Below are 144,179 nucleotides of genomic sequence, written 5' to 3' on the forward strand. Positions count from 1 at the left end.
CTTACTTGCGAGCAAGAAGTTGGCTTTCGTGAGCCATTTGAAGATAGATCGTTATGGCAAGAAGGAAAACATGAGTATTTTGAATAACTTTTAAGCAAATAAAAGCATATTTGGATTTACTTCTTTTTAGCACAAAAATCAAACGCAAAATGAAGTGATGTAATTCGGATTGCCTCGGTTTAATAAAAATAATCCTTGAATACTTGGTGTTATATTAAGACTTGCATCATTTATTATTTTTATTATTTCGCTACATTTTGCTACATTTTGTAATAAAGTGATATATGAATGCAATGTTTTTTTTAAACCTTAGCAATATTATTAAATATATAAAAACAAATTGGTTTATAAGAAAAAAGTGCAAGTAGACATTATATACAACGTTAGGAATTATAAAAAACATAGTAAACAAAATTAAATCCTACCAAATAATTCAACGGAAACGAGAAGTGCTAATTACTTACAGCCTTATTCATAAAAAGTTAGAGCCTCCTTGAAGGCTCCTTGAAGGCCCGATGCTAAAAAACATGATTCATAAACGTCTGTTAGCGCTAATCAGTCGATCAAGGCTCTGCTAAAGTTAGCGGACCGTAGACCCTCCTTTATCTCCCTGCTAAGTCACAAAATGGCCGCCACAAGTTTGAACAGCTGACTTTGACAAGAGCAAAAAACCATACCGAAGATATTTTAGTGAAGGGTGAAGTTACGCAAAGATTAAAAAAAAAACCAGGAAAAAATATTTTCAGGAATTTGTATTTAAAAATCCTCTAAATTAGCAGCAATAAATTAACAATAAGTATGAAAAAAAAATAGGATGATTAACACAATTATGGCTTTTTGCACAACATAAACATGCGGATCGGAAATGGCGGGAAAACAAACTTCTCGCTTTTTATTTTTTTTCCTGCTAATTTGCTGTCACTGCTGTCAACTTTTTTTTTTTTAATTATTGATTAGGCCATTTTTTGTCTTTGATTTGTCAAGGTGGCCAACATAACGAGTCTAATCAGTCTATCAGCGGCTCAACAACTAGCAGACTGCTAGCAAGCGTTTATGAATCATACTTCTTGACAACCGTCTAACAAGCTTAATCAGTCTGCTAAGTAACAGACCGATCAAACCTCAATTAAGGATTTTTTATGAATAAGGCTGTTAAACTTTAAACTCGATTTGCCAAAATTCACGATTTTTGAGTTAAGACCGTTTATTACTAAGCATGCGATATGAAAACAACGTAACATTGCCAAGTTGTATTATCTGCCAACAAACCTACGTACAAATACAATGAGACTCTTTTTTCTTATACATGTTATTATAATCAAATCAATTAAACATAATAATGCTTCGTACAATAATTATATTTGATGTTGTATTTCTATCTTAAGTAAGTATATTTTATTTATTCAGTGTTGTTTAGTTTCGTGTTAAATGTTTTCATGAAAATAAATATATTTTTTCAATTACTCCCATGTTTTTTTTACGTTTCTTAGAATAGGTATGTACCTTATGTACTGTAGTTGCCAAAAATCTGACAATCGCAAACCTTATCTCGTTGAGAAAAAGTTAACGAATAGACTAGAAACAAAAGCGACATTGCAAGTTGCTGGAAATTTTACTTTAACGCCATCTAATGATTATGAATGGAAACTGGTGGCTTGAGAAGTGAGCCTGAGAGGAAATTGTTGCAGTAGCTGCTTCGCTAGATGTCGCTCAAGTTATAACCAGTGACCAAACGTGAGACAACAAAACATGAGAAAAAGATAAGTAAAGTAGGTATAGGTAGATACATACTAGGAATTACGAACTTAGGGCACAATACAAGTATTACCTGCGTCTACGTCTTCTGGTCCTCTTGATTCGCACATTTTCATTATGCACACACTTGCATTTCATTATGTAGGTACATCTGTAGTTTCCATTCCATACATACATATGTATGTTTACATATGTAGAGTTAGACAACCACGGAAGAATAAGGACAAAACACACGAATATTTTTGAAATAATGAAGTTATCCGAAAATAAATGTAATCAACTGACATAAAATGAAAATTATTTTTGGGGTATCTGAGGTTCTCAGTTATTTAATTAACACCTTGTATAGGTAGGTATTCTCCCTAAGAAGATTACACCTCTACCCTCTACACAAGCAAGGCAAACAAAGCCGCGGGCTAAAAATCACTGGAAAAATATTACGTACATCCACAGAATCCCTACTTCCCTACTTATATTCCCTACTTATATTATAAATGCGAAAGTAACTCTGTCTGTCTGTCTGTCTGTCTGTTACCCTTTCAGGTCGAAACACTGAACCGATTTTGATGAAATTTGGTATATAGGTAGTTTGAACCCCAAGGACCAACATAGGATACCTTTTATTCTGGTAGAGGGCGCCACCGCGCGATAACCTAGATCCGCGCAGACGTAGTCGCGGGCATAAGCTAGTATACAATAAAACGCTATAATATAAAGCGGAATGATTGAAACCTCTCTAGAGAAACGTGCATGTTGCATACTAAATACTTGCCACTTACATTTTATTAGGTTAAAAATAAAAAAAAACTAACAAAAAATGGAACCGACTATAAAACCCTTGAAAATATTTTTTCACACCTCTTCAGAAAAGTAACTTTTCCTCCCTGTCGAGAAGCAAAGTGAAACTTTTCTGTTCAAGGCTTTTCTAAGTGTTTTATTGCAAATGCCATTTTTTGAAGTTGATAATTGTAAAGCCACGCCATTTTCTATGCTGGTTGTTTTTTAATTATATTTGGATTTTTTTTTCAAGTTTCTTAATGCTCGGTGTGAAAAGTTGTATGAGCCACTCGGGAGCAAAATTATTTTCATCTTGGGTGTTAACATTTGAATCTACTTTAGAATCCTTCGCTACATTCTGGATTCAATGTACGCCCTCGCCGTAAATACACCATTTTGCTCCCTTGTGACACAAATAACTATTCTAGCACTAGGTATCTACTAGCACGACCCAGCAGGATGGATTGAAACCCATAGTATGAAGGTGAGGTACACGACTATTGTTCCATTCCTGCTGGGTCGTGCTGAGGCACCGACTTCGAGATAGTAGGTACCTAGTGGTAGAAAAATATTTTCAAGGGTTTATAGTCGGTTCCTTTTTTTGTTATTTTTTTTATTTTTTTGGAGTCGGTTTTACTTTTTTGTTAAAAAATTTCTTTATTTTTTACTTTTTAGTGAATCGTAGCCAAAGTAAATCTCACAACGATCCCATGAAGCCCAAACACGGCTTAGTTACGTTGTTTTATAATAGAGTTCCGTTGCCTACCTTCCGGCCTCAGCATCAGATCAGTTCGAAAGAATCATTAACTTAAAGCTCCTTCTTAGTCGCTTATCTAGGTATATTAATAATAATCGTTTATAGACGAGCGAGTATACTTAGCTTTGACGAGTTCCATTGGTCATCTACGGTCTTCATCAGCTCCAGTTTATCAAATGATACTTTCTGAATGTAGGTAAATGCTTATATTAATGCTAAAAATCCCAAAATCGCCATAGGTGTGCCTATAAAATTTAAGGTTTGCCCTCGATTTCCCTAGGATCCCATCATCAGATCTTGACTTGATGACAATGGGTCCACCTCAGAAGAGTACCCTTTCGAATAAAAAAAGAATTTTGAAAATCGGTCCACAATTGACTGAGTAATCGGCGAACATACATAAAAAAGAAATACAAACATTAGAACATAGAACCTCCTCCTTTTTGAAGTCGGTTAAAAAAGAAAAATCCTGTCGATTGTCGTACATTACGGAAATATTTAGCAACTAAAGTAATACTGGAGGAATAGGAATACGAGTTAATTAAATATTCTGCTCAAAAACGTCTTTACTTAGGGTTCCGTACCCAAAGGGTGCCAACGGGACCCTATTATTGAGACCCCGCTGTCTGTTTGTCTGTCCGTCCGTCTATCACAGGGCTCTATCTCTTAAGCCGTAAAAGTTAGACACACATTGAAATTTTCACAGATTATGTATTAGCTACTGTGGCCGCTATAACAACAAATACTAAAAATAAAATAAACATCGTCATACAAGAAACGTGTTTTTTTTCAGTTTTTTGGTTGCTAGGTGCTATTAGCCGTTGCTAAGGCGACCGAGTCTAAAATAGTACGTCCATGTTTGGTCCATTATTCCCCTTAATGGCGGCCTTAAGGCCATGTATTGTTCAAAGAAACCGCCACAGTGACACTGACAATCATTAAAATTGTTGCCAGTGTAAGAAATTAGTTCCAATGAAATTCCGCAACATGGTGAATAGTCATATATTTCTGGTCAGGCTTTAAAGTATTTTATGTAAATATTTTTCCATGTTCTCGCTCAGCAATAATTTTGAAAAGATATATATTTTATCTTGTTAGTGGGTGTATCACTGGAGAAAAAATTAAAACGGTCGCTAACGTGGAAGCAAGGAAAAAAAACTGAAAAATTTAGTCAGCAGTTTTTTTACTTTTTTCTATGGCTTGATGAAAATGTAATTTATGTCATTATAATCATCCTTAGTAAATGTACACAGACAGGTCGGCTACCTCCTGCCCAAAAAGCTATACTACACCACTGTGTAGCTCGCTATCTCTGAAACCGTTACTGTTGTCCTGTGAATGATATTGCAATTGAATTGTCTGTTGTCTACATTTCAATTGCCTCAAATTCCTAGTAATTTAGACCGGACTACAACATATTTGACGCACACTAAAATCGGTAGGCTAGAAAAAAAATAAGGAAAAATCATTTTCCGTTTTTCTTTTTCTTTTTTTTATGTATAGAGTTTAGGGGGCTGAAAATTTACAGATTAATAACTAATGTGGTGCCACATCATCCATAAAAATTATAAGGCGAAACTCGGTGGGAGCAGAATCATTAGCTTATCCTGGCACGACCTTTGATTTTGTGTAACCACGGGGTAAGAGAGTTTTCAGATTATCCGATCCGCATCAGTATCGGACGCTAATACGATATCGGGGCATCGGGGCAAGTAAAATGTATGAAATATACATATTTCATACATTTCACTTGTATCGGCGTCCGATACCGATATCGGATCGGATAATCTGAAGCACAGGACTATTTTTCTCATTTTTCTAAAGTACTGGCACCTAATAATTTAAAACTCTTGTCATTATCTATTCTGTATTCTGTGCCTCGGCGATATTAGCCATTTTTTTAGTCATAGGTACCTTACGAAGTGTAAAATTTAAATGGCAGGTAGGTATGCTAATAGCATAAGTTTGGAACCATAATAAATATAATAATCCATAACAATTTTCAATCAAAAACCTGTCCGATTAAGTATAAAATTATTCTTATTGCGTGACTAATAGGAATTCTGGTGACCGTCGCTTGTTAAAAAAGGACGGAGGGGTGGAACGTGTCATTAATTTAAATATTACGATGCACTTGTTACTCGGCTCGGCTGCAGTTGCAAGCTTGCAGCTCGCAGCCGAGGCGTGCGTGTGAAGTGATCGGACGCATGTGTAAGCAGGCAGCCAGCGCAGCAAACGCTCAATTGTAATTATGTTGCATTATTTGTACGCGTTTTAGGGCTGGGACCGACCTCCCTATCGCGTCGAGTCCTACGCTCCCTTCTCGCGCCTTATTGAATAAGCCCGCGCGTTGCGTAACGCGCGGCCAATGACAGCGGCTGTGCACATGCAAGGGGCGGAGTCCTTACGTCACCGTACTCTTCTCTCGCGCGCAGTCGCTGTGACGTCATACCCGCCGAGCCCCGCTCGCTTTTCCCCTCGCTTGCACCGCGCCACTAGCGCCAATGCTGCGTGCGGCTTGCAAAGGAAACTCATGACAAAACACTCGCGCGGTCAAAGATGGCGGATGGGTCGCGCGAGGACGGCGCTGATCCGCTAATGAGCGATTTAACTTTTTCCGCACCTGACACAGGACATGGTGACTCAAAAAAGTGTAGTGAGCAAACATTTGACGGTGATAGGATAAAGTTGTCGTTCTACACGGAACTTAAATCAAGTGAATCGTGTGAGAAAAGTGGTTCGAGCGGCGTGGCCGCGAATGATTCTGCGGCGGGCCCTGCGAACGCTGAAATATCGTCGAAAGTGCTCGAGAAAGACGGGGAGGACAGGAAGAAGAGATGCTTCGACAGATACGACAGCTCCGAGTCCTCTGACAGGTGAGTTTGTTTCATTTTCAGTTAGCAAAAGTGATAAAGTTTCGAAGTCGTGAGTGAACTTTATTTTAGTCAGAGGCGTCGAAGCCTTTCGCGAGTCAATGCTCCAGTGACCGGAGGCTATTGTGCTGGTTTCGATGTCATGGTCATTGTAGACGAGACGATGGTGTTGGTTGGTCATAGTAACGTGCGGTTGAATGGCCTGACGCGGCGCCGAGGGACGCGGTGGAGATAACAGAACTAATCGCCGTGATCGCACTCATAATGATTACATAGACAGGTTTGTTACTATGTATACACGTATTATACCTATTACGCAAGTGCCTAGCGTAGTTCAAAGACTATTAAAGTATATATAGGGATGCTGTTGTATCACGTTGATTCACTAGCTATTTTCATGTGTGCTGTAGAATTGTATTCAAATGTAGCGTTTTAAGTTTACTACTTCTCTCATATATTACTAGCAGTTTTGCAGACCCGGCAAAATATATCTTGTTTTGCCTACATGTTGCATTCTGAAGTTTCTAATGGTTCTCTGAAAGAGTGGTAGGAACTTACAACAAAGATACCTATCAAATAATATATGGTTGAATTATTTGGTAACACATAGCATAGACATATTACATCTTAATGGCTTACTTTCACTAAGGGTGCACTGTGCAACCAATCAATCAACACCAACGAAAATAACAATTCTACAGAGAGTATTTCACCTGACTGACCATTCGTAGTGCAACCTACCGGTCCATTTTTATCTTACTTTGAACCAATTCAGATTGTTTTTATTTGAGAAGTTTTATAAATTTGAAGAGAAGTGACCACTCCTTATTATTTGTTGTCTGTTTTTTTTGTAACAATTACCTGTTGATGTTGCCAATTGGTTGTACTGCCTGTCCTGGTGCAATCTGAACCTTGGGATCCATTGCTCTACTTTTATTCACATAATGTACATCAAATGTTTTAGAGATATTTTAATTTTCAAACAATGATGAGAGTTGCTTTTCAATAATGATTTATTCTTACCTTCCAATGTAGCTGTCAATCAGCCCACAATACCACAAAAGTTACAAGCACTATGGTTCTACATAATCTAAACTTTTTTGTATGTAAAAGATGCCAATTATGTAAAATTGTAGCACTTGTAACTTTTATAGTATAGGGCCCGTATAATATTAATGATTTGATTTACGGTAACTTTGTCTGACCAACCTATTTCAGAAGTTAGCCCAATTAATACCTGGAGTGAATCACTATAATTACACTGGAAATAAGCAAAATTTATTGGTTACATTTGAAATCATCAATTTAATGGTTCTTTGTTTTTATGAATCAGTCTAAGGTTTCTTTATCATCATGCAGCATTGCATAAATCAGCAAATCATATCATTCCATATATAATGTTTGTCAAATCAGCAAATTGTTTAGTTTTGGTTTTATGGAAACAATCAATTTCATATAAATTATGTTAATCTCTGATAAGATATTATGGAAACTTACTTTATTTTTCCTACAAGTAAAGGATCACATTTTAAGAGAATAAAAATAAAACTATAGTTATGACATAACTATAACTTAACAACTATAATCCTTCAGCCTTGCCTTTGATTTAAATAAAAAATTGATCAAAATAATAAAGCTAAGCATCCCAAAATGTGGTGTACTATGAAATGATCTAGCCCCACTTACCTCCATGCTTCCTTTATTAAATTGATGTTGTCTTTAATGAATAAAGAAAATCTTTGTTATGTATCTGACTCTGGTAGCAACACCAATCTAATTTAGGACAACTTAATTATGTCTGTCCGTTATCACTTTATCACATAATAATAAATAATAAGTACAGTAAATTATTAATTATTATTATACCTATTATGATTAATTTAGTGAGTAAAGCTCTCACCAGGGTATGATGTTATAGGTACCTATTATTTTTTAACATATTGATAGTTGTTATTTTTAATTTTTTTATATTAACCCCAAGTGACTTCGGCACAAGTGTTTTTAGCCCTTTTGAACCTAGCCGAGTATGAAAAGAGTTACAACAATGGACTTTATGTGCAATCCATCCATGTCAAGTTCAAATTCTAATGTAAGAGAAAGTGGACCTTATGTACAATCCATGTCAAATTCAAATCTAACCCACACAATCATATTGACTGGGTTCGAAAGGGTTGTGACATTTTTGATCCACAAAAAACATGTTACAGACAAAAATACATCTAATAGATATTTAAATCTATGAATTACACTACAAACTTTTACCTTGCTTCTCCATAGCCACGGATGTGGTCTAGATTGATGTATTTATTTTTGCTTCAATTGCTTTAGTCTCATTTTCCTAACCGACTAACTGACTATTTAATTTAGGGTATATTTGATGATAAAATCATCTATCTTACTAAGTGGTTAGTTTATTTTTTTATTTTATTCATTATTTTCAGTATGTTACTATCTTTAACCGGATTATGTTATGATGCCATTTGGTTATCATAAAATGTAGGTATACCTACTAAAAGTTATCATATTATTTTATCATATCATATACCTAATGAATGGTTATCAAGTAATTGAACTTGACTCTGAAAAATGCCAAGTCTAGGTCATTATAAAAAAAAATACATATTGATATTTTGAATTGATAAAAAAATTATATCCCATCTTGATGAATAGACGATTAATTACAACAACGTGTTACATATCTGATAATTTGACTCATGTGATTGTTATATATAGGTACCTAGTTTTTAGCTAAATGTAATCTAAAAGAGTCAATTTTATTTAACTGTTGTGCAATAGGAATGTTGACTCCACCAATCCTCTGACGTAATTTTTATGAACTGTCAAAACACAATTCTCCCATAGAGTTTGAATGGAAATAGCAACTTATGTCGTCACTTGTTCGCCAACTCAATCAACTATTTATTTGTTTTAAAGCAACAAAAAATCTAATTTTGCAGTTAATCGAAAATTAATCTGGTTTTCAGGGCTAAAATAAAGCGTTTTTTTACTGGAGTCGTGTCTTCGAATTATTTTTTAATGGTGTCAACATCCCTATTTGTTAATTTTATTTTTAATAATTATACTTTTACGTCATCCATGACAATAAAAATCGTAATATCATGGGTTTACGTTACATTTAAGGTGGTTTTAGTTTAGTGCCACATGTAATCTCGTTTTAATGAAGAAGTCCTATCACACTGCTAACCATTTTTACTTAGGTACATAATATTCATATGTTATGACATCATTACGTTACTATCGCGCATCTAAAATCACAAAATCATTATCATTTTCTTTATCTAATATGTTTTCACAACGGTTACCCCACTATTTTTTTAGTTCTTATTACCTATTAGATTTAGTTTTAGTTGAGTGATTTGACACTTCATAATTAGTACTCACACTTCTAGTGTGATCTAGAGTTTATAACTTCATATTTCTTTCTGTACCTCCCATGTTTTATATTAGTGCGTACCTACTTAAGCGGCAATTACACTGCGTCGTTCACCTAATGCGGTCGCCGAATTTGTTTCAAACTACTTCGGCGAACGACTGTCGCCTATTATACATTAGCCTGTCCGTCTACTGCGGCAGCCATATTAAGGCGGTGGCAGCTGTCGCTCGCCGAATGCGGCCGACTACCGTGTTCTTTACACTTTTGCGGTCGCCGCATGCATCATGCGGCGAACGACTCAGTGTAATTGCCGCTTTAGTTTTACTTTTGTATCCAGAAAATACCAAGAATGCGTCTATGCTTGTGATTTATGGCCCTATTCTCCTCCAAACACATATGCCCACATTACGTAGGTACTTTACTGGACACGGGATTAAATTTCATATTTCAAGTATGTAACTTGATGCAGTTATCGCAGTTTAGTTTTTCATAGATAGGTATAAATAAGAGCGAGAGTTGAAATGAATAATTACACATACAGCTACATGAACTGATTGCACATGAATGAGTAAATGTCAAAATCCCGCTGTCATTACATACACGTTGTTGTGTGCGTGACCTCAACTCTGGTGGCACTACCTAAACGTCACTACGTCAATAGCTTCTAGCGTGTGGACCACTTAAATAAGATGCACTGCCACTGCACTGCACACGGTATACCTTTACTTGCCCGAATTCCATTTGCCCGAATTTCATGTGCTATAATATTCAACCGCCATACTATTGTTTCTTATTTAGACGACCAGATGGCCTAGTGGTTAGAGAACCTGACTACGAAGCTTGAGGTCCCGGGTTCGATTCCCGTGTCGGGGCAGATATTTGTATGAAAAATACGAATGTTTGTTCTCGGGTCTTGGGTGTTTAATATGTATTTAAGTATGTATCTATCTATATAATTATATTTATCCGTTGCTTAGTACCATAACACAAGCTTTGCTAAGCTTACTTTGGGACTAGGTCAATTGGTGTGGATTGTCCCGTGATATTTATATTTATTTATATTAATTTCAATAATTTAATTTTTCATAATCATTGTAAGCCATAAGTATCACATGCCATAATATCACTTGCCATCCATGTAAATGGTGAGTATCGACAGCCTTTGAATTAGGTAAATTCACATAGATTACGTTAGGTTAGAATTGCGACATTTGATTTGTGCGAGCGAGCAAGATGGTTCGGAGTTAGAAGCGGCTCGGATAGGTTAGGTTCCGTAGGCTAAGGCGGGAGCGAAGCTTAGCGTAGCTCCCGCCTTAGCTTCGATGTTAGGTTTTTTTTATAGCAACCCGAATAATAAGATAAATTAGTTATAGAAAAAAGCAATTTTAATCAATATTTACTATGGCGTTTGAATATATTATAACACTTAATAATATGGACAACAATACGTGTTACGGTCTGGTGCCTTAAGGGCTAAAACTGGGCCTTAAGGGTCTGCGAGCCTACTAAATACAAAACACGTGTTAACTCGTACGTATCTTTAATCAGACTGCCAAATAGAACATACAAAATTATTCAAAATTGGTAAAAAAGTATAAAAACATAAATTCACTTAAAAAGGTTGTGCCTTCGGCACAATACGTATTGCATTCGTATCATTATGGCATCTAATTTTCGGGAAATAAGAATATAAGGTTGACTGGTAGATATCCCTTAAAGGGATAAGTCCGCCTTTGTACAAGTATCTTTAAAGTTTGTCAGTTGTATTTTGTTAATTTTCTTTTGTACAATAAAAAGTTTACATACATACATAATATATCAAATAAATTTTCTAGTAGGTAAACGAAACATTCGGGCAAATGAAATTATGGCATATAACTTTCGGGCAAACAATAGGTAACCACTGCACACAACTTGTCACTCGGTCTGGCGCATACATGTTACAGGTCGAACACTATTAAAAAAAAAGATTATCAAAAGGCTTTGACTATGCCCTGTGCATTTACGAGGTGCACTAATAGCTCCGGAACAAAAACAGTTTATTCTACTTTTGCAATTTGACGTGCCTTTGACCTCAACTGTACAAAAGTGTTTACGTACATACATACATATATTTCTACTTTACTGACCAATTGTCTAATCTTGATAACAACGGAATTATTCTGTAGTGCAACTGTCTGTTTACTATGCAGACACACGATATTAAAAACTTTAAAATTGACTGGATATTGACTTACTAGGGACACAACTTTATATAAACACCAGGGCCACTTACATACGGTTTTAATTGTACATATAGCATATAAATTGGAACACGGACTTCATGGCAAGTTGACATCATGCCCAGATAATGTCCGTTAAGTGGCCGTATGTGGGTCACCCATTATTGCTTGATAACATTGCTATCTATGTTGACTTTGCTATGCTAGGTGTGGCAGGGTACGCCTGTACTACTTACTCTTACTTGCACCGTGGCTATTTCGTGTTAGAAACAAGTTTTATCGAAGCATTTGTTAATTTAATTAAATACAACGGACATTATAACAGCTGCGTAACTTATAATTTGGGTTTTGGTAATATATTTATATTGACAAGTGCATCATGTACAACAGTGTTTAATGCTTATTAATTACTTACATACCAATTTATTTGCAATCAATTCACTGACATACTTATCAGGGGTCAAGGAACTCTACGCATGTAATTTATTCGGTGCATTATAATACATAATTATGCTTACAACAATACAAGCAACCAAGTTATATTGGCCAGATTATTACACATTTTTAATGGGCACAGTATTAATTTAATCCATAAAACGAAAAATATCATTAATTTTTATCAACGGTTAAATTTCAATTGATAAGGAGGCACTTGAACTTTGTTGGCATTTCTTATCTTTGCGTAGGTGACGCACGGGTGTATTAATGCTTTAAAATATACACCGAAGATTAATTTTATAAATTTCTGCAACTGCCACCTTATTGAATGTTACAGTTGTTTACGTTTTAATCGCTACTTGTATGTACGAAACATATAATACCTACCTACCTGCCTGCCTAACGTTAGCCTATTACTAGATAACGCCGCCGGAACTGGTACTTACCACCTTATCATTTTATATAACAAAGCTAATAGAAAATCAATTAATTTATGACTGTGAGATGGACTGTCGATAAATAAAACTTAGCTAAAGATGTATGTTTTATGTTCATATTCGACGTGCCATCGTAGAGGTAGAGCCTTACAGGTGGTAGGACCTTGTGCAAGGTCCGCCCAGATTGCTACCACCAAATTGCTCGCTAATCTTGCCGTGAAGCAGCAGGACTACTTAAGTATCAGCTTAACATAGTACTGTTCAGAAAATCAGAACTTTTGAACTTCGCGCCGTTTGATCAGTTAAGTGAGGAAAAAAAAATGTGATGTACTTAAAAGACATAGTCATAAAACCATTCAGCTACTAAAACAAATTCAGGCGTTAAGTTTAGGTTTCAGATCCGAAGCTACGATATACCGCAGACAAGACTGAGAAGTCAGTACGAACTCTTATAGCTTTGCTTTGGGGTTAAAACATAGCTCATTCTTTCTAACAAGCACGAAATGTCGTGGTGAAAACACTAAATTTCCACTAGTTTGTAAATACTAAATTCTATAAACTGCAATTTGAAAGTAGCGCGAAACTTTTAACAGCCGAGTAGCACGTTACGAGCCGGCCCCGACGCTGGCAGGCCGTTCACGCGAGCCTAAGCCACAAAGGGTGAGCAGTAAAATAAAAAGTTAGGAAGTTCTAACCGGGCGCGCCGAGGGACAACGAACGGGTTCCCGGGCGCGGCGAGGTGTGTAGCCGTCTGAGAACGTGTGTGGTGCTGTTGCGAGTGGATCACGCAGCTGTGAAATTTTCTTATTGTGATACTGGTTCTTTTGGAAAACATGGAAGTGAACATCATGGTTCAAACTGAATTAAGACGGAATCAAGTAATTTACATTTGAAGTCGGTAAATAGTATTAGTGATTGCAGAAAATCCATGATTTTACAGTAATCCATTTAATGTTCTAAAATTTACAGCGTTGCTAGAACGCTACTGGCAGCAGACTACACATGATAGAGATTATGTAACTAAAAAGTTTGCAACCTCTAGCAAATAGGACTGTTTAGATCACAGCAGTGATATACAGATAAATGTGATGCCGTCTCTGTTTATTCGGACAAAACAAACGGAGATGGCACCACAGATATCTGTCACATAAATTTATAAATAAGTGGTGAAATAGCCTCTTAATCTTGTAAATCTTAAGAATAAGTCTCTGCAAGCCAGTGGTTTCATCTACTTCAGCGGGGCTACTACGAAATTCAAAAATCGAACTTCGCGTATCTTGCCGTCCCGCTGACGCTTATGTTATTTAATACGAGAGTGAGAGGGACGGTAAGATACGAACTTCGATTTTCAAATTTCGTAGTAGCGCCTCAGGATCCATCCGACACTTTTAATATTAGTAAGACGTCGATGCACATTGCGTTGCGTCGCACAGACTACGTCGCTGGCTTTAGTCAGTATTTTTGTAAAAATTTCCTTGCAAGCAATATTTGTATTTGCTAAAAATTACACTAAGTATATGTCTTTTTTTAAGTTTTGGTGTCGGTGGTAAATAGGTATGAATAACAATTTAAATCAGCTGTCATACATAAGTTACGCATTGTATTGTAATGAGCGTTGAATGATAAAAATAACTTGAATAAGTTTAAATAAAATGTTACTTTTTTTTTAATGTTCATATTTTCACAAATTGCAAACAAAACCTCGTTAACACAAGATGAAATTTTACTGAGGGCTTTAATGAGTCGATGTTCGCAATTCTAGTACCTTCCGTGCGACATACAATGTTTTTCATCACATTTGGGGGTAAAATTGTGAGTACCTATATTTGTAAAATTGCTCATCCCGCTGGCTGTGCTCTTGGCAGCGCCTGCACCCCGCCGCCCTCCCCCTCCCGCAGCTGCCTGACTTGCGTGCGCGAGATCCTCCTGCAGGTCATGGGTCATGCAGCAGCAGCGCGCGCAGCAGTGTCAGTACGGGAAATTACTCATTTACCGACCTTGGGTTACATGACAAGAATCAAAGGTGTGTAGGGTCTTATATGGGGCATTACGGCCAAGTTAACCTGTATGTTTTGATACTGTTTACGTACAAGTGCGATGAAAATATTAAGATTCATTTCTAATTTTAGTAAAAACGATTGAGACATGCCACAATCAGTTATAGTTTAAAAAATTAATCATTGTGAAAGCTAAAACGATTTACCTAGTACAAGAAAATTAATAAAAAAAAATACATTTTCAGTAGATATTCATCTACAGTTGCAAACTTCGGACGGGCATGAAACCTGACTTAATGACGTCACAGACCATACTGACGAGTTAATGAAATTATCATCGTGGTGTTATCATTTGTTTGGTTTTGTCCCTGAACTTACGTGACTGAGTTTACTCTGTTATATTTTCTGGAGATAAGGCTTTTTCTATTTGTTTAATTTTTTCAACATTGTTCAACTGAGACTCATACTATTCGTGTATTTGATCTTCTTACACTTTGCTTCTTCAAATACTGTCGTCATGTTTTTCATACAAGACGTAAGATGAAAAATTACGCGTTTTGTCCTTTCATGCTTCTTAATTTTGTTTTTGAAGTTTCTTAAAATTATTAATGCTAGGCATGGCATGTGGATGTTAAGCGTAAACAACACATAGGACAGAGCGGGTCAGGAGCTCCCGACCCGCAGCCGTCCTATTATGAGTGGTTTGCGCTTAAATATCTTTTTTGAAACAAGCGAATCGTCTCTCCTTTGCTCTTCATTCCCCGATATATTTAAGTTGTATTTTTATCATCTGCTTTAATCACTATCTGTTAAGTTCGGTTTATCTTGTGCGGTTAGTTAGATTTAGATTCCACTGGGATGGCATCACAGATATCCGTCGCATAAAATGACAAGAATGAACTTAATAGAGAAGCAGGTTCAAGTTTTTGAACCATAACCTACAAAGAGCCGAGCTCTTACCACACGGCGTCCCGCGACCGGTCGCCCCTCCCCCGCGCCCCCAGCCCCCTGTCATTAGAAGCGTGCGCGGGCGCATTGGCCCTCGCTCGCTGCGCATGCCTCAACTGAGAATATACTGACGATCCGATTCTGCGTTTAGGTTACAGAAATGTTGATAAATCTGTCAATAGGTTAGGAGGCTCATTATCGTAGTTAGATTTACTTAACGCTTGCGATGATATAAGAGTTGTTTCGTTCTCGAATTTACTAAGTTTTTTTTCTTAGATGGGTAAAAGCAAGTTACTTACTTACTTCATCTTTTGACGACTTTTTGCAACAAAAAAAGTAAAAAATTCTGCATAGAAAAAAAAACACTGTATAGTTTTGGCTAATTGTTGACGATAGTGAATATTGGAACCAGAAGACTAATTGTTAATCGGACCTACATAAAATACAGCTCACGCTACTAAGTTGATAAATAATTAATAATGTATAGAGTAGAGGAGTTTTTTTATGAGTAAAAGTTTGTGGTAACGAAAATGAGAATATATTAATATTATAATTAATTATACTTATTATACTTATTCGCAAGACCAGCAGAATGCTGATTCGGGACCATTTCGTGACATGCATACGTAACAATTTTTTATTTTATTTTTATTATTGTTGCTGTCTTTTTTAATGTCACGAATAAATGTTTTCTTTCTTTCTTTCTTTCTTTCTATTAAAAGTAATAGCTAACTTTTATTATATCGCTGTAACTAACTGTGATTACTCATACAATTATTATTTTAATCAATCTATCATTCTTATCAGAATTTTGCAATCTGCATTGTATATGAATAAGTCCGATTTGGAATGTAAAATCATTACCGTCGAAGTCGATACGAAATACCTGTCTTTGTGAAGATCATCGACAAGCAATAAAACTACAAGTCCAGTCAGGTAGAATCTGAGTCATCAGCGCCCAGCTTGGTCGTTCAACTTTCATTATTGTTTATATTTTTACTGTCCGGACCTTGACGCGTGCGTTGATATTGCGACCCTCATAAACCACTCCGCGCCAATAAGTAGTCCTTAGTGCCTTGACTTCACAAAGACCTGTAAAACTTAGGATTTACCACCACTCACATTATGACTCGTTTCATTTGAAATCCACATTCTTTATAACAAAGTTGGCGACGAGAAAACCCAAACATCGGCTCTGTTAAAATCTGAGCTTATCTCAAAAGCTTTTACTGTAATGCCTCATTATTATTTACTAGCGGGACCTAGCTGGCTGTATTTCTTAGAGATCGTGTATCGTGCCTGTCCCAAGTGAGGCGGGTCACGCAAGTCTAGGCCCAGGCGAACGTGGAATGTGAACAACCTTGGATGACTCTAGTACCTATAGGTACTAATGTAAATACTTATCTCTACATCTACGATTTGCTTTGTCATTAGTCGCTCCTGCTGGACTTAAATGGACGAGGCAGCATGAGAAGTGTTTCTGTTATAAATTATGCAAATCTCCTATGAAACAGCATGTAAACGACTCGATAAACGTTTATTATCTGGTATAAGGCCCAATAAATCTGATTGTGCAATCGTTTGCTCGCTAGAAACGATCATTGACGATACATAGCGTCTTCTTGATGGCTTCGTAGCGTGTTTAACATCAGTTCTCCCATTTCAAAACGCAACTTATCTATTTCACACCCACGCCGTACTTCTCGGGAGCGTCAGTGAGAATCAGTGCAGTCAAAGGGCACACGGAGAACAAACTGGTTCCCCGCTAATGCAATTATCGGCTGCCTCGTCAGGGCTCTAAGTGACGGCGGAAAACATAGGTGAAACAGCTCAGACGTTATTCTTTGAACTGCTCGAGCTGCTTTTAAACTTTGATTTGATTCTGCGATTCCGTTAGAATTTTGCCGATCTTGTTTGGTTCTTTCTTCTGGCTGGAGATGTGATTTGTTCAATGCAGTTCGTTACCAGATCTCAAAATTTTTGCTGATTTGTAAGTTACTAATGCTATCTAATTTTAATTAATGTAACAGTTGGTAGATATGTATTTCTACGAGTGCAAATGCTAGTAACAATTTGTCACTCAGGGTCACACGGCGTATTTTTTGCTGCAGACGTCGCGCGTTTACGGCGCCGAATATTTTCAAAAGGCTAGTACAAAAGTTACTGAATCTCGTTTGTTGAAGCGCATTGACTGAGCGTCATCTGTGCTTAAAAAATACACTGTGGGCATAGGCCCTTAGAGATGAAATAAAAAACGTAAATACCTCACTAAATTTATTACGTGTCAATTTTTAGATTACCTCTTCGATGTCGTTTCACGTTATATAAAGCGATCGAAGTAAAACAAAACTTCAATATTATTCGCAGCTGCTGCAGTGCGGGCACCTGCTGATTTTTCCGTTTCTTTCACCTCTGACATTTCTTCAGTATACCTTGCGATGCACACTATTAACTATTAATTAGCGATCGTAAATTACCTTTGCACCAGCAGCCTATACTTTAACTATCATTTGTGCCTGGCTGCTACACTGAGCTGACAACTTCACAAGTTAAGAACGTCGTTTGTTTTTATTTCGTTTTGTTACATGATATTATCTTACCCACGGTATCTGTAATTGAGATATCTGTGTGTCACGACGTCATTCCTTGAAACTTTCTTTCTACGAATGGTGGTGGTCATTAACCAGTTGGTCGATAGCTTATCTCTATATATTCTCTTGTGCCTCGCCATGCTTTGTTGACACCATATAAGGCCACGTAACTAATACTCTCTAGACCAGCTAGAATACTAATCATCCGAAACAAATGCATCACGTATAGATGAATAGTTATTGTTAGGTAGGGTTCGATTGTAATTAGGACCACGTCCGGTCCGGCGAGGGTACGTAAATCTGTAATTAGTGACCGACTGGGCGATTCCGCGTGGACGATCCACCGGTACCCTGAACTATTATCTAAATTGCATACCGATTAACCTGGCGAACAAAGTGCCCCCGGCAGCACGGGCGGTGACGTCACCAGACGTCTAGGTGCATTGTAAATCTCGTTTTCTGGTTCTTTTTTTATTGAAGGACGTGGAAGGACGATTAATAGAACCCCGCCACGAGAACAACAACACAGTTCACTAAACACGAGCAGTATTTATACAGCTGCTTATGGCCATGTATAGGTAAATTGAACGCGAGATTATGGTTTCTTTTAATCAGAGTTAGTGGCTCAAAATCGTATAACCGCTGCAAATATCACGGATGGATGACCTATATGAAGGAACGTCTTCTAAATTCCTTGGAGTTGCTCGGGATGATGACATTTAATTGGACGATTTAGAGTCACCAACTTTGACGGAGTGCCTTGGGGAATTTGTTCATTACCTTATTTCCTACTCGAGCATCTAGCTTCGACTAGAAATCAAGTTTCGTAAGACTAGAAAAATCTAGTTTTTAGTTAAAAATTTATATTCTATGTGCCAATTGGGCCAGCTCGGAGTTTATTTGTTAAATCGTGTTTTTGGAGTAGATACGTATTTAAATGAGCTTTAAAAAAAACAAAGTCCCGTCGTACCTTATCTAGATTTGCACTGTAGACCTCCAGTTTACAAGCTTAACGCTGTACCGCTGAATCACCACACAGATGACAAACCTATCGAAATTACCGATCTTCTTGTGCGTGAAATTTTCATTAAAAATACATTATAATTCGAAAACACGCATTATCCCTGAGATACGACCAAGCTAGATCGATTTTTATGCCCCGGACGCCCGCATAGCAAATTACGTTGAAATCGCTAGAGCCGTTTCCTAGATCCCCGATGTAAATATACAAGAATTGCTCATTTCAAGATGTAAGATTAGAAAAAAAATCGTGCCCAGGAATCCGAGTATGTGTTTATACGGGTACACATAGGAAGCTGAGTCAACAATTTATTGGATCCCATCGATCAAGGCGGACGTCGTTGCATTGTCCAATTGCATTCCTGGTGTTCGGACCCGGGGCAAGAATTCAGTAGACGATTCAACTGTCTGTCTCGTTAATTTGTCTTGAATGCAGTCAGTTTCAAACACAGATGAGCGGGAAGGTTGTACCTTGTTTTGCCTAACAACTTTTGCCTATTTTCGGTTTGCCTAATTTTTAGATAAACTAATATTACTTAATAATTAAGTCTTAATCTTAATTTTACCTAATTTTCATTTCAGTAAACGTCTTGTGGTCGCAGTTCTAATCTTAGTAAAAACGTTATTCGGCTAAGTAATGATTAGTTAAAATAAGAATCGACAAAGTGAGTGAAAGAGAGATGAAAATGATCATTAAGGAAAAATGAAAATTCGACAAGATGATAATTATGAATAATGAAATTATACAAATTGACTTCAGACATACAAATCATTATAGTAAAAGTTATTAGACAAACTGAAATTAGGCAAACCATTAGAGATTGCTCAGATAACTTAATAAAGTTGTCCCTGAGCAGAATATAGTTAATTGCTTGCTACGTAGGCCTTTCATACTCTGTTGATGCGTTACTTTCATCATGGTAGATATTCTGTTTTTAAATGTAATCGATAAGTTACGCTCCAGAGATTTTAAAATTATTATAACATAACACTCTATAAATCAAGTCTTTATGATGCCAACATCAAATCTACCGGAACAGTAACTAAGCAAGTAATATTTAGCAGCAATCTATGGTCAACGACCTCTTCATTTTCAGATTGTTATAGACGATCGAAACGAATTGCCTAAGTACTCTAGAGAATAAAATCGATCTGAAGTTAAAATTTTAATTGGAACCATAATGCTGCTATTTGTAATATAATACCTGCTGATATTAATAATCAGACGACGTTTGAGAAGTTATGCTAAATTTTACAATTTAAATTTTAATTGACGGAAATTCTTGCAAGATTTAGACTAAGTATACTTTGCCGCCCTCTAGGCCTCTCTTTAACCGCAAAATTTCACCTTTCGCTGATTTTGTGGGGCATTATTAATTTGGCATTACAACAGTCCTCAATTTCGCGTGATATAATTCGGTATATTTGCCCTCGGGCCTGGGGTAAACAGCAATTAATCCTAGCAACCCGATACGTTTGCAAGGGCTGGGAGGGCGCCCCCTTGGATGGCAGATTGCTGCATGATCCCACTGCATTTCTACTGCTTCCGATGCAATCGTCTATAGAAGGCGTATAAGAGGGTCCGTTCAATGGACATCAGACATCACAGTAAGTACTAAAGTATCTTACCATTGACCACTCTGTCGATCATCGATGCATTAAACTCAATGAATTCGTACCTACGGCATTTAGTTTCAAAACAATGTCGATGACGAAACAATGATGTTAAAATGAATACGAACATGATATGTTATTTAAACATTATTCAAGCCATCAGACGCAGGCTAAAGGCGAGGTCCCCTAATGTGCATCGTGAGGGGTATATTTTTTGCTACAAAACAAATTATTCCCTTTTTTTTCTAAAACGTCACCGGTATTATTGTTTAATTCTGCTTCTTCACGTTCATTGCCATTTGTAGAGCTGACTCGACAGTTTGTTACATAAACTTTTAAACTCATTACTTGCCGCATCGAAACTCAATCGCTTAACGTTAACTATTAGTCAGTCACGGACCGCGAAGGTTCGGTGTTTGGGTGTTTCTAAACTTGTGATTGCTATCAGAGTTTACTTCTTCCTTTAATGATATAATATGTATTTCGATATGTACTTATGTACCATCAGCCAAATAAGTGGTCTTTCAATTCCAACAACAACAAGTTCCCATCAAATGAATATGTCGCTAAAGTTGTTCTTTCAAGTTGACAGACACGTCTATTGGCATTATTGTTTTATGACATGCAAACGATTATCAACCTTATATAGGGTGGTAGACCACATATTTGGCTGATGGTACATATTTATTAAAGCTAAGTTTCACGTCTTGTTGAGAGATTAAACATTTAACACTGTTCGAGTTTACATAGGATATGAAATAAATACGTCAAAAGTACATTACGATATTAACAGACTAATGTGATATCGTGTTTGTTGACGACATATTATGAAGCCTTGTGAGTATGCAGGTGTTAATACGGCTGCGAATCCTGGCTCTTACCAAAACTCGGATAAGAAAACTTGAGACATGCCAAAATGCGATAGAGAGAAGTATGATAGGGAAGAAAAAATTAGATAGGATAAGAACAATTATTGTAAGAAATAAAACACGGGTTGCGCCATAATGCATTTATTAGCAATATCATCCGTCCCTTTCCTACACACTACGTTACTCCTATATATTCATTTTCCCCGTCATTCATCGCTCAAGCTCAATGTTTATACGTCTCTGTCTTACATCAATTAAACTCACGCATTCTGTTTCTTTCGCACCCATACGTTCTTTTTTTTAGGGTCCCGGAGCCAAAATGGCAAAAACGGAACTCTTATAGTTTCGCCATGTCTGTCTGTCTGTCTGTCTGTCCGTCCGGGGCTTTTCTCAGGGACTATCAATGCTAGAAACCTGTAATTTTGCACGAATATGTATGTTAACTATGCCGACAAAATAGTAAAATGTACCTACCTCCCATTGACGTAAGACGTAAAGTGGGGGTGTCTTTGTTTTTCTCATCTAACCTTATAGTGTGGGGTATCGTTGGATAGGTCTTTTAAAATCATTAGGGGGTTGCTAAAACGATTTTTCGATTCAGTGATGCGTTTGCAAAATATTCAACTATAAAGTGCAAATTTTCATTAAAATCGAGCCCAACCCCCCCCCCCCCCTCTAAAATCTAAAGCGGTCGGTATAAAATTTGAAAAAATTCAGAATGGTAGTAAGTATGTCAAACTTTCAAGGAAAAGGTTTTTTTCGAGTAGACGGGGACGGCATCACATTTAACCGTAAGTTAACACTAAGCAATGGATGGTGAAACAGCCCCTAAAAGATGTCACTGTGACAGTTAAAAAGCTAAAGTGGAAATTTACAGGTCACTTTAAAACGAGGAATAAATAAATGGAGTAAAACAATTTATTAATTGGTACCCCAACTATAAAATAAGGAAACGAGGCAGATCATTCAAAGGCTGGACCGATGAGATCAAGGCAATGGCAGACAGTTTATGGACTAGGTCAGCTGTTGACAGAAAATTATGGAGACAGTTAGGAGAGGCCCTTTGCCAATGGGCAAACAGATTCTGGTGTTAGAGATTAATTATTTTTAAGTGAAGTAATTTAAAAAAAAAACTGAATAAAGGCTATTATTATTATTATGAAGCCTTTAGGTGTTCCATTATCAGCGTTTGCTGCGCATCAACTAGATCTATGCAATTTGGGCGAGAAAAACTCCACCAATAGGATTACTTTATTTTCCTTGACTAAGTTCTCTACATTATTGATGGACACTTCGAGTCAATTCAGTAATTTCAGAGTTTTCCGGATAGCAAAAAAATTTATACTGTACATTAAAAAAGAAAGGAAGGAGTTCACCCGTTTGTGTTGAAATTGCAGACACACATTTTATGTATGCTGATACGTTGCGTCTGAAACTCGAATGCCTATACAGCCCATCAATATTTCATAGGCCCCTGAAACACAATTCGAGAGGCGCTGACTACCTAAGTGGGATGCTAATCGCAGCACCTACCTGTGTGACGCCGGCTTCCTCGTATAGTCTTGATTTCTCTTTTGTTTACTTCGAAAACGTATAAATTTGAAAAATTATTGATATATGCGTCCGTTTATAGCAAAACATACGAATATTGCATGACTACCTATATGTTGCTATAAATAGCAGTTAAAACAAAACACACAAAATGTATTCAAAAGTTTTTTAAAATATTAGTCCACTCGTTTTTAGCTTGTAGCTTTACTTACCTTAATATTTAATACCTAAGTACATCAATCCACGACAAAATGTAGGTACTTGCATTTATTTTGTCCCGTAACCGTCGCTAAAACTTCGATAAATCACTCGAACGCAGACTCGATCATTTTATTAAATTCCACGATTAAATACCCATCGGGAACGTTAAACGAAAACGTTTCGATAATATCGCGATATCTCGACACCTCGGCTCACCTCGCCCGGTTATAATTACGAACGTCCCCTCCGACCATCTGACTCTGATATATTGTGGGACTCGCCTCGCGACCGGGGTTTGCGGGTAGATTGGAATAGCAATTAGCGGATAAGTTTTCGGTTAGCGATCGGGTGAACTAAATTGGCATGTTATGTCAATTTGCATTATACTATTACTTACCAGATTTTATCAGAAACTAGTTATTTTTTACCTGCAAAGACAATACATGCTTCTCTTTATAATTGGCCCAAATTCCACCGAACAGCGTTCGCTATGGAATCCATAAATTTATTGTAAACCAGTAGCACCCTTGCGTTGGAATTTCGATCCCCTCGGTTTTCTCCAGGCAGGTGTAGCAGCCGGTTTAGGAAGCAGCATTGTCCCCAATAAACGAGGAAAGTTACGCGACCTGTTCCGATAATGCGCCACTCTGTACCTACTGTCCAAGGAACTCCAAAGAATATGCATCGCCTAGCTAGCCTCCAACTACTGAGATTTTGCGGCTCAGATCATTAACTTTGAGAAGGACACATGATTCTACAGCGAATTAAGTTTCTTAAATTGCAGCCGACCCTTTTTTGTAAGTAATCATAAACGTCTTTTTTCCAATCGCAATTTAAATGCATAGGACGACGTAGTAAATAACCATGTCTCAAGGCTATCATAAAACTCCGATAAAAATGAAGTTCAAGCTAACATCGTTTTAAATACCTAATGCGCTTGAGGAATTTGTCATAAAAGCGTCAAAAGTTGTTGGACATTTAAATCTTAGATATATGGAAACAAATTTAAACATTCCTTAAACATTGCTTATTTCCGTGTAATACAGCTATAAATTTGAAGATGGTCGGTGAACATGTTAAACCGGCATGTGAAAAGTTGGAAAGAATTTTTTAGTTCAGAATTTATTCGTAGAAGCTAGTTTTAGTTTTATCGTAAATAACCAAGTGCTGACAGATAATGTCGATGCGCGCTACTAACTAATAAAATACAAATAACACATCGACCTGGCTGCATCTGTCCAGCACGCGACAGGAACATAGGTCTAAAGTCGTCGACCTGGGACATCTGCTAGTTTACAAGACGGTTAACAAGTCCATTATGCTAAAGCTAATAATCAATAGTTTCTCTTGGCAAGTTTAGTGCCGTCAACAAACTTTATTCTTGATAAAAATAAAAATGTGATGTTATTTATGATTTTACGAGTTATTCGGGTTTTATTGTGCGTACCTTGATTTTAGAGAAGCTCGATATTCTGGCACAGTTGCATGCGCCGCGCATTTAAATCATAAAATTAGTAATGACCGCGATAGTCTAACACATTGAGTTAGAAATGTGATGCATTGAAAAGTACACTATAATGTAATATTTTCCTAAATACACTTTCATTTTACACTCGCAACATTATTTATTACTTGTAATTCTCATAATAACCCACCATCAACAACGAAATGAAATGTTCTTTTGTTGGCCGCTACGTTTCGCCCCCGCGGAGCCCGGGTTATCGAGTTAATGTCCATTAGCGATCTCGTACGTGCGACGAACAGCTGTTCTAAATATCGTTCTTTATAAATATATGTAGTCGCATATTCTACAAGTGTGTCTACCAGATGCAAATAAGTATTGTCATATCAATAACGACAAAGATAAAGATTTCTATACAGTAGAAAAATAACCTAACAATTTTCAAGTGCAAGATCCATTGGCATTGCCGATCAAATATAGTATGAAAAAGGTGATCGCAAAGTAATTAGTAGAAGCTGTAGTTAATTGTATTTAATTACTGGCAGTTTTATTGGATGTTTCCAACAATAATGAGTGGGGCAGCTGCATCGCTGCGGGGGAGAAATGTCACGGCTCCACTTACTACGTGAACAGGACAATGAGATCCCTCTGATCAACTCATTGTGTTATTTGCCCGCTCTGCTCGAACAACAAGGGCGCTCTGTTGTGAAAATATACCCAAAGGAAGTAATGACTATCTGTGATATAGTCGACACTGAATTAAATATCCAAATCGCCCTTGGTGATCTTTAACCATAACGGAACAGAATTCAAATGGGTCAACAGTTCTTTTGAAAGAAACAAATATTTGGACCACCAAGGCATGACGATGATAAATCGTCGACATAACTTGCTACATTGAAACAAGGAGGCGTCTTGCTTGTCGGCGCATCTTTTTCTGAACTGCTTATGTATGATTCAAATGGAAGGAAAAAGAGACTTAGGGGCTGTTTCACCATCCATTGATTAGCGTTAACCGCCGGTTAAATGTGATGCCGTCTCCGTCTATTCGAACAAAATAAATAGAGACGGCATCACACCTAACTGCCAGTTAACACTAATCAATGGATGGTGAAACAGCCCCTTAGTAACAAAAAGAGAGCGATAGCTATCTATCAATTACCGTTGAAGTCACCACGAAATGCAGCTTGCCGTGAAAAAGAGGTGGTGCTATTGATAAACTGAAATCCATTATCCCTTTACGGTCAGCGCTGCTAGAGTCGATGCTTGATTTATACGTTCGCACACGTCGATTGCATAATTAAGGCATCTGCACTTCAAACTGGTTCGATATTTCATAGAAGTATTTCGATTTTATACATGTTTTTGCCGAAGCTGCTGGTGAGACATTAATATGCAACGAGGCGCGTGCCGGCGGTCAGCTGTTTCTTCTATGTGGCTGCAAGCTGCGTTCCGTATATGGAAACCAGTAACCAGACTCGCTGCTGGATGGATTACGCCGATTACATCGCAATTATCCGTGCGAGCCGAGAGCTGCCTACGTAACGTTGGACCACTTTCGCGATCTTTGTTCCGCACGACATTGACCTTGCCAATCGTAAGTGAATTATGTAAGTAATGTTTTTCGGTGCTCCACTGTCATTGCCATTGGGATTTTTCTTGTTCTCTCTATGTAACCTGTTCGTAGGTTAAATGCGTCAGCGGTTCGGTTTATTTGCATGTCTGTCACATTTCATACATGTCTATCTATGAGCCTTTGTTACGGGCGTGACAGCTGAAGCATCGTTGTTTTTACGTTAAGTCGACGTCCATCGTCATTGGTATTGGTCGGCGCAATGCAACCGTTTTTATCGCTCGCTCTCGACGACGTTGGACTCTGCAGATGGCATACACGATGCAGGCTTGAAGTTTTTGCCGATGCTGCTTCCAGCTACACACGTTCTTGGACAGCAGTTATTTTGACGACTCTCAGTTTTGAGAACGGATTCTTTTTCTTGCGCATTGCAGTTGTACGTTTCAAAATCTTGAAAGGTTTTCTTGAAAATGAGCTGCGCTAAATTACGCCAACACCCACGCATGGTTCGCTATGGTCGACAAAATTGATTTCACGGACGAAACAGCTGTTGAACCATTATTAAAATTGGTTTTTGAAAAGAACGGTGGCTGAAATTGACTCCGCAGAAAATTTACTAGTAGTAAGCTTTGGGCAAGAATTCAATGCATTGAGTTCAGGTAATAATAACAATCGTGATTGGAATATGTTTTGTCTGTAACTTTTTTATATTTCAAAGCTCCCTATAGAATAAAATATTTGTAATTTTAGCATGCTACTCAACCGATTGTACTCCAAGTTAGCAACACGTGACACCATAGTTTGCATATCGACGGTTGAAAGGAGAAATTGACTAAGCGACATTTTGTGAAAATTTTGAGACATAGCACAAACAAAAAAAATGTCGCTTAGTCAATTTCTCCTTTCAACCGTCGATATGACCCATTGCAAATAGCAGCTGTGACTGTGGCACACCCTTATGCCTGCATCAGTAATTGACTAATGCCTTTAGGTATAACTGAAGTGGAGTTTAGGAAACACAGGTAGCGAGAACCGACACTCGAGACGTCTCGCCGCATCACAAGATTTGCCCGAGGCCACACGGCCCGCGCTCCCTCTTTGGGTGGCGGTCGACTCAGGCTCACGCTCTACTGGCTTCAGTCTTAACTAAGATACGGGATATTGTTAATATCGCGATTCGCGAGACTGGCAAAAGAAAATCAAAGAGAATAAACAAGATTTATTAAAAACGACAGCAAAATAAAACATGGCCCAAATAAGTCCTTGTTTACATAACTTCTTACTCGTTGTCACTACTTTTTAATTTTACAAATATAGCCAATAGAAGGGCTAACATTTTGTTTTTAAGTCAATTTGATAGTTTTTGTGCTAGCAATTGGATCATGACGTCGTAAAACTATAAAGTTATAAACATCAAGATTAACTCGTAAAGAGCGAACTGATGACTTCCAGTTGTTTTCAACTTTTCATTTAAATTAAGCTCAGAGCTATCGAAATAAGTAAGAAAATTATAATTCTTTGCCATTGTTGATTTGAATCGGAAACACGCCAATTACAAGCATATTAAAGTAAGTAAAGCACCGAATTTCTATTATCTATATGGTCTCCGAAGGCGTGCTGGAGTTTGCCTTGACTTGACTATTTATTTAGGTTATGTTAAACGTAATTAAAGTTCAGTTGGAAAAACATTAACACTGTGGAATTGGACGATTGGAGTGCATTAGTAACTGGTTTTATACTATACCTTCAACAACAGATTACAGATACTCAACTCAAGCTTCAGAAGCCACCGAAGCTCTTAATTCAACTGTGATATTTTAATTAAGTCATAAGATTGTCTTATGGTATCAGCTTCATTAAAACTTGATTGTCTTGGCTTCGATATTGATAACATACTTGTGGACCTCGTATAATGTCGTTTATTTACTTGAAAGGATACACTAAACCGCCTGTGGTGACTTAAAGCGAGGTTGAGTTGAAAACATTATATTCATATTTTGAGAACGTTAGCTCTATACAATATATACTTCGACATGAAGGGAGTAACGCTGTTAAGGTGCTACTTACTTAGTAGTTACTAAATAGGCGACGCAAAGGGCATTTATCTCAACATGATTTCTTTTTTAGGGTTCCGTAGTCAACTAGGAACCCTTATAGTTTCTCCATGTCTGTCCGTCTGTCTGTCTGTCCGCGGCTAAGCTCAGAAACCGTTAGTACTAGAAAGTTGATTTTAGGCATGAATATACATATCAGCCACGCCTCCCATAGACGTAAAGGATGGGTTAATTTTTTTTTCTCGAATAACCCTACTGTGTGGTGTGGGGTATCGTTGGATAGGTATTTTAAAACCATTGCGTTGCGGGGTTGCTCAGTCAATTTTTCGATTTAGTGATCTTTTTGCGAAATATTCAATTTTAAAGTGCAAATTTTTATTAAAATGTAATGGCTACGGAACCCTATCCTGGGCGTGTCCGACGATTTTCACTTAGAACGTCTTAATAAACATTCTGTTCTGATACGTCTAATTTAAATTATTTTGTGATTGTTGATTTTTATTATATTATTTATTATCTGTATTAATAATTATCCCCGAGATAAACTATGTTTTATTCAGAATACTTTCTTCCGTTGACATTGTAACTGTGGCTTTGGGTAATGCTTCTCATGAATTATCAATGTTTTCATTACTTTGTTGTCGTCATAATTAACCCACCAACAGGTTGATACGACTACGATTTCCAACAACATACCATATCTCTCACCTGCTCCAAACGTGCCTTGCCTTCAAAACCTATATCATCAGGCCCTACCATACGAAGAGAATAAGACACGCAAGCTGAACTCCACTTTAAAAAGTAATACGATGCGTCTGATAAAATGTTGCACATTATTAATGATCATCTGTTGGAGAACTGATCTTAATGTTTTGTCGTGAAGTGTTTAACCAAAGATGACGTTTATTTGTAGAAGGCCTGCGTCCTGATAATCTCAATGAAATCCTCTCGTTGGACACGAAAATGTTTTATATTTATAGTATAAAATTTATACCCGTGTGGTGTCGGGTTAGGATTGTACCTCTCCATTTCTTCCGTGGATGTCGTAAGAGGCGACTGAGGATATAGGTTAAGGTATATCGTAGGCGACAGGCTAGCAACCTTTTTGTCAAACCTTAAACCTAAAATTGGTAAAAGTGGCTCTGAAGCGGTAACGTTTCCTGTGCTCTGCCTACCCCCTTTGGGAATACAGGCGTGATGTTTGTGTGGTTTGTGTGTGTGTGTGTGTGTGTATATAAAATTTATACAGTAGGTAGGTACCACAGTACAAACGAATACCGTGGCGTAAAATTGAAACCAAAGAGCGTCAAAACGCAAATAATGTCCAATTAGTTTCACTGAAGTAGTGACTTATGAAACTTCAATAGAAATGAAAATTAAGTCAAAAATAATTACCGTAGCTAAACTTAGTAAGCAAAGCACCTAAATTTGTTGTACAGATATATACATCAGTACCGCAAGTTTGTGGGAGCGATTGGGACTGGCATGGAAGAAATTTTGATCCGCGGCTCACGCGAGGGAGCCACGCTGAATTGGCGAGCCCCAGGGCTGTCTCCTCGCTCCCTCCCGTTGCTTTATGCATAGTTCATTTGAATAAAGTACAGAAGATTAGATTTTGTCCACATGTGTGCGTAGGCTTGATGAATTGCTTTGATAAGTAATTGAAATTGCATTACGCATTGTTTAATAGTGTTAGTTAAACAACGCTGACGCTAGCTTCTTCTTATCAAATGATTTGCTTTGCTTCTCTCGTACCTACTGAATTTCCTTCCGAATTCACCACGAGTTGTAACAGTTATCAATGTCGTTATGTTGGGTAATGTTTGGTAAGGGAATTGCGTAATGACCCAAGAAATGGATCGCCAAGGCCGTGCGAAATCCAGCCGCCTTCTCTTCGTGCGCGCCCTAGCATGTATCGCGGAGAGCGAGACCCAGGAGCAACTTCGTAACTCCCCGACGGGCAACATTTAGACGGAATTAAGTGCACTTAATCGTCGGCGCAGGCGCTCAGCCTGGGGGAAGCACAATTTGAGTCCACCGAGCCCGCATTTATAATATACACTTTTTATGATGCCTGTTTCGTGCTAAATTTTGGTTAGTAACTCCACCGTATTTGCCACCGCACAGTCTGGTGGGCTTATTGTAGTTTTTAAACCGACGTGTTTTAATTTTAATGTCCGGGGTAATTGAACGTTTCCTGAATAACATTTTGCTCCCTCGACTTGTTTTTTTTATGGCAACGGTCTAACGGGTAGCAAGTTATTGATGAAAATGCATTTGCGAATTATGAAGATAGCGTACATGCACATGTTGATAAGTAAAACCTAGTAATTTGTTACAGCCTCGGATACAATTTTGCGGTTTATTTATATAAATAGCAGTTGGTGGTTCAATGATTGAGCCGAACATCTGCCAACTGTTACCTTGCGCTTGTAATTACGTAGATTACTACAATTTATTGTTATACGTGTAAACTTCTAAAATATCATCCGGAGCGCTGTGGTCAATGAACGTCTGTAATTGAATCATTAACATTACCGACTTTATTACTGTGTGAATGTGTTGATTGCCTGATTAATTCACTGGCGTCGATGTTAAATAACGTATAAGCATTTTCACGATCGTGCGAACAGTGGTACATATAATTTAACCTTTTTCTTTATTCTTTTTCAACAGGAATCTAATTTACGGAAATGTCCATGAGTGATATGCGAAATTTGAATGGGTTTCATGAAAGCATGGACCGTTGTTTATTTTCAATAACACTTAACGAACCGCGTATGTCATAACAGTTGCATCGACTTTCTCGTTTCCGACGTGGCTGACGCCCACCATTTAGCCTCGAGAGGTCTGTTATTTTTTCTTATAAAATACGGGGCCAAAGCCAAAGTGCGTGTTCTTTTGTGGATGTTTTCATCACAATGCGCCGGTTTCATTATGCAAGGCGAGGCAAAAAGGAACGAAACAGATGTACGGTAGTGGTGCATTCGCGGCTCGAACAATAGTCACGAACGACGGCCGCGATCGATAGCTGTCCTCCTTTGTGTGAATCCTGAATACCTACTCCACGGATAGGCTGCGGGCCTTAAGAAGCTAGTCATTGGTACCTTGCTTTACTTGCCCTAATTTACTGTTCCTATATCGCAGCTCGTATCCATGCAGAACAAAGCACGTCTAGCAGCCACCTACAACCTCCAACCTTTAGTACCTACAATGCTCTTATAACGACATGCTTAACTCTGAAGCAGTTTCCATATCATAACGGTACCAAAATTAGTGTCGTGGGCACAAAGAAGTCCACAGTCCGTTTTCTTTCGCCAATAATATTTTGCGTTTCCGACATTCCTATTGCTTTAATGACAATGGTTATTTTCGGTTGTTAAAGTTAGATCAGGGCTTGCTCGAACAGACAGACGCGAGCTCGCGTGTGCGCCCCGAGCGCAGCGGACGCGGTGAAATTACGCGCACTTATCTACCAACCAGTTATTAGACTCTGTTTCGCTTACTTTGTTATGTACCTAATATACTTTTTATATGTTCTTCAGTATTCATTAAAAACTTAGTAATAATTCATCACTTTCACTAATTTCATCAAGTTCGGCTCAAGCTTGAGGCTTACGGTTAATGTTAAGTCGCACTCCGTCTGAACTTGGTTTTACTTGCAAAAATACATATATACCTACAGCCACAGACGTCAGAGGGAGGCTCGCTCTCAGGCATTCGCCGACTTTCTGTGGATTTTTAATTAAAACATTCTCCGCCGAGAAAACTTCGGCTGAGCTTTCGAAAAAAGGGCATCGACTAAACATATTGAAAGGAAAAAATCACCGCCCTTCCTTTTCACCCCTAATCTGGTAATTGTCGGTGATTTTTTCTGCTATGAACGAAAAAATGTAACCCTTTGTGGATTCATACCCTTACCACGTGTACCGGTCGATGTTAACGAATCTTTTTAAACCTATCATAAACATACTAAGAAAGGGTTGTGAATTGCTTTCGACCAGAACTCGAATCGAAAACAACTTATACCGAAATTCGCTACCACGTATTCGTATGATCGGATCTAGCAAAACATTTAGATAAAAATCAAAGTTTTGTTTCTAGGACAATGCAATAAGTCAATACAAATAATAGGCATTAAAGTTATATTAGCTACCTCTTCCTAGCGCCTCTAGGCTCCAAATTCATAAGTAATTAAAATATCCTGAATAACGGTGGTCTTTGAGAGGCGATGAAATGATTTCGTTAATAGGATTATAATTGAGGCTAAAGGGGGGTGAAGTGACATCAGTGGGGAACAGGAGAGCAGGCAGGTGCAAGGATAAGGGCGTAACCTTTACAACAGCTGTTCGATACTATGACGGAAATGGCTACACGCTTGAACAACTCTACGAGAAAACTTTAACAGCATTAATCTACTTCTAAGCTGTAATTGGCTCGCGATACAACGCTCGTCTGCGGCATATAACAATTTAAAACCATCATTATGTAGTAACTAACTACACTATAATAAAACTAGTGCTAAAGGGCGCATCTGTATTGATAACCCTAAGCTAGTGAATTTATTATTATCTTGTCAAGGGAGCGACCTGCAACGCATTCGGCGGTGTGTTTATGCTAAACCGCTGCGCTCACTGTCCACTGCACCGTAATGTTAATGGCACTAATACCACGGGGATCATGCACCGCTCGCCTAAAGGCCATTTGAATATTAATATCGGCGTGTTTTTAGTTACTACCTACCTACATATCACGTCGCACGTAGGTACCTTATCTGTTACAAGGTAATAAATAAATATACCCACCGGCACCGGCAGTATCACCCGCCATTCTCAATATAATGAAGTGTAAAACCTACGAAATGATCACGGGACGGGATCCGTACTCTAACTTGTTTCAAAGTATGGAAATCCTTTAACGTTTTGGGTGTCGTAGATTTTCTTTTTACTGTCCCAAGAATTTTCGATAAGCATACGACTGCAATTCACGATAAAGGGAATCCATCCTTCACTTCCGCTCCTGGGGACTCTCAAAATCCTTTGATAAATTACTATTTCATCTTTGGATTTGGAAGTTCTCGCGAAGTTTTACAATTTCACCCCACGTTTCTCGGTAGATACAAAATACGGACCGCCGTGGGAGCGATAATCCGGGGCTCGGGCCGGGGCCGGACAGTTGTCCGGGGGTTTTTAATTTGGAGGTCGCCCGCTGTGAACGGATTACCGGCCGGTAGAGTCGCAATTAGTCCTCGCGCTAGGTCGCTTGCCGTCACTTGCCTTACACAGCGCGCCGACTGCTGTGGGATTATCAGCTCCCTCCTAACGAAGTTTAGATTTATTTATGTGGCGTCGTTGTGCGCTAAAGGCCGTGGAATTACTTAGCCTTCGACACGGTCTCGCATCGACAAAGATCCGACGAAGCTTTTCTAAGTTATGGTAAGCCGATTCCGAATTCAAGATAACCGTTTTAAAATTCCGTACAAACACCGAAGAGTGATCCCTTAATACGACAGAGGTGGATGCGGATGCCTACGTACGTACCCTCCTCGCATAGGGTGCGGCTTTTCATTTCGCTGCTTTCCTCGACGCCCGCCATGAATTTGGTGAAACATCAAAAGCTAATTGTTGCCCCGTGGGAATGTCGCGGCGGCTTTAATTCGGTTATTTTTTGCTATTACTGTGCATTATTTGAACACACCCCGCTGTATGAAAGTTATTGTTGCATTTGGCTTTAACATTTTGTGGCACTGCTTCGTTATTAAAGACTTCAGTTTTAGTGTAAGTCTTTACACCGCTTAATCACTTACTTCCTTAGCTCTGTGAGAGATCTCAATTAGTCGCTCGGCCGCTAAAGCCGTCTTCCCAGTTCTAAGCTCTTAATCTCCGTCTCGATACTACAACCACCAATTAAACTAAACTGCGCCATGTTGCAACCACTTGTAATAACAGCAATAGTAGCAGTACGTATTTTTTTGCAACTTGGAAACGTCACCGGCCATTCATTAGGCTATAACATGTGTAGTAATAGTACGGAACATAACAATGGGTTATGCTAATCGCTAGTCGAGATTGCGATTAACAATAAACGGGGCTGTTCGTTCGTGAAGATCGATACGCGGCCATCTGCCTTGTTCTCGCGATCGCTCGTTAATAGCTCGCGCTAGTTCAGTGGGCATGTTTCCGATTAAATATCCAGCAGTTCATGTATCTTCTGTCAACGTGGTACCTAGCACTTGTGAAATGCAATTTATAGTTGCACGCAATGTTTTAAACGGCTTAAGTTCAATAGGATTTCCTATGCGAAAAACTTTGTGTCTGTCACTCTTTGTGTCTATTATCTCTTCACGCTTAAGCTGCTGAACTGAGATAGTTTGAGAACCAGAGTAGGACATAGGATAGTTCCTTGATTGTTGTTATCCCGGAATATTTTTTTTGCAGATGAAGTGGCGGACAAAAGCTAGTACTTAAAATAAATGAAACAGGTGTCACATTCCCATTGCGTAGCCATTTGTTGCGCGTTTGTTCCAATTCCTATATTATTGATAATTAATTTCCAACGACGAAAGACATACTTAACAAAAGCCAACTCTTTGTTACGATAAAGTACTTCCATGTCGTAAAAAATATTGGTGGTGCATTAGATTGTAAAGTATATGTGACAACACAAATCTCGCTAACAATAAATCCATCATCCACCCTGCATTATGATGCCGCTTGCAGAAGCTCGCCATTGCATTAATAAGGGCTGCGAACAATGATATTTAATTTTGATCTAAAAGAGTCGACTTAAACTTTTGCCAACATAATGATAAAACTCTCACAACCCTATTTATCGAATCATAAGGTTTACTTTAGTTAATTCGGGCGGCAAGTCAAAGATAGTACTGTTTTACATGAGAAGGGTTGACTCAAGTCGAGGGTGGCACGTGCGTTCGCATTTTGCGTATTACCTAAATAAACAGCAATAAGTTTGCCTATGATATTGTTTTGTTTTTCCACCGTTCACACGATTTTATGTTTTCTTTATTGTTTATGTATGCAGGTCATTGCAGGTAGGTACAAAATTTATTATTAGTTTTAAAATTACTGTGTCAAGTTAAATAGTATTTTATGCAACTGTATCGTAATAGGGGTCCTTAAAACACGAGTGTGGGTTTATGAAACAAGACGTAGCGGATGCCTAATTACGTATAGTTGCATACAATATTTTATCTATATCCATATATTAAATCCTCTATCATGTGTTCCGCGAACCATTGAGAATTACCTGCATTAACTCTAACTACGTAGGTATGTCTGCCCCACGAGCTGCGCCCGCGACGACCTGCTGCTGCAGGTACAGCCGTGTTCATAATAGAATCCAATGTCGTAATGCTGGTCATTACCTATGGTTTTTGAACGAATAATTTGAGGATTTACCTACTATATGGGTGAGATCAAGAATTAGAAAAAAAAAAGAAATTACAATGCTCATTGACCCATATGCTGTTGATTCTACGAACGATCCTATTGACATAGAAATGTTATTTTTACTCAAATTCAAAACACAAGTTGTCTAAACTATTATTTAATCCACTAACGGGTAATGCATGTTTTTAGGATATTGCATAAATTAGCATAATCTGTGAGACGCGCACACGTGTCCGGCGTGGCACGCGTCCCGTTCAAAAGGACCCTAAACGGCCATTGTTGAGATACCAATTTGATGGCGATCCATTCAACACAGCCTCACTTAGATGTGGATAAATATTGGTTGGTCCACTGTAGGTACTGCCGACTGGGCAAATCGATAGTCATCACTCGTCACAATTTTGTGATTTATAATAACAGTAAAGTAAGAATACTACACATATATACATTTCATAGCAGCACAAGATTACAGAATTGATCATTTTAAAGAAATTGACGTTTAAGGGTTGGCCATTTCGAAAAAGTGTATTGTATAAACTCTTTATTGTAGGTACATAAAATACAAGAAAACAGTTAAGAAGAGAAGTAGATTTACAAAGGCGAATTATTCCTTAAAAGGATCTTTTCCAGTTAACCTTTAAAAGATTGATATGACATCAGAAACAAGAGTAGGTACTATAGTGAAAATATAAAAAGATCTAAAACTAAGCAATCAATAAGATCATCACTAAGCGGAAGATTAATTTAAAGTTTTCAACTTTTGAGGAAAACTGGAGAAGAGAAGCATAGAAGAGTGCAACTTGTATAAGAGATGCCATTTTTTAATTTCAAACAATATTGACAATAGAAAATTAATTAATTAATTTCAGGAAAATGAGAAAGAAAAATATTTTAAAAAATCTTCTAATCTTACAGCTTTTACTCCTTTCACTCTGTGGCTTTTAGTTAGAATGTTAGGTTCCATACAAGTTGTTTGGTTTGACTGTGTTATTTAATTTTTCTTGAAAATGAGCGACCGCATTAATAATTGATCTTTTCAAAATTATTGCCATACCTTATTAATCAGACAAAGTTAATTCGAGTTTACAATAAAAAAAATAAGAAAACAAATATCAAGATGTCCGATTGAAATATTTCGTAAAGCTTGTAAGCAATAGCCCGTAGCTGTTTTGATGTGACGTGGGGTAGCTCGGACCCCACCCGGTTTGTTCACACACCGCCCCTTCTTTCCCGTTTTTAAAACTGATGTAGAGATAAACTGGAAGCGAAAAAAATTATAAACTAGTTTTAGAAAGTAACCACAATAGGTATTTTGGGTAGGTAGGTTTAATTTTATTGCGGTAGTGTTTGGTTTCTGCTTAATTGTAGTCTGTGACAATGTGTGTGTGTTTTTATCGGGTCGATGATTGATTATTGTTGTTTTATGCTGAGTATAAAGATGGTAGCGACACAAGTTGTCGGTTAAAATACAAATTCAACCAACCAACTCTATTGTGTAACCTGCTACACGTTCTTATAGGTTATTGTTATTGGTCTTCCTTGAAATTGCTCTGTTGAAGAAAGCTCTTTTGATTATGTATTTGTAAACCACCACCACAGGGGTAGTAGTGGCTTACAAAACAATCTCTAAAAGAGAGAAGGAATCCCCGTAAAAAATTGGGAAGAAAACAAGAACACTAAATAACAACACGTTCACCTCAATCGTATACCTACTCGTAAGTAAAGTTTGTTCCATCTAGTCTTTCTACAACCGCGTTCTGCCCTCCCGTAGTCGCATATTGGGTTACCAGGGCCGAGTGTCGCGGGGATAGCTGGGCGGGGCGTATCGACTTTACTACAATTATTGATCTTCCCCTACTTGATTGATAGTTTCATTACATTTTTTTTTCATGATTTCCAACCTTCGTATCTTTAGCTAACAGCTGCACAATTTGTAGGTAGTTGTAGCTTTTGCTTCAGTTTTTTTAGTTTGAGAACCTTTCTTGCTTGCCGAGTATACTGCTGTCAGCTTTATTATAAAATATTATCAAAACTATATTATTGTTCATAAGTGGACGGGCAGATACCGCAGATATATTTCCCCACTTGTTTCAAGTTAACATTTTGACTTCTGAATCGCCGTAAAAAATCTTAGTTTTTATTATCAATTTCATAATGATTATCATTGTCAATCAATATCACATTTTCTGTGCAAAAGTTCCACAGTAGATCAGGATTCATTGGGTTCAATGATACCTACTTTTTTTTTCAGTATTCAGTATTTATTTATTGCAACACCTTTTACAAAAAATTATAAAAAATGATGCCATGTTGGGGCGTGGCAATTTTAAAATTAATTACATTAATTTACTTATACATAACATATTATGCTATTGTAACCTCATGTAATTTTTAGGAAGAGGTTTAAGGAACACTTATAAATTAACTTTATGTAAGGTATCTAAATAAACTACTTATACATTTATCTACTTTACTTACTATTACTTACCATTAAGGATATTGTTATTCTTATTACCCGTGACCGTACATGGCTAATGCATTGATTACTCAAAATAAACCAGTTTTTATGAAGTAAATTATACCGTCACAACCGTTAACTTCATTACATATATGCAGATTCCACAGAGGAGTCTCGAAGCATCACTGGCCGGCACCCCTGTAATAACACGTTAGGTTTCCTACTTCAATTACTGTAATAAGTAGCCATTGTGTGCCACGCTGTTCACGCCCGAATTCATCTACCCTCACTTGACTCGCAGTTTTAATTAGCTGCATTTTATAACGAGCCCGAGGCGGCACCGAACTTGCTGTTGCAGTTTCTCGCAACTGAATTTCGAATTATTAAGTTGATAGTTTTACTATTTAATTTAAATGGTCTGATTTTAGGAAACTGTTTTATTGAAAGTGCTTTGCTTTTAAGAATTTCTGTTATTCTGACAAAAGAATCGTCGACTTGACTGTTAAAATTTTCATGTTAACTATTTGATGTCACAGAAAATGAATGACACTATTTCATTGCTTGGATGAAATGGTACCTATTCGATTTGTAGCATTCGAACATGGCGCATGTAGACAATATCTAATTTTGCTATTTCTGTTTCTTTGGCTAGTTGAAATATAATTATGATAGTGTTTTAAGTTAAGAGTGATCACAAAATTCTATATTGCTCTCGTGTCTGGCATTTTTTAATGCGCAAGTTGTCTCCACGTGGTTTCTGGAATTTTACTATCAAGTTGCAAAAACTACAATCGCCGTACAACGTCCCTCTCAAAATTGTCCTATTAATTAGGACAGAAAAGCCATATATTAAAAGAGAAGAAGATGAAGAAATGGTACCTACTGTGAGAACGTTCTAAGGCGAGTCAGACAACAAGTTATTGGATTGTATCTATTGTACCTACCTACTTGTTTAAATGCTGATACTCGCTGTGAACAAACAAAGCTTCACACTTATTATCCTACTCAGTATTCCAAAATTAATTGCTTGCTCGCATCTCCAAGTACAATTTAACCGCATTGTCTTCCTATGACTTTGGAAGTAGCTAAATTTCTCATTATTACCACAACACCCGTGTTTGCGACCAGACTGCACCTATTGTCGGTGCTCACAACAGTTTCTGCTGTCTGCATTCACGTAAGCATGCCTAAACCCCAGACATTACAGACAACCCGGACAATACCGTAGTGCTATTCCGAAGAACAAATTCCACACTGCTGATAAGTGTTTGATTTATGAAATGATACAATTAAGGTGTGATTGATTACTTACTTAAGGAATCTTATTTGATTATTTGAAATGTTTGCCACTATTTGCAAACTAACTCCGATATTTTCTACACAGGTTGACTTAATGCAGGAAAACCAGTAATGTACATTTGTCAGAAAGGCAGTTTAAAAACTTTCCGCGGCACAACATTAATCAGTTAAGACACAGCTGTTGAGGGAATTCCTTAGAGACAACGCAAACGCATTAAAGTTAAAGAACGATGACACAGCAAAGTTACTGTATCCTCAGTCCTTACCATATTACATTGCATTAGCGCACTTATTACTATTCAGCATAAACCATTATCGAAGAATGCAATAGCTCCTTTAGAATTTCAACGTATAAGCTAAAAGCTAACCCGCAGGGTTGTCGTTGTCATTATAAAAATACAATTGATTTTGTAATAAAACCTCAATATGCATTTCATAAAAAAAGTACTCAATTTGTATTTTTGTATTCTTGAATTTGCATCGTGATTAAACTAAATAAATATTTTAACTTTAACATTTGCATTTTTTTCAACCAAAATGTTAAACTTATTTAATCCGCCGTTTTTAAACTCACGCTCGTTCCAAACAATAAAGATAATCACAGAGATCTTTCAAAATGTACACAAAACGAGAAGCACATCCCTAATGCCCTGAGCAAGGGTCTGATTGCTCATTAATCACGAGCGCCTGTAATTACCGCGCCGGCGCACTGCCGACCAGACGTAATTTGATTTTTAGAACTTAGGAATAATGCACCGCTTACAATATACCGCCTTAATGCGTCCTGATACAAGAAACAAGAAAAACAAACTGCTATAAACGCTATACTCACATTAATACAGCAAGCCGGCGCTGAATTATTTAAGACTTCTCATCTTAACGTTAATAAACATGTATTCCCCCACGTTACGTACGAAGCCAATAAAATCACTAATGGTGAACAGCTATAATTTATACTGTAAATAACACTTACGGCACCGTTGGCAATAAGTGACATTTTATTGCCACTATTTCACATGTAATTACCGCACTCGTGGGCAGATCTTGTTACACGGCTCCGAGGCCCTGCGAATTGCACGTAGGTCAATAACAAATCGATGAACAACAGTATGCAGTTGACTTTACACGTCTAATAGAAGATAACACTTCAAAACTAGGACCCTCCCCCAGTTGTACCACTTGAGAGATTCAGACTTGGCCAATCCATGCATAATCATTGAAGTGGAAGTCACGCTTAACACGCTGCAGGGATGTTATTTGCTTCATCCACTACTAAGTTTAGATTCGGACTGTCTACACAGAGTAGTCGAAGTGATTTATCGCCACACCTTTGTACTTCACTTACATTGTTCGTCCACACCTGCCTCGGCACACGTAATAAATTATGAGAAAACAAAAGTTGTCTCACCCTTTTAGATTTGGGGGAAAGTTGTCTCGTGCCACTGGACGAGTTAGTTTTTTTACCAATATTAGATACAATCTTCCTCGGGACATCAATAATATATTCAAATGAGTTACGACCAGCGTTTTTATGTATAAAAAAACCGGCCAAGAGCGTGTTGGACACGCCCAAAATAGGGTTCCGTAGCCATTACGAAAAAATAAAGTAATATTTTTCTAAGGATTTCGTATTTTATACGGAATCTTCCAAGTTTAGGTTTATTTTATACCTTAGGCTGCTATTTACTCATAAACTACTAATAATTCTCAAGCAAACTTAGCCGTTATAGTTTTCCTTGAAAGTTTGATATACTTACCCCACACTATAGGGTTGGATGAGAAAAAAAAACACCCCACTTTACGTCTATGGGAGGTACCCTAAAAAAAAATATTTTTGAATTTTTAATTGTACCATTTTGTCAGCATAGTTTACTTATATATCCGTGCAAAATTACAGCTTTCTAGCATTGATAGTCCCTGAGCAAAGCCGCGGAGACAGACAGACAGACATGGCGAAACTATAAGGGTTCCGTTTTTGCCATTTTGGCTCCGGAACCCTAAAAACGGCAACCAAAAATATACTGCTGAACGAATGTCTTCCTGCGCTTTTGATGGTACTTAAAATGGACACTAAAATTAGACCAGGAGCTAATGAACTTCTTACGGGCATAGATCAAGCTGCGGACCCGGCATTTGATCACCAAGAACACAAATAGGGAGGCAATAAATAGCTGCCTACAAAGACACTTCGACAAGACAAATGCGATGTGTTAGTCGCCCGCTTGGCCTGTGACGACAGAACGACGGAAACAATCTTAACACTATCTCGTACCTACTACACAAACCGACAAGACTGTAAATCAACTTCTATGAAGTTTACATTCGGCCGTGTACGAAACTAGGTTTATGTTAATTTCATATCTCATTTCTTAACTAGCATTATAATAAATCTAGTATACGCTTGTGACATATATTAGTTAATTACGATCGGATTAATATCAGAAAATTTTAAAGCTGTAACCTCATGTTCCGGTGTAATGTTTCCCTTCATATTGATTGCCCCCAGTCCAATCAGGGCGCACGCGACAACCATATCGACTTCAGCCAACAATGTTTAACCAAAATCAGCCAGTCAATGATTTTATGCGCTTTACATCTGAAGCATTTACAACTCCCGATATCAAAGTTAATTCTTCTGGTAAGCGAATGAGAATTTCTGTATAAATTGGTCATAACGCTGGGCTAGTGCGATTAGAAACTTCTTGCTAAGGTAAGCCTCGGAGGAGTGACAAGCTCTACACGCGGATTGAATATTAAACAGTATAACGAACCCCCTCCCAAGTTTTAACACAAATTAGACTTTAATGAAGTATATTTCGTATATCTCGTTTTACTTTCTTGGAATAACTAATGAAATATGTATGTTCTTTGTTCCTTTCAGGTAATAATTGAAATTCAATATGCTGCACGAGTAATGAACAGTGAGTAATATAATGCTACTCCAACACCGAGAACTTTTTATTTTAATATCGTTAGAAGAAGACATCCAGGAAGCCCTAACCAGGATTTTCAACTCACTTAATTATTTTCAGTATATTTTTAGGGTTCCGGAGCCAAAATGGCAAAAACGGAACCCCCTTATAGTTTCGTCAAGTCCGTCTGTCTGTCTGTCCGTCCGTAATTTTTGAGTTCAGGTGTCTTAATTTGGAGTTCAGGTGTCTTGTAAATGCCGCTATTTAGTTTTGTATTTAAATAACACGTAACAGATTTTTTTTAACTCGCATCAACGTGTGGCACATAGTTCGACAGCTCTTTTGAAAAGATAGTAAGGTTTCTCAAAAACTTTTTTGGTTAAGTGAAGATTTCCGGAAATAATCGCTCCCAAAGTAGCAAAAATTGTGTCCCCCCCCCCTCTATCTTGTAAACCGTTTGTCCAAAAAATATGGAAAGGTAACGCTTAATAAATACTTTCAACGAAAATTGGTTTCAACATGATCGGAATTGATCGGATATACCGTTTTTGAGTTATTGCCGAAAAACTGCGCTTCTCAACAAAAGGACGTAAGTGCCGTGAAGATACGCTCTTTTTCTGGTAATAGATTTTAAGACTAGTAAGTGTTTTAATTGTGTTATAACGCACATAATATTACTTGATTTTTTTTCGTAATGGCTACGGAACCCTATCTTGAGCATGTCCGACACGCTCTTGGCCGGTTTATTTTAGGGAGCTTTGGATCATTGCTAAGTGCTTTTTTTGTGTTTTACTCTGTTATTACAAATAATAATAAGGAATATGGTGTTATAATTATTTATACCTTTTTCGTTTCGATTATCATTCATTATACTTGCATATTTTGTGCCTTCCCTTGTAAGAGTCCATGGGTAGAGACCTCCGAAAACAACAATGTCTCATCATTCTGATCTAAAAAAGTCACAAAAAACATTACGAATTCAAAAATAATTTACGGTCTGTTCAAGATTTAGGTACTAAATAAAGCACAGTCAAGAAAAAATCGGATTAGGCGTGCTGCACCGATGCATTATGCCGTGGCAGGCCTAATCGAAGCGAGGTCAATGGCAGCTCAGGTACCGTCCCAGAGTTTTTTGTGGACCATTCCGGCCCGGTCCCCCCTCCCGTCGCATTCCGCCCGCTGTGCTCCCTCCACAGGCTACCGAATCACACTTCGACTTTAAAATGTACACTTTGGTGACAGCACGGGCGTATTGGATTGGAAAGTAATTAAAAGTAATTTACAATTCAGGGCGTGAAGAGGACGGACGTTGCATTTATAACCAGTTAGTTTACCTGCTAATACGCTAACGAATTCTTTTGAACGTGCAATTTTGTAATTTCAAACGATATCTGTCTAGCTTCTTGAATTACCAACATTACCGGCACCCTTCAAATAAAATCCATCTAGCCTTGTAACTCGGCCATCTCGCCCATCACGCTCGGGATTATTGCAGAAATCATTCGATTCGATACATCCGTTGCTAAATCAATAGCTCCAAAATATTCTCAGTTTGTATTTACATTTTTATTAAATCTTTTTTTGTTCGTGCCGTGACCCCTCCCCGGCTATTAAAAATATTCATAATCAAACGTTGGCGAAAGATGGGCGAGGTTGATACCACAATATAATGTGAATATGCATACAGAATTATATTACGAGTCGGGTTAACGTTGCAAAGAAACATTATTAAGGGAACAATGGTTTTTACTTCGCAATTACGCTTTTTTGTTTCAATTAATTAACCTTTGCCGTTAAAAAGCTGTTCTTGTTTCACTAAAAGGATTTGACTTGTTTGCAAGTGGTGTAATTTGCTGAATTTACTGGTGCGTTTCTGTTTTCTTCTCAACTCGTTTGTAAATGCCGCGTCGAGTATAATAAAATTATTCGATAGACAATCTAGTAACCAATTAATGTCCGATGGCCGTAGATTAATGGGTAGGTAGTTATGTTATCGGGTTGGCATCTATGTTCATTTGACAACATGGACGTGACCTATTCAGGTGCAGGTACATAATTGCAAGCGTCAATCGGCAGTTTCTGAATGGAGTACAGACGTTCTCGATTCACACGGGGCTCGGCGTGAGTAATCGCCGTAGTGAATCGACTACGAACACTATTTCCGTCCGCCTCTGTGGGAACCCTCGGTTATCGGTCGAACTCAACTAGTTCTCTGACCTCTTTTAGCAGCTATTGCGAATAGGACGATAAAGCCACAGTGACGCAACCTCAGCCCCAACTCGATGTTAAAAATATTCACTCTTACATAATAATTTGCCTGGGCGACCTTTTAGTTTTAAACATTATGTGACACTGATAGCGATCAAGGCCAAAGTTTTTTTTTATTTACATAACCGCGCCACGATAGAACGAAATGCGAGAATTTACGCTGAACGGCACCAAATCAATTCCATATAGGTAACGCCGTACTCGAAGCGGTGTTGTCCAAATATTTTAGCATCGTTAATTTAAAATAACAATCTCGAATAAACAATTATACGTAGTAGTACTATCCGTTTTTAATTTTATTAGTAAATAGAATAGGTTCACGCTACCTAGATTTATGAGAATAATGCTGATGTGCCGTATTTAAGTATACCTACGTTATTAGAAGATAAATGTCCATACTTGGCAGATACACGTGTAAATTACGCCTGGTTACCAATATAGTAATAATTAACACTTAAATAAATCACTGACGTTTAACATCGCGCAGCCGGTAGGTACGTATTGGTCTGTCAGTAGTTTGATAAAATAAAACCGGCCAAGAGCGTGTCGGACACGCCCAAAATAGGGTTCCGTAGCCATTACGAAAATAGTTAAGTAATATTTTTGTAAGGATTTCGCATTTGTTGATATTTAGGTTGAAATATATTGTAAATAAAAGTATCTAAACTTAGAAAGAAAAATCGTGTATTGTTTCGAACAGAACAACAGAAAAGCAAGACATGACCTAAGGAAAACAGAGTAGCCAACGTAAAAATCTAATAAGGTTGCGTTCAAAACTCAACACTCCCTATAGAACGCAAAACCATTTTACTAATACAGTACAAATGCTTCACAAGTGTAGTACCTTACGTCAGCTTGCTCACTGCAAAGGCAATATCAGGTCGTGTAACATGTGCCAGATAAATAAGACAACCCACTGCTTCTCTATACGGGATTTTACTGCTCCTTCAGTACTTTTATCAAATTTTGCATTAACTTCTATGGGAGCGCGTACAGGTTTGCATTCAGTCATTCCAAAACGCTCCAGAACTGAGTTAATATATTTCTCTTGGTCCATCAGTATTTTATACGGAATCTTCCAAGTTTAGGTATATTTTATACCTTAGGCTTGCTATTTACTCTTAAACCACTAATAATACTCAAGCAAACTTATCCGTTATAGTTTTCCTTGAAAGTTTGATATACTTACTACCATCCTGATTTTTTTCAAATTTTTCCACACACCGGTTTAGATTTTAGAGGAGGGGCACGCTCGATTTTAATGAAAATTTGCACTTTAAAGTTGAATCTTTCGCAAACATATCAATGCATCGAAAAATCGTCTTAGCAAACCCCTAATGGTTTTAAAAGACCTATCCAACGATACCCCACACTATAGGGTTGGATGAAAAAAAGATCACTACCACTTTACGTCTATCCTAAAAAAATATTTTTTTGAATTTTTTAATGTACCATTTTGTCGGCATAGCATACATATATATCCTTGCAAAATTACAGCTTTCTAGCATTGATAGTCCCAGACACGGACAGACAGACAGACAAACATGGCGGAACTATAAGGGTTCAGTTTTTGCCATTTTGGCTCCGGAACCCTAAAAAACCGGTTAAGTGCGAATCTCCTTCGCACCGAGTGTTCAGTACAAATTTGTAGGTATTATGAATTTTGTAGAGCCCCTCTCCTAAGCAAAATATACGCAGTATAGGGCCATTTTAGTAATTTTATATGATTATACTGACGTAGACCAAACCAAAAGTTATCATTTCTGAATTTTCTTGGTGATTGTACTTTATTGGACAAGCGGAAGTACCCTCCTATAGGTTTTTAGGTTACGGAAATGTGTATGTTTTCACTACTTCATGGAGTAGCATTTGAGCCTGAGTATTTGATATAAATTTCGGAGATACCTAATCGAGGTCCTGAGAAATAGGGTCTCGGCGGACGGCCTACAAAGTGATCCTATAAGAGTTCGGTTTTTCTTTTCAGGTACGGAACCCTAAAAAATGTAAGAGGCTATCACTATACACCAAGGATGTAATAAAGTCCACTATAATAAAGCCATTCGTGAACACAAAACCGTCTTGCCATTATATTCCGGAATTTATTATTATAGATTGCCATCCTCAAGCGGAGGCAAGTAAATTGAGTTCGCCTACTTGCAGACTGCATGTATTGGTTGCACTGTCCGCGCACCGCCTCGGTGGCGATGACCGCTGCTTTGTTTGCCGTCCAGGCCGGTTTGACTCGCTGTTGCATTACTACTTGATACTATCACGTCTGCATTAGTGAACTAGATGACTCCAATTGGTCGGTTCAATTTACAACCTCAGTTTACTTCTACGTGATGTTAATACCAAGGTTGCTATTTGATTGCAAAGACGCTTACAGCATGCAGCGAGGCTTTTATCGCAACTGCAGATTAAAATCTGCCGCGGCGGTAACCGAATATGCAAATTCTGTATCACAAATTTGCGGCAATGGCGCTCTCGCGTTTCTGTTATTTGCGGCTCTTCGTGAATGCAAGTTGATATGAGATATGTTATACAAACACTATAACATTTAACAGCGAACTCCGAATTATGCAAATTATGATATGAAATTAAAATAACAGCGCCGTCAACGCAAGTCCCAGCCCGGGTGGAAGTAATGGCTTCGCTAATTTGGTCGTTATTCTCTTCCTTATTGTTCTGTTTGCCTTATACAGTGAAGGGAATGCAACGTCTGTCTATTGCAGACAAGTTGTTCTTGCAACCATTATAATAGCGTCCGAAGCGACCTACACAAACAGTACACAGCCCACGGCAAAGGCAGTGCAGTAGCGTGCGGCCGTGCGGTGCGGCGCGGCGATCGCGCAGTGACGCGCCGCGCCACTTCCCGAGTCACGCACTTCAGAGTAATTGTGAGAGAATAAACAACTGCGCCCGCCCAGCCGACTAGTGTAGGCTCTACTTATAAATAATAACAAGTGTGGAATGTAGGTGGGTTTGCCGAGTGGACCCTCCATTATAATCATTTTGGAAGGTCTATTCGAAACTCTTGTCTTTCTTATCGTCGCGGTAAAATTCCAAGATTCGTAAAAAAACATTTCCACTTCAATTATGTTACAATAATAGCGACTAACAGCGGTCAAATATTACGTTGCTTTAAGATGTAACCCCTGCTTCTGGCATTGTAGGTTTGTTTTCAGTGTATAAATAAGCAGGGCATTGTTTGTAAAAGAGAAGTATTAAAATCAAGTCGGTTACTGTTATTACTATGTAGGTTACATGGCCCGAGTAGGTAGGTAAAACAGCAAGTCGTGCTACTAAAAAGCGTATTTTATTATGCACCAGTCAAGGTTTCATTGCACAATGCACTTACGGATATAAGTTCCTAAATGGTCGCTGGAGCGGGCAATGCTAAATTTGTATTGAAAACTGGAAAATAAATATCTATCTAGATGGGTAGGTAATTTTCCAAATAATAATCATAATTATTATATAGTCTCGCTCAAGTCCTTTAATTTAAACACATACACTTTAGTTAAGTGCAGTTATAATCGGTAAAGATGTAGTGTATATTAAATAGTTGATTTCGCGATTGCCTAGCCCGTGTGCGAGAACTGCACCTATCATTAAGCGTGAAATATGTTAAGTTGCTGCACCGTCTCATATTCATAGTAACGGACTTGCACCAATAAAATCTGGCCGTCCTAAGCAAATGGCTCTTCCATTTTATTACTAGCCCGGCTTGAACCTCGAACGCTGCATTTTATTATTCGCCTACGTTGATTTACAGCGGCCCCTTTACGCCAAGACCCCGCTTTCGAGGAAACGTCCTTTTGTTCCGAACGACTAACTTTTTCTAAATAGCTTTGTCTTAACATTTCTATTGTCAACGTCTGTTGGGTTGTTAAATAAATATTTTGGCTGTACTGTACCCTTAGGACTATTGTCTCCGATTTTTATTAGGCGGCTGTTTTGTTACTTTGTAAGTTTGTTGTCGAGGTTGAAATGAGCTGTAATCGGTTTCACATATTTTTCTTCTCTTCTTTTTGTTTCCACAACTTTGTCGGCAAAGAAACTTACTACCTACTTAAACTTACTTGTATGACTGTTGAACTAAACTTGTGTACAACTTGACAGCAGCTTTTTTAGAAACTCATTGAAATCTTTCTTGACAATAGGACTATCTACCTCTTGCGTTTATTACTTAATTTATCAGATAGTGCTTTCGATATGCGACGCTACATTAATGGTACGTCATAAGTTATCACTCACATTCTAAATTTCTTTACCAGCACGTTTTCACCTATCTTATCGGTCAATTCAGATCGCGTGATTAATTTCTTCGTCGCTCACTTGACACAATATAAACAGAAGCATAAACTTATGATTATGCCCGATGTTGTCATTCTGAATTACGTATTCAGTAACAGCTGACGGTGACGCAAGCGTGTCGTGGTCGTGTGAACGCCGGGATTGTAGTCTAGCCGACGACGAGGTGCGTGGGCGGTCGCTTGGATTCCCACGTGCTCTGTATTACAGCTCTGGAGCGCCGACCATTTACCTACAATTGGAACATTTGTGAATTTAGAACAATACCCACTTTGTAATTGACAGCAACCCCCGCTCATATTTTGGTTTTTACCCATTTGATGCACCTTCTACTAAACTGCTATACAAGGTGGGTCTTGTAACAGGAGCAAAAAATTAAACCACAGCTTCCACTCTTCATCTTGGGCTAATTTAATTCTACAACTTTTGAAAATAACTTGTATGATGTTTTTTTTTATTACAGTTTGAAGTTTAATTGGACAAGCAATGTATTGCGAAAACCGTCATTTTGTTACGTGACAGGCGATGCCATTTAGGCTATTGGATGCCGTACAGTGAAAATACCATTTAATTTGTTTGGAATAAGCAATGATAAAATTACTTAATTTTTGAAAGTTGCAAAACTAAAGTAGTTCCATTTGAGTAGCAGGATCTGTGTTTTAATTTTTTGCTCCTGTTACAGGGCCCACCCGGTATGTAAATATCAATTGAATTATATTCACGCAAAGAGTTCGAAAAGTGCTCAGAGGCTGCCTTCCTAAATGTGCCTTGTTTTCTGGCATTGAGCCAAAGTAGCTGGGAAAGTCTGATTGTTTAAGCCAGGGATGTCCACACGATCTCTAGCCAATAAATTGCTAAATAGATGCGAAGCCGGCAGACATACTAATTTACGACAAGTTTACAAATTTTATTCTATAAGGAATATTTTCTTATTTGCTGTAGACATCAGTATAAGTCGTGGGCCTTGCTTTGTTCAGCCCTGCTTTAAGTAGTATCGTATTGCAAAGGGCCCCAGCCACACAGAATAAATTTGTTGCTGGTCAAGCACATATGGTCTTCTGCATGCAGCGTCGGATATAACGGATACACTTTAATGAGTAGAGTGCTTAACACCTACTAACTTGGCACACCAATCAGTGCCACTTTATTTATACTGCTAGCCTTCAGTTCTCCTTATTGGGACTACCAGCGCCATAGCCAATTAATTGAATCGTTAGTATTAATTACAACTACATTCGAATAAACGTTTCTCATGGGGCCATATGACTTGATCGATGCTGATTAAGGTGGCACGTCTTAGTTTATTATCAAGTTTGAATGATAACATACCTGGGTGTCGTAGTTTTTTATTGTTGACTTATTCGTGAGATCCATTGACAAATGGTTTGATGAGTATTAAAATTTATTTTTTGTTTATACACGATGCTAGTTATCCATTTTGTTTATGAACGAATTCACTATTTTACGCTACTTCTCCTTTACAAGCTTTATACTTTGTGGTTTGTATTGGACTTTGTAGCGGAGAAGCAATGTTAAGTACCAATTCAGTTATGTCCAGTCCAGTTATGGACCTCCAAAAATAAGCCAAGATGATCTTGAAGTAATTTGAAACAGAGAAAATTATCCCACCCCAAAAGTCATGTGTCGTGCCTATGTTTCTCCACTAACAATCTTTCTTATAAACGTAACTTACCTATTTGTATTGAAACATCCAAGAACAATCTCAACTATTACTCATACAGTCGAGTTCATAAACTATGTGAGCAAAAATTTGATCAAAAATATCTGAACACGCTTCTACGACGTTAACAATAAAGTCGTACTCAGATATTTTTGATCAAAATTTTGCTCAGAAGTTTATGAACTCGAATGTGCCTGCCTGTAAGCACGTGGCGTATCAGCAGCAAATACAATTTGCTGTTACAATAGCGTTCGAGTGGCCCGCTCCTAATTGACCGCTATTCTAGATAACCCACCTGTAGCTCCGCGTTTAATTAACACGTATTTACACATAAGTGATCGGACTGCCCGAGAATATCAATTGCATAGAAGCCATAGAATCAAGTTTCTAATTGCCTGAAGTGTAGAAGTTTCGCCTGACATTTTTTTTACCTTGTCTTATTACAAGCTAAGCTAATTTTTACCAATATGTATGTGTGATTCGATTTAGTCGAAAATCCCACTTTGTAAATAAAAATATTGGTTGTGGCTGAACGTTCACTTCGAACTATTCAGAATATCTTCCTATATATGGGAATACAATGTGTGTCGTCTTTTTCTCCAAAATAGGTAATATCCTTGTTTTGGTAAATATTGTAATGACACGGGATACCGCTTTGCCAGCGATGTATTTGCGTAAATATTTATTTTACGTTGAGTAACCTGACTTACCGGGTTCATTTTGGTGCTACTGTGTGTTTTGTTGACTCATGTATACGTGTTTTGGCGAAGTTTATTTTTCATGCTTGCCATGTGAAATTTATTATTCTATTTGTTTAATTCAGAGGTAGGGTCTAAAGTTGGTGTTTTCTTATTTATATTTCTTGTGACTGGTCCTATATTGATATAATGTATTGTAAACTCTTTATTGTACATAAACACACGTGAATTAACAAATAACAAAATAATAAAATGTACAAAGGTGAACGTATCCCTTAAAGGGACCTCTTCCAGTTAGCCTTTGAACGATTGACTGAATATCAGAAATAAAAAGAGTAGACACTTCGAGTACAATGAAAAGATAAAAGAACCGAAATTTTTAATTAATCCAAATAGTGCAATAGACATAAATACGCATACATTATAGGTACGAACTAATATGTAATAATAAAACAACAAAGTAATAGGTACATAACAGTTATAATAGTTATATTGTTGTCCTTTTGACTTGTTATGAGTACTCTTGCATGAACTTATGTTTCATATCGTACATTTTAGGATATGTCAATGGACATGACAATTTAAATATTTGCAAATAAGAACACATTTAGACAATTTGTGATTTTAATGAGCAGTGATGGATGCGTGTGGTACGTAATAAAACATAGTTGAATCATTCTCAGCGGGTCCTGGTTGCGCCATCTTCTTCGCCATAAACAAGTCGACCAATTCCCGTTCTAACCGAGAAACCACAATCACTAGATCTTGTATTGTAAGTCACAAAGCTAACGATGCAATCTGTGAACACTAAAATACAAGTACAGACCTTATCGCCCTACCCATATAACCCATAGTACCACGTTCGTGGAAATCCTTAGTGCACTAAAGCGCGTATTTTTGGTCCATGGCCAGCTCCGTGGGTCGGCGAATGCAAGGCCTTCGCTGTTGCAATAACTGCAGTTGCACTCTAATGCAACTCGTAGTTACGACGTACCTACCTATACACGCGAACGAAGGTTTGAGAATATAGGCTATATAAGTTAAAACTGACATCGGATGATCGATTATCTTAGAAAATAATTCTTAAGTGAACTGGTTAAATTGTGCATGAAAATAATTATCACTAAAACGACTTTTCGCAAAAAATGTCATTGGCACATACATACAATTCATACGTTATCTATCACGTTAGACTATGTACTTGGAAAAGTAAAAAGCTCTTGCTTTCCGACAAAATGCTTCACGGCACGTTGAGCTACCTATAGACGAACCTCGAGCTCGAGACGATCATTAACTGTGTAATGAGTTTTAATATGCAATATTTCATACTTTATCGTCTGGTCTCTAACAGCGGGCGGCACACTTACTTCGCAAGCTTAATTGACATCGTTGCTTAATAAACATGTAACAATATTGCTTATACATACTTACTGTATATTGTATATTGAACAATACCACAATGCTTCAAAAATTCAAATCGATAACCGTGGCTGTCAACTTGAGAGCTCCGTTACTGTTGCTTATATTTACGAGCCACTAATGCCCGTTACTGGAATGCTCATGTTGCTCATGAGAACGGGCGAAAAGTAATAACATCACATACCAAACTTTGTATGTACATTATTCAGGGCGCTGACAAACTCGATCGTAAATTTGGAAAAGTATGGGCTTCTTATGTTGTGAGCCCGTCCAAGTGATTTCCACTTATTTCGTTTATTGTCTATTGAGTGTTGCTTGTGAGTTTATTTAGATAATGAAATGATGCATGCCGAGAGTTTTTTGTGAGTAATACATTTTCAAAAAAATACCTAGTAATTGAAAATTAGTACAGAACCACCGCAGCAGTTAGATTTTAAAACGTTGCACTGACTCTCTAAAACCCATCGTGGAGCTAAGTGATATAATTTTCCAATAGAAAGAGGCTTAAGCTTAGGCTGCCGAATGTGGGCGTCAATTATGAATTTATTAAATTGCTCAATCGTGGTGCTCGATGAAGGTTTGATCTCCGGCAAAGTTAATAAAGTTACGTATATTCATTTAAGTACTTGATTTTTTTTGTGTCAAATAGCTAACAAACGAGCATGGGCATGGGGGTGAGGGGGGGTGCAAGTGGGTGTTGATAAAATAAAAAAATAGCATGCGATAAAAAAATGACAACAAGGGACAAGATCAAATTTTCAATGCTTAAATAGTGGAGCAATGGAAACAGGGAAAGCTTTTGTTCGTACACTTCTAAAGTTGCCCCGTAAAGGCCTCGATACCGAATGTCATTCCAGACGTCAGTAAACTGCGCTCGAAACAAAGGATATTGAAACATTTACCAGACCACTGCGGTTTGCGAAACGACGCTTTATGCAACTATCGCTCCAGGCATACGTTTCCATACCGCAACCAGCTTGTGAGACCCCGAAGTCACGTTACAGAAGCAGGATTTCCATCGAGACCAAAAGCTCGCTTAAAACTGGTCTTAATCTCCCGATTGCTGGGGGAAACTGGTGTCTTGAGACCGACTCCTGAGGTGTTAAACTGATATTGAAATGTAATGTCTATTGACTTACTCGGACTTCAATGAAAGTTAGTCTAAAGTGAGCCGGAGCAGTCTCCCTTTGTTGTATTATATTAATTGTTCAATCTTGTCTTGAGTAAACTATGTTCTAATGATAGTGGGGTTCCCACAATCAATAGGTTTGTTTGCACTGAAGGGACAAGTTCCGTCCAGTTTATTATTTAATTTAAAAGTTTGTTTCTTATGTTGCGTTCAACCTTGAATTGCGTGACTGAAATCATATTTCTCACTAATGTGCAATTTTTCATTCCTCAAGTTAATTACGTAGCAAATTACATCTTGAAAAAGAAATCAGTTTAAACGAGCGGACTACATGCATTTAGGTTTAGGTCATCGTACTTCTGACTGGTCGTCGTGTATGTGTCGCGCTCCGGTGACGTCGATGCTTATCAGCGGACAATTAAAATGTTGTTTCGCGACCTGTTGCTTCCCGGCCCTCCCCGCGCCCTCGCCATACCGGACCGACCGCCCAGCCCTTTCAACTTAGAAAGGATTTATTGGCTAACAAACTTACAAGTCGAGCTCTCGAGGATTTCGTCTCACGATTAGTTGGTATTCGAGAAGTTTTCGGGACGACTTTCGTTTTGCGTCTAGATTTGTGGTTTTTTAATTGAAGATTGTGTTTCAAATTCAAAAAGGATTACACTTTAGAAAAAATTTAGCGTTTAGGTTGCTTATACCTTGTTTGTTTAAACATTTGAAATCGTGACCGAACTGTTTGAGCTTGGTACACGAAATAGACCAGACCATATTGTTTATATAACGCGTACGATCTCGATAACGGCACGTGCTTTCCAATAAAAACTTTTGGAGGTCAAGTGTAGTAGGCGTATTTATATCGAAACGAGGTTATGCGCCGCGTCTACGGGGGCGGTCATTAACTGGGTCGCACGGGGACAAAGACCCCAGCCCCCACCGAGGGGGAAACTGAGGGAGGTTTCGCTTTTCTCGCGCCTCGGGCTCGCTCGGCTTTTCTCGTCGCCGCTCGTATTCCGTCGGTTTCCGCGAAGCACCCCGATCATTTCGCGAACTACTATTGGGTAGGCTGAAGTCTGCGCGATAAATGTTTACTCTTCGCGCTCTCAATGCGGGTCCACCTCAAGGGGATTAATTTGGAAGTTCTCCGGCAAGCATTAATTCTGCTCCTGAGCAGTTTTCCCTCTTTGCGGCGGAATAAGGAAGTGCTTTGAGATTGAGCTGTCAGACCTATTTACTTTGTTTATTTCGCCCTCAAACGATTTTTTTTTAAATAATTAATGAAATTTCTTGCCCGGATGTAGTACTTTGTTTAAGCGGTTAATCGCAGGGGTGACCCAAATGAACGAGTGCATAATGTTGTTTAATTATGCAAATCAACGATACAATGACGCGTTCGCGACATCGACCTGCTCGCCCGGCGCTGGCAGGATATTGGTGTCGAGTTCCGAACATCATGGGGGCATTGACAACCTTCGGAGAAGTCCCAGGTTTAGCATAATGACAACGGTTTTTTGTATCTACCAAAATAACAAAGTATCGTTGATTTATTCATTACCTCCGTACATAATAAGTGGCATAATAGTACTTATAATAAGGTTTGTTTGATTGTCCTATGGTTACCTCGATAGAATGAACATGAGACGTTTTAAAAAACAATTACCACCGTTACCAAGAAAACATCGAACGACATGCAATGCAATGATTGCTTTGCATGAAATATGTAATTAATTTGCATTAGTGAGTACCTAGCAGCCTAGCACTGTAGTTAATGTTTGATATCCTGCCCTTTATCCAATATAAGTATCTTGTAAAGAAGTTCCATTCATTTTTTGCAATAGGTATTTCACCTATCGTAATAGTCAAGGTTATATTTATACATTCGTTTTTTAAGAAGCTTGCATGAGGCTCATCTAGTCGCGCCGCGTCTAGGCCATGTCACAAACACTACGAGTCCGATGACGCGTCGCCAATAGTGCCGTGTTGCGGTGGGTCAGTGGCTGTTCGCAAAACGACTGTCCGAATTGGACTGTCGCCTGTTTTGGAGACTATATCTATAGTGTGCCATTTGATTTATGCCGTCGTAAACGTAAACAGTTTAGTCATAGTCTCTGTGGACTTTATATTTGCCTACATGATACTTACTTAGTGTTCCTATGCCACAAAAAAATGCTTGAGCTGCTAGCTTTTTACAACAACAAAAATAAAAGCTATTGATATCTTTCAATCGTAAGATCAGATTTTTGCTTGGTTGATATTGTGTCTAATGTGATTTCTACATAATAATATTACCTAATAAACATTTATTTCGGAAAACTTGGTTCCATAAAAAAAAGAATATACAACGAAAATAAAACGATTACCTACTACAAAAATGTGTTAGTTTAGAACTTATACTACGATTAGTATTTAAATTCTAAACTACGTGCTAACATGCAAACTGTTCCAGTGCTTAGCAAAGGGATAAACCAACCTACTCGCTATCACACCCAGGATACCTACTGTTGGCACTGCCATGAGTACGCCTCGGCTCACTTGGGCATGATGGCATGAAAGCCACACACTTTCGTCTCAGCAAACATGCCGGAGGCGCTACAGTATTTTGGCAATCCCAACAGCGTCTTGAGTATGTTATTATACTGCACGCGTAGGGTGCTGATTGACTTTTGAGTATAGCTAATTCACAGCTTGCACGCATAAAAGGACTGGCAGTACACCTTAAACAAAGTTACCTTAACCTCTTTGGTGCAACGTGCGAACCTGCGAGCCAACATATTTCCCCTGACAGCCAACGACCTCCTACCTATTTTACTACCTATTTTAAGTTGCGTTTTAGGTAGCTTGGCTGTTGGTTGCTTATTAACCGACTTCAAAAAAGGAGGTTAACAATTCGGTTAGTTTTTTTTTATTATGTTTGTTAGGTACCTCAGAACTCCGTCATACAAAATTGACATTGAATATTTGCTGCATATAAGTAGGTACGGAACCCTACACCGCGTAGCCCGACAAGCACTTAGCTGGTTTTGTTAATGTCCGAAGAATGTAATTGTATTATTTTTCTGAGCTCAAGAAGGGGCCTACTATCTATTTTCCAGCACATTTAACATGCCGATATACATTTTTCCCGAGACCGGTGAATAAAATTAACCATGTCGTTATTTAGTCAAGAAGGCTAGTTATTAGCATACTAATCAAAGATTATACTTAAATGAGAAAAAACCTTTAATCTTAGTTAAAAGCACGAGCTTCGGTTAATTTAACATTCGCTTGGCTTTAGCTGTCGCTATGACATTTGCTTTTGGCAGACACAGACAAAATATTATCGTTTGCTGTGTCTCGGGACTACCAAACACCTAACACATAAACGAAGAACCAAAATGAAGTCAACGATATTCAGGACTCCTCATGGGAATTAAGTGAAATTCTGGAATTTCAATTCAATTACTTAAAGCGAGCACAGCCGCGGATAAGTGCTGGTAATAAATATGTACCTACCTGCAACTGCAATTAATCACCATCATATGAATTGTTTAATTCATTCACATTGTGGTACGCTTGAAAGCTTGCAACGTTCCTCGCTATTCACTTGCGCCGATGCTTATCTACGAATATGCGTTATCTCCTGCAGTCTGTGAATTATTTATGGTTCAGCTAACTGATAACGCACGAGAGCTAATATCGACTGGCGCTGGCGGTTCCATACATGCACGGTTAACTAACGCTTATCGCTGTGAAAAGTTCAACTTTTGGCCGCAACATGTATAGTAGTACACGTGAGCAATTTAATGTGCCTTGAATTTCTGAAGAATCTTTTTTAATGTTTATATGAAAGTATCATGTTATTTTTTACACATGTTCTGAAAAAAATCTTCTTCAAGTCTCGTTCAGAGGCCATATTGTCTAACACATTCGGCATCAAAATCGCTTTCATTACCTCTTTCTGTCAAACGGTGCATGGTGAGATGAGAAAGAGATGATTCAAATTCAAATTCAAATCATTTATTCAATAAATAGTAGGTACCAGCGCTTTCGGAAAGACCATCATTGCCAAGAAGAATGCGCCGCAAGAAACTTTGCAAAGTTTTTTTTTTTAAATAAAATAATAACAAATAAAATACTTAAAAACTACAGAATACAATTAAAGAAAAAAATACAAAAATGAACGCGAATGATGAATGAGATAAACGCTTATTTTCCAGATGTTTATTTAACATCATGCGGTTAATGGGAAGGTGGTTTGCCGTGTTATCGTTTTATCAATTGGTTTCAAAGTAAACCGTCGTAATGTATAATAATATTGTAAAGAGAAAACTTTGTGTGCTTGTTTGTATGTGGAAGTAATCACAGAATCGATTTAAACAATATGTCACTATCAGAAAGCTACAGTAACACTGATTGATTAGATTAATATTTTCATATTTTTGTCCCGGAAAATTACAAAGTTCCTCCGGCGACGAAGTATAGACAAAGAGAAAATATAGGTGTTTAAATAATAATAATAAATCCTATCCTATCATAAATAAGTAAAATAGGTAATTGTTTATGTAAACTATACGAGTGATTAATATTTTATTGCAGTACCGCTAAGTCTCCCATAAAACTGTAATTTATTGAATTACTTTCTGTATTTGCCTCCATGCTTTGTTATTTATTACAAGCTGCAATAAATGTTGGCGATAACGTTAGGTGAACTATAACTATGTTATAACTGGAGTCCAAAATACAGTATCCTCTATTAAATATGTTGCACTTTTTTGTTGCAAAGTATATTTATTTACGAGATCCTTATTTGTTGATCTAAATATAGCAGCTTGTGAAAATAAATAACATTTTTATGTATGGGATGGGAGGAGGGATGAGAAAAAAAATTGCATTAGGTACTACCTAATACTAGTTGCTATTATTGTTAGTTAAAGTATCTATCAGATTTGCTTAGTGATAGATTAGCAAACGAAACGTACGTAGTATTGATTATCACCAGTTTCGTGTTTGCGATAAATGTTTATTAACCCTAACGGAGATGGTTCAGACAGCGATAAATAATGATCAATGCGCTATTACAATCTATCATCGAATTGTACTAATGTTTGGACGCTCTTCAAACGTTTTTGCTGGATTACTGGGATGTTTTACGAAATTGGTCTCTTGCTTAGCAATTTGCTTAAACAACTCCTTTTTTACAAGCTTTACTTTTTTTGCTTTTTAGGTAAGTATTTAAGATTGATTTGCTAGTTAGATAAGGCTCAAGCTGACGAGTCAAATGTGAACTTCTACTTTTGGAGACCCGGGATCGATTGGTACGTATATACAACTTATGTACTCTGTAATTAAGTACATACGTACTTAGACTTTGTGCAGTTAGGGTGACAAAACAAAAACAAAAATTTGTACTTATTAAAAAGGAAATTTTTGACATAAACTTATTTGAGTTGTTACACCTTTACCTACCAGTTGTCATGACAAAAGTGATAGCAACATGATTTAACAATGGATAACCTCTTCGTGATTAACTAAATGCAGACTGTATTCTATAGGTTTAAGTTAATAAATTATTTAAACACAAGACGTCTACAGTAGTTGAGCCTTATAACTATTTTATAAACTTTTTTTACAACCCAATTAATTTTTATTTGAATATTGGTTTTGTGTTTCATGCGCTTGTAACGGAATAACCTTTAATTAAATTAAATAAGTGAAGCTAATATACAATTACATATGCTACATGGGTAATGTAATGATTTAACTATACCGCCTTTCACAGTAAAAAGGTACTTTTATGTTCAGTATGTTCAAAGGTAACAGAAAAAAAAGGACCTTCGTGAAAAGGTTTTGTTTGACGCTTTGAATACGTGCCTGCAATCTTACTGATCCTTCAAGAACAGCTGTTATTTGAAAAAATACTATTGAACATTTTTACCACGCAGCTGATGCAAAACCTTCTGTACTTACATGTATATTAAGGTAGCTACGTCTGCATTAATCCAATACAAACTCAAACTCGCAATGCCTATTTCACCTTTTTAACAGCCATCAGTGTTTAATAACACCCGACGACGTCCAAAACCTGCCCTGCGGCTGTTGTGCATCAAGTTACTGCAACAAAAGCGATTGATTCGCGCTCTCGGGATCAAATGGGGCGAATTTCGGGTGCAGGCTGGGCGGGGCGGGACGCGGTGCGCGGGGGCGGGGTAACAATGCGGCCGGGGTATCGATCGCCGGCGCCGTCTACCCAGCCGAGACACACCGAGCCTACAACCGGCAACCTCACACGGTCCCATGCAACCCTTACGACCTCGAACCAACCCGGACTGAAGCTTTCGTACTGATAGGTCTTATACTCACACCTTATCCTTTGGTCCACGGCTTGTTTAGCAACGTGAAAAACAGATAAAACACTGTTCAGTTCTTTGTAGGTACTGAAGAAGTTTAAAGGCTCTATGACTTCACAGCCACGTAAACGTAGAGACTACGTTATAGAGTTGAACTCTCCACACTCTTAGCTTTAATAGTATCCACCTACAAAACTAAAATCCTTCCTTACTAATATTATAAATGCGAAAATAACTCTGTCTGTCTGCTACCTCTTCGCGATTAAACCCCTGAACCGATTTATATGTAGATGAAATTAGGTATGTAGACATGAATGCCGGGGAACGATATAGAATAGTTTTTGAACCCCCGACGCAAAAAGAGGAGTGTTATAAGTTTGACAGCTGTGTGTGTCTCTGTGTCTGTCTGTGGCACCGTAGCTCTTAAACGGGTGAACCGATTTGAATGCGTTTTATTTATTTATTTGAAAGCGCATTTTCTAGCGATGGTTCTTAGACATGTTTTATCAAAATCAGTTCAGCTGTTTTTGAGATATTGAAGTGACAATGTCGGAGGTTTTCCAAATTTTTTTTGGTTAGGTTATTACCCTAATAAATCGCATAGTGCCCGCGGGATAGCGATAAACGAATTCTTGGCAGAAACATATCGCCATTTATCATACTGTAAAACTAACTAGATCTGTAGGTAAGTATGCTATTTGATTGAAAATAATACACTACTTTTATAGACTTTCTATGTACCTATTTTAAATTATCTGTATTTTGAAACACAAATAATATTGAAATAGTCTACTAATGATCCTAATTAATTTCGCACTGCTCTAGCCCAATCAGTTGAGGGCAAATATGTCTACACTTCAGTATCTTGTCTGTCACTGTATGCATTCTGCCAATTTTATACAAAAGTTCAAATACAAAGTCACAGCGACAAGGTAGTAAAGTGCAAAGATGAATGAAAATAATTTATTGCATAAAAAACTTATAAACAAGAGTCTACGGCTCTGGATCCTGAGCTAGGAGTAGGAGTAGGTAGGAGTGAGTAGGAGTAGGTAGGAGAAAGATCTTTTATCTTTTAATTTTTCAGTCCGCTGTTTGAATTGTACTTAGTCAATGGTTTTAAGATGTATCTAAAAAGCTTACTACTTAAAAAAAACATTATCTTTCGCAATCCAACATGGATAATGACAGAATAGATTAGTTTTATTTTGATTTAATTTAATAGATAAGTATGGTTATGTACTCGTAAGATAGTTAGCAAGTAAGTTTATTGTGGTTTAGTTAAATTACAGTTACTAAACTTTAAATCGTCTCAGTTCCCGGTTATGAATCCCAATAGAGTTACCGTCTTAACTAAATTTAGGGCGATTGTGGCACTTGGAGGTCAGACCCTCGTCGGGTTCAGTGATTGCATCTGGCCGATTATTGCTGAATGTTTAACATACCTTATTGATCTTGATTTGCATACTTTGATGGCGGCTGATTTATTATGTTTAACCTAAAGGTACAGATAAAGTCTCCCAGTTTTTGCTGAAGTTTCGCTTGCGGTGCGAAGTAAATTATTCATAGGGAAGTTGCATTATTTATTTAATTGTCAATTGTGCCCTCTAGTGTTGGTAATATTCTGCAATTTTAATAATGGCTAACAGTTAATTCTGTACAAGAGACAGTGATATTTATCAAATTAGATTATCATCATCATCATATCAGCGGCAGGGCCAGGGCCAGTGCTGAACACATTCCTCCCCCATAGACCTTCAGTTGCTTCGATTGGAAGCGGCCTGCATCCACCATGATTGAATTATGCTTGCTCCCTTTTTCAAAATTCTGAGTCAGGATACCAGGGATGACTACTAATACCTCCAATAAACATGATGTAATGCCTCGATAGAAGCTACGTGCGTCTTTTTCACACCAGTCGTGCCAGAAAGGGGACAATAAAACCAACTAGTCGTAGCCTCTTCTGCTACCCTCCAAAAAGGGACGAGCACAAACGATTGATAATAAGATCTGAATAGAAAAATCTAGCCGTTCCAAAGTAAAAACTAAGTGGGCGTAACAAAGGGGTGTTCAGACGCGTCGCACGGCGGCTGCGGACGCGGGGCGTTAGTGAAACCTAATAAAACCGGTTATGGGCCCTACGTGACGCGTGCCTGCTAGTAATGAGTTTTCGGAGAAAGGCTGGCGACTGCATACGGCGTTCTCGGTACTGGCATGAACTCACGCTGTACTCTGTCTCGTGTGGTAGCTGATTTACTTGTAATAGCTATGAATTCGCTTTGCTAAATGCTACTTCTTGTATAACACCAGACCGATTTTTAGAAATCAATTAATCAATTCTGCTAAGTATTAATCTAGGAAGCGGCTGTAACGATTTTGGTTAAATTAGCTATATGAGGACTTTCTAATCGATCTAGATTTGTCGACAAAGTACTTTACACGCAAAAAGTAAAAAAAAGAAAGCAAAATACAAAATTTCCATCGAATAATAATCGTAGGGTAGGGCTACGCTTCCATAATTGCTTGTATACAATTTGAACAAATTTTTAATTTAATGACTTAAAATAAACCATTAAATCGTTAGCCATAAATTACCAACAATATATTGTAAGCTATACTAATCTTTTAAATCGCATATTCCATATCATCGCATTTCCAATAGCTATAAAATAATCATAAAACTGCTATACCTACTTATTCCGTTAGGAACGTGTCGAACGCACTCTGCGCCCTAACGATGGATTGAAGATAAATTACTCCACCGCATACAAAAATATTGCTAACTCATCTACTTCACACACTCTGGAAGATTAACTGTTACCCGCTGAAAGCTCCTACATGTCTTGGATATATAATATGAAATAAATAGGTAATGTTACTCAATGATAGGTAACATAAGTCAGATAAGGGTATCAACAAAAAAAGTAACCAAAATTAAAAATTTAGATGGAAATCTAGAGCACGTTAGTGTTCGCTGAAGAAAACTACTTATTTTTTGTAGCCATCTATAAACTCGAAGCAAAATCACTTAAGGCCAAGTCCAGAGTTTGGGACCTAGTTAACTAGACGGCACCTAACTACTTAAGTGGCCATATGAGAGAGAGTACCTTATTTTATCTTATGTTATCGTGGCTTATACTGAGATTCTGAGGCCCACTCAAGGTCCGGTCGCGATCTATTGTTTGGCAAATGCTGACCTAAGCAATAATCACCGAACCTAATCAGTCCGGTTAATTCATTCAATTCGGTTAAATAAAACTAACGTTTCTACACTTGCTTATCTCTTCAGTCTTTCAATAGGTAGCAAAGGCCTCTTGAGCCTCAGAGTCATCCATACCACTGCTGTCACAATAAACCACAATTCCATCACGTCTACGACCGTCCATAAACGGCTCGGAAAGAACTAAAGCATCAATTACCAGCTCGCGAACAGCCTCAATGTTTGTCGTTTTAATTTTAAAGGCCACTCTGGTCCCTTTGACGGGGCCTGACTTAACATTCCCCGCATTCCCGGGACGCGTGAGCGCGGTCGGTATTGTCTTTCTCTGTCTACCCTAATGCGCCCCGTTACCCTTTACTTACGACATCATTGACATGACGATGATAAGCTTCTGGTGTAGTTGATAGATGATCGATTCGTGTTCTGCTGTGCTTGCCTTCCTATCTGAATAGTTATCAGATGGTTGGTTATGTTTCGATTTAGTGAGGAATTCGAAGAGTGCTTGTTGTCTTTGCTGACTAGTTTTTGTTTGTTTTTCATTTCAACACTTAATAATATGTCTTGATTGTCATGGCAAACATTAATATTTGCTCAATCTTGCTTCATCGCAAGGGCTATAATATTAATAAAATAAACAAAGGCATACATCTGTATATAAATATATATATTGATTGATATGTTCGACGTGTTTCCCATCCGCAAAGCGCGATGATAAAAGAAACCGAAGGGTGTTTTAATTACGATCTGTCCTCGCCCGCTGCAACTCTTAACTTAATCAAGCTTCGATTCCGCTCAATTAGCCGCGCCAGCCGGGTTTGTCTATTCGTGATCGGCGAGAACTTGTTGTCGGCCGCTTTGATTAAAGTTTGATTGCGAGCTGTCACTCTGTCGGTGCGGATTCGGAGCGCCGTCAAACGTATGGATGTCAACGGGTGGCGACTGGCTGAACGGTTGCCGAGTCTTGTGCTTGATTGATTGTTTTGTTTTCAATGCGCGTGTGTGTGAACCGTTTATTTGCTTCAAGTAAGTTTAAGCGACGTTCGACATTCGACATCACTTTCACTTGATTATTTACACGCGCACTGTTAAGCTTTATCATCGTAGAGCTTGAAGTAAATATTAAGTTTGTTAAAAATGTCATTTTTAATATAAGCTTTTTTGCTGACTGTACTTTTTGTTGACTGTACTCGCACTGCCATCTTAACTTACATTTCGTACCAAATTTAAATTATTAACCTTTGAGAAGTTCCGTCCTGCGGAGATGATCCTGACCGGACTACCTGAATGACACTGCCAGATTATTATATTGTCCCTAGATTTACATAAGTAAGTATGCCAAAATTCAAGTCAATCCGACCCCAGGAGTGGGCCAAATTTAGCTTCTAAGATTTGACTCAAATAAATAAACAGGGCAAGTTAAATAAAAGCTTGTAAAAACAAATTATGTTAATAATGAGTTACCAAATTGCTTTTGTGTTGAATGGATTAAGTTGTAATTTAAGTATCAAATGTAAACATTTTATTTTGGTCGATAAATCGATAATCATGTGGGCGGGATGTTTATTAACTGGCACGTGGTACGACAACAGTTTTTGTTGCACGTTTCTGGAACGCGACACGGTATTAACTATTCTTCCACCTACACCGACCGATAGGTACGCAACGTGCTGAAATGTGAGTGAAAAACGTGGTAAATAAATTATTACCTAATCCGTATTACGGTAACAACCTTTCGAAACTTCACCCCTAAACGGGGGAGCCGAGGCAACTTAGTCTTATGTCATAGCCTCCCAGGCCGCGGTAACTTTTTATAACTCCAGTAACACTTGGAGTGACGCGGCGCTGAGCAATTCCATCCCCCGACGGCCCGTAACCATTACGTAATTTGCGACCTCGCTCAATTCCTTACTCTGATTTAACTGGTAAATATTATTTTATACCAACCCGCCCTGATTCACTTGTAAGCCTTCTTTTTGCCAAATAAATATTTGCTTTTCGTAATGACACGGTGGAGCGCTCTAATAAAAATTAACGTCTCGGAAACGTAATAAAAGTTACGTATCGTTAAGTATCAGCTCCCTCTAACGGCTGCAATATTCATTATCACCGGGATGAGAGTACTGAGCAGGGCTTAATAAAAGATCTGCTTGATTATTCATACATTATCAGAAATCAGAATACACGCTGTATCTTATTGTTTCCGGCGCATATTGTTTTGACAGATGCCAACATAGGTATACGCCGCACGCATATAAAATACCAACTTACATTTTCGGTTGCTTCGCTGATTCCTGGCTCTGAATGGCAGGGGATTCTATATTCTACGGTATTGCCCCAGGGACCTTCTTTGAACGATTTTGGAATTTATCAGTAGTACGGCTTGGTTATTTTGTTACTTATGTATTGTAGAGGAGGCGTGGTGTCGTCGTATCTATTTTTAGTTTTATGAGTTCAGTCCCCTCCCCCTCCTGCCCCTGGACTGTCCTCTGGCTGCACTGATGTTATGACTTACACGTATTAGTGTTATTGTCCTGTTGCAATGTCTTGCTTATTTTCTTATTGTGCACTTTCCGTGTCTCCATTTGAATTTACTGTGCTTTGTTAGACCTAAGATTTATTCCTGGCAATAAACGGTCACTGGATATAAAATCAATTCTTAGTTAAATTACGTGTTATAAATAAAATATCTTGCCAGAATCCTCGTTTATTAATTAGATAGTCTAAACTTTGCAGATATTTCAACTTGAGACCTAAATAATAATAATAAGAATGAGAACTAAGAATGTAAATAAATAAAGGGAATAATCCATACTTACTTACTTACTAATATTAATTATATATATATATATATATATATATATATATAAACGGATCGACGTGATTTTTGGCGTAGAGATAGTTTATGGGCCAGAGAGTGACATAGGCTACTTTTTATCCCGGAAAAATGCACAGTTCCCGAGAGAACAGCGCGCTATAACCCGATTCCACGCGGGCGAAGCCGTGGGCAAAAGCTAGTAATAATAATAAAAATAATGATTTGATGATAATGATTCAGAAAAATTGCGGTACAATATTGAAAAAAAAAAACGGTATTTAGATAAAAACTACGTAACACGTGTGCCTGAACTAAGGTTACTAAGTGAACCCTGTATCTCAGGCTAACGAGCATATTTACGAACTAAAATAATCACATAGGGTAAATAAACAATGTACACGGTATATGGAAGTTGTTAGATTAACAAATTAAATGTAGAAGGTATCTTTGCTCATAGATATAAAAATATCGGAAAAAGGAATCGACGACCGGATGGTCAAGTGCATGGTTAGAGAACCTGACTACGAAGCTTGAGGTCCCGGGTTCGATTCCCGGCCCGGCCGGGGCAGATATTTGTGTGACTAATACGAATGTTTGTTCTCGAATCTTGGATGTTTAATATGTACCTATTTAGGTACCTATGTATTTATCTTATAAGTATGTTTATCCGTTGCCTAGTATCCATAAAACAAGATTTGCTTAGTTTGGGACTAGGTCAATTGGTGTCAAGTGTCCCATAATATTTTATTTTTTGTTTCTGAAAAAGCTACTGTTATATTTATTAGAATCATACTCTCCCACGAAAATGTAAAAATCGCTGTCGAACAACGACAAGACTATATATTTTACTAGCTGGAGTAAACTGTCAGATGTTTTCAAAGATAGCCCTACTTTGATCAAATCCATGGAAATTTGTACGCTTTTTATCGTACTCGTGGTTTTGAATTTTTATTACCTATATCGTTATGAATGAAATCCGATACTACATGTTTATTTATGTTTTCCATATAAATAGGTAACATTATCTCCACCATTGGACGCTGTATATCATAAGAGGTACATTTATTTCTACATATTTGTCAAGCAAATAAGTTATAATATTTGTAATAATGATACTTATTGAAGATTTAATGTAGAAATATTGTTGTTTACATAATATAGTTGTGCATTTATAAAGTTTTATTGCGTGTTCACTTCTTTTTAAGTTTTCCAGTTTCGATCTTTTAATTTAAGATAGAGAACGATCAAAAATATAAATATTTCGTTTTTAATACAAGCTTTTTTGCTGACTGTACTTTTGATGAATGTACTTGTATTGTCACGCAAACATTTGCATACCAAATTTCAAGATGCCATTAACCATTGAAGAGTTCCGTCCTGTGGAGACGATCCTGGCCGGACTACCAGGATGTCACAACCAGATTATTGTATTGTCACGCAAGTTACATAACTTTACCAAAATTCAATTTAATCCAACTAGTGGAAGTTGATCGAATTTACCTTGCAAGATTTGATTACAGTCAGACAGACAACGGGACAGGGAAACTAAATAAAAGCTTGTCTTCTCCCTACTTTTATTGTTCTTTTGTCTTACAGTTCTTTCATCATGAGCTAAAAATTTGATCACTCATAACATAAAGCAAGCAAAATCAAAACTCACGACCGCGCATCTAATTTCTTCTGCTCATCAACTTAACAACCACGTTCATGAAACACAATATCTAACGAAGCGAAATTTTTTGCCACTTAAATTCGTAACTTAAACTCCCGTCCCCTACATGCGGCACACAAACAATGTAATCGTAATGGACAATTATTTCGGCGGTCGGTCACACGCGTGGCTCGCGTGCGTTCGTATATTACGCGTACGTCTGCGAGCCGAAGACGCGACCCGATGTATGAGAGGCGAGCGAATAGAATAGTAAGTTCAAAGGCGAATGTTGTTTGCTTGAAGCTTTGAGTTCGGTGCGCTGTGTACCTACAGGCGAATTAACACCTTTAGGTGCGCAACGTTAAGAACTACCCATTGGAAACTTGTTGCGGCTTTGTAAATATCCAAAGCTAACTAGTGTCACCGTCCTCCTTGCAATGATAATTGTTGCTTGCAGTCACAACTTGATCTTAAAGTTTTTGATTTTCAGTTAATCTTCATTGGAGTACCTATACTTCCTGCCCACGTCGCTAATAATGCTTTTTCTAATTATTTACTCATTCGCTGCTCAAAGTCCAGGGAATAATGTCAAATGGCGTCAAACTTGTTTATGACATTTCTTTGTTTAGATGAACCACGACCTTTTTGCTTGCTCCTCCGCTACCACACATGTACACGTGTGAATGTGACATAGCGGAGGACCAAGATAAAGAGTAGAGAGTAGTTCATTGGTATGAAGCAATCTCTGAATCAATCAATTGTTTATTTGATCCAAATATTCGCTTAATTTTTTTTAACTTGTTATCGCTTCCTCCTTTATCGAGAGCCGCGTCACCAGGTCGATAGCGCCATGTGGCAGCCTCCGCGGGAGTCCGCCCCCTCGCTGGCTATTTTCATTTATCACCCGCTCCTCGCCGACTTAACCTCCATCTCCGGACCGCTGCCGCTGCCGCTGCCGATACGAGCAGTCGCGGTCGGCTTAATATTGTCATTGCCCTGTGGGAATTTACTTTTAATTAATAAATCCTTGGAAGATCGCGTTTAACCTGTTCCTGTTTTAGGGGTTCCAAACCTTTTTAACCCCCGACGCAAAAAGCTGTGTGTGTGTGTGTGTGTGTGTGTGTGTGTGTGTGTGTGTGTGTGTGTGCGTGCGTGCGTGCGTGCGTGCGTGCGTGCGTGCGTGCGTGCGTGCGTGCGAGCGTGCGTGCGTGTGTGTGTGTGTAGACCGATTTGAATGCGGTTTTTAAGTGAAAGCAGGTTTTCTAGCGATGGTTCTTAGACATGTTTAATCAAAATCGGTTCAGCCGTTTTTGAGATATTGAACTTTGAAGTGACAAAGTCGGGGTTTTTCCAACTTTTTGTTGGTTAGGTTATAAGGAAGATTACTTGGTTGTCTGTTACAATATTTTTCATGCTTTCAGGATGCGTATCAACAATCCGCACTGCGTTATTTTTTTGTATGATTCTAGCAAGTTGAATGCCGATGTACCTAAAATGACTTAACAATTACTTTAGTCTAGTCTAGTAGATACGACCGCAGAAATTCAACTGTTTGTTGTATTTGCATACCTACATCAAATATTAAAAATTCAAGAACGTGCATAAATTAAAGAACGAGTAAACTTAATGAGTAGATACCAAAATAATTTTAGAATTGGCATTGGCTTGTTGAACTCCAGTAACTACTTAATCTTGGTGTGCTACCAATCGGCTAGTACCTAAACTGCTTATTCGTAATTAACGAACGAGGCATTTTTGTTGTAGAGCCAGCTCTACATTGATAAAGCATAGAGCTCGCCTTGATTTACAAAAGCTTTCCCTTTGAACCAGTTAAAGTTTACTATTTTAATACTCATTTATACAAGTACAAAACCCCGAAACAATCCGTCAAATCACAACAGTCAGTTTATCGATCGAGCGGGGAGAAGTAAATCTAATAAGTTTTTTGTTGGACGCTGTACGAATGAGGTGAAACGTGTTTGAAATAGACAGGGGATTAACTATCCCCTCGCAGCTCGGGATATAGTTATAGACTGCAAGTAGTTGGAGAGTTCAGCGCAGTGCGTGCCTCGGCTCCGCTCGCTCGGATCTGCAGGATCAATTTCATGCGGATCGATTACTCTTCTAAAAAAAAAAGTTGCACGAGGGTGGTATGAACAATCTCGTTGTTTCTCATTCGCACTATTAAAAAAATTTTTTGGTCGATGATGAAGCAACTTACCTAGTCATGAGTTTTCACTTTGTAGAGTTTTTTTTTGGACGCACAAAGGCAGTTGAAGGAATACTTCTAATTTCAAGCATCTTCTTACAGTTTACCTAGGAATAATAAAATTGAAAAGTTGAACAAAATAGATTGCATAAAGTTTTAAACTAGCAACCTAGTCCGGATGATCTCAGCAATATCGGCAGACGCTCTAAAGTTACTCGAAGATATTTTCCTGAGTCCGCATATTGCTTCTCATGCTCTCGAGGAGATTCGATATTTCGAACGAGTAGAAAGTTGCCGACAAACCTAAACTAAGTGTAACAACCCGATATGGTTTCCAAACTCTTGTTTAAATATGACAATAGAACTGCCGGGTGTTGTAGAAACGGGCTCGGTAAACAAACGTCTTTCAGGTAGGAGCTAGTTGCGAGAGCATTGTATGCGCCCGCGACCGTACCCCGGCTGCGCGGAGCGGCAACGTCGCGTGACCATTAATGTTTATTTTATATCCCTTGCCTCGTACCGACACCCTGGCCCTTTACACGCTAATAATAGAGCACCGTTTCGATTGCTTTTAATTAAGGAGCAATTGCTCTTCAATATCCTGATCAGTTTTCAAACACGGATGGTATACGGCGGTGTTTACAGGAGCGAACAAAGGTACAATGAGGGCTTTCAACGAGATTCGCGGTATGCGCAACAATAACAGATGAGCTAGAACCGCTTGATACGATTGTGCTTTTATGCACGCGGAACATCAACATTAGTCATTAGTCATTCTCGTTAATCATTTGACACTAGTTGAGAAAAGTGACGGTTTTGCGAGGAAATGATAACGAGAAAAGCTTACCAAATACGCGAAAATCATAGCGTAACACTTTCAACTCTAACATCGAAGAAGTAAGAGTCAAAATATCTCATACGTATTTCGCCGCTCTGAAATATAACCAACCATATCATAAATGGCAGTCGTAAGCACGGCGCGAAATCTCACCCGCATCTCGGTTCAGCTCGCAAACCTTGATATTAGGCTACACTACATGCTTGTGCACCGGACGCGGCGCTTCCTCGCCCGTATTAAACGTCCGCCTACGCAACTCGCTTCCTGCGGCTCTGACACACGCCCGGGCCACGAAGCACGCGACAAAGCAACATGAGCATGAGTCAATGACATAATCCCGTACACTTCCAACCTTTCTTTATGTCTTTATCATCTCCACTTTTTTCCTCCGAGCGCCTGAGCGAAGGACATTAATCCTAAAATTTCTTCCGAGAAATATATTTTGTGTGTGTCCTAAAGACACATAGAGGATTATCCGCCAGAAATAACAATAGGCTAAAAAAGTTTTATTAGCAAACATTTGGCACGTAAAGGGGATAGAATTGAGTCCCCCATACGCCGAGCGTTGTCATCCCTTTGCTGAATTTTAATTGACTAATGTGTTATACACTGAATGGCATTAGGGCAATCGAGTGGAAGTGGAATACTCGGACCGAGCGCGGAATGGGGACAAGGGCGAAAGTAATAAATCGACTGGATCGTTCGACTTTCTTGTGACCCATTCCAAGTTGGAATTACCAACCGTACCTATAATTATAGTTGTAAATTCTTCGTGTATGATGCAAAAATTGTTTTAAATTTTGTCCCATCTAATGTCTTATTACACGCTTGACTCATGGCCCCGACATAACGGGGCCTTTGATGTGCGCCTAATGCTGTCAGAAATGTGGGGTAGGAAGTTGGTGGTGTGTATGTTATTATGGAGGAGAGTTACCTTGCTTACGATAATGCAGGTTTACATACTGTACGCCCTGTGGAATGGAAACAAACTCAAAGCTTTAAGTACTATCTACCTTCCTGACCCACTGTTAAACGTGTCACAGTAAATTCCATATTGAATTTCTTTGTCTAGCAATGCGATGTCACAATGACTTTTTGTGAATAGATTACAAAGTGGATCACGATTCAGTTTGTTCGGTAGTAGGTGCGTCGAGATGCTATATGCAGTATGCCCATTGAAATAACTTGTCAATTTAGCTTCAAACCAAGAAGAATCAGGCCGCATAGCTAGACCATATTAGAGTTACGCTGTTCGATTAAGTCATTAACTCAACTTAATCCTTGTACGTTGTCCACAGGTAAGCGCAAGCGCAGCTTCGTGGGAAAGCGTGCGCTTCCTCGATCGCGAACCCCGGCTCGGACCACTATGCGGTTTGCTATACCCAACCGGTCTTCGGGTAACAATGTATTCGTAGCAGCAAATAGAGCAGCAATGCGTGACGCGCTAGGAGCAGTGGGTGGGAGGTAGAGAAGTGTTTTTTTTTTGTTTACAGGTAGAGTCCTCAGCTTTTTTACGCATAGTTCGACAAACACTTTCTTGAACGAGTGATTTTCATTTGCTAAAGAGATATCCTGAAATGTACCGTCCCATAGTGTTTAGTTAGAAATTGTACACACGTAAGTAATTTTTATGATAGGCAGCAAGTAATCTGTAACCCTAAAGACAAAGCGGGGTAGAAGCAGACAAGACGTCGTTTACGTTGTCAATTCAAAGGCGATAGTGATAACGGTAGTGGCCACGAAATATCAGTCCAAATGCCAGAGTTATTCACACATACATAGGTTTTCGCAACGGAAACCTAATGCTCGGTGATTCCATACATTAACCCCCGATAGTTCTCCGAACTGTAAAATGGTAGCCGCGGCGTCGTCTCGTATGCACATGCGTTTACAGATCAAAGTGGCAACCGGCCTTCCATTAGGCTGCGTGCATAACAAACGAACTTTATATAAATAGTGAGCCGTGGACACACAATACGTAAGTTCATAAGCATAAAGTGGTACATAAAGAGAAAGTCTTCTTCTACGACGTCGTCCACATTACAGTCTTTAGTCTGTTTTAGAAACGAATAGATGTTATTCCTAATTAATAGGGTAGAATTGCGAAAGCGGCAATGTGTTTTGTAGCGTAGATGCTTTGTATACCTAACAGGAATTAAATAGGAAGTTTCTGACTTGCCCATTTATGGTGCTATGCTAGGCGTGCTTTGTCCACCGCGCGAAATCGAACGGAAACGGATATTCGAGCCGTGAATCACGAGTTCACCATTCGCATTGAGATAGTTTTTTTACCACATCCTCCGTGATTATCGTACAAAATTCTAGAATTTTTATTTCATTTGTTGCTTATATTTGATCAGGTTTTATTATTTGAATTAGTATAATTTGTAATTTTGTTATTTTAAGTAAGTACGTAATTACATCCGCAGACTTCTCTTGTCTGGCCTGTGGGCGAACATGTCGCTCTCGCATCGGTCTAGTCAGCCATCAAAGACGTTGTTCACAGGCAACAAGCCAAAATTCGCCTGGAACAGACGCGTAAGACTGATAATGAATTAATTATGTAGCCCGCGACTCCGTCTGCACAAAATTCATTTATCGCTATCCTGCGAGATCTATGTAATCATTCGAGATTAAAACTGTCTTTATGTGTGTTCTTCCCAGGGTAGCATACTATCTCGATAGCAAATCTCATCTAAATCGATTCAGAGGCTTTAGCGTGAAGTTATAAAAGACCCATATAGACAGATTGATTTTCTTTGGTATTAATAATATTAGCAAGGATAATATTGGTAAGGATTGTATTACATATATAGACTTGTTTCATTAATGTTGAACAAAATATGTTTTTTTTTTGCGTAAACGAAGTAAGTAAGTAATTCTTATCCTTATAAAAAGTTACCCCTGCAGATATAGGAAGTTAAATAGAGTAGTTAATGATAATGCTATCAAGTTATTTTCCGTTAGAACTTGTGAACGCAACACATGCTCATTCGAGACCACATACCTCGCCGTGCCCTCTACACACATCGCCCCAGCTAGAGCTTGAATAATACCTAATGGATATGTCAATAAGAAACGTTACACCGCCCGGCGAATTGAATTACACATGCCGACTGCGTTTACACACTTTAAATATTTATAATTGGATTCCAAAGGGTTCCTTTAACGAAAACCGAAAACCCCTATACTAGCACCTCGATTTGAATATCATAACGATATTTGACACCGCACAGTGTTTATCATATTTATTAACATTCACGTTTTAATTATTATGCATTAGGCAAGTATTTTTTTAATTCAATGGTTCTTTGGTATACCTACCTACCTTCCAGTCGAAACTGGTTTGAGACCTCTCAGTGCATCTTGCGAGTTATATGCAAAAAATATAAGAAGGTAAAATCCTAACCGCTCTTGTGAAATTTCAGTGCACGCGAGTCTCCAAGTCTTTTCTCGCTCTAAGGACAGGGGAATGACTAAAAGAAAGCACTTCCCTAAATTATTTTGCGAAGTACCCACTCCGGTGTTGGTTTGTCCGGGATTTACACAAGTTTTTATTTCACTACGCGAAGAAGCTAAAAGTGAGGCCAACGTTTTTCAAAGGGGTTTGTTGAAGACTTAGCCGCCGTTTTAAATATAGAGGGAAGTCCATCCTTCTGTTAACTGTTTAGTAGGAATTGTGGATTATTTGAAATAGTTGTGAGATATTCCAGTGAAAACAAACGGCGGATGTTTGGATACGGTGTCTCGGAACGTCGTGTATCTTGATTATACTGTTTCCGCTGATAAACATGAATTGTGGTCTTTTTATCCCGCGCATAGATTATAAAACACCACATTTAAATACACGATAACTGAATACAGATAACCTTTTGATCTCATTTGTTTAACTTAGATAAAATTAGAAAGCACATTACGACTTGTGACCTTTTAACACTTGTGTTTTAAACAAAAATGATCAGCAGTTTTAACGTAATTTTAGATTTGTTTCGCAATTTGTCGATAATTTTAGTCTTACGTCCTCCTGCTTTTCTAACAAAACCATAACTGTGTGAACTACCAACCTACCCGAGCACGATTACGAGTACATTTAGCTCATAAATAGGGCACTAGATGAGAGGACGCATCCTATCGTCTACCCGCAGCTTTGGCGCGCTCGTTTCCGTTATTTTGTCCTATCTGCCGTATACTTTCTGCCGCATCTACACGCTACTAGGTATACAAGCTTACTTCTTTAACAAGCCTCAAATAACTCTACCACAGCGAGTTAAAGTTGAAACTCATATGCCTTGTAACTAAATGTTCCTTATACACATTCATGAAAAATTTCTGCCTCAAGTCAAAATAAACTCATTCAATTATTCCGCCGTAAAGTTCTCCACACGGAATTAAATCTTCAATTCCACACGGCGTTAACGAGTAGGGATGAAAGTGACACGGACGTTTTTGTCGCTTTCTCGGATGCTTTTAGGAGCCCGGGAGATGTATTTAACGTGAAAAAAATGCAATCGCGTGTTGCAACGGCGGGGCGTCCGCCGGGATTCGCGGTCTAGCTCGTTAGTGCTAATTAAAACAAATGTTTGTGCATTACGACTAATGGAACTATTATTTACGGAACCACTCGATAATCTACCGTGACTCACGTCGCTGTGTCAAGATAGATAATGCGCCACCAATCATACTTAAACGTGTTAATATTTGGCCGCAGCCTAGGACCTTTTACATCGACACACCTGACACTAACTGCGCGTTGACGGGCACAATGTCGCATAAATATTAAACTTTAGTGCCTCTTAAAAACAATTTATGGTTCACGTCAGGGCAAATGTGCAGACGAACGCACGGCTATTAGCATTTTAAACTAATAGGCTTCATATTTTTTCAATTGCCTACTAACGTCAGTTGGGTGGCATGATAGGAAAGGTCTAATCTAAGGTTTAATCACTAAATTTACCACATAATTAATTTAAAGTGTCCAACGTTTATTCCATCTACGGATATTTACAAGCAAGTCGGACTGGCATCGTCGACCGGTCGATTGATTGAAAAATTGACACCGACGCCGAGCTGTATCGCGCTATCCGACGCGGTCTCTTCCTGCCCCGATGCTCTTTCAACGCCACGCCTGTACATAGGTACTTAACTGGTGAGTTCTCAACAGACAAATAATATGATTCACGGTACCCAATGCACTGAGCTGGCATGGCATTGGCAACGAACACTAGACGCGTAAAGTTACTGGAATCGTCGAGATTACCAGTTTCCCTTTTACAACCAACGGAGTGAAGCGTTTAGCGACGACGCGTTAATCTCCAGTGAAAATTGTGCTGTTTAGTTCAGCTAGACTCGACGCGGGCACTCCATGACGGTTTAATTAACAGCGCCGTGTGTGGTCGAACCGGTCCTTTGTCCATATCGCAACACATCGCATTAACCTCAAATAATCATTCGCAGTATGCCATTTCGCACTCGCTATATAAAAAACACATGCGCTTTACGGACATGATAATCTGACACGTAACATACCTATTCCTTCTGTTGCTGTTTATATTTTGTACCCTGTCAAATATGCAAAAGTATACACAAAACGGACGGAATAAGCTAGCGACGCCCTCAATATTGCAATAAAATGGCTTTCTAATCGCAACGGTACTCCATAGCCCATAAATATTAGATGGGAGGAACGCGCAACAAAATATTTACGGGACGCGAGCGTCGGCGAGAGGAGCGGTTGCGTTTATAGGTCAGACGCGAGGCGTCGCGCTCCAGTGTAGTGCCGCGCTCGTCGCGACGCACCCTCGCTAGCGTCGGCTTTCAGAGATCTGTCTCGTAAACACGACGCCGCGGGTGATTCTCCACCCTTCCAATGCTTAAACCCACCGACATCAAAGTACCACCACTATCATTATATCCAATCATTCATATAAGACTTACTTAAATTCAAACTAGAGATTAATTAACTTACTTCAGATAAAGTTCGATAGTGTATAATTTAAATTATACACTCAATTTGGTGCGAACGTCTTTTAAACCTTCCTTTAAACCTCAGCTCTTCCTGAAAAGTTGTTTATTAATTTAGTTACGAAGGTAAATGCAAAAAGCACTTCGCTTCGAGCGTAAGCGAGGTTGAGCGGAGATTTAATCCCCGTCTATTAGGAAGCACCTAGTTAGAGTGCTCGCTTTGATTAACAAATCTTAAATTACGTTTCCGACTGCACTGCTAACATCACCCTCTGGAGTGGAGTTACAGTACAGGTGCATTACGAAATTCGTGTCTATACATTGTAGAAACACGAATAATGTACACAAATTATTTTAAATCACCTTTGACGACCCTGAATAAGTTCTGTTTGTTCCCCGACCTTCCGAGCCCTATGCATCAAAGTGGAAAACATTGTAAACGTATAATTGGCGGGCTGAAACGTTATTATGTGTCATAAAGCATCGGTCGTTAGCAGCGGTGAATGCCGCACTTGCGAATCACTACACACGGGACCAATACAACCTGGAATTAGAGCTAACACGGCTCATTGGGTGAGTAGAGCCAATTAGATGTGCCTATACGTTATGTAAATCCAATTTATGGAAAGTGTAAACGAACCGATTTCATCAAAATTCTTGTATAAACACCCACTCGATCGAATCAATAACCCATTTATCTATAATTCGTGCCTTTTATATATTTTCTTTGTTATATTTTTTGTCACTTAAATTTAGATTTGACACTAAACTGCGATACCCTAATTATCATATCTATCCCTAAGAAATATATTAATCATCGTATTAATCAATACTGTCTCTAAGTATGAGTCATCAGATTAATGTAAAACTGTATCCTATATAGTTTGATCATCAAAATTCGATCACCAAAATAATAGATCTGTCACCTAATAAATAGATCAGTTCCTTAATTCGATGCTTCTACCTATTCTACTAAGGCAGGTCTGGTTAGGTACGACGACGAGCGAAGCAAAGAGTGTTAGGTAGAACTGCGACCCTCAGGGCGCGAGCGTACCGCGGTAGCGTCCGGCGAATTGCCAGAACCGAACTTTTTTTGCTAATACTTGTATGATGAGTACAAATTTTTGTAGGAGGTACTTAAGTCTTGGCTGTTTGTATGTATTTAAGAATATATGTATGTATGTCTACCCGTTGTTTAGCACCCATAGATTAAACTTTGCTTAGTTTGGGGCTAGGTCAATTGGTGTAATTTGTGAGAGGATATTATTATTATTATTTCATTCATTGTATATCGACTGTCAAATTTCAGTTTAATTATTTGATGATCAATATTATTTTCCAGTGATTATAATTAATTTTTAGGTAGCCATTTCTATATTGTTTGGTGATTCAGTTTTAGTGACACATCTATTATTTTGGAACCCAGTGTAATTATTTGATGATCAATATTATTTCCGAGTATTTTTTAAATAATATTTAGGTAACCGTTTTCATATTATTTGGTGATTGAATTTAGGTGACAGATCTACTATTTAAGGAACAAATATTATTTATTAGGTTGCCGAAAATGCATTTTTTAAATTATACTAATACTAATTTAATAAATATATGTACCTATATATTTTAATAAAACCACATTTGTTATTCATGTTAGAAAAAAAAACAGCGCTTTTTTACTCCGTAAATGCATTTTATTAAGAGCGTTTATACTAATAACGTTGCATTTTTTGTAGTTTTCTCGGTTATTCCATAAAAATTTAATGAAAATTAAAAATGTACTCTATATATTTTAATAAAACCACATTTGTTATTCATGTTAGAAAAAAAACAGCTCCGTGGGGGGGTTTAAAAAAAAATAAATATACATATTTTATTAAGAGCGTTTATACCTGTTTATAGCTGGCAACGTTGCATTTTTTGTAGTTTTCTCGGTTATTCCATAAAAATTTAATGAAAATTAAAAATGTGGTCTGATAGAACTCTTCTTAATATATAAGTTTATGTGTCTACTCCAATAATTATTCGCGATAGACTTTTTTTTAAACCGTTAATTAACATTTGTTCGTTTTTAAAGAGTATAAAAGTCTATCACGAACAATTATTCGATTAACTTATATAATAAGAATTCTATCAGGCCACATTTTTAATTTTCATTCTATTTTTATGGAATAATCGAGAAAAACTAACAAAAATGCAACGTTGCCAGCTCAGCAGGTAGGTATAAACGCTCTTAAATTATCATCTAGCAAAATGTTCGACGAAACCGCTGCCCGTACGTATGTTAGTAGGAGGCAATGTCCAAAAGGACGAGTAAGGACGGCGCGGGCGTCGCTCCCGCGGCTGATGGCTTCGTGACGCGATATGATATTCGCACGATAAGCCATTGATGGACAGCTAATTCAGGTGCCCCTGTCTGAACTGCTTCCAAACATGCCTTACCCTGTTTGATTGATTACTACACCATAATGTTCCTGTGAAATAAAACACGAAAGTTATTTTTTTAGAACAAAATACCTACCCAAAAAGAAAACAAAGGGAATCGAAAACAAACACAAATAAAAGCTAACTGAAAAAAATAATCGTAAACGACTAAAAATTTCCAACATGTAAACAAAATAAACGTGGCTGATATATCTGAAAGGACAGAACGTAGGTACATAGAAATGCACTCAGGATATCGCGCGACGTCAAGAGTATGATAAATGTACGGGCTGCCGGTGAACTCCGCTCTAATTCTTCTCTTTGTTGACCTTCGTGCCGGTCCTGCCGCGAAATATTACGATAATGCGAACTTGTGACAGCCACGGCCGTGATGGTAGTTATGATAAACGTATATTCATGTGGGGAATACGCTAATCATATCCATCCATAACAATGGAAAATGAATTGTGTAACAACTATAGCGTGCTCAAGGTGTTTAGGGGATAGATAAAATAAAAACAACTTACTGAAATAATTACGTCAATCACCTAATTACTGTTTGTTCAATATAGGAATGGACAGAAGGAAAATAAGCTCTTTATAGTGCACGCTTTAGGAAGTCATTTAATAAATTGCATTTTTTTAGCGAACGGTCCAAACCTATTCTAAATGAAAAATCAAAGATACCAATATTAGTTTGATTTATTCATTAACTAGCTGTTGCCCGCGACTCCATTCACGTGGAACTCGTTTATTGCTATCCCGCGGGAACTGTGCAATTTTCCGGGATGAAAACTATTTTATATCCTTCCCCGGGACTTGTACTATCTGTATACCGAATTTCATCTAAATCGGTTCGGTTCAGCGGTTAGGACATGAAGAGGTGGTAATAAATAAACAAACATACAGACTTACAAACTTTCGCATTTATAATAAATATTAGTACCTAAGATTAACTTTTCTATTTTATAATTCTAAAACATTTAAATAAAACTTATCCTATTTTTTAAAAACAGAAACGTCTTCCTATAAAATACCTAAAGAGGCAGAGGTAAACAACATTCTGCAAGAAACGAAACGTTTATAATGTTGTTAACTCAAGAAATATTTTATATAGGTAAGTACATTATTTATAGTTTTTAATCGTCAGTTTGGATCTAAAGGTGATGACCTTTAATTATATTGCACCAAATTTGATAAAATTTGAAATGAAATAAAGCTTGAACTTCATAGCAGGAAATAAGTAGAATATCTTTAAACAAGGAATGAGAGCGGATTAGTCCACGAAACACAGTTATTAAACGTATAAAATATAAATCGAATTATTATTATGTAGCAAATTACGTATTCATATTGTGTTATTTTGTAAGTACACGTATTAAAATTATGACTTCATCTTATTCATCATCATCATCGTCATCATTATAACGACTTCACAAAAAAAATATTAGAACCCCTTCTTCTGCGACCTTCTAGAGTCCAATGTTATCTTGAATGGACTTATATAGATTAGATTACAAATTTAATTGAGATTCCAAATCGAAACAATTCGATGCTAGTGACACGCTAGAGCCATAATTACTGTATGTAATTCATCGGTTAATACTCCTACGAGGGAATTCCGAGTCGACCAATTCGATAATCCCGGCGACAAATACGGTCCATTTATCGTTCCGCAGGACGTTCGGGGCAATCTCCAGTGATAAACGAGCGCGATGCCGCTGCGCCCCCAATACGAGTATACACCATATTTTACCCTAAAGCATGGCCCGTCGAACGCTGCTATTGACATCTCTGTACTCGTCAAAATTTTAAACCAAGCTCTCATAGGTGTCAACTGTCAAATTCTGATTTATGAGTCTTATCGAATTAGAACAATGCCAATATTTTCTGTGCAAAATTTCAAGACACATTTAAAATAAAACACTTCAATCTCAAGCAGTTCTTCGTTCTCGCTTAGGTACTGCGGCCTTGAAGACCCTATATATAATATTATTATAATCAATTAATCATATACATTGCATTGGTATCTCGATCCCCGGAGATTAAGCCGATGGCAAAGCTGGTCATTAAGTAATGCAACAAAAATAACACGTTCCTAAATTCTGAAAGATTATAATAAAATAGTATCGAAATAGTGAACAGTGTCAGCATGTTTCTCACAATACAAAGCATAACATTCATCCAGGGGGATGAGCTAACAAAGTGGCCAGAAGAAACATAAAGCCGTGAAAAAAAATTCGTCAGGCTAGAATACTGTACAATACAATACACTCTTTTTCTTTTCTTTATTCTACACCATAAATAGTAAGCGATACAGAAACATTACAGAGAGAGAAAAATTGTAACGATAACTCTATGAGAAAGATTAAGTTAAAAAAGTACCTCGTTTCTGGAAATTAAAGTTTAAATTTGATTATAATGTCGGTTATAACGTGTCCACAATGATCTTTCTTATGTACCCATATTATAAAATCATAATCAAAGGATACTTACAGCAACAGTGTAGCTACACAGCGACAAGGCGAGAATACGAAAACAGGTGTCGACTCCGAGGTTATATTTGCATATAAATAGAGTTCCTGCTTAACTGTAACACTGCCTCGTCCCTTTCCCTCCCGGCCGGTGGAGTTCACGCTAGAAGAGCACAGAATGTAACGCCTCCTTGCGTGCGATATACAAGTATGGGTGACTCCTGGAGATTCTATTTATGAAAGCTGATGTAACGTGGACAAAAGCCAGATAAAGTTGACACGACAGTTTTAATAAGTACGCGTACTTCACTCTGCTATGCTCGAGTCCACAGTCCATAAGTAACTTGGATTCTTCGGCATCCCATTATCCACTAAGCACCAAGTCTTGCTCAGTTCTTGTGTCAGCATTTTTTTGCTGTCAGGCATGCAAGGTCTGCTTTGATGAAATCCATTTAGTTTTTATACTAATATCATTTTCATCCAGTAAGATATGATAATGCAAGTCGTTCGTTAGAGAACGTGCTACGGGCCATGTTTCGCCGGCCGCGTTTTTTTGGGTTGGGGAAGTATTACGATGTGCGGGCTGCCGAACCGGTCCTGCCGGGACGCCTAGGAAGTGGTCTTGACATTTCATCGTTCGCTCCCTAGTCTTCCTCACTCCGTACAAAAAGTTCAAAGCTTACGCATTAAGCATATGAAAACAGGCATGAATAATTGAAATGGTCACGTCTAAAGAATACTAATTCCCTTATCTTGCGTCCACGTATGCTACAAACTTCTAACTATTATAGAAGTATTTTCTATTGCGTGAAGTAATTAGTGGTCCGTTCGGCCGGTTCCGCACCTCTTCCGTTAGTCGTTTTTTATCGTTCGTCTATTACATCATAGCAACACGCGCAGTCTCGGTGCGTGACCCGTCTGCGTAGGCGCAGGTGACATGCGCTACGAATATGTTAATACATCACTTCTAATTCTAACACAAAAATCTTGGTACGGTTCTGTTATACGAGACCTATTATTAGTTTTTTTCGGTCGTTTTCTATTTGCTCCGTCTCGGGCCCTTTTTTTTGCCGGGTTGCACCGCCCGTCTTGGAAGGTTCAGATCGTTTTTATTGGGTGGAGGGGGCGAGGGGCGCGAGCCGGCCCTCCCGCCGCCCGGGGCCGTCCTTGGCCCGAACGTTCACCTTGGCGGGCTGCGCTGCCGTCGCACCACAGACCACAGGTAACCAAGTTCCGCGAGCTACGTGATTTCTATGGCTGTCGGCCGAAAGTGGATCCCGGGACTCGAGGTATCTCGAGGTCCGGTCGCCCGACGCTAATCTTACCGGGAACGCTGTAATGAAACACTGCACTACCCTGCGGCTGCACCAGGCCCCGTCCAGGCTGTAATATCATCGGCGTGTACTTTTTACAGTATCTAATGATCTGTATTAGATTGCGACGACGCGGACATCGTAATCTCTGCGTCGATGGCGAATCTTCGTGGTGGTCCGTCTTGTTATTATATATTTTACTCGTATGGTTTCTATAAATAACGATTTTAAAGTAGGTTACCTCATTTAAACAAGTTAAATTATTCTCTTGTACTCCCCTACGTGGTTACCACTTCCTGTGCTCCTGAATAAGGCTTGCTAGTTCCATAGTTTAAGCACTGTTTCTAGGTAGCAATTTAAAGCAATTATTTAATAATAATAATAATAATTAATTGTATTACAACATTAAAATAATAATATACATAATTATCATTATCATTTGATAACGACGTTTTATTATCAGTACGGAACACGTTTGTACACATTAATTATTACAATTTCATAGCGTGTACAAGGTACCTTTACGCTTTCACACAATATTCGATCGTCGAAGAAATTCCTATAGCCAAGGTAAAGTTGATGGTAATAGCAAAGTTGTACGTTCCCGGAATGACGATAACGAATAACTTTTTTAAGTTGTTTCCACGGAAACGAGATAAATCCTGAGATAAACCCACCACAAGAGGGGTCAACCATGGAAGTTTTTATGTTGAGAACGACGACACTTGAACAAGAACTTTACATTTCGAGCATTGCTATGTAAGTACGAATACGATAGGAGAATATAGTCTAAATGTAGAGTCGTAACAAGTAGGTTACGGACATAACATTTCGTTTATGAGTATTTCTTTCAATGTGGTGTTTTTATATTCGAAACCGAAACGTAGATTTACTGCCTCAGAAGTGTATTTGCGGCTTACGATAGATTATGTTACTGCTTATGAGGATTTTACTACCCAGCATTGGCTTTGTGTAGGTTCGTTCACCACGCACTATATAGGTACTAGGTACCTATTTACAAGTAGGTACGTTGTTTCAAAGTCATTTGATATGTCAGGCTGAGGCTGTTGGTTGCTAGATCATTCCTTCGTTATTCTTTGTTGATCGAGGAAGATTTAACATTATATAGTCTGAATCCGAAGTGAGAAGCGGGCATGGCGCTGGTAATCTTATCGCATTAGAGGCCGGACATAGGAAGGGCATTAAATTTGAACGATCGTCGTGAAGCGGTAGGCAGAGCGAACGCCTGAAACCGGTCGACGGTCCGTAAATAATGGATTAGAGGTGAAGCGAGGGACGAGGGGTGTGGCGCACGCACCGGCTGCGCGCGCGGGAAGAGGGGTGGCGGGCGCGGGCGCGGGGGGACACTGCGCCTCCCGTCAGCTGTTGCGCGGCCAGGACCGCGCCAATGCATCGGCGTCGATAGCGCGCGCCGCCCGTCTCGCGACCCCTCGCCTCGTGACAGTGACATAGTGCTGTGCTGTGACGACTCGATCAGTGTCAACATTGTGCTGTGCCGTGCCCTATCCATGTGCTGTGTGTGAACCATGACCAGGATGTGCAGTGAGCGGATCCCGAGGAGCTGACCGCGCTGCCGCCGCTGGGCGATGAGAAGTTATGTTACGCCACCGACCGAGGTGATTATCCCGACCTCGGCCCAAAAAAACACCATGCATGTGGATTTATCGATAAAATGGATTGTCGAAACCAGGAATGTTTTTAAGTTTACTCCACCGGCTTGAGTCCTAGCTTGATGTTTGGTAAGCAGTGCCGAAAAAATTATACTTTTTTAGGAAACTATTTTTTTTTCTCGTGCCGGAGAACAAAAGCAGATTTTTTTGTGACTTTAACAATAATTGTCGCCCTTTCACATCGCTTGCATAGGGGAGTTTTTTTGTGTTTAAGACTGGCTGCCTGATTTTTTATAAACTTTATTTCTGGGGGTCCACCTGCCCTTTAACAAGCTCACGTTAGTCTCTCAGGTAATCTTCTGTCACAAGAACGTAGGGAAAGCAAATAAAAATAAGAGTCGCAGCGGGGTGGTGACTGGTGATCGTAAAGATTATCGTGCAACAAAATGCTTGGGAAGACTAATAAAACATTCTATGCTCGCCTAAAACACCCAATGCTATTTTTTTTACTAGTGTCGCAATTTTTTTAATTCATTTAAGGTACAATATGACGTAATTATAAATCATTAACAGTAGCCATCATTTATCGGACAATTTCATGAACATCGAGTGCGGGGGTTATTACGCGGACGTTGCGTCCATAAAAATATGTAGTTATATGACCAGTTAACTTGCACTAACTGCATAGTATTCTGAAATTTAAGTGATAGGTATCTCCGTTACTGACTTTGCTTCGACAGTCTTGCTTATCAGGGTTTATTTCAAAATACGGTTCATCAGTTTCGTTAACGTGATTAATAACGTTAAAACTATTGTTCAAGTATGTAGTGTAAATTTTTAATAAAAAGGAGTCTGTTAATGCAAATTAATTGTTCTCCGAAAGATGTTAAATAGGCGGCACAACAGTAACGAGTAGGTAAACTTAAAAGGAAGATTTACATCAATATAATCACAGTAAAATCAGTCAATAATGGTTTTAACGCATCACGAAATTTCAATCACCGTCCACTTCGCAGCAGTTATTTTAGAATTATATTTACTAAATTATTTCAGATACTCTTGGTAACTAGGCCCAATATGAAGGGATTTGGAACTATTATTAGCTGGACATTTTGCAACTTTTCCCTCATAGAACATTGTTCTCCTTTTAAACTTTAGTTACTGAAACCGTAGAGAACTGATGAGAGTGTAGAGTTGTGAGATCTTGAAAAGTTTGTATACCTAGTTGAAATGTACGGTCTTCGCGTGGTAGTATAATTAACTAAAATTATATAAGAATTTTTTGAGGTGTCCCGATCTCGTTAATAGCCCACCTTTCGAACAAAGCCATTGTATTCTATTTTGCCCTCAACCGCATAATACTCAGTTTATACCACGCTTTGTAAATTTTTCAAAGGTCATGAGGATTTCATTTGCTGACAACTTTAATCGCTGGCCGTCGCCAGGCTAAAGGTTGGCAGTTTTTTATAATTTTTCAACGATCGATCTATTTTGGAAATGTACCGATTTTGTGAAAATACCTATTATATGAAAAAAAAAAACCAAAACGTTTACTTCTGTAAGTAGGCCACGCACGAAGGTCTCTTTTACTTGTCACTGTTTCTACTCTACAAGCGCATTTGGAAATATCATTATTTAAATAATATATTGAATCAGGCGTTACTTTGCGGAGGTCCATATCAATGAACTAAAATAATTTCCTTGCTCACTCGCGACCTTACGATAGCTAAGCTTATGCAGAATATGCGTGTTCACGCAGTTCCTAACAACTAACTGGTTGATTTATTGAATCAGGCGTTACTTTGCGGAGGTCCATATCAATGAACTAAAAGAATTAACATCTGGTAGCATGGTGTACGGTTGTGTTGCTCTGAAGATGAGCTCTGGTTTAGTCCGAAACGAGTCAGTGTAGTGTGGTGGTGGTGATAGATGGGTTTGTGTGATTTGTTTGTGTTCTTACAGTGTAGAGGTGGAGGAACTGCATGGACACGCATATTTTGCATAAGCTTAGCTATCGTAAGGTGGCGGGTGAGCAAGGAGATTATTTTAGTTCAAGACCATTATTGTCAAAGAATGCAATGCACTAACTAATGGTACCTACGCGGCATAACACCATTTAAGGGATGCGAGATGATGACGCAGGGACTTACGTAAATAAAAACATGTGGTTTTTTTTTGTGAATGTTATTCGTTTACTGGTAAATAATTATTGAAATGTTCCCCTCACTGATTCGTTTACGGATAGGTATCCCTCCCTATATTATGTTTGCTGTTTTTTTCATCTTGCAGGCTTGCTAGCTATAAAAGTGCTAGAAGCTAAATAAAAAGGCAGATGTACTCAACACCTTGTGATAAACCTTCCGGTATTATCTATACATTAATTAGAATTTATATTGGCTCTTGACTCATATGGTCATAAGAGGAAACCTGTTTAATGTAGGTATTATTAACTAGGAACTGAGTACGAAGAATAACTTCACGGTTTAACCTACAGGGTTTATGTATTCGTAAAGTTCTATGAATCATCGTAACGTCAGTGAGTAATTTTATTCATTATAATTTCGCAAGAGTTCTTCGTAAATGATAACTTCGAAAGGTGTTTAGTCATTGATGTTTTTTGTGCTAATCTGAACCGGATTGTTTAAAGTGGTATTGTCAGGAAAAGGCTGCCTTTATCAGTAAGGTACCTACGAGCATTTTTTGAGTTATTCAAAAATATTTGTCTAATCTAAATCATAAATTATTATTGACAGAATTCGTAAGTCGCAGAAAATGATAAATAATTATAATGCGTGTGCCTCCTATGTACCTAATTATAAATTGGTGTTTAAACATACCTACCCAGCAACCAGTTTTTGAATTCAGCATCAATTTATCCCATATGTAACTGTGACTGCATCAGTATAGATAACATTTTGGTCAGTTTTGACCTTTCTATAAAAAATCGCACAGATTTTATTTTGGCGAGAGTACCTAGGTCTATGGGCCTACTAGGTCCTAGTAGGTATTGAATGTTAACTTTTCTACAAAGTTTTATTTCGAATTCATCTATTTCACACAGCATTCATTCTACTTATTCGGGTGTTGGTCTAAGTTTTATTTCAATAAACTTAAGCTTTTTCTGCTACTTAGGTACAGGTACTTTTCAGTTTAGATTATTTCCCATTTATAATAAGAGTTAAGTAAAGTACCTATAGCTTCGGTGATTAACATTTTTGCTTATAGTTGTACTTATAGAGATGGTCTTTTCGTTTTTGTTTAAAAGAATGTTCAACCTTTGTATTCAAAGTAAAAGGTAGTTTGCTGCCAACAAAAAAAGTTTTGGTTTTCAAATTCTTTTGTTAAGTTATAGTTGTCATGTCATTGTGAATGACATGTCCATGCCGGAAAGACAAATTTACCAGTGTTAATTACAAACTGCGGTCTAATAATGATTGTTAATATCTTTTTATTTTACAAATTTCAGCATAATGTTTAAAATACTAATGTACATACAATTCTGGCTATTTCTGTCTTACTTTAAAAATGATGTCATCAATATCGTTTACAATTTTACAAATATATACTCTTATTATTAAACCAAAATACTAAAGTGACAGTATGAAATGTCAAATGTAAAAATAATGTGACCAGCATAATACGAGTAGTGCTGCTCTCTGATTTCGGTTTTCGACATAATTCCAAATAATCGATTAAATCAAACATAATATTTTATGGAAACAAAAATAAAATTAAAGCATTCAATGTTCTACTTTCCATAAGTATTGAGCTTTTAGGCAGAACTTGATTCGAATCAAAATGTAATTTAAACATCAACATAGCTGTAAAAAGTCGAAATAGGTATGTATCTCCTAAACGGTGGCATTTTCATTAGACCCACTTTACCTTTTTTAGAATGTCTTAAGTGCCCTACGTATGTTAGTACGTCACAGATCCGTCCATATCTTAACATTTTATACGTATAACATACGTACTTACCGAAACTTTTCGATGATTACTGGTTGTGCCACATCACTATTTATGAGATGAAAAAAAAAACAGGTAACACATGAAACGTCATTTTAGTATCTTGGTTTAATAAACCAAGTAAAGTGGGTAAAATTGAAACATTAATTGTGGAGAGCTGATCAGATATTTTGCGTTGCGAATGACGTGCCTTAGCCAGGATTTGGTGCATCGTCGGTGCATCCAGCGTGTAACTTGATTTAAAAGCAATCTCGACGCCGTCCTACGCTCAATTTCCTTGCCAAATGTCCAATGATACCACTGGCGTTTTGCTTCTAACGTAATGAAATGAACAAATAAATTATTTTGAATTTCTAGAAACTGTTTTAAGAGCGTTTATACTTGCTGAGCTGGCAACGTTGCATTTTTGTTAGTTATTCTCGATTATTCCATAAAAATTGAATGAAAATAAAAAATGTTGTCTGATAGAACACTGTTTAATAGATAAGTTAATGTGTCTACTCCAGTAATTATTCGTGATAGACCTTTATATTCTTTAAAAACGAATTAATGTTTATTAACGGTTGCAAGTCTCTAGTTTGTTCATACGAAAACTTTTTGATTTCTATTGTGTTTTTTTTAATTATTGTTTTCATTAATTAAAGGAACTAATTTAGTTTTATTGTTTTCTGCTCATGTTTCTGGTTATACTCTAATGTAACTTGTAATTGTGGTTATTATAATTATGATCCTAAAGATCGTACACCTAGATCGTTAAAGATACTTAATTATGTCATTACATAATGTGTCTGTCGTATACTAATAACTGGAAATCAGGTTATCTTTACAGACAGGTTCAATGTATTTTATTCCATAGAGGTAGGAAAGTATGTAATTCAAAGATTTATGATCTTACTTTGTCAAGCTTCTTCTGTCAAGCTTGATACTATGCCAATGTTTAAACATAAAGGCAACGTAAGTTCGATTTCGTTCTTTTTATCGAACACGTAGTTTAGTATTTTAGAAAAAACGGAACATTGGTTAAATCATGTTTAATATCATAGAAGAATACCGTCGCCTACGTGCTGTTACTTAACACTTCACCGATAACCCTTATCTATTACCTACCAACGAAAAAGCATTTAACCGATTTGTTTCCGAGTAACCTCGATTGCTTTTATCGAACTGTGTAATTCCAATAAAACTCGACTCGTTCGCCGATAACGTCTGTCTATAACAAATCAAACTTTATTCATAGTCCTTACTTATTGTAAATATGCCGTGTTACTTGCGATGTAAACAATACCGGTTACTTGACGACCGTGTTATACCATTGCAGAGAAATTCAACTTCCTAGCGATCGTTAAGTGTGAACAAGTCGGTGCTATTGTTGATTGAAATTAATATTAGTATTGTCGCCGATATCGACACAGTTGTTTGCCATAACTATGTGTGTTTACATGATATTTGATGAAATGTATTATTAATATCCCGCGATCTTAACCAAGTCGTCGCTCCATCTTGTTGGAGGCCTACCGACAGCTCGTCTCCCGGTCCGCGGACGCCATTCGAGAACCTTCGCGGTGGATGCGGAAAGCACAAGACCGGTCTGAGTGGAGAGCCTTGGGGGAGGCCTATGTCCAGCAGAGGACGTCTTTCGGCTGACATGATGATGATGATGATGATGATGATTATTATTAATATGAAGGCGCAAAAGTAAAGAAATAAAAATCGTAGCAGTATATACTGACTTCTTTCTCAAAACTTCAAAGTGAGCTTGATAATTTTAGTTAATTAAAACTGATTAGGATCTCCAAAAGAAATAATTTTACATTACAAGTATAAATTCTGGAGTCTAATCTATGCCATTTGATCACCGACCGGCTGATAACCGAAGGGGCAGAGCGAATTAACCGACGGAATAAATTGACATTCCTAAAATAAACAAAATTAAACTGCATTAAAATGTGGGCGAGATATTCCCAAGAGGAGTATCAAAACACGTCTTTAGGCTCATAATGCGTACGTAATAAAATAAGACGGTCGTTCACCTCGCATTGAATCGCCGCTGCCTATCTCGGAGCCGTCGCGTGGGACATTCGCTAAAAATACGTGCAATGTGCTCACTGCGTTGCGCATAATAATATCGTAGTCCTTGCTCTACGTTGTTCACACAGCGCTCAGTGGAGCTATGTCCTGTTGACCTGTCTCTTTAGACCGGTACTTACGTTCATTAAATTTATAACTTGCAACAATTTGTTTTGATTGATGCGATTATTTTATGCCAATGGACTAGAATATTCGTTAATATCAAGTTCTAGTTAGGTAGGTACAATGTGCCATAAAATATGTAATAAATGGGAAATTACTTATTCGGATTTCCTTTTATGCTCGTATTCACAAGTTCCCTTTATTTTTTTCCTGTAGCGTAACCAAATTACAGGAATGGTGATGAACCCTAAAACCACATCACAATTTTATATATACATATCTAAAAATTCACCATTCCTGTAATTTGGTTACGCTACAGGAAAAAAATAAAGGGAACTTGCAGCACAGCTAGGCAGTCACTGCTTTTTAAAATGAACAAAATGAGTGAGTGGATAATTTCGTTTTCTGAAATGCCAAAGTGTTTTTAATTATTAAGGTAAAGACATAATTATATAAAACTTTTGATTCTGTCTGATGCCAATATAAGGGACGAGTTCACAAAAAAGTATGCCCCTATGTAATAAAATAAACAAGATAGGTAATGACGAACTAATAAAATTATGTAAATACCCCTCATTAAATACACAGCGTAATGATAAATTAATCGCACCCGTATTCACTAAGTGAATTATAAGTTCCAAGTCCAATTCATAAAAATATTTTATTACGTAAGTTTCCCGCCAAATCTATTCGCCGTAACGGACCGGAAGCGGGGACAGGTCCGAGTGGAGAATAGACGAGCATTAAGTTGACGGCCGGTCAAGTTGGCCGAGAGTGGGCACTTCAATGTCGTGGCCCTTCAACTGTACCCCAGATCTTGAGGTAACGGTACTCTTTGGGCACCAGTTAAGAATGAAGGTTTCCTGAAGGTCGAAAATCACTAGATGACATATGACGTAAATGTGCTTCAGGTAATACCTAACTACTTGTTTGAGTACCTATCCAATCTCAGATTTTTTGGCAGCTCAAACGGACTTGAACCCGAGTGGCTAGTAAACCTTCCGCACAGTCGAATCGCGGCGAAAATAATAACTTAGTTTAGGTACCTACTATGTTCATAATTACTCAGTGTTTTAAAAGATTTTATCACTACTTCAACCCGTAGGTTCAGACATGGGGGTAATTTGTGTGGCGGCAATGAACCTTGATCCTTGGGACCCGCATGCTTGCCCATTGTCCGACAAACAATACGGACTTAGCTGCTTATAGATGATGTTAAGTACTGGACTATATAGCCTGCTGTTGAAGAAACAGTGGGATAGAGTTGTGGTTCATTACTCTACTTATCAGTAATCAATCATTAGTCAACTTTCAATATCTGCTGTGTGACCAATAGTTCAGCAAGAACGAAAATAATAGGCGGAGGATGTGGCAGAAATGACTGTGGAAAACAATACCTTATTAGTTATTACTCTTTATTTTGATGTGCAGTTTTATTTTCATTTCGAACAATAACAAACCCTAGGTTTCTCTTCGGATCATGGCATCAATCGTCGTTATGCGACTGGTTTTAAATTTTGATTATTTTTCATTATGTATATATACGTATTATTGACAGGATTACCTTGCTGTGAAGTGAGATAGCGGAAACCTACCATTTCAATATCTAATAGACTTTCGGTTGGCGGTGACTCGCCGTTCACTAAACGGGCCCTTCAAACTGTTGCACACCCATGGCAACGAGGTGGGTAACATTGGTGTGGACGGCTAAAGGTGGAGTGGAGAGGTATTCCTGGACTTTATAAGCTTCAAAGTGCCAACTCGCCAATTAAGGAAACACGTCTATCCTTTGAGAATTTAGATTTTGCGCTCGAATCTAAGCGGCGGCCAACTAAGGCAAACTATATGTGTAACTGTGTATGAGGGTATGTATAAGCGCATGTGTGTATGTGTAGTACCCCGTAGATCTCAGGTTCGTGGTGTCGCTACGCTCCAACAGCTCGCCACAAGCTCCCCTCTAATGACTGACTACTGGTGAGACCACATTATCACAATACTAGCGAACGACACATACTGACGGACTGTAAAGAGATACTACCGGCGTTCTCTTAATTAAAAGCTCACATTTACCAAGTTCAGAAACCTAAAAAATATATATTATAACAACGTGTAGGTACGTGTCGTGTAACCCACCCAGAGCGTTTAAGTCAGCCATGTTAAGCATTCCGTACCTACTAAATTACAATGAACCGATGTTTTACTCTTTCCCATTACTAGTTAGTCAACCTTCCTCGTTGTACTATATTGACTAGTTCCTTTGTGTCATAAGTGCCAGTGCGTATTTTTAATAGCCGTTCAGTATAAACAAGCGAGTCCGGCGCAGTTCGTGTTAGCAGAAACAATGCGCGCGCATCGCAACGCACCTATTGCACAAGTATCGGCGCAAACGTTCGCTTTCACTTCGCTTTATGGATTTATGATGCAGGACACATTGAGCCAGTGGAGAATGGTCCCGGTTTCCCACACACAAATAACATCGCTGCTTGGGAATTGCGTTAGATTAAATTTGTGAAAGATCTATAAACAGGCGTGGGTAAAAGGGTTAACGGTGCAGTTGCCATTGAAGCTATCTATGATAAGGAAGTAGAAATATCTGAAAGCGTTCAGTCGCTGTGCGTATTAAGATATTTTTAAGCATCTAACTAAATATGGCCTCTATGCATAATTTCAACACCGAGTGATAATGTTAAATTTTATTGCGTTGGGTACCTAAAGTATGTTGTTACTTTTCTTTCCAGTCAATGACAGAACTTAAACGATGCATAGCTGTAAGTTGTAGTACTTGTATATCATTGGCATTATAAACGTTTATTGTTATGCTTAAGCAAGTAACGTAGCTAATAAATAAAGTTAATGATTTTTGTTAAAACTTAATGCCGCTGACATTTGCAACGAACTTACTATACCTACGTCTGAATAAAAAAAGACAATCGTATCATGTCGTAAAATTATTGTGCTAAGTGTCAAGCGAGAACAATATGTTTATTTTGAATTTGCGTGTTGTATTCCTGTTTATGAGAGGATGTTATTACAGAAGCGCGATCAATGGCCTCGATGCCATTGGTCAATGTCGGTTAACAAATAGCTGTTTTAAACTTTGGACAATTGATCAACGTTTTGCGCCAATTTACGGAGTCTATTTAATGCTTAGGTACATCTATGACCATCGTCGATTGTGAAAATGTGACTTCCTGAAAATTTGAAAGTGAATAGCTTCATAAAGTCAGTGAAATTGTGATTTTACTCTTAATCAATAAATATGTGTTATCCTATTCACACGTTCACACCTTTCTTGCAAACATCTAGCTTATTATTGTTGTGCGGGTTCTGATCTACCGATAAACTGCAATATCGCATTTATATTGTGGTGTGGGAATACCCATTACATGTCTATGAAAAGGGAAGTAGCTTTGTCCATTGATAGTTTTGACAATAATTCCTTAGCATATAGCTTACGAGGTTTTTTTGTGACGAGTACATATGTATTGTATGTTTACGTTTTTTCGCACTAATGGATAATGATTTCCAACCCCTATTACATGTGAAATAACTATTACATGTCATCTTTAACCATTTTTACCAATTTATGATATGATTTTTCAAAGCATAAGCTACAAAGTGTGACCTACAGAAACCTACAGAGGTTTTTTATTATTAAATGAAAAAAAAAACTTTGTTTTGAATTATTCTAATAAGCGGGCTCCATATTAAACATTAACGATTCATTAATTAACCATACATTTGTTACCGGACGCGTACTTCCTCTAATTCAGCCGATATTGCGATAGCTTTGCCACCGGCCACCGTTGCTTCGCATCGACAAACTATGATCTACATTACAGACAGGTCAGGCCCTATACTACGAAATGTAAAATTTGTACTTCGTATCTTGCCGTCCCGCTGACGCTTATATTATTAAATACGAGGGTGAGAGGGACGGTACAATGCGAACTTTTATTTTCGAATTTCGTAGTAACCTCCCAGGATCGTAGGAAAGCTAGAAGCTAGAAGCGCCACGCTTATTTCCCGCGCGGTATTCTGTGTGCCCTCTTTCATGTTAGCTCGAATATTACAACCTGTACCGCCTCCGCGCCGCGCCGCACCGCTCGGCCACCGCTCTGTGCGTTTCAAGCAGAACGGTCGGATTTGACATGGTGAGTGTTATGATGTGAATATTGCGAAAAGGGTAGTAGTTAAAACAATAAGCTGGACGCTTTCAAGTCGTCAATCTACCTATCCCTCTTAAAATCCACCCTCGAAACAATACGGAACAAGACTCAAGTAATTGCACTGTAATTCTATTGTTTCTTTTTTCAAGTACATAGGTACGAATCTAGATTTTTAATAACTACTAAGTAGACAATTTTCATAGTTAATCTTGCATTTAATTCAAGTACTTCGAACCTAACAACGGTCCAGGGTTAACTCTATTTAAAGTATTCTAAAGCATTATAAATGCACTGTTAGCGAACAGATGTTCACGTGCCGTGATGCATTTACTGTAGGAATAGACGATGTCAAGTAAAGTAGTAAACGTGCAAGGTTATTCCCACAGAGCTAATAATAGAAGGAATAGAAATGTCCGCGAATTAAACTCCCGAGGCGCCTATCTGACTATAAAGCCAAACATTGAGACAAAAAGGAATCCTTACAAGATATAGAGAAAGAAAACATTTATTCGTGAAATGTAAAGTTTTTTAAAAGGAGAAAAACGGAAACAGGCAAATTGTCACGAAAAGATTCCAACTCAGCATGATGTCGATCTTGCAGCGGACGCTGATCTCCTTTGTTGTCAGCCTGTTAATCTAACCTTATAGCCCTATTTTCAATTGAGAAAAAATTATAGCAATTCCACTAGTCAGCAATATTTATTTAATTACGGCGTATATGATGTAAAAAAATGTATGGATTTGGTTATGAAGACTGTTTACGATGTGACCCGCTGCGAGTCACAATTTAAAAAGCTGTTTATGAATAATGTATGGTAATACACCATAAATATGTGTGGAACTCTAATCGGCGATTAACGTATATTTTAGCAATTTTTTACAGAATAATCGACTCTCTTAACTTCAAAGTTAGGAGAGTATCTACCTTATTTGCCTTTTCTTTTGATCCAAAATCGTAAAATTCTTAGAATATATATATACTCGGAGACGGCGCCAACGATTTCGATGAAATTTGGTATGTAGGGGTTTTCGGAGATGAAATCAATCTAGCTTGATCTGAGAAAATGCTGGTTTCCAAGTGGTTACCGAGTTTTAGCCCGAGCGGCGCTCGGTCGCCCAGGGAGGTCGCGCAGGTGGTAGGACCTTGTGCAAGGTCCGCCCGGATTGCTACCACCATCTTGCTCGCTAATCCTGCTGTGAAGCAGCAGTGCTTGCACTGTTGTGTTTCGGCGTGGAGAGTACCTAAGACAGCCGGTGAAATCACTGGCACTTGAGGTATCCCATCTTGGGCTTCTAGGTTGGCAACGCATCTGCAATCCTCCTGGTGTTGCAGGTGTCTATGGGCGGTGGTGATCTCTTACCATCAGGAGATCCACTTGCTCGTTTGCCATACAGCCGAATAAAAAAACTAAAAAAAAAAAACTAACAGTTATTGTATTATAGCTTCAAAGTTACAAATTTAAATTTAATTAAAAGCTATGTAACCTAAACTTAATGTAAAACCATCAAAAGTAGTCGCCAACCTATAAAAAATAATTCCCTACAAAATAACCTCCTAATTCCTGGCGTACTTTATAAAGGACCAATTAACACTCTGAATGTACTTTATAAAGTACAAATTATTCATTGAATAAAGAATTCTGAGTATATTGTAATAATATCCAAAATAACAAAGCAGGTCAACCACGTCTAGGTCTTAAACGCTAAGTTTGTTAAAAAATGTCAGGACGGGAGAATATATTTTCAGTGCTGATTTTCAACAGCAAAAGAGGCATTGCGCATAAAACGATTACGCTACAGTTGCATTCTTTGTTCCGCTCACGATCCATCAGCGAGGTCGCAGCCCGTCATCACACAAGGCCAGCTAACTACTGCAGCTGCAAAATATATGCAACGACCTATATCTTAATAATGGACATAACTATTATCAAACACTAAAGACTGTAGGTATAAATGCCGACATTATCTAAAACGATTTGAATTATTTTACTGATAACGAAGCGTTGACCCTGATCGTGAACTTGGCTTAGAAATCATTTTATAGGCTAGGCAGTGATTTGCGTATTATCAAAATCTATATGTATTAATTAGGGTTCTTTAATTTTTCGCAGAAAATTGTTTCGCCGATTATTAGTTTCCAACCAACTTTTCGCAGAATTTCATTTCGCCGAATGATCACTTGCCAACTTATCAAAAAACTTAGTTTTATTTCCCACCCTCACAGTCACCAACTGTACGTTTGGTCTGTTTGTTATAGTCACTTTTCAGAATGCCAATGCTCGGTTAGTAGAATGTTTTGGTTGGCGTAGTATTCATTTCGTTGTATAATGTTTCCCAAATGTTTCATTGAATAAGGGTTTCGTTTAGTAACCATGTAATATAATATTAATAAGCAATGTGGGTAAACACGACATTTCCGATGTGTTTTTGTTTGTGCACTAATAAAGCGTATGCGACAAACGCACATATGACACAATGTTTGACCTATTGATAGAATACGGCAATGATCATAGATCAATCTTGTACCAAAAGTGTGTGTGTGTTAGATTTCGAAAAAGCTGCAATTACTGAGTCCTCGATCAAATTTTGAAGATTAAAAAATTTTTAAGATTTACAAGAATGCCATTTTCATGTCAATATCATTTTTCATTAGACTACATGTTTTGGATATTTAAAAAGAAATATTAAAAAATAAAAATACTGTAATTCGGGCACTCGCTTCGCTAGCTCGGCGTCGTGCGGTGTTTACTCAAGGTTAACCTAACACGCTCCTCCTCGCTTCGCTCGTTGTCGCACCTAACTGGACTTTATCACACATTCGATTTCTGTTGCTATACTTATTACAAAGATCTTATTTGTAATCGTATTGCCGATTGAAAAAATGGTGTGTAACTCTTACTTAGTTTAAGTAAATAGTTGGCTTTTGTATGAAAAGGGAACTGTTGCACTGACGAAACGTTTATCGTTTAAAAGTTGTTTGACGTTATGCGTCATTATGATATTCTGCTTTATAATAATTTGACCAAATGACACGTTGTCATATAAAAATTTGGTAATAGTTAGTTGTCAAAGTGAATCATCGGCGAAATGTTTGGTTGGCAAGAGATATTCGGCCAAAGGAATTTCTGCGAAAAAGCAGAACACCGTTAATCAGATATTAGTTCAAACTATTATTGGTATTTCAGTTTTGTGATGCTATGCTCCCAACTCGAAATTTATAAAATGTCTAAAACTGCATATCGACTAATTATTGTTATTACAGAATGAATTTATTAGATACAGGATACATATAGCTTTCCTCTAGCAAGGCTGCAAATGCATCTCTGATTCATAACAATAACTATGTCATATGCACTTGGCACACTTTGACACAAAGAAATGATATGTGTGCTTAGAGAACAATATGTATTGTAATGATGGGTCACCAAGGCCTTTATTATAATCACAATCACCCCGAAGGTCGTTTCTGGTAGCTAATAAAAATATTTAATTAATAAAAACAATTAAAATTGAACATCTGCAATTCATATTCTTATAGGATAGTTATTGTACAAAGTATATAAATACACGTTAAAAATGGAATGGACTTGTTTTACTGTTGTCGAAGGTTTTCAATATTGGCAAACGATAAAAAACCTCGATACGCTATTCTTTCAGTTTAAATATTAAACATCATTATTTATTACTGTGTACATATATTATTTCCTTTTCTATTTGCAACCACGACATTTTTAAACGCAATCTTTATTAAGTACAGTGCATCGGCATTCACGTTCATATGCTATACTATTGAAACACCGCTCCATCACCCACCACGACTGAACCTATTGAATTTAAAACAATCATTCTGCTTAATGACACGGCTACCACTAACGAAAAACAAACGACACTAACTTGATCGTTTCGAAATGCTGTTTGCTTCTCATCGGATATTAACTAAAACTGCTCCAGACAAAGCGGTCTCTGTGGATTCGCTTATTTCCTGCGCAGACAGAGGCGGAAGTTGCGCTGCAGCTTCTTTGTTTCCAACATCGTCCAACACAACCGATGCATTTTGAGATGCGACCTATAGCCAGAGTTACTGAACATTTCCGCATGAGTATTAGGAAACCATTTTGTTCCAGTTATAGAACGGTAAAATGTTTCCTGCTAACTAATAAATAATCTTAACACGATCAATTATAGAGTTATCTCTTCTCGACGACGGGTGACACACACTTCCGACGAGCAAAGATGAAAGAATTTTAACGTTCTGTGAAAGTAATAACGTTCTGCTGTAACTGGAGTACAGCGTCGTGCAGTTTGAAAAGGAAATTAAGTTTCAGAAAGCGTGAAAGCATCATCGTTACATACATACATAACCAATAGTCGCTTTGGTCAATTCTATTCATTCATTCCCTGGCACGAAGAGCAACATTACGTCGCCTGTCTACATTTTTCAGGGTTCCCCGCTTTAAACTACTGTTATAAAAGGGTTTTAGTTGACATTTTGGACGGAGGCCGTAGAGCGCTCCAAAAAGCACTTAAGCTAACAAAAATCAATCGAATAACATTTTACTCGCGTTTGACGGGGTCGTCACGCGGGGTGCGCCCGCTAACCTACTTCACCCTTATCTTGGCTGTCTTAGCTCATCGCAACAAAGGCCAAATTCCAACAAAACGGCATGAAAAACCTTGTTACTCTGCGTAATGAACTGTAAGGCTGTCGCCTGCCACGGGCGAGCACGTTATACAATCCCATGAATAAAGAGCGCGTAAATAAATAGCAGATGCGCGAAAAACTCTCCCGTCTATAACCAACAGACACTTAGCATAATAATCGTGAGGGAGGGAGCGGGGGAGACTGGGGGTGGTACATAGTAAAAGGGAGGTCCTCCCCCGGGGTCCTGTGACACGATTCTCACGCGGTGCGACTTCCTTTTGACTCGTAATGAATGGGTAACGAAGTATGTACGGTGACATAATGTGACGAGATGGCTCGTACGGCACGACACACCGCGGCGTTGGGAACCTGTTGTGACGGCTACGCGATTTGTACTCGAAAGTGGACGCGTTTCCTTTCACGATGCTTTGTATGAATAGAATGGAGCCAAAATAACGGTATTTATTTTTTTGTTTGTTCTTAAGTGGAGGTGGAAGTTAATTTTTTTCATGGCTGTTCTTTATTGTTTATTGCCCGTGATTTGTTTATTTGTAGCGTAATATTAAAACTACATTATAAGTTCATGCGTGCCGTTTAAAAGCTGTGCAGTGCAACTCATCAGCTCTTGTCCCCAAGAGACCTGACGAAAAGTAATTTTAGACACTGCAATCAGTATTCACGTATGGAATTTTAATATACAAAGCTTAGAATTCATTCTAATATTAAGTAGCGAACGTCTCGCACCGTGGGGCACATTTGCTCAGCGGGCCCCGGACGACAAAACCTCGTACCCTCGGCCAAATTTGACAAGGATTTAAATCCCTCGCGGCCGGTTCCCCGCACGATGATCAATTTCCCACACTAAACGAAATAATATTACGCTTTGCAGTCCCAGAATGGCTTACGTCGGGATTGGTTTCGTTTGTTTTGTTTATTTTGTTTCATAGATGCAGATGCATGATTTGTTCTGCTTGTTCGTAATAAAAGAGACATGTATATTTGAATCTGACTAAATTCGCTATTTAAGTGTCAGATGGTCTTACGAGCAAGTTCGTACTTTATCTTCTTGTGGTTCACCGATCTTTTCGTTGGTGTGTAGTTTGATTACGTTTGGAGGCATACATAGGTGGCATACAATCGAAAAAGTACATACGTAGAGCCACAAGTAAGCGACATTACTTGTTTGTCTATCAGGAACTTTATTGATCAAGGCTTCCCATTCATTTCAAATAAAATAAAATGCCTTTTTTAGACAAATCAGGTTCGCAGCGGTTAAAAATGGCTATTATGTTGTAAATAAAAATATTAAAGGCAATAAAAAACCCATCGTCAGATTTCAAGTCGTGGCACCAAACAAAATCCCGATCCCCGAGGCTATAATCAGAGCCCCACCGCTGGGCGACATGTGCGCGCGACGTATCATTTGCGCTTTACACGCCCACTCATTACGTGAACGCGGCCGCTCGTGACGGCGGGGGCGGTGCATGCTCGTCCGATGCACCAGCAATGCACTATGAACATTTTGACATGGTTCAAACGTTTGAAGTTGATCAGACTGCGCCTAATTCATACGTTTACTAAAGGGCAATTACGATGTTAACATCACTTAAATTCGCTATGCTGCAGTGTGCTCTTAACTTACTTCGGCCGCAGATTCATCGACATACAATGATATCCTGACCTGGTCGCTCGCGTATGAGTAGGAATATCAACGTCAACACGATCATGACCAACAGCAATAAGACGTGTCTGCGGACGAGAGGTTCCTTTAATGAATTACACCCCTACAGCAAGCAACTATGTCCAGTATGAGTGAAAGTTCAGGGAGATTATCTATTATACGTTAATCAAATCATTAACTGGTGGACCAGGTGGACTGACGACATCGTGAGAGTGGCGGGAAACCGGTGGATGCAAGTGGCAAGTTGTCGTTCATTGTGGCGTTCTAAGGGGGAGGCCTTTGTCCAGCAGTGGACGTCTTCGGGCTGATGATGATGATGAAATCATTAACTACGTTCTTCCGTTCTTTCTGATCTTCGTGATCCTTTCACTAAGGAATAGGTACTTGAAAAACCTGGATATACCGGCATTAGAGGCACTACGATGTTTCACAAACTAAACAATAAGCGTGTTTATCATCCGTAATTGTAATTACGTATTTGCCGTAGTACCTATTCGGAGTAATTTCCTAAGACAATTACTGGCGGCGTGTTTCCGCGAACGCGATAGCACGCGACGTGACGCGGACGCTTATCTTGCCGCTCGGTACGCAGCGCGTCATGCTGACGTTCGATACTTAATCCACGGTATTATACCTACTGTGTTCGGAGAACCCTGGTTGTTCCTAATTATATTCTGATACGCAAGCGTAATTCGTTTCAGATTAATAACAGGGATATCCCACTCGGGTTGCAAAATTTGTTATCTAACGTTACAATTAAATTTAAGCTAATGTTAGGTAACTAATAATATCAATGGGTAACAAAGTCTACTAATGTAATATGAAATTATATTAATGTAATAAAGAGTTAAACTTGTTTGCGTGACTGCTTATTTATGTGTAGGAAAGGAAGTCATTTCTGGACTACTGTATAGAATTTTAAAATCTTTCACTTATAGAACGTTACATTATCCCAAAGCGCAGATAGAAGTTGCAAGCAACAGCTTTTTAGGTCTAATATAGATGGTATATAATCTTGGAAACAGTATCTGAAGAAGCAAGACCTTGAACTAAATCACTTTAACGTGCCTATTATTTTTTCGACCGCGACAAAAATAACATGCGACATTTCGACATATCGTTTTGGATAACTGCTAATATTTCGGCTAAAAATCCGAAATTTGTTACCGTATACTAATTTTCTAATCTTGACGCTCTCCCGGAAAGCATGCGTGTCAGGGCGACACGCTACGCTGCCCGCACACGCGTTAATGCGCCGATACCATCTCGATCTCCGTCATGCCCAATTGTCGCTTTGGGTGCTCACTAAAATGATCTTGCGCCCCTGCGACAATTAGATCAGTTAGGGCGACAGGGCTACCTGTTTTTTTATCGCTAACTCAGTAGAATTTTGCAGTCAAGACATCACAAACTAAACCGTTACAATACTAACAAATGCTGACGAACCGAATCCAACATTTGGTTTTAAATAATTAGTAGATTTTGCATTTATTACAAATTTAATTGTTTTATACTCGTAGGTACTAGGTAGAGTGACATTTTTATAATTGCCACTGACCCACCGATTTATAGTAAGTAGATCAGATACCTACAGGACCCAGTATACATTGGACGAATTTATTTTTAAATTTAATAGGCCATGTTATGGCGACTTGGCGACGGTAGGTACAGATGTCCAATGGCTATTTTTTTATTTGGATTCAATTTTAGATGGTCAGTCATTTACATAAAACAACGATATTATTTTTTATCAACGGGCATTTCATATCAGTTACGTGATAATGTTACCACGACAGCGATAATTATAGGGGGTTTTGGCTTAATTAAACGTTATGAGCTCATAAAACTAACTTGCTGCGAGTAGAGATATGTTCTCTACATCATAGCGAGGCCTCTTTGTCTCTACTCGAGACGACGTAACATCTGATCGGACACAAAAACAAAACGATTCTGAGCTCCAATCGTCGGAACAAGATCGGCACAATGTAACATTGGCAACGAGCGCGGCGGGGTCGACGGCCGAAATCGGCGCTTGCGACCTTGCATCGCTCCGACTCACCTACATACGCCGCGGCCACTTTTGCTTTCGCCAATTCGCAAAAAAGTTCGAACACCTCAAATTATATTGTCAAATACAACACTTCTAATTAGGCTGACGAAGCCTTTGTTAACGAACCTGGACAGGACTAAAACAGGAACGTGAGAACTTTCTGACTCAAAAGCACATGTAGTATTGTAATTTAAGCTAGAGCGAGTAGGGCGTATTATATTTCTTACTGGATTTTCAATTAGGAGTTATGAATATAATTTTTTAGTTACAAATCGTGGTGTATGTACGCAAAAATGTCCTGAATCTACATAACCAAAGTAAGACAGCATTGGTTTTAAATGCTGTTAAATAGATACCGTTTTAACCAACTGTTTTAATATCGAAGTACAACAAAGTTTAAAAGAATTCCTAATTCAACAAGCACAAATATAATAACGTTCCCTTTGAATTATCCATTGTGGTGTGTAAGGCTTACCTTACCCTGTTCAGTGAGTGTTGTTAAAAATAACATACCAATTTTCCCGTCTACCTATTACCCGGAGGCCGGATTCAAAATAATGGTTGCTTACTTAGGATAAAGTCGATTTTGAACGGAATGAGATGTTATCTTACAGAAATATTTTAGTTAAAAGGACTCACTCATCTAAATGTAGGCAGTATACAGTGAGCACACAATACCTTAAAACCTACTTGTCTTTAATGTTTTCTCAATATTCTTTATGTTATATTGTGTCAATTTTGTTTGTTTACTTATTTTGTTCCGACCTAGGCCTATGTTTATTATGCAGACTAGAAAACGATGCGACTGAAAATTATTAATCATATGTTTAACTATTTATACTACTTGCCATGCCTATGCAGTGTTGTCACATCTACTTATCTACTAACTTTTTGGTAGATCTACCTATTTCGCCTCCGTTCTACCTATCTACCACACATTTTTCAAAATATTACGATTGTAAACAATTTTCCACGCGTGTAATGAAATGTTTTAAAAAATTCAAGAATTCAAATGATTTATTCAGTAAATAGGCCGCAATGGGCACTTTTACACGACATTTTTTAAACTACCAGCGCTTTCGGAAAGACCATCATTGCCAAGAAGATTGCGCCGCAAGAAACTTGGCAGAAAGTCATTTTTTCATAATAATATAATTACAAATAAAATACTTAAAAACTATATTATACAATAAAAGAAAAAAAATACAAAAAATAATAATAATAAAAATACAGGGATGTATGGGGTCCCTTAGTTACAATACTAAACAGTAACTGTATCTAAACTATATCTACGTTCAGTGGAAGTGTAGAATGCTTCCACCGTCATAAATTTTAAAATAATAATAACAATAATTTAGTTCTGAAATATACATTTCAGGTCAAGTAACCATTAAGCGTTTGGATTTCGAAGGCAAGTTCATGTCTGTTCATGTCATGCTCTGAAAGCAGAGCGGTACTGAGGGCATGGTATTGCTTCTTACTCTTGGTGTTACTTACTTACTATCGAATTTAGCCTATCTTGTAATTTCAGCACAAAACGGAACGCGTAAATCAAGTGGAGATCCTAACTCTGAACATTTGAGATTATTTAATAAGAATATGGATAAACTAAACATCACGATTAAATAATTTAAAATATTTTATGCGCATTTTTAATCATTAAAAATGTATTAACCTTGAGTTGGTAGATCTACTTATTTTCCATTTTAAATTCCACCAATTTCTACTAATTTTTGTATCCTGTTCTACCGTTTTTCCAAAATTGTATGTGACAACACTGTGCCTATGTATCATTACATGTTGTTCATAAAGTATGTGAAATACGCCAACATCCTCACGATCATGACGTCATTAGGTTTGCATTTATGTCTCTTTAACTACCTGTGATTATAGTTTATAATTTTTACATACGCATGTTTAAGGTGAGAGAATACATAACGTGCATCCGCTAAGTACATACGACGTAGTTTGCAAGTTGGGCGTGAAGTTTCCGTTCTCGCGAGAATTGTTTGCTATATTGTTTAACTCGGCAACGATGCCATGTCTGCCTAGACTGTAATTCATTTTCAACATTGTTCGAAACAATGTAAGAGAGAGAAATAGTAAAGTATAGCTTAATCTGTCTGTACCATCTAATAAAAAGGTAAACTTTATTTGTTGTTATATATGTACGGGGTAACATCCGTAACTACTGAACCGATTCTAAAAAATATTTCACTAACAGAAATTCATAGTATTATATTATACTAGTGTTTACGCGCGGCTGCACACGTAAATTCAGCAGCTGAATTGAAATTTCGGGATTTTTTAAAATTGCCGTGGGATTTTCCGAAAATTAAATCGTGGTTTTCATTGACGTTACTTTAAAAACAATCATGTCAAATGTCACGACTCTAAGCCCAGCGGTTGTTGTTTCGAGATTTTATCCCTATCCCGTGGGAAATTCGAGATAAAAAGTAGCCTATGTTTTATTCCAGATGCCCGCCCAGCTTTCTAAATACCAGATTTCATCTAAATCCGTCCAGCCGTTTCAGTGTGAAGGAGTAACAAACATACTCACTCACTTACTCACCCACAAACATAATATTCGCATTTGTATTAAGTAGGATAGGATTAAATCCCCCTAATATTATGAATGCGAAAGTTTGTAAGTCTGTTTGTTGTATTGTTTGTTTGTTACTTCATCACGTCTAAACCACTGAACCGATTTAGATGTAATTCACTATACAGATAATCTGGAGAAGAACATAGGATAGTTTTTATCCCGGAAAATTGCATAGTTCCTGCGGGATAGCGATAAACGAACTCTGCGCAGATGGAGTCGCCGGTAATGGCTATAAGTGTATTTTAATATTAACATGGCTGCTTTTTATCCCGGGAAAAAATTTCGCATGTGTAACAGACGAAGTTGTTGGCAAGCGGTAGTTCAAAATAAATAAACTGTCTACCTTTATTGAATCACCAACATTTTCTTACACTCTAACAATATAATAAACCTACATACGAACAAAGATTTCCCGAGTTAATGATCTCCGATATTAAATTAAGATCCCCCTCAAAGTCGCTAAGCCTTGAGCTGACGATTTTCTTCGGAGCAAAAAATTGTTCTTAAAAATTGGGTCAATTAGCGACAAAGCTCCCAGCGAACGAAGTGCGAGAGTAGGGAAACCTACAGCTCTAGTTATGTGTGCGTTGTGGCTTTACAAAGGGCGAGGGTGCATCCTTGACAACTCGAGACATCACCCCGGCCTCTCCCCGCATTGCCTTCGTGGGAAACTCTTATCCCAACCATCACAAACGGAGTAACACTCAATTACGCGCTCATAAGGACCATAATCGCTTGTAGCTTTTAAAGTAACTTGTCAAAATTTAACGTTATTCCTTTTTACCTGTAGATTTCGCTCAATAAAAGTTTTGAAAACAAGTTACCTACCTACCCAGAAAAACGCTTCCAAGATAAAGTTTTTTTAAACAAGCTGACATTAGGATGAAACGAAAGAAACTTAGACATTTCAAAGCGAGCAAGAGAGCGTCACATGTGTGTCAAGTAAAAATTATGATAGATTCTTGCCTACACATGACGGCATAACGCATAAACGTCTACCGCTCGAGAGCTTCCAGAATAAAGAAGTAAAATCTTTCGTTCATTCGTCACAGTATAGTTGCGTCAAGCGTGCAATGAATGTTACACGGCCAAAAATAATACTGTGTGTCGGGCGGTCAGTGCAGCGCTGCGGTTCGTTGCGTCACTGCACTGGTCGGCAGGGCATTGCACCTTACATCGCGCGTCGGCTACGACTGCCGATGCCGGCCGACGCTCACGACCGCTTCTTCCCTCTCGCCTCGCGTGACTCGTCTATCCTCCCATGCGATCAATCGCACCCATTCAACAGCTGATTGCCATTTAACCTCGGACTAGCTGATATGAATTACAAGCTTGAAATCGAACGCCACTCAACATCGCTTATAGAGCCCGTGTCACTTTTCATAATAATAGCATAGCTTCATTACTGTACGCTCAATGGTATCCCAACAAAAACATGCTGTAAAAAACGTGCCACGTCTCGATAACAGTAGTGCAACTCTATATAAACTCTTAAACAAATGAAATTTCTTTTACAATATAAATTCATTTATTTATCAGATAGCAGATCCAGATTTATCAGTAACATTAAAATATATTAATTTACGATGTTAGCAAGTGATAGAAAATAAGCAGTTTACTGCCTAGCGGACTTGAGTGCCCAGGATGGGATGAGAATTACCTTTAGCTTATCAAATAAGCAGAATTGCAGTCTTCTACTGTATCTCAGTGCTGCTAGACAGATGCGTGAAAATATACCGAAATGCGAGAAAAGTTGGTGTACGGTAGCTTGTCTTGCGCTCGACTTGATGGCGGCACTACCGTACCCCCAGATATGATAAGATTTATTATGACGAGGAATTTTATCGTAACTTTTTATTCTTATATTGACTGTGTTTTTCTTTTGTTTCCAGTGGTGTGGCGTTGTTGAGTCCGTCGGAGAGCAGTGGCAGCGGCAGTAGCGATATCACCGAGCCGGCTTCGCCGCGCAGCCCCGAGTCGTCCAGCGCCTCCGAGGATTCGGCGAGTGCGCGCATGCCGCCTTGGGTCAGCGAGCCGGCGCCGGCACCGCGCCGCCTGGCGGCCCAGCCCGCGCCCGTCCGCCGCCCCAACCCGCCCCATCACCGTCGCATCACCGAGTTCTTCAACCACAAGATGAAGCCCCAGAATGGTCTCAAGCGAGACTCATCTACCATCAACAATGATGACCCTAAGAAAAAGTGTCTACCCAAAAACGGCGTCACGCACGAACTCGAGAAGTACATCTCCTACTTATCACAGACGCTCAGCCCTAAAGTCCTACTCGATGTCAGTAAACAAAACGCGGCTGAAGCTCGAAGGCCGAACGGTATTAATGGCACCATTGACACCGCGAAGGTGACAGATCTCAGTAAAAAGACGTCGACTCTGAGCAGTAACGGTTTGATTGATTACAGCAGGCCTAGAGACAACAAAGAGAAAATTCACACAACAATGAATGGTTTTATGGAAATAAGGCATGGAGCCGACTCGTCCACCAAAGAGAAGCTGTCCAATGGTCATCTGAACGGGTTTATGAACAATAAAACGCAAACTTTTGACTTTAAAATGTCCTCAAACCCATCCGCCAATGGGCTCACTAACTATAAAAGACTAAATCCTGAAACTACTAAACGTAAAGTAGCAATTCCAGCATCTAATGAAACAATGGGGGTTAGAATAGCCCCTGCAACTTCTATGAGCCAATCACCTAAAAAGCTCGCAGCTCCTAAACCTGATACCACAAAAATTAATGGTGTTGTAAGCTCAACGACGAAACTGGATAGTAGAATGAATGGAGTCACGTGTGGTTCAAATAATTTAAGTTTAAACCATGTATTGACGAAGCCAATAGCAAAGAAAGAAGCACAAAAGAAGACCGCACAGCCGGTCAAAAGAACCAATAGGAGATCGTCAGCTTGCATAGCCAACAGCAAGAACCTTACATGGTCCAAAGCCAACAACCTCAAACAAGTCCAACTTCAGAAACAGAATTGTGCAAACACAGGTCAAAACGCGGGAGTGAAGGGTCTGCAAGGAGAAACAAATTCAGCGCCAAAGATGAATATCCCTAATGGAGTTCGACAAGTGCCCATGACGATGAATGGTAGTATCGGCAACCTCAATGCACCAGTAACAAATTTTCAGAATTGTCACCAAATAAATATTTCACAGCCTTGTAATGGCACTGTAACATCTACAAATTTAGGCTCATTTGTAGCTGTACCGCAAAACGTAATGCTTACTACGTTAAGGATACCACAAAACGGATTGCCAGCACAAACTTTGAACAATCACCAGCCAAATAATATGAATGGTTATAATAGAACAAATGTAAACGTGTCTAGTCCTACGAAATTAAATGGACAGTTTGTTTTCCCGATAATGCAAAATATTAATGGCGCCGTAGTTCAAATTCCGAATTTAATGGCCAAGATGCCGAATTTCGTTCTTCCCCAAACGTCGCAACTTACGGCGCAAAGGCACGATCATTTGCAAAACCAACAAATTCTCATAAACGGGACGTTATTGAAGCTATCTAATACAATGCCACCTACATACGCGAACGTAAACAAACCAGCGATGCCGACGACTAGCCAATCTGGTATCCCGGTCATGAACAAAAATATAGCCGGAATGCAAACTGTAGGTATGACAGTTCAACCCAAACCAAACTACACCGTAAATCTAAGCCATTCAGTTCTTGTACCTCAACCAGGCTTCATCGTTACTTCCGTGCCAAATATGAATGTCAAGGAGACCTGGAGCTATTCAAGTACGCATCCGGCACCATCATGTCAAACTTCTTGCTCAAATACGATAGTACACCATCCTCCATCTATATTGGGTAACTTTGCTAGCTTACACACAAGTAGTATAATTAAACCCATAGAGAACCCGATCCAAGGCACGGATCCACCCAGCAGTACGGTTAAGGAACCTGAGGGCTGTGATGTAAAAATACAAAAGTGCGACTTTCCGTGGCTGACAAAAACGTTGAATAATAACATATTCCCATTAGATTGTAATAAGTCATTAAGACCTTTCGCAGAAGTAAGTGGCTTAAAGGCTAAAATGGAAGATTATTGTTCAGACAAATTAGAGAAGGAGATAATCGAAGAAAAAGCAGAGACATGGACCGATAGTTCGATGGCGGACTTAAGAAAAGTCGAGGAAGTTGCTAAGAGAGAAGATACTATTTTCACACAAATCACTGTTCTAAAAGACGTTTCATCTAATGTTCAAAGTTCTGTGATAGAAACGAATTTCTGTAGTACACCTACGGAGTCGTCGTCGGAGTCAGGAATAGGGACAGATATTACAGACAAATCAATAGATTCGCCCAGTGATTCACAAACCAGTAAGGAATGTGATGACGACTCTTCGCTATCTTTAAGCATTAGCGTTAGCTCAGTGGAGACACAAAGTTCTCAGATAAGTCCGATTCTGAAGCAGCCAAAGACGTTGCGATTCCCGCCACGGAAGCCAACGAAGACGAACAGTGACAAAAGGAAATCGAGTACCGACACCACTTCCTCGGTGACCGTTTGTCTGTGGGAGGATTGCAAGCGGGAGTTCGAGAGTGATACAGATCTCCTAGAACACTTACAGGTTAGTCTATTTAAATTCTGATTCAATCTCATGTTAATTTTTACGAGACTGATAGTAAACTAATTATGCTATTGGACTTTATTTTGCTAATCAGGATAATTTGTGCTTCCAGTCGGTACACGTCGAATCGCAAGCAGGCAGAGAGAACTACGTCTGCCAATGGGAGCGGTGCAAAGTGCGTGGCAAGCCCTCATGTTCGCGGCTGTGGCTCGAGCGACACGCGCTCTCTCACGGCGGCAACAAGCCCTTCAAGTGCATCGTAGACGGCTGCGGTCGCCGTTTCTCCACTCAGGTACGATTACGTCCCATGCTACCTCTCCTCTCAATTCCATTCCAGGAATCCAGGACACTCATCGCCAAAACGACCCCACAATAACACTCCCGATCGCTGCGTCTGAATGCGTTATTGTCTTGTCGTTCTGACGGTTTGTCAAACGTCGTATAGGTCTTGGATTTCACATATTCCTTGAAAGTCTTGGGCCCGTGTTCACGGATCCGGTGTACCAGAGTCTAGAAGTTATTGTGCAGTTACTTCTCTTATTCTAGTTCATAGAAAAAATCGTGTTGACATTACAAATAGTGGTTTTTCCTTTACGGATTTTTGCACGCGGACCTACGACTTGAAAATGTCGTTCCGCTATTTTTAATTTCTTGCGTCTTTTTAGACTTTTTTCTTTGTTATTATAATTTTTTCTTGGTCTTCTTCAAATTAAATCCGCTTATTAACTATTGATCATGAAAAGTGAATGAGAAGCTAATCATTTAATTTTGTTAAATCGTCATCCTTTCGGCTTGTGAGCTGATTATTCAATTTATTAATTGATGGATCACTTGTCTAAAATTTTCTTGTTTTATGAAAATTTCCAGAAGTTACAAGTCCCCTTTTTAAATCCTGTGCATGTTGTTGATTCTTGTGTTATTGATTTAAAGTGTTCGAATCACTTTTTATAACGAACAATAAAGCTGTGTTGTGTTTTCTTTCCCCAAGGAAGCGAGGAGGAGCTAGCCACATCACTGCGAACATTTTCGTCTCTTATAATTTTTACCGCTCTATCAATTTACGAATACTTTAAATTATGTATTGTAATTTTATTGGGCGATATACAATTTTGTTTGTACCACAACGAGATGAGGCGCTAAATGATTTTAGTGTGATGGACCCCGATAACGAATCAAGTATAGTTGTAGGAATAGCTAGTTCTAATTCTAAATCATTCTTAACTAACCATTTTCATATACACTGATGTGCATAATATTATTGAGCTTAAAGTTATCTGCGACTGCCTCATTATCATAATCAAAGTTTTAGGTCCCAAACTGGCAGTTTATAGAAAACTTTTAATCAACTTTTAATTGCGTACTATGTAGGTACTAGTAAGTCAGTTTGAATACCCATCTTTATTTCTCTCCTAGATATTTTTTTTGGTTACCAAATGAAATAAATTGACAGTTTGAGATTTAACCTACTAGAACTTTGTCATCGATAACTTCCAAGTCTTTCAATCTCTAACATACTGGTTGGTAATTCCAGATTTTACTTGAGCGTCATGTCAACAATCACTTCAATGAGGTTTCGCCGAACGCCAACGGTAGCAAAAAAACTACTGACAGTACACCCAAGCTGATACGCAGAAATGGCAAGAAGCTGCGGTACCGGAGACAGCCTTGGTCTGGTGAGTTGGAATTTTACCATTTACCCTATCACTATCACTTACTTTTTTATATTACCAGCGCTTTCGCAAAGACTATCATTAGGTACCAAGAAGACCAAGAAGAATGTGACGCAAGAAACTAGCTACCTTAATTCATTCGTTTAGGGCACGTTCAATCAAAGAGACCGAAGACAGTGGAGACCGAATCAAAGCGAACTGCTAATCAAGGTACACTGAGTCTTATCTTAGTTTATTGTTAAAAGTCGTCACGTTTCGTTGCAGCTACATGAGTTCCATCTTATTGGCCACGCCAATATGTTTATAGTACATTGTGCATTAAGGGGCGTAAGAAGGGGATTACATTACATTTAAATTCAAACTTTGGTAATTCCAGCGCGCATGTTCGACTTCTTCGACACGGGCATAATGGAGCGGCTGGCGTGGCAGCTGTCCCGCGGCACACGCTGGCGACTCGGCGGCGGCTGTCCGCTGCGCGAGCCCGCCGGCCGGCACACGCTGACGCTGCACGCCGCCGTCACCGCCACCCGGTACAACGCCGCCGCCGCGAGGAACGAAGCGCTGCTCACATACTACCCGCCGCATGTGTAAGTTGAAGACATGGCGACTTTTTCAGAACATCAGCTGCTGTGGTCACCGGCCACCGGGTGGCAGCTGCGAGTGATCGCCGCAGGTTCTCAATACGTAGCGTCGGCCATGAAGACGCCAATGCTTGCTACTTGTGGTAGCGTTTTGTTGTTTGCCGCTCTAGTCTGACTGTCTCTAACTGATGTATGTTAAACCATTTTGAAATATTTTATACGAGCAGATCTTACTTTGTATCCGATTTACAGTTAAGCTCAAAAGTGGTTTAACCGCTTCTAAGCGATAGAAAAAGTTTGTCACATAAACAAAAACACCGAAGGACAGTTTTGACTGTGACAATTTCCACTACAATGACCTGACGAGAGTTTGTTCTTTTTTCACAATCTTGTATACTTTTTTGAATATTTAGTTGATTTTGTTAGTCGTGGAATAAATATTTCTTATTCTGATATATCACAATACTACTTTTGAGCTCGGCTTTAAGTAGGTACTTTACTTTAAGACTATACGGTCTTAGGCATCTGAAATCGGTTTTTAGTGAAGGCAGTGTACTTCTATAGATACACTTATATAAATGAATAAGTTGGTGAGAGTTATTTATTCATACTGGGTATCGTAATGAATGTAACTGCCATAAACAAGCAGCTAGAATTAATTTAGTAACTTGATACATGATGAGCAGCAAAACATATATTCTTAAAAAGTACTGGACTGGTAAATAATGCATATGTCGGCGGCCGATCGTAAAATCCGCCAGATCACGACATTCCTAGGCATATCGTGAAATGGCGCCATTTCATGATATGCCTAAACGTTGGCCAGGCATATCACGATGTGCCTGAGAAACGATACGGCAAATCTATTAGAGCAATGCATTCGTCGATATTCCTAGCTCTATACCGGGCACATCGTGATATGTCGAAAACGGCGTTTCACGATATGCCTAGGAATTTCATGATCTGGCTAAACGTCACTAGGCAAATCGTTAAACGGTGAGTTTCGAACGATATGGCGGATGTCCTTTAGCCAATTCATGAAGTGGCGCCATTTCACGATATGGCTAGGAATTTCGTGATCTGGCGGATTTTACGATCGGCCGCCGACACATACATTAATCGATTAATGTATTTCTTAATTTACCCAGAGCAGCGCAGGCTATCGAATATATCTTAGTGTTGTGTGTATCAGGTAACTCCAGGTGGGTTCTAGCCGTCCAGAATTTGTGTCTTTATTTAATCATTCTCTATGTATTAGGTCAATATCATCATTCCTTCACTTTTCGTTTAATTGAATCCACCCGTTGATTCAGGATCATAGAGGTATTATTTATCATACTTTGTTGCCTCACACTTAGAATAACTATCCTTGGTGCTTGACCGCCTTTTCAAGAGAGGATCATATGCATTCCCAACTAAGTTCTATGCCACTTATTACCGCTCTTGTTTCTTGTTTTGATACGCTTTCTGTCTCTTCTTTAATTGGCATCTCACATGCATTGATCCTCCGCAACAAACATGCTCAGCATGCTATTTACATGTTACCATGTACAGTGCCACACGAAACCCGAAAGAGGGGTCAGAACAGTTGCTAGCATACGAAATTATTGCCGTGCCGTGTTTTTGTCGTTTTGACACTTTTTAAAGTAATCTAGCAGAATTTGACATTTAGATTTTACACACAAAGTCGAATATTTTTAATATTGTCCTATCTGCTCTCGGATTGGTTCTTTGATTTCATATAACATATCGTCACAACTATGAAAAAAATCCCGTATCTCAAAGAAACGTCAACAAAATTGACCATTTTAATAATGTACCTACATAAAGTTCACTGAAAAAATTTACTGATTTTGAGGTACAAGCTTTTTTAAAAGTAGTGATGATATCTCAAATCGCCTAAAGACAGTTTGAAAAATTTATTAAATTTTTTGTGATCAGAAGGGACATATTTAAAAAGTATTTTACTAGAAGTGTGTCCATCCATTTGTTCAAAGTTTTGCTAGTAACTAAAGGGGTTGCATATCCTTTTATTTTTATATTAGTGATATTCTTCTGTAGCAGGGCTAAGCTAAACGTTAGTTGCATTAAATTTCGTTTTGTTGCATATAACTAATTATTTTATTTGGTCAAATTAGAACATGCGTCGACTAAAGGATATGTGCCCGGGTACTTATGTTCTAATTTGCCATCGTACATTTAATTTAATAGAAAATTGATAACGCTTTCTAGTCTGCATGAAATCATGTCTTTGTCATCACAACTATTATTTTTATATACAAGTGGAATTTAGGATTGCAACCCGTATACGCTGCAACCACAAATACGAGACGCCAAAGACTGCCAACCGAGACTATGGCTAAACCGACTTTTACTATTAATCGTCAAAAGAATCCACCCATTGTGTTTGCAGCTTCACCTCGGTGTGGCACTCCACAGTCTGATCACTAAGTATTTCTCCGCATCGCAGGATCGACGACGAGTGGGTGCCCGAGAAGGAAGTGAAGCGGATAAAGCGCGTGGAGATGGCGGCTTTGCCGGCGCGGACCAAGGTGGCGCTGTACGAGCAGTTCTGCGCGTCGTACCGCGCCGCCGCGTCCCCGCCGCCCGCGGTGGTGCCCGCGGTGGCGCCCGCGCCGCCGCCGCCGCCGCCCGCGCGCACGCTGCCGCCGCGCCACTGCACGTCCTCGCGGCTGCTCAACAACCTGCTCAGCAAGCGGCGCGCCGAGCCCGCGCGCGACGGCTGCAGCGCCACCAACACGCCGCTTCTCTGCAAGGACGACGACCGCGCCGACCGCCCCGAGCCCAGCGGCGCACAGAAGAGGAAGCAGGGACGCAGGTACGGCGGCAACGCCTTCTGGCCCTGCGGACGGTAAACCCCTCCCCGGCGACCACTCTCATGACGTTTCGCGTTTAAAGTAAGAGCTTAAATTAGTTATTGTTGACTCGTCGAAGCCGATCTGCCGACTCGACAGATGTAACGTAGAACGCTAGGATTACTCTCTGTTCACGTAGCGTTACGATCGTGACCAGGTCCCAGGCAGATGTTGATTCTACACCCAACGGTGTATTGCACTTAGGGAAATTCGCGCCAAAGATTCGTTGACGGCCCGCGGTATTAGACGTAGTGTCGATAGCAGAGGTAAAATTTTATTCACAAGACTGATGCTTACTTTTTATAATGATATTGAAGGAGCCGCGCCGGGCCGCGGCCGTGAGGCGGCACGAACAAACTGTACATAGTTAGCTCGAAATGTAAAAATTGTTTTAAGGCGCCGAGTTCATCTCGATATTCGAGTATTCGATAATGTAAAATAGGTGATTTACGTAGTTTAAAAGGTTGTTCCGGGAAACGGACGGAGTAGTCTGAATATTTTTAAGTTGTATCTAGAGTAAGAGCGACCAGCGACGCACGTATCACTGCCAATATGTACATAGTAGCGTATAGCGACGGGAGAGTTCCGTTCGGATTAGGATAATTTTGAGTTCGCTTTATCGATGTGGTCCGGTTCACCCCGCGTTCGACGCTTTCGCTTTCCGTTCGAGGTGCCAATTGATTTGTTGAACAGTTTAGGTGTCGTTAGTATAAGGCGCGCACCGCCAGCGCGAAGTGCCTCGGTTAGCACGGATCAAATAGCCCTCTGTCCACGGTCCATCTTGCTCGCTAGTCCCGCAGGACGCGGCAACGGCGACAAATATATTCCAGCCTTTACTTCTTTCTAATACTATAGCCGGATGTTCGCGCAAGTTGACCGTGAACACAGGACTCGACAGTACCGGCATAGTGTTCACTTTTTATCCGAAGTTTCCGCGTTCATATCATACGAAACTCGCAATTAGTGTTAGGATTAGAGTTCAATTTTGATATTTGACGTTTTTTACTAATCATCCTTGTGTTCTAATCAACTGAAGCAATGTTTAATGACGCTTTACGGAATCAACAACTGTCTAAAATGCAAGCCGCGGGCCCAGTGCACGTAGTTTCTCTACAAAACTATTGCTGGTTAGCTAGCGTTTGATGTTCTGATAAAAGCTCATCCTATTTAAAGTACTCGAGCGTATTAAGGGCAATAAGCTCTTATTTATGCATCGAAAGTTAGTACTTACAACTGTTTATTACCTGTCTCAATGACAAATGAATATTACCGAAGCTTCTTGTATTGTGCCCGCGTGCGTTCGAACAAAACAACACTGCCAATGATGTTGTGTTTAGTTCTAATTCTATTCGAGAGCGTTGTACTTGTAAACAACGACAAGTGTACTGTTAGCAATAAACATTTTGTGATAAGAGACTTATAGATTAATGACAGGTTCATTTCCACGCACAACATTGTACTAAACGGTTTACTGCCGCCGAATACTGTATATTCTTACTGTTGTTAAGCGCACGTTACCTTCAGATTCAGCTTACTAGCTACGATATAATTTAACTTGAAACACACAATAACACCTTACTATAATTAGTTTTATAATGATTAGAGTTGGGATTAAAAAAAATAAGAATAATCTCTAATTCGACATACGTTTATGTTGTCTACAAGTTGCCCTTGTAGCGTAGCACTAGTCAGTTGAACCTAAATGATGCATGCGTGTAGAATACTGCAGTCAAAAATGACCTAAGCCTTACTTAGTAAACGGAGTTTGAGTTGAAGTGAACGAGCACACAGCATATTATCATGCGGGGTTTTTCATTCTACCGACTAAAACGATAATTATAGCTAACAACGTAAAGAAGTTTTATCGATATCGGATAAAAAATCTCTTGGTTTGTGTATTTGTTCACGTTTCTTTTAAAACTGTTCTGTATTTTTCTACTCCTGTTCTTCAATCGTCCGTTAACGATTCCTAAGCACATTCTAATGTCACATTAGAATAGGTACAGTAACCATAAAAACTCAGTTCGTCAAGTAGTTTTGGAGCAAATTGGCTGTGACGGGCGGACAGACAGGCATACACACGAGTGAAAATAAGGTTTCATCTTTCCTTTTGAGGTAAGCAAATTTTATCGTTTTGTGTTAAATATGTTGTGTCTATCTACTTGTCGCTAATAATTAAGAGTAAATTGTATGTATGGGCAATCAATCAACCAAATGACTAAAATACATTCCTTCATTCACTGTTTTTGCAATCTGTAAAATGTGAAGCTGTGTGTTAATTCCTTTAACTCAACACAAATTCCGTCAGCTACAGAATGTTCCTGCCATACGATTGAAAACACTGAAAATTTTATTCCATTCGTGAACAAATTAGACTAGTGTAAACAATGGCATCGAGTGATTATTGGCTGCTGTACTCTTGGCAGTTGGAAAATTAGGTAAAGTACTTTGAAATACTTTGATTTATTGAGAAGTAATCTTTCTCAAGCGATCGGTCAAGCAAAGCAATAATTATGTGCGATTATAAAACATGAGTAGAAATTTGATGTGGCGTTTTTCATTGTTATAACAGCTAAAAAACTTAACACCGGCTATCATGAAATAAAATCTTTAGTAATTACCTACTTGTTAGTTAACTGACAAGACGGAAAACAATAATATACAGTTATCAAACACACCATGCCAATGATTTTGATATTTTAATGTCCATAGCAGAATTTAGGTGTTAAACTTTTGGATGTCACTATACAGAAGTTGTCAGACTAATAATGCCTTTTAGCCATAAGGTATTTTACATACAAGTGAAAAAAATTGTGTTCTGTGCTCACACGATCTCGCTAGTATTTTTAGTTAGTGCCTGTAGTGATAAGTTAGGATGAATTGCGTGGACATGGTGTATCTTGAATAGTGAACGAAACAATAATAGACGGATTATTCGCAGTAGTTCCTTAGGCAATACAGAAAAGGAGAATTATTAGTATGAAAAGAAAGGAAGTAAAGGAACTACTGCGAGTAATCCTTATAGATACCATCGTATTTTTCACTCTCGCTTTGCGACGTTGTTGTATGAAATAGGCAGGTTTAGCGGTTTGTATGTATTAGACACGTTCGTAGTACGTATGTAAATCGCCCTTAGCGTAATGATTGTGGTGGTTGGATGTAAGTTAGTCCGTGCATACGTGCACGAGTCGTGGGCGAGCTACTCGCGGCCGCTTGTTGTTCAGGAGTGGAGGGCACTGTGGCCGGCGTTTGCGGAGACTGTAATTGTATCCATTGGTCTAATAATCTACAGGTTGTGTTGCCACTTTTGGCAACTTTGTCTTGATGGATAGAATAAATAATAATGTTTTTCTAATACAAACTGTTTTGATAACCTGGAGATGGTTAGATCCATGAAGACATTGGAACCGTTGTGACGAGAGCGTGAAGGCTGCGGAGACAAGCGGAGCGGATAGGAGACGTGTAGGGATCGACCAATCCATACACGTCTGATGATAATGAGGCGGGGGCGAGATGTGGATTCAACTAATATGATTGGTCGATCCCTACACGTCTCCTCTCTGCTCTGCTCCGCTCCTCTCCACCTCGGCGGAGCCGCAGCCTAAAGGGCGCTCGCAGCGCCGGCTCGAACCCAAAGAAGCGTAGGAAAATTTCTCTAATAGTCAAGTTGGTGCCTGATTGTGGGTGTGTCTATGGAATCGTATGCTTACTTTAAACAGAATTAGACTTCCTTTTGGAGAATTTCCAATGAACTGATTATTTTTTTATTAAATTTAAAATTTAGCGTAATTATTTTCAGCACTGAACGTAGTGCCATATTTTATTGGCTCGTTTTTTTACGTAATTTAATTTGTTTAGTGAAATTCGACACCAAAATCAAAAAGACAAAATTTGTTTTGTTCTATCCGAGTAACAATATGGACTTGAATATTTGATCTCAAATAAGAACGGCAGTGAATTGTAATTAATTAGCGACAAGAGACCGCATGAGACAGTCTCGTGCGTTACCATTCCGCGGTCGACGAGGGAGCCCCTCATTTGATCCATTATTTACATTTTAATCTACGCTTGAACGAAGTAAACCTAATGGTTTTTCTATGACTATTTGGCCTATAAAATGCTTAAGTACAAATTTAAATTGGCATTACTTTGTAAGGCGCGACGTACCATCCACTTACACACGCGCTGATTTACAGGCAAGTGTATAATGTTCGAACACCAAAACGTGAAGACGTTAAAGTACAATTATTATTGTAGACGATTGGCATTCGTGTAAGTGGTAGTAACATAAGTGATCGATAAAAATTTGGATTAAATTTTAAATAGCCCCCGTAGACTAGAAGTAAGGAGTTGAAATCGTTAGGCAGAGACATATTTTGTGAAACCTCGACCTTTGTGAGGTGTTAAATTATATCGAAAAAGATACATTGATATATTCTTAAGTGAGGAAATAATTATATTTTTGTCACTGCCATCAATTTATAATCATATAGCGTGTTGTCCAACGATGTGTTTAGTAGGTTTTGCGTGTCCTGGAACCCTTAATTACTTGATCATCGGATGAACCGTTTTTTCTTCTCATTTTAAATGTAAATAAAGTCACTGCCTTATTCTTAGTCACGGACGTAATAGATGGTACACGATCCGTGTAGTTTATGAGAATGTGAAGGCGTGAAGCATATTACAGCTGGCTTGCAGACGGAGCGAGCGAGGTGACCATCGCGTAATGTAATGGCTTATAGCGACTAAGCGGCTGGAGGAATGTAAATAGGTATAGTATTGTTATTATCCTGCATTAGACTGTAATCTGGTTTGCGTCTGCGAGCGGATAGGTAGCGATAAGTGTGCGCGTTGTCTCCAACATGTTTCCTATATTATGCGTTTATTATATGAATGTTCTCCTTTATTGTAAATGTTTGACGAGAATACAATAGTACGAGGAGCCTGTGTATCCAAATAGTGTGCACTACTTATTCAATTTGTAGATATTTTAATTATATAGTATAATGTCTAATGTGTCTTTATTTGCTTATCCCTATAAGGCGAGATCCGATATGATTGTATTTTATAATTTGACCCCGAGTTGGTGGGTAATCTACCTCAATTTATTTATCACATTTTTGGGCATAATAATAATAGTGAATGTTAATTTAATCTCGAACCCTGAATTTTGTTCAATGTAGTGATTTTTTAAGATTTTTAAAATACTATGGTTTGTCCACCTGTCACAAGTACTGTATCTTATATTAAATACATATTGTATGATTGATAATTATGTGTTTTATTGTCTTCAACTCGACATGACGCACTCGCAGTTCTAACGCAGAAAGAAGAACGAAGTGCATTGGAGAGGTAGGTATATCGTCACCCCCATGCTAAAGTCACGAATCTGCTATTTAGCACAAAATTGATTTTGAGCTCAATGACACCTGGGGTACAAAATCTAATTTTTTCCTAAATAGCAGATTCGTGATTTTAGTATGGGGGTGATTATATCTGATACCTCTAAATGAGTATTTCTTTCAATCGATCTAGCTTGATCTTATCCAAAAATACGTGTCTTCGAGTATTAGCTTGTGCGAAGCCCAGTCGCCCAAGTACTTCATTATAATTGAATCATCTGGGTGACACTCTTTCCCGGCGATAATACCGACATAGAAATACCGGCCCTGTTTTTTGTGTACACGCCCATAGAAACTGACAGGAGCTTCTATGGGCGTGTACACGAAAAACGGTCGGTATTTCCATCCCGGTATTATCCGGGCCGGGAAAGAGTGTCACCCGAATCATCTGTGGCAGTATGTTAACCTCCGTAAATAAAAACTGGGACTTCGACTTCACTATAATATCAGTCAGCACAGGGGGTTAACTATTAAAATCGAAGTGCGTATCGTACCGTCCCGCTCACTCGTATTAATTAACATAAAAAAAACAAAAATTGCCACAATAAACACTAAAATACTTTACATAATACATTTATTCCCCTGCCGGTGAGCGGGACGGTACGATACGAAGTTCGAATTATGCACTTATTAGTACAAAGCCAGTTTGCAAGAGTCATCCATCACACGCAAGCCAGGGAAGCATTGGAAGATGATTGTAGGTATCATACATAACTTCCACGTAAGGAGTTCCAAGGTTTAGTAGCAATCATCATCACCCCAGCCTATATACGTCCCACTGCTGGACACAGGCCTCCTCTCAGGATGAGAGGGCTTGGGTCGTAGTTCCCACGCGGGCCCAGTGCGAATTGGGACTTCGCTGGTTTATGAAGGTTTCCTCGCGATGTTTTCATTCAATGAAAGTTCGTGGTAAATTTCAAATGTAATATCGCACATGAATTTCGAAAAATTCAGAGGTATGAGTCGGGGCTTGAACCCACGATCATCTGCTTGAGAGGCCATAGGTCAAACCACTCGGCCACCACGGCTTCAAACTTCGCTTTTGGCTGCGGCTTTTAGTAGCAATATTCGTACCCAAAGAGAAAGAATACCTATAATAATCACTACGTTTTGTTATAAGTACTAGTAATAGTAATTACCGAGAAAGAGCGAGCTATTGAGGAGGCCGTAAAATGAGGATCGATTTCCAACAATCATTCTTTGTTGTAAATTTTTAATTCCTGTCACGTTTGTGATTAGATTAGTTAATGTTAAATTAAACCACAGATAAACCTTCGAATAATGACTGTTACCCAGGCCGCGATCTATTTGTTCTTCTGTGTAGCAAGTCTAGAAGAGAATGAATGATTAACATACCTCAATGGAGAGCCTTGGGGGAGGCCTATGTCCAGCAGTGGACGTCTTTCAGCTGACATGATGATATCTCAATGAAGCCGACTGCGATACGATAAAAATGACGCTCGACAAAGTTCGTAAAGCCACAATAGTCCACACAAGATGAGAGTTTTTCATAAGGCGAGCAATGTCTATTACCTATTACACACAAAATAGATTGTCCACTTACTGAGTTTTGTCTTAGCATTAGCCTATTTACACGCTAAATTTTTTACGTCAAGTGGTAAAGGACTTGCGCCATGATTCAAAAGAAAATTCAAAAAAATGTTCTATGTTCTGTACGTCAAAATAATTTGTACAGTTTTTTAAATGGTGCCCATCGCAAGCAAGACTAACCTCAAACGATTCTTACGATACTAACGCCATCTAACGATATTTCGCCTGTCAAGAAACCTTTTGTCATGTTGTGCAATGTTATTGGTTCTTATTTAGAAAAGTATGCACACAAAATATAGTAGGTACCTCCTACATTGTTGTAGAGGCTGAAAAGTAAGCAATAGATGAACGAGTTAGTTTGAAGGGTTTTTAATGCTCGAGTTTTACACTCTGCTTTTCACTTCGATTGAGAAGAACTGTTCATTTACTAGGAACCTTTTATTTTTCTATATAATTATAAATTTTTAGTTTTATTGATTTATTTTGATTGATTTGATTGATTTTTAGTTTTACTTACATGAAATAAAAATTATTAAAAAAAGACATAGAAACTTTTTTGTTTGTGGCTGTTGACACCTGATTACCGATAGAGCGTAAATAGTTATTTGTGCAACAAGAGAGCAAAGTTGTTTTTTGTTGCGTGTTGATTTTGAATCCCGAGTAAGCGAAGGATTCTATAATTGAATCACGAGCGTTAGCGAGTAATTCTAGGTTAGAATCCTGAGAGAAGCAAGGGATTCAAACACACAAGATGCAAAAAAACTTTGGGCTCGTGTGACACCCAATTTTTCACCTCAGCAGTGAGAACATAATGTTTTTAAAGGTAACATAAGAATAAAACTACATATACCTACCTGTTTAAAAAACAAACACATTTTTTTAATGTAATCCAATTATTAAGAAACAAATATAATAATCACATTTAAAACCCTTACTCAAAAATTATGCGCATAACGTAGTGTTTATATGCTCTTTGATTATACGCACAGTCGCGATTAGGTACATCTTTAAAAAGTCACCAGAAAGTTAAGAATGCCAAACATTGTTGAAAAGCGGTAAGTAGAGAGGTTTTGAATTCGGAACGAAAAAGTGTCCAGTAGGTAAGTACAATACAAATCTCATACTCATAACATGCATTGTAATTTGAACTTAGACCTTCTTGTAAAATATATGTCATACTTATTTTTTAATACTTACTGTAAAAAGCCTCATCTTTGGGTCATTAAAAAGGTTGAACAATAAACTTACTTATAATTTATTATAAATGTTAACCTTTAAATATGATTTTATTAAGATTTATATTACATAAACATAAATAGATTTGTTACAAATTCATTCAATTTGACAAATATTTATTCCAACTGTAGAGGCGCAGTATACGAAATTCTTGTATAAAAAAAACAAGAGAAGCGGCTTTCGTGCAACGAGGTTGCATACTTTATTTAAAAGATCAAGAAAATTAACATTTTGGAAATATTTCGTTATCATGTAATTTATTAGGTAAGTATCGATATATTTTTAATACCATAAATTTAATTTAAGATTTTAATAACTTAACACATTTGATCCTATCTCTCGCGTGTTGAAGAGAAGTGACAGATCAAAGTGAAGTTCAAATATTTGGAATTCAGTGAGGTGAGTAGATCCAACACTGTACTCAGCATTAAAAAAAAACAATTAAAAAGTTACTTTGTCACACGCATTTTGCTCACTGATTTCTTATAGCAAAACCTGCCTGTTTGAGGTGCTGAGGTGAAATAGTATTTTATGCAACTGTATCGTAATAGGGGTCCTTAAAACACGAGTGTGGGTCTATGAAACGAGGCGTAGCCGAGTTTCATAATAGGGTCACATGAGTGTTTTAAGGCCTTATTACGTACAGTTGCATACAATATTTTACCTATATCCATATATTAAATCCTCTATCATGTTTTCAAGAACCATTGAGAATGACCGGCATTAACGAGAACTAGGTAGGTATGTCTGCCCCACGAGCTGCACCCGCTGCGCGCGCGACGACCTGCTGCTGCACGTGGTCGCGGCGCCCCGAGTGCTGTAATGATGTATGAAATGACCATTACGATACAGCCGTTTCATGTAATCGAAATGACCATTACCTATACAGCCGTGTTTATATATGGGATCTAATGTTGTTAAATGCTTGTCATTACATATGGTTTTAACGCATAATTGAGGAATTATATATGGAGTGTAGATAAAAGTAATTTTATGTCCTCTAGATCCAGCATAAATACCAACTTTACGAGCATGAGAAGTGAAAAGTAACAGACCTATAAGGCACACAATATTATAATAGTAGGTACTAACGTCCTAAGTTCTGTGGAAAAGTAGTTATTGTGTGTGAAATAACTGCAATAGTTGTAAATATGGTATCGCGAAGTTTTTTGTAGATATTGATATGTTTTTTAGGGTTCCGTAGCCAAAATGGCAAAAACGGAACCCTCATGTTTCGCCATGTCTGTCTGTCTGTCTGTCCGTCCGCAGCTTTGCTCAGAGACTATCAATGCTTGAAAGCTGTAATTTTGCAAAAATATATAACCTATGTAAACTATGCTGACAAAATGGTACAATAAAAAAAACTAATATTTTTTTTAGAGTTCCTCCCATAGACGTAAAGTGGGGGTGATTTTTTTCTCATCCAACCTTGTAGTGTGGGGTATCGTTGGATAGGTATTTTAAAACCATTAGGGGGTTGCTAAAACGATTTATCGATTCAGTGATTTGTTTGCAAAATATTCAACTTGAAAGTGCAAATTTTCATTAAAATCGAGCGTCCCCCCCCCTCTAAAATATAAACAGGTGGGAAAAATTTGAAAAAGTCAGGATGGGAGTAATTATGTCAAACTTACAAGGTAAACTATAACGGTAAAGTTTTCTTGAGGATTATTTGTAGGTAGTTTAAGAGTAAATTATACCTAAACCCGGAATATTCCGTACAAAATACGAAATCCTTAGAAAAATATTACTTATTTTTTTCGTAATGGCTACAGAACCCTATTTCGGGCGTGTCCGACACGCTCTTGGCCGGTTTTAATATTGTAGAACATTTTTTTCCATTTTGCGATGAAAAACATTTTATTTTTATGGCAATTTTTTTACACCTTTGGTTACATTATTGAAGTTTTTATAGTACCCGTACGTCCCTAATTATTTATGGTAGGTAATAAATATAAAAATAATTATGTTTTAGGATAACGTAGCATTTTAAAGGTTTGAAATCGGTCCAATAAGTAGTTTTTCGTTACAATTGTACAAAAATCACATCTCTTTATAATAATTAGTGTAGATATATATATAAGTATCTAGGTAGGTACACGAGAATTACGTCAATGTTACCCTAGATGCGTTAATACTTGTTGTTTTCTACCGGTGTCAAATGTTTCTATATGATAGGTACCTACCTAAATACTATACGGCAGTAACTTATAAAATTCCAGATGTTTCATATCACACTTAACATCTAAAGCCGAGTTGCAAAAAATCGTGCAAGTTGCATTACATTGCGGCGCTCGATTGACCACTACAAACTCGTTGGCTTGCGGCCACGCAATGTAATGCAACTTGCACGATTTTTCTTGCAAGTCTAAACTCTGCTTAAGTTGCTTACCTACTGAAATAGTCACCGATTGCTTGCCCGTAGGAATTTCGGGAAATACTAAATAGTTATTTGTGTCACAAGGGAGCAAAATGGTGTATTTACGGCGAGGGTGTACATTGAATCCATAATGTAGCGAAGGATTCTACAATAGAATCTTGAGCGTAGCGAGGGATTCTAAAGTAGAATCCTGAGCAGAATGAGGGATTCAAGTGTTAACGCCCAAGATGAAAATATTTTTTCTCCCGAGTCGCTCATACAACTTTTCACACCGAGCATTAAGTAATTTGAAAAAAATAAATTCTAAATATTATTAAAGAACAACCAGCATAGAAAATGGATTGGCTTTACAATTATCAATTTCAAAAAATGGCATTTGCAATAAAATACTTAGAAAAGCCTTGAACAGAAAAGTTGCACCTTGCTCCTTCTCGTCAGGGAGGAAAAGTTACTTTTCTGAAGGAGAGGTGTGAAAAAATAGTTTTACTTAGTTATTCTTACAGTAGAGTAACGGCATTGTAGGGAACAGGCCACCTGTTGGACTGAGATAGCTTATAGTCTGTAGTTACCACGCAGAACTTCACACTCACCATTGAATTTCTTCGCCGGGTTATGCAAGTTTCCTTACACCGTAAAGCCCATGGTAAATTTAAAATGTAGTTACGCACATACATTCCGAACTTAAAAGTGCGAGCCTTGAGAGGCCTAACGTCAAACCACTAAGCTACCACTATTTCATTCTACGGACAGGTGGACAAACAGACACAGCGAACCTATAAAAGTGTTCTGCTTCTGCCATTTTAACTACGGAACCTTAAAAAAGGAGTAGATTATCTACTGAAGTTAGACTAACTACTCTGACTACTTTATATAAGTATTTAAGGTTAGGGCGGCATACCTACTTAGTAGTCCTGTCTAGCTGGTACGAATGTAGGTAAGTACTTACTTATTTCAGTTTGGGTGTTTGCGTTCGCGTTCTATCTATACCGTGTTATTTTTGTTTTCCGTTAACTTTACTATTTATTGCCGATCACTGTCCGACAATCTTCCTCGTATACTCGTTCAGGGAGACGTTGAAGAAGATGTCGCTCACACTTTAGTTTCTTGATTATTTAGTAAGTAATTATCCTTTATACTTGTGTATGGAGAGAGAGAGAGAGAGAGAGAGAGAGAGAAACATTTATTTACACATATTCGATACATATAAAAATACATTAGATGGAAAGAATAAAAATAACATCGAATAGTATAAAGTGGGCCCCACTCAGCATAATGTTACGGCAAGCCGCAACGTTGTTTTTCAGTAGGATGTAAATGTGTATATTTATTTATTTTATGTTTAGTTACAGATATATTATTGTTTTATATATGTATGTATGTAAACTCTTTATTGTACAAAAGAAAATAAACAAAACACAATTGACAAACTATAGACCTATGTGTATTATAGACCTATTGTGTATATTTAGGTATTTGGGGTTTACATATATATGCATTTAAATTTATTCAAATGTTTTGCTCTATTCGTCGATCCTTGTTTTTTGATTGCTCTTTTCTACCGCTCAAAGGTTGACTGCCAATGATCCTTTCAGGAATAAGTCCACCTTTGTACTTCCTTTTGTACAATAAAGAGTAGGTACAAATAAACTTTAAGGGAACATTCGAGCGGTCAAATGAAGTTACATAATTTCTCTATGACACTTAGGATTATCTTTTAAATATAACCTTACTCTTACTAGATACCTATTTAATTTATAAGATAATCCTGAATTAAGATAATTAGTTATGCGCAGTAAAACAATTCGAAGGTCCTTAATCTACCTACCAGTAGCGTTTTTTAGTGTTTTTAATTCACACTTATTTAGCAAAAGAAGGTTAAAAAAACCGCGAGTCGGACCGCGCACGAAGGATTCCGTACTATTATCTATACAACATTAGATATTAGCAAAAAACGGCAAAAAAACAAGTTTTTTGTATGGGAGCTCTCCTTAAATATTTATTTTATTTTATTTTAATTATTTATCAGAAATGGGCCGAAATTCGTTTTAACTTCGGAATTCGGACGAAAATCGATTTAAATGCCGAACATTCGGCACTAGAAAGAAATAACCTACTGCTTGGACTGAAATTAATAAATGCATGTCTGGCATTTCGGTAAAATATGGAACAAAAATGAACTAAACAGCAACAGACGACCGGATAGCCCAGTGGTTAGAGAACCTGACTACGAACCTTGAGGTCCCGGGTTCGATTCCCGGGCGGGGCAGATATTTGTATGTAAAATACGAATGTTTGTTCTCGAGTCTTGGGTGTTTAATATGTACTTAATTAAGTATGCATCTATCTATTTAAGTATGTGTATCCGTTGCCTAGTACCCATAACACTAGCTTTGCTTAATTTGGGACCAGGTCAATTGGTGTTAAGTAAGTGTCCTGTGATATATATTATTATTAAAAGTATTTTAAATCATTGAAGGTGTTTTCAACAATCAAATGTAACAATTTCTTCTTATATATCTACTCGTATTTAAAATTTACTAGAGGCAGGTTATTGAACCGAAGTTCGGCGGAAATTCGGCCGAATTTTTATTTTTACCGAATGTTCGGCCGAAGTTCGTATTCGGTTCAAACCACATTCGGCCCATCTCTAATATTTATTATTAAAGTGATTATATAACTAAATAGTCTGTGAATATTTCAAGCGTCTGCCTGCGTTGCCGTTATTAATATCATTTATTGAATCAGTTGAAGTTCCCAATCCGCACTGGGCCCGCGTGGGAACTATGGCCCAAGCCCTCTTGTTCTGAGAGCAGGCCTGTGCCCAGCAGTGGGACGTATAAAGGCTGGGATGATGATGATGATGATTGAATCAGGCGTTACTTTGCGGAGGATATCAATGAACTAAAAGAATTTCCTTGCTCACCCGCGACCTTACGATAGCTAAGCTTATGCAAAATTATGCGTGTCCATGCAGTTCCTTCACCTCCACACTGTAAGAACACACACAAATCACACAAACCCATCTATCACCAAAGTCAGTGTAGTGTGGTGGTGGTGATAGATGTGTTTGTGTGATTTGTTTGTGTTCTTACAATGTGGTGGTGGAGGAACTGCATGAACACGCATATTTTGCATAAGCTTAGCTATCGTAAGGTCGCGGGTGAGCAAGGAAATTCTTTTAGTTCGTTATTAATATCAAGCAAAAAACGGCTAAATAATCACGTTTATTGTATGAGAGCCCCCTTAAATATTTATTTTATTCTGTTTTTAGTGTTTGTTACATATAGCGGCCACAGTAATGCATAATCTGTGAAAATTTCAAGTGTGCTATTACGACTCAATAGATAGAGCCCTGTGACAGACGGACGGACGGACGGACAGACAGACAGACAGATAGACACAGCGGAGTCTCAGTCATAGGGTTCCGTTGGCACCCTTTGGGTACGGAACCCTAAAAAGTGAGTTTTTTGTGTCTCTTACCTCTCTTAATACAACGTCGCTCTTAGGCCCACTTTCAGTAAACACATAAATCTCGAGTTAGCGTTAAGCTCAGTTTAGTCAAATTGTATGGAACTTTCAAGCTTAAGCCTGGATTAACTACTAAATCTAGATTTATTTTTTCCTGCAAGACGGCCTTAGTGTTTGAGCAACGTTCACAATTTGACCTTTAACAATGATTGTAAAGTTATTGGTAGTTTCTATCAATGAAGTCAGCCGTATGTCGAAGTTACAGGGAATCAAGAAAAACACGGTGCACACATTTCCTGTTACATTGGACTTACATAAATAACAATGCAATGTAAGTACCTAATATAGGTACAAATATAACACATAACTGTACCTATACCTATAGTTAAAGCCTTGATTTAGCCGGGAACGCTGCGTCACAAGTTTCATAGGCAATATGACACGATCCAGGCGCCCACAACATATTGGTCTTGGTTTTAAGAAGGAGCTTTATGACAAAAGTGAAGACAATTTAGCCGGGAATATTTTATTGTAAAAGTAAATGTTGAAAATAGCCTGAATGGCTTCGAGAAAAGTATGGTACGGCCGTGCCTTTGTTTTTGTTTTGCTCGACTTGGCTACTTGACTACCGTGCCCCTAGATTTATAAGTTTAGTACTATGAGTCAGAAAGCATCTTCGTACAATTACTTATATCTTACATAACCAGCTCTGGAAACGCCCAAATATTTCCTACTTCAAACAGATTTTGGTAATGCACTTAATTGGCCACTTTTGCTACTTGTACTATTATTTATTCTGTGCTTTTACTGGCAATTTAAGTTTTCAAAAAATTTGGTACGACGACGAGCGAAGGGAGGAGATTTTTTTAGGCACAATTGCAACCACAGCACGCGAGTCGAATGAGCATAGCGAGCGCGCCATGACATCTACCTGATTAATTTAAGAAATAATAAGGCCCCTCCTCAGAGCTGGTGTGCAAAAAACGAGTTTGCAAAGATTTTCCATTGTAGTTTTTTTTTTATAATACATACTTACTTAAGACTCGAATTGCTGACGTGGGCGTAAAGACGGGCGGCAAGTTGAAGTGGAACTGGGCTGGACATGTCTGTCGAATGAATGAACCCAGAACGTTGGGCCAAAATTGTTACGGAATGGGTCCCTTGTGACGGATACCGTAATAGAGGCAGACCGAAGAGTAGATGGAGGGACGACTTAGATGCCTATAATGTGGGATGGCGGGAGCTCGCCTTTGATAGGCAGAAGTGGAGCAAGAGAGGAGAGGCCTTTGCCCAGCAGTGGGACACAAAAATAGGCTAACAAAAAAAAAACTTACTTATACACGACCGAATAACTTAGGGGTAAGAGAGAGCCTAACTATTACCTACGAAGCTTGAGGTAGATAAGATAATTGTGTACGAAAAATGTGAAGTCTAAGAAACCTTTTTGATAGATCATTGCTCTATATTAATCAGATATACTAATCGGAGGAATCGATTACAAACCTCCATCAGGCAATCGTCTCGAGGAAGGCTGCGCGCTAAAACGGCTGAACGGGTTTGAATAAAATATTGTATGTAAATAGCTGGATTCATGGAATAACGCAGGCTTAATTATCGCGATGTACCTACGGCATCTGCATAACATTCCAAAATTTTAGCCGCTAAGTCAAATAACATGAAATTTTACCAGTATAATCTTCGTACAACGCTGATGAAGACCATCCATAAGGTTCTGTTATTTCCGTTGGAATTTAGCAAATTCCCGAAATATCAATATGACTCACAATCACTTTAATGACAATCGTTTTCACCACTTCCTTCTGCCACACGGTGTAAGACGAGGGAAGAAAGAGATGGGGAATTTGGCTTTGGACGTTAGACAATACGGCCACTGGTTTACACGAGCGAAGCCAGGAGTAAGGGCTAGTTGTAAACAAATAGTGGCATTCCCCTGGAGTGTGCAGCGTCGTGCTGCGTCAGCGAGCCGCGGGAGCCGCGAGCATGCCTCGCGCAGCCCACTCTTGCGCAGGTAGCCGCCCGTCCCGCACCGTAAGTTACATTTATATTTAAACTATAATTAATTTCACGACATGCCAGTGAACAGTGCTTCCCAAACATTGTTCTGCCATGGCCCGCTAATTTTCACGCTGCCCCTTCGTGCCCCACTTAAATACTTTTACGATTTACGTAGTAGGTATTATTTTTAAAACAAGGCGGGAATGTTGCGACCCGGTATTTTATTTTGATGGCCCGGTACCGGGTCGCGACCCGGCAAATGGGAAACGCTGTAGGTACCTACTGTTGTACGACTGGATAGCCCACTGGTAAGAGAATCTGACTACGAAAGTCGTGGTCCCGGGCTCGATCCTCGGTCGAGGCAGACATTTGTATGAATAAGTATATAATATTAGTATATATTTATTTATATAAGTTATTATGTTTATCCGTTGCCTAGTAACTTAGTAGCGTAACTTTGCTTAGTTTGGGGCTTAGGTCAATTGGTGTAAATTGTATCCTATGATATTTATTTACTTAATAGATGCTCATATTTGAAAGAGCTTTTGAAACTCCCTTAAAAATTGTAACTATAGATAGATTTTAAGAGTTTATTTTTAACTTATTTCTCATTCTGAGAGGAGACCTGTGCCCAGCAGTGGGACGTATATAGGCTGGGATGAAATAATGACGTGATTTTTAACATTATGTTATATTTTATTTTATGCATAAGTAATGGAAAATAACATGGAAAATTTATGGCTTTAACAACAAACACGTGCACTGCCTCGTTTGCGAATATTTTAGTTAGTTCAAGGTTTTTGTTTCTACTTAAAATAGTTAGCTATATTTGGGACAATCTAGTATTGATCAGGCAAATTTGTAAGTTTTCTTTAACTTTCAAAAAAATTCAGTGGAAATTTCAGTCCCTAAAATTGGTAGCTATAATAATGATATACTCGTAAGAAGGTAATCATGTTCTTAAATACTTAGATGATATGGCGAGCAGTTGGCACAAAGAGCAGTTGCACAACCCGCAGTTGGACAGCTGCAGTTGCCTGTTCTGCCAGCTGTCCGGAATAAACAACTCCTGCAACAAACAGTAAGTGACACCAATTAGGTATGTACCTACTAACGCTAGACGACCAGATGGCCTAGTGGTTAGATAACCTGACTACGAAGCTTGAGGTCCCGGGTTCGATTCCCGTGTCGGGGCAGATATTTGTACGAAAAATACGAATGTTTGCTCTCGGGTCTTGGGTGTTTAATATGTATCTAAGTATGTATCTATATCTATATACTTATATTTATCCGTTGCTTAGTACCCATAACACAAGCTTTGCTAAGCTTACTTTGGGACTAGGTTAATTGGTGTGAATTGTCCCGTTATATTTATTTATTTATTATTTACTCTACAGTCAACCGATGAAGTATGTATCTAATTACTTAAATCCTGGTACATCGCACATCTATTAAGTTTCTGAATATTGATAATGTGAACAGTGAAAAAATATATAATAATTTGTCCCGTGGCTCACGTTGTCAATATTCAGACTCTTTTTAGTTGTAAAATGTATCAGAATTTGCTTCATAGAGACAGTTAACAACCTAGTACGTAGTAAGGAATAACAAATCGACGCAATTTAATTTGTCTACGCTATGAGTACTAAATGATAATTGTGTGATGTCTGATCATGATTGTGAGTAATTTATCTATTTATACTTCAATGTTATCTAAAGTATTTTTTCGAAAACAGCGTATTAAGTGAAGACCTTGATAAGGTTTATTTTTTTACAAGCTATTATTATTTGAGGTATCAAAAATTTTAAACTATTTTTCGACCACATCCTGATATCGGATAAGCCGTATTGACGTAAGTTCGGTGACAATACAATAGTTTGGTAGACTCTGTGGGGTGGTCTCAGACTTTAAACGAGTTAATATTTTGCTTTTAAATAAATATTAGCAAATCTAACGGACACACTAAATCCTAATTTTACTTTGGCGTATAAAACTGTTTCTATCATTACATACATATATATCTAATTAATTAATGAAGCCCGCTATTTCGCTCCTGGGGATAAATATTCTAACCCGAGATAATTTCAGAAAACTCTTTCTTATTCCTTATCTACCAATACTAAGAAGGGATTAAGCTTACAACATTCATGATTCTAGGTCTAAGAGTTTTGGCTGCACTTTGAGGAGTCGGTTAGTCTATTTACTTCTTCAAAACACCGTAATTAAACTTATTCCTTTACCTTCCAGTTGTATGCGCAGGCGTCGATCCGAGGAAGGCAAGGCGCATTCGCCCAATGACTCCCGCCTGCGCTTCGGCGCCGTCCGACCTACACTGTAAGGTATGTCACATTATTTTTCAGTGAAGATAGTAATTATATAATTGTTTGTGTTTTAAGCATAAAGAATCTTTTTCTACTTCGTTTAAACTGCACTATTAGAAAGTGAAAGAAAGTATTTTTTTTACAATTTAATTAAATAGGTATACAGAATGTCTAAAACTTAATCTGGAATCTACTTCAGTAAATTTTTGAGATAGTTTAACTGAACTTATGTAAAAGTTTAAAATCGAATTTTCTGATTCACGATAGTCACCTCTTTAATGCCTAAAACTTTGGACATGACAAATATTTGTCAATCATAATTAAAAGATCCTGAAAAATATTCACGTAACCAGCGGCCTAGTCCTTCATCAAGATAGAGTGAGATTGTCTACACCACTTCCACATCTCTCAAAATGCGCCATCATTATTTTACTTTGCTCTGAAAGCTGGAAAATGGCGCCTGTTGCCATTTGGGACCTAGAGCGACTTCTCCTCTAGCTCTACCAGTGCCAGCGCCGACGCTGTACATAACCTAACCTTCTGCTAATATACTTAGTACAAATTATTTGTTAAACAGTGTATATATTTTATGACCAATGATCCAATATTACAACCAAAAGGGCATAATAATAATTTTACATAATCCGCGCCTTCGCTTTAGCGAAGTCATGTAAGAAAGACTTTAGGTGTCTTTTGAGAATTATTTATTTATTGTGCTTCTACAAACTGGTCCATATATCATATTTAACAATTATATTGTGTGTTGACGCGCCATACGTTAGTACTTACCTACTTGCTATTGCGAATTGCATTTGAGCACGCTGATTCAAGGAAATGTTACTTACACTTATGTTACGTATTTACTTACACCTTACTTAACAGCTAGCAAAAACATCGCGAATGACTTTGCATTGGCGATTGATTGTTTTGTTTATTTTCTTCCTAAATAACAAACCCAAACAATGAGACTGGATCAACTCTAACATTCAGGAAAAAAAGTTATGGTACTCATTTTTTTAAATAATCTTTACTTTACACACTTGTCGTGTTTTTTATAATTTGCTTTAACGCTGCGATTTTCCACGTTTACCTACCTACGTCCTATTTTTCTGGAAGCGTTGAAAACTTTGAGCGTTCAAAAACAAGCAAGAAGAATGAAAGAAGGGCACAGAAGAGCGAAGAAGTTCAGGGTTGAAATGGCCATTACCTCACAGTCACGTGGTCTTGTTGGTACAACGTGTGATGTGACGTAGTGGAAGTGTCGACCTGGAACGTTTCTACATGATAATTGATAAGAAGAAGCAAGAAATTCAAACAAGAAGACAATGTTAGTACCTATAATAAATGTCCTAGTGTTCGACATGCTAATGAATAATAAAACACCGTGCTGATTGCATATTTTAATAAAATTTAAGTTGGCAACTATTGGGACAGTGAGTGACCATCAATAGGACTACCTTATGCTTTTAAAATTAGAACTAATTATTATAAATGCGAATGTGAGTTAGTTTGTTACGCTTTCATGCTTAAAAAACTGAACCGATCATGATGATTTTTTTCTTGGAGATAGCTTGAGACTCGAGTGGAAACAGGATAGTTTTGTATCGAAAAATTTCTTAGGTCCCGCAGGTACCTAAGCGATAAATTAAAAATCGCTATTACGTGATGATTGACCTTTGATTGATTGCAAGATACCCAAATTGCGAAAGTTATGATTGCGAACGCTAAGAACAATTAAAGGTTTCTTTGCATAAGATTCTATCTAATTATTAGGTGACAAATCTATTATTTTGGTGATGGAATTTTGATGATCACATTATAATTTAGGATAAAGGTTTACATTAATCTGATGACTCATACTTAGAGACAGATTTGATTAATTTGAGGACCAATAAATATATTTTTTAGGGATAGATATAATAATTAGGGTATCGCAGTTTAGTGACAAATCTAAATTTAAGTGACAGAAAATATAGTTCCTATTACAATACAACTCTACTCTTTATTGTACACCAGAAAGAGTGTAAGAGAGAGTGTAGTAAGTTAAATGATATAGTAACGCCTAACTCACGTCTTAAATCGAGTTTAGCTCCACATGGTTCACATGCTTTTATAACTATGTAAATGACTTTGCAATGAATATGAATTTGCTGCGCATGCTAATTCGTAGATCTTCTTCGATTTGTACACTTAACTAAAATGTTACATGGCGAATAATAGGTTACCACAGTAGATACGTAATAATAGTACGTAGTAGTACGTAATAGTAGTTTGACGACCAGATGGCCTAGTGGTTAGAGAACCTGACTACGAAGCTTGAGATTCCCGTGTCGGGGCAGATATTTGTATGTAAAATACGAATGTTTGTTCTCGGGTCTTGGGTGTTTAATATGTATTTAAGTATGTATCTATATAATTATATTTATCCGTTGCTTAGTACCCATAACACAAGAATTGGTGTGAATTGTCCCGTGATATTTATTTAGTAACTAGAACATTCGTTTATGACAATATAGATACAGTAGGTATGGATTCACAACAAATAGAAAAACATACGAGTCTCAATCACTAATATCTATGAGTGAAGCAAATATGATTGTGTGTGTGTGTGTGTGTGTGTGTGTGCGTGCGTTATTGTTTGTTCTGTTCCAATATTGTGCGTAATATACGACCATCTATTCTAAATTTAAAGTTATCCGCTACAATATCATTTAATATGATGATGACAGTTTAAACCACATTTAGTTTTGTCCCATCGGTTAACCTGCCCGTACGTGACTGGGGCTCGGTGTTGTATTTCGCTTATTCGCTGCGCAGCGACTACCGGGAATGAGTGTGACATTCGATACACGCGGTGTCTTCATTGTTGACAGTTCGCGAAACGACGGCAAAATAACAGCTAGGTTTTAATTTCACTTCGTCGATTGCAAAATAATAAGCTATGCGTTTCCTGATTACTCGTACAAAGCGTCTTTTACATTGAGTTGGTTTTTTTTAGACATCACGAAAAACGATTCATATCTAGAATTACGAGTATTAGAATCAGAATTATTCTAAGCTGATCACGATTTTAAATGTATGACTGTTGAACTTTATATTACTTAACATTGTTCTAGAATATTATTCAACTTTTTTTTTATTATGAACTCTCATTCAATCCCGGAAATTCAGTTCAACTGCAAGATTTAATAGGATTCCTAGCTTACGTGAGCCAGGCTGCGGGTAAAAGCTAGTTGAGAAATAAAACTCACTATAGCATAATGCATTTACGCTGTACTTGTCAGTTGTTGTTGCAAATCGCAGGAACGCTGATACAATCTTCTGTTTCACATAACAGCGAAACTCGAGCTGTTTATCGGGCGCAGGCGGAGCCCGTTTTATATGTCTGTGATTCAATAATACGGTGGTGGTCACGTCTTGCCAGTTTGCTGTACCAGCGCTGCATGGTGTCGACACGCTGTGTAATTTTTCATTTCCGTGTCAGTACAGCGTGGTGGCCTAGTGGTTTGACCTATCGCCTTTGAAGCAGAGGATCGTGGGTTCAAACCCCGGCTCGCACCTCTGAGTTTTTCGAAATTCATGTGCGGAATTACATTTGAAATTTATCATTTACGGTGACATCGTGAGGAAACCTGCACAGACATGCGAAGCAATTCAATGGTGTGTGTGAAGTTCCCAATCCGCACTGGGTCCGCGTGGGAACTACGGCCCAAGCCCTCTCTTTCTGAGAGGAGGCCTGTGCCCAGCAGTGGGACGTACATATATAGGCTGGGATGATGATGACAGCGTTTTTACCGCCTCAATTTCGTGGTTAGTTTTTTTTTTAATTTGATAACGTTTTCGTTTACTTTTCACCCCCGACGCAAAATGAGTGTTCTAAGTTTGACCGCTATGTGTATCTGTGTATCTGCCTGTGGCACCGTAGCTCTTAAACGGGTTGACCGATTTGAATGCGGTTTTTTTATTTGAAAACCAGGTTTTCTAGCGATGGTTCTTAGACATGTTTCATCAAAATCGGTTAAGCCAGTTTTGAGATATGGAACTTTAGATATAATATTATACCCCTTACTGGCTTTTGCCCACCACTCCGTTTGCGAATAATTCGCGTATCACTATTTCGTGCGAGCTTTACAGTTATTCAGGGTTAAATATTATCCATGTCCTTCCAACGGTCTCAAACAATTTTCCTACCAAATTTCATCCCAATTGGTTCACCGGTTTCAGCGTGAAGAGTTATGTAGCTACTTTCACATTTATAATATTTTCAGGGATAAAAACTATCCCGGCGTTTAGATAAATTAGACCTAATATTATGATTTATGATAATATTATTACAGATTATTTCGTTAATATTTTATGTCAATTACAGCTTCATTTATTTTTGTCCCTTGTTGCCTCTCTCGTTTATTTTTAAATATACTCGGCTGAAACAGCAATGGGCTGGCTTCATATTTTTAAATGGACTCGAGCTCGTCCGTCTAAATCTATACTAGGGATAGATCTATACTCGACTTGCTACCTCCAGGCCTAGACAATAATGTAGGTACTATTGTACACCAAGCGTGATAGCCCTCACTTTTAAGTTCTATATCTAAACCGGCTGTGAGTGAACGCGTGTAATAACATTAGTTAGGATATCTGAAAGCCTCGTTATCCCAAGATCACTTCCAGCCGTCCACGGCTCACCGCAAATGATCGCCTCTGGACATCTGCATATGTACAGGTCTCCATCACCTATATCATGACTGATATTGGTGATGAAGACCAGCAAATCGAACATAAATATCTGACACGACTCTATTTCTAGGGCCGGAAGAACGTGTCAAATATTTTTGCACGCTCCGTTGTGACAGATATATTAATGCATATTACAGTCAGGGAACCAGGGAACCAGCCACTCTTAATTATAGGTCTGTAGTAACTGGACGTTACTATGATTTAGATACAGCCCATACTAGGATGTTACCTGTAACTGCAAAGAATTCCTTTATCGTGGTCCCACGGGAATTATACAATTTTTCCGTATGAAAAGTATTTTATGTTTTAGACAGGATTTCAAACTATCTACATATAAGATTTTATCTTAATCGATTCGGCAGTTTAAATGTAAAGTGGTAACAGACAGAGAGACTTATAGATATTTATAAAAAAAACATAACGTTTATTCTGTAGTAGTAGGCCGCAAAGGGATCTTTTACATGTCACTTTTATACTACGCGCTTTTGGAAAGACCATCATTGTGAAGAAAAATGTGCCATAAGAAACTTTGCAGAATAGTACATTGTGTCTTAAGGGCGGTAAATAAGTGTGACGATTTTTTCATAACATAACATAATATTTATGTAATACAATTATCTTTTTTTATTTATACTAAGTCAACGAATGGCTGTATAAAATCCAATTACTTCTTTATTATGATCTTTTCCGCACCACCCCTGAATATGATCTTTAATCTGGGTACCATGTTAATGTATAAATAATCACGAAGAGGGTTGACACAGGCCCGATGACGGCGCCTTTGGGGGCACCCCTGCTTTAAAAACTTTGCGCAGAATAGATTTACGAAGAGGCACTTTAAATAACCGCTTAGCTAAACTTAGCTCAGGTTAACTGAAAAAGATCCATTTAAGGGATAAGTTCGCCTTTACAGATCTTATTATCTTGTTATCTGTTAATTTTAGAGAGTTTTACAATACAATACAATAATTAGGGTTCTGTCAAATGGATGGCAAATGTTACTGTTGCTTCGCTGTCCGTCTCTCTATCACAGAGTTTTATATCTTGAACCGTAACAAGAAAGCAGCTGAAATTTACAAATTAATAATAAAAATAGAGCAAAATTAAAAATATCGGTGGGTGTCTATAGCCTAAGCCTAAGCATCGTATTATTTAAAAATACATTACACACTCGAAATGATAACCAATAAACATAATTATGCTTTAAAAACTTTGTGTAGAATATTGATTTACGAAGCGCCACTTTTAATAACCGCTTAGATATATGCAGAATTCTGTACACGAAGGGTGGCAAAAAATGGAACTGTTGGTTCTTTGTCCGTTCGTCCGTCTGTCTGTCACAGGGCTGTCTTTCGAAAATTGTAGTTAGTAGACAGTTACAATTTACATAATAATGTGTATTTTTATTGCGCCTACAACAACAAATAATAAAAAATAAGTAAAATTAAAAATGAAGGAGGCTCCTCCCTACAAGTATAAGACACGTATGGTTTTTAATTTTATTCACAAAGTTTAAATGTTATTTTCCCCAAACCCAACTCGCACTTGGCCGGTTTTTCTTTTATGCTGGTTTTAACCTATCTGTCAAATTGCCAATGCTTTTAATTTCAATTTAAATACGAGTTAAACAAAAAAGTACAAAGTTGATAGTTTTACTTCAAAATATGCGACTACGACAATTAGATGTCTAATCTAAAAAAAAACGTGATATTATCTCTCTATGCTATTTTTATTTTAGAAAAATTGCCATTATTTTAGTGGGTTTTTTATTGAACCTAATAATTGCACAAATCTTCACGTTTCGTTTGATATTTATTAGCATTTTTTTATCAGAGAATTGCTTATTGATTGAAAACAATTCCCAAGACATAATAAAAAGCATAACGTTCAATACAGTACCTTCCTATAATGTACGCTGACAGCAGCAATTGTACTTATGACACGAGCATCTATTTCACCCATATGAGGCAGCAGTAAACGGGTAAAGTGATCCATCTTGCATAAATAATCTATTAAGTATAATAATGTTACGTCAAAATCGCTAGCGCTGCAAAAACACCAAGTTAGGCAAGAACGTTGACAAGCTTTCAGTAGCGTTGGAGGTTAAAATTAAATGCTAGTACCTAAATTAAGCACGTAAATGAGAGAGCTTTAACTATAATCTTACGCACTCAGAACTTACAGCACCTATGTCGGGAGTAGGCAAGGTATTATTGAAAAAGACAGATGTTGAAATTTGGACGGACTACTTACTCCTGCCAGCCGTAAAATCTCTTAGTTTTTTAATCAGCTTTTAGACAGCAGCAGCTCGGAAAGTGCCTTATTCCGTGAAACAACAGATTTACAGAAAATTCGCCATTTCGTAAGAAAATTCGCCAAATAGTAAGTTGTGTAATAAGGGTGGTAAATAAGGAATTACAAACGGGAGTCTATTATAAGTTTAAGATCTTCGACTTCGGTCTTCTAGTACTCTCGTTCGTAATTACTTATTCATCACTTTTAACACACAATGTACTATTACGCACACGCTAGGAAAATATATTTCAATTTATACATAATTTCAAAAAATTGACATCAAAGCAAAGTAATGAACATTGAGACCAAAGTGATGTATCTTTAAAAGCTTTGAAGAAATATAAAAACATTTGTCGTTACAAAATGATGTTTACTGATATCTAGTATTGATACCTTTATTCATTTCTGTCTACCATAAAAACTTGCCATAGTGCTTATTACTCGTAAGTTTGATCTTGTGTATTTGTTTTGAGTTTTCAATTTTTAATTTATTGTTCTAGAGTGAAGCATAGTTTGCCGCTAAGTGCGCCGTGTACGCAAAACCTTATTTTGCTGATTAGTTTCAATGTGAAAACTTTTCGATTACATTGCAATAGCAATACCTATTCAGCCGCACCCTTTCCCAGCGCTCTATTTGACATCTAATTAACTCGCGGCAGTATTCCATAATTAGAAGACAGATTTACCCGGATAGCCAATAGCGCGGAATGTAGTATTGCTACAGACTTGGGGGTACCATCTGTTCGGATTTTGTCGGATATGATTCGATTTTTGGCTTTACAAAGTGAAGTTTTGTGTTTGATTATTTAAAATTAGTCAAAGTTAAAATATCTTTATTCGATTTAGGCTATAGGCCGTTGCTCAGCAGTGGCACAGAATAGGCTAATAATAATAATAAGGCTACAAAAAAAATATACACCTAGTCTTATAAAATCATACATATGTCTGCAAACCCTGTAAATTTTCAGTACAGACAGTATGAAAATAAAAGTGAAAAAAAACTAATTAATCTTTAAAATACCTACTGAAGTTGTTGTATTGTTACTCTCACATGACGAGACATCAAGTACACTCAGCTTTACACTTCGATTACAACGAAATTAATCAGAAAAATTGCAAAATAAACGTTAACTTACAGGCTTTTATTTTTACACATTGCTATTTCTATCACAACTCAGATAGACCATGACACTATGAAAAAAATCGAATAAAATTAAACCTTATTTTATAGACTTCTTATGTGCGTGGCTTTTGGCACCTGATTGGCTTGGTCTTGGACGAAGATTTTACTTCATGCACTAGAGCACAAGAACCTAACGAACAAAAAAAACCACCGATTTTGTCAATTCAAAGTTCAATATCTCGAAAACAGCTAAACCGATTTTGATGAAACATGCCTAAGAAACATCGCTAGTAAACCTGATTTCAAATAAAAAACCGCATCAAATCGGTCCACCCGTTTAAGAGATACGGTGCCACAGAGAGATACACACACACACACACACATAGCGGTCAAACGTATAACACCCCTCTCTTCGCGACGGGGTGAAAAAGTAATTTTATGCAGCGTACATCCAGCATAGAATGACAAATGAAAAAGTAATGATATATTTTTTTTTTTTATTATTTTCTAATGGTCACCCTACACGAGCCGGTCTGGTTTTTGTTTCAGGGTCCGGTTATGATAATGCAGTTGTAGAACTTGTAGATAGAAGGATTGTGTTGGTGTTAATTGGTCAAACGATGTGATATCAAAGCAGCGCCGCGGATATGTGACATTTAATAAGAGAGAGAGAGAAACATAAACAACAACTAGGGTAGCAGTACCGTTTGTGGCCACTGTACCTGCCATTTATTGTTTAAATATTTGTTTGAAATAAATTTATAGTAATAAAACATTGCAAACTTTATTCGTTTCAGTATAAACTTTTGAGAACTCACTGAGCATTTGGGTAATTATTTGAGGTGTAAGATAAATATTACAGAAATAAATACACACATTTTGATGTGGTCTGTTTTATTTTGAACATAAGGATATGTACCGATAAGATGCTTTATATTATAAGAGATCGATAAAGTTTATTTTGGTTAAAAAAAGCAAAAATCCAATTTTAACGGTAACAAAAATGAGCACCGAGACCACGAAAAAGAACATTTTGTTTATTTTAAAATCTTATAATTGTACTATTTGAATGAAAATCCGATCATAATGAGAAAACGAATAAGCATTATTTATTAATCAGGTATCAACAGAAATAGACAATCGATATCTATATAAAAAAATAATTAAAACTTGACCACGAAAATGACGACTTCAAATTGTCATTTTTGTAACCTTTTAAATACTATCTAGAAATTAAGATAAAAGTAAGATTAATAACTTCAACTCACAAACCAAAACAGCTTTCAATACCCCGTATATATTCCCGTGCAGGTCTACGGTAGACCCGAACGAAATTATGTTACAACGAAACAACAAAACAAAATGCTCCTCTAAATGGCAACAGGTTTTTTTTTTATTTTTTCTCTCAATTTTCGCATAACATTTCTTTTTTGCTCCCGTCTCCTTGCTTTCTTTTCGTCTTCGGATATTTTATGACGCGTTCTCGCCATATCTCTGTTTCAAAAGGTAAAAACAGGATAATATTTTTTTCTAAAACAAACTACAAAAGACGGCATAACGGCATAAACGATTACACTGTAAAAAGCAGAAAATTCTATAAAAAGTGTTCTGTATTTTTTCTACTTGTAGGGAAAATCA

At 38.1% G+C, this 144,179-nt stretch overlaps 1 protein-coding gene across 3 annotated transcripts; it reads left to right on the forward strand.

The window, feature by feature from the left end:
* Positions 1-5,816: 5,816 nt before the first annotated feature.
* On the forward strand, positions 5,817-121,283 carry jing (AE binding protein 2 jing). Of its 3 annotated transcripts, none has more exons than XM_074111539.1 (6): positions 5,817-6,165; positions 108,169-110,884; positions 110,997-111,176; positions 112,416-112,557; positions 112,931-113,141; positions 115,606-121,283. In XM_074111539.1, exons 1-6 carry the CDS (start codon positions 5,849-5,851, stop codon positions 116,009-116,011), a joined length of 3,972 nt encoding a protein of 1,323 aa, XP_073967640.1. In that variant the 5' UTR covers positions 5,817-5,848; the 3' UTR covers positions 116,012-121,283. The 3 variants fall into 3 exon arrangements, with proteins under 3 accessions (XP_073967640.1, XP_073967641.1, XP_073967642.1); XM_074111540.1 differs by lacking the exon at positions 5,817-6,165 and adding an exon at positions 84,740-84,979; XM_074111541.1 differs by lacking the exon at positions 5,817-6,165 and adding an exon at positions 84,998-85,102.
* Positions 121,284-144,179: the final 22,896 nt, after the last annotated feature.

This window comes from Choristoneura fumiferana, chromosome 2 (assembly GCF_025370935.1).
Source record: "Choristoneura fumiferana chromosome 2, NRCan_CFum_1, whole genome shotgun sequence".
Classification (NCBI taxonomy): domain Eukaryota; kingdom Metazoa; phylum Arthropoda; class Insecta; order Lepidoptera; family Tortricidae; genus Choristoneura; species Choristoneura fumiferana.

Coding starts and splice junctions, on each gene's coding strand:
- jing (XM_074111539.1), top strand. CDS start 5,849: ATGGCGGATGGGTCGCGCGAGGACGGCGCTGATCCGCTAATGAGCGAT. Junction 6,166..108,168: donor AGCTCCGAGTCCTCTGACAG/GTGAGTTTGTTT, acceptor TTTTGTTTCCAG/TGGTGTGGCGTTGTTGAGTC. Junction 113,142..115,605: donor ACATACTACCCGCCGCATGT/GTAAGTTGAAGA, acceptor TCCGCATCGCAG/GATCGACGACGAGTGGGTGC.